Source organism: Watersipora subatra, chromosome 4, assembly GCF_963576615.1.
Source record: "Watersipora subatra chromosome 4, tzWatSuba1.1, whole genome shotgun sequence".
Lineage (NCBI taxonomy): Eukaryota > Metazoa > Bryozoa > Gymnolaemata > Cheilostomatida > Watersiporidae > Watersipora > Watersipora subatra.
The window spans coordinates 20,229,036-20,373,214 of NC_088711.1; the positions used below are offsets into that span (position 1 = coordinate 20,229,036).

Genomic DNA, 144,179 nt, shown 5'->3' on the forward strand with positions numbered 1-144,179 from the left:
GTATGTATCGTTTATCTTATTGTCTGACCGGCTTTCTTACTCTACGATGTTAACATTCTCAGCTTCAACTTATTCATCTAATTAATTGTTTATTAGCTTTTATGCAATCGACAGAATCTCAAACCTAAGTGCACAAGGTATTTTAGCATAAGTGTTAACTGCATAAACTAAATCAAATTTGTTGTTTGCCTAATGCACACTTATATTTCCTTACTCGCACGGAAGATTTGACTCTAGTCTTCAATGTACGATGTTTCGCTTAGTTCCGGTCAGATACAAGAGTTTACTTAATTTCTGGTTATTCATATAAAATGTTTAAAAAACATATAGGTTTCTGCAAAGTAAAAAGTTACACAATAAGTTACGATGTTAGATACTAAATGAACATAGGATGATTTATTAATCTCCATTATTCGTAGCAAAGGATCTAGCGAAAGTCAAATGTCAGTATGAATTTGGGTTTCAGTGAATCACAGAAGCCAGACGTAATTTTGGACCCAAGCAAAAATTAATGCTTTACTATTTATTTTGTTGTAAGTAACAAAATAAATTGAAAATAAAAATAAAAGTTAACAAAATTATGCTAGCATTTGTAATTTCTAGGTCGTTTACTCTCTGTATTGAAATAGTCATTATTATTATTAATATTATATATTTATCATGGCACAATCAACAAATATTTAGCAACAATTAAACTAGTTAATTTTACACAACTATAGAGTAAGTGAAGACGATATGGATTAAATATCACGAAATTTGAGATGATGTCTTTTTGCAACATTTACAGTTATTGCTGACACCGGCTCAGCGTAGATTTTGAAGAAGTATGTTAGGAATTGTCACCACTTGTTTGGTATCCCACTCCCAAGGGCAGCTATTCCATTGAACGTGGGCTCTATTGATTTGTACAGGTCATATTGACATATATTTTTAAAATTTTAGCAAACATCCTATTTCTATAAGAGACTATGCCGTATTACGCAACCCTTAGGATGGGAATTTTAACCATAGTATTTGTTTAGCCCCATTGACATGTTTTGTAGCATCTAGTGGCAAGTTTGAATAACACTAGTTTACCATGAGCCATTCTATTAATATTTTACGTTAAAAGTGCAAAATTGAAGACAAATATTTAACTCTTCAAAATACTATAATTGACTTTAAAATCCTTCCACATTGTGCAGTAATTTTGGACCATTATCACTTGAGTATTGCTTTGAATCTGCAAAGTGTTTACCATGTTGAGCTATTAGGGTGGTATATTCAGAGAGACTTGGCAAATTTCTGATTGCAGTAAAAATATGTTTAAGGTTATTTCCAACTAATCTACATATTAATCCTATACTGAACGCATGCATACTAAAGGCTGTGGACCAAATGTCTTGTTTGTAGAGGGTAGTTGAACTATTTGGGTTTCTAAGTAGTTGGTCGATAATGATCACAGTCTAAACTGCTGACATTGGAGAAGAATAGTGTGAAAAACTCATCGCTTTTACATTGTAAAAGACAAAATCGTTTCCTAGACAAGACTTCAGGATTGCTAAAAACTTTACATTTTGCTCAGAGCAAACAAGCTATTATTGATAATGTCCCTAACAATTTAAAAAACTTCAATTGCTACTGTGATGAATAATTGATTGTATCTGATGTCATTAAGGCAATTAACGCTCGTCGCTCCATTGTGAAAGGCGAGATACGTAACTATAGGCACTAAGGCGGAAAATAAATCCTTGACGAGTGTGTTCATAGTGCATCCATTAATTCACTTATACACTTAATCTCTTTCATAGGTCGATTACGATAGGTCGATTAAATGAGAAGAATCGTTATGACTCGGGGAGCCTTGTCATCAACGCTGCAAGCGCTAGCAAGTGTTGAGAAGAAACTAGCAGACGTGTATCCACTTTCGGAGTCACAGATGACGCTGTCATGGTCGAATCGAGTCAAGAGAATATTTCGGATGAGTCTGATTGGTGCAGCTGTCGGAGGAATAGAGCTGTGCTATTCCGCAGAGACAGCATTCGTCAGCCCGCTGCTGTTGCAGCTCGGTGTGCCAGTTTACTTAATGTCTCTCTGTTGGATGGCCAGCCCCCTGCTTGGCTTCTTCCTAGTCCCGATTTTGGGCAGCGCGAGTGACACATGCACTTCCTCACTTGGTCGTAGGCGACCATTCATTATTTTGTATTCTACGGGAATAGTCGTAGGGTTAGTGCTTGTTCCCTGGGGAAAAAATATAGGAAACCTATTGGGAGACGAAGAAGATATCAGCTTTGGAAATCTGACGAATTTTACTTTCGCAAATGATTCATACTTCATCATGGATTCTAACAACCACAACCACCCAGCAGGTACTTCTTTTCATTGGCACTCAAAATATTATTTCAATGTTTGATAAAATATTTGTGTGCTAGCTATAATTTATTTGATAAGATATACCATAATAATATAGGCATATTAAACTTTACATGAACATGTTAAATTTGTTATATACTCATAGCAAATTTGATTTGTGCTGATTCTTTCGCAATGTTGTATAGTATGAAGTACATGTATACGTATATAATAATGACTAGCTGGGCTATGCGGCGTTGCCTGGGTAATAAAAAACTCTGGACAGAAAATTGATTTGTATTTAACATATAACAACATTCCCCATTCCAAATTTTAAACTACATATCATGAGAGAAGTGTTTTATGTAGTTGAAATGAATTAAGAAAAAAATACAAACAACCGTAAAGTTTTTAAACTTTGTCAAACTATCACTTTCAAGCTATTAGCCTGGCACATTGCCAATGGAAAATTCCAATAAGCTGCTAGGCTTCTAATGACAGTACTCCATGATGTTGCGCCAGCATCGTTGTCCAGCTACAGTTATTCTAATAATAGCTATAGCCGGAATGCAGACAGACATACGGTCATACTTTGAGAAATATAAATATAGATAAAATTAAACATAAATACTCTAAATTTTTATATGCTCATGGCAAATTCGATTTGCACTAACTATTTTGAACAATAATATAATATAAAAGTATGCATATGATAATATAAACGAAAATATGCATGACATCTTAAATTTTTGTATGCTTAAAGCAAACTTCACCCGCTATAAATCCTTTTCAATGACTTTGTTTATAAAACTTTAACTAATAGGTCAAAAAATCAATAGGTCAGCAGTCTACATGCTAATTTTCCAATAAATCTGCGCTGCCATTTCAAAGCCACACTACACAAAGATCATTTATGCACAGATATAAAGTTTGTGTATGTTGATTAATATATATATATAATACATATATAATTTTAATATGTGTAATATAATAATAAAATAAATATATTGACTAATGATTTTTAGCCTTTTGAGTTCAAAAAATAAGTTTGAAAACAATACTGTAGACGGGATACCTTAAAATGAGCAAGAATTTTTGATGTGATAATTTGATGTGATGTGATTGGATAATAAACTGTAAAATTGTAACATATTTTATTATACTAAACAGAGTTAATAACTGTGTGCAAGATTGCTTAAACGCAATCTTATACAAAAGTATGTGAGTCAGTACGGTTTATAAAACACACTGAAAAATGAAAATAAAATAGGCTGTTTTTTATTACCGCTACAACACCGGCGACACGCACAGCTAATAAGAGTATATACAAGACCACCACTGCGTACCTATTCACTCTGATGTCTTTGTAAACTTGCGCATTACTTAGCATTGTTGCAAGATGCCGTATGTATTTATGTATTATAGGAACCTTTTTTACTATTCTTGGAGTTGTCTTACTAGACTTTTGTTGTGATGGCTGTCAGACACCATGTAGAACACTTATGATTGACCAGACAAGTGTGGGCGATCAGTCACAGGGTCTAGCTACTTTCACCATCATAGCTGGCATTGGCGGAGCTGTTGGGTACACTGTTGGAGGTAATCTTCTAAGTTGGTAACCCGGTGTGCCCAGAGGGCGATTTTTAATTAAGGCTAAATGGTAACTTTTCAGTTCTGAGACCAAATGTATATTGTGACTTAGTGTGAACCTATGTATTTTAGAATATTGTACGACAAGCAATGCATAGTCTAAAAACAGTAAACACAAGCTTTTATTCTCTGGTATAACGCCTTTAATTTTATTCAGAATATCAGTGTATTTGATGCAGAAATTAAATGCTTGCCTGATTCTTTTTAATCAGCCTTGTGTAATATGAAGCATGAACGTACATAATTATTTTATAGCTGGATTCATTGTTCAAGGTCAATTTTAAGCAACTTCTGAGGTCAATGAGTTACTTTTAATTTTTGTTATCAAGGCCAGATTTTCAACACTTACATACTAATAATTTCTTTAAATTGATTAAAAGTTTTTTTTTTAAATAATTGAGAAAAAAAATTTTTTGACTCTCACAATTGAACAACTAGCGTAGAATAAAACAGTTTTTGAATGCTAATTGCTTAGTGCTTGTGTAGAGTATTTAAAAGTGTAGTTCGGATCTCACCTACTAACTCCTTCTAGTCAAGTGCTTGCTGATGAACTAAGGCTAAAAATAGAACTGTTTCAGCTGCATTCAATCTGTTTTATTTTCATAGAAACACATTGCAAGTTTGTTTACATTCAGGCATTAAATGGAGCAAACACTTGTTAGAGTTTCCTCTAGACCCTCGATTTTCAACCCATGTGCACGTTGTGTTTGGAGTCGTCTTACTTATCTTTGTAATCGGAAGTCTTCTGACGATACTCAGTGTGAGAGAACAATCTATTGGCACTCAATATCAGTCACATAAATACAAGTAAGCATTGCTATTTCTTATGCTCGTTTCATTTTTGTTCTTTTGCAAATGCAACCAAACAAACTGTAAAATTAATTAAGGAAATTACGTGAGTTGTCCTCTCCCGTCTCTACTTGATTCAGTATTTGTTTGATGATATATAGACACATCTGTTATTTTGTGGCAGCTTTATTGGCACAACAATATTTGCAGGCAATAATATTTATTTCGTTTTATTTTGATAAATTTATGAACTCCCAAAGCTGTTCTAAAAAGCTCTTATACTGTTGATATAACAGTTTTTAGATATCTACTTGTGATCTCTTATTATTCTCTTGTGTAGGAGAATGTATATGCTTGATGAGATGTGTGCTATGGAGGGTCTCTCTCCTTTGACCAGCTCAAAGTCAGCAGATGCTCTTCTTAAGTCATCTTTCGGCCTCTCAGCTGATGAAGCCAACAAGTGGGTAAAACTAAGTACATTTATTACCTTTTGACTATTTTATAGACATAAAAATGAAGTCTTATTATTATTTTTCAAACAAAAATTTTAAAATCTTATTTACTTTTTGAATACTCTCATTTTTGTTTTAAAGTGTAACAACAAACATCATTCTGTTGATAATTACTTATGCCAATAAAATTTATACAATGTTGAAGTTTTCATCCACATGAGTAATAACTAGCAAACAAAATAATTAATTCCTCCCAGATATAAAGTGATTGTTTAAAATATACTTTTGTTACACAAAAAACGCATCTATTATACTTTACAGAGCAACCAACCTGAGTCAGAGCAAATCAGAGAATGCCATTGACAAAGGCCAGCCATTGCTGGTTGCAGATGAGGAATTCAACACTGCTACCATGACAAACAGCTCGTGTCATAGTCGGAGTGTGTATACTACAGCATGCAGTGATCGACTGCTAAATACTACTAAGCATGTTGTAACATACTGATGAGTAATTATTATAAGTAATAAGTATGTACATAAGTATGTGAGTAGGCTGAGTAGTGTAGTGGTCAGAGTGCCCATATGCAAATTGAAGGATGGGAGTCCAACTCCTGTGCGAGACAATATTTTTCTTAACGTTTCAGTGTGACTTCGGATGGACAGACACGGTTCTTATTATAGTAAAGATTTATAGGCCTATATATAAATTTGTACATTTAAATGCATCTCGTTAATAACCTTAAAAAGATAGACAGATGGAAAAATAGATAAATATGAAATGTATTTCATTGGTCAATGCCATTCAAATCAAATTCCACTATGAGAAAAAATAAAAACCAGTGAAATAAAATTACAATCATTAAAAAATAAATTTTTTTTGCATAAAACTGCTTTAACCTTTTAAAAATTTTATCTGAATTGCGTTACTTGTTAGGAACACAGGTGTTGTAGGCCTTCTGATATTCTACTACTCTTTAGATGAGCTGATGAAAGGTGACGTTAACATAAAATAATACACACTGTTTCTCTCAACTAAATATAGTCTCATTTTGGTTTTCAAATGTATCAGAACAAATTAGTTTAAACAAATATTTTTTAACTTTTTGTCTTGAACACCGAAAAAAAATTTGAAGCTCAAAAGCTCAAACATCTTACGATAGATCTAAAAAAAAACTTGACGATACAACTTAATTGTCAGCTGACCCTCCCTCTTTATATATATATATACATTTATATATATATATACAGTCAAACATGGATAACTCGTCCACGGATAGCTCGAACACATGGTTAATTCGAACATTTCCTTTGGTCCGTTCCCACGTAATGATAAATTGCTATAGATAACTCGAACTCAACACTGTTAATTCGAACTGTTTTTTTGCCCAACAGCTACCGAAACGGTTGTTTTCGCTTTAGAAAATCACTTTATTCAAAGCCATAGAGGTAAACTTCATCTTTTCGTAATTCATAAGCGTCGTTATTACCACCATCGGCAAAATATTTTTGTCAACGACTTTTCTAAAAGTTTGGTGAAATTTGATTTATACTGCGATACGATGATAGCACGGGCTAGCCGGGTCACGCGCGCAAGAATTATCGCCACGCACATACAAAACAAAAATCGCATGTTGTTTTGTATGTGCGTGGTGAAAATCCTTGAGTGCGTGACTCGGTTAACCCATGATGAATAGTTTTCCAACGTTGATTCCGTGTTGAATCGACGTCGGAATGTTGAATGTTTAAAACGTCTTAAAAAATGTTGTAATTAAACGTATACGCTGTCTGAACTACAAAAAACTATTCATCGTTTGACATAAACACAGAATACGTGTGTACATTCAATAAGTATCTATTAAAAAAGCGTGAGTGATATAGAATGTACCGTAAAACCTCGTAAAACTTCTAATTGAACTGCCTCGGAGTGTTGCTCTTAACGAATCCCAGGTAAAGTAAGGTAATCTGCATAAACCTCAAGAAAAAACGGCAAAATTGATCGTGGGTAAAACCCCAAAAGAAAAAAATGTCTTTTTTTTTAGCATTTCAACAACGATCAAGTTTTGCCAATGTCAATCTGAAAAACGTCCTGGCAATAACATCACCTCAAACAACAAACCAATCTCAAGTGATAGAAAAATCTCTATACTTTTTCATGAAAACGTTTTAAACTTTACATTAGAAGCATTTAATTTGAAACAAGCCATTTGTGCTTTTGATTTATATTATAGTTTGTATATGTACATGTATCTACTAATAAATAAGTAAATATATGGACTTGTGACAGTGCTCTGATAACTTGAATGCTCTGATAATTCGAACACTTTTGCTCGGTCCCTTGAAGTTCGAGTTATCCATGTTTGACTGTATATTCAACTTGTGCGTGTATATTTTAGTTTATGAAATACTGACTGTGTTTTGTACAGTGTAACAATGTAACATTTTACTTTTAATTAGAATAAAATGCTAGCTACTTTGACACTTTTTCATTTTACACTTTTAAATTTTTATTTTGGGGTGTAAGGTTAGTCTTCTTGATTAGTAGAGTATAAGTACACCTCAGTGTACTTTATATATTGCCTTTTTATTAATGTACAGCTCATAACATAAATACATTACTGTAAAAATGTGGTTAAAAGGTGTGTTCAAACCTTGAACCAGATTAAAATTATGAACATTATTTGTAATGAAAAAAGTGGTTTAAAATCTAAACACTTCGCTTTTTAAACAACTTTTTAAGCAAATTAATATTAAAAACTAAAGCCAAACTAAGGTCAGAGGTCAGACAGGGCTGCATAACAAAGGTTAAAATAACTGCAATAGAGACAATTTTATTATTGTCTCAAGGGAGACGATTTCTAATGTAACTATCATTCTCTAAACCATTTATTTCTAATTCCTCGTCATTTGATTAAGCACTTTTTCACATCTATCAGTTTTAAAAAAGGGGTTAAAAAAAGGGCGTATAAAGCAGCTGAAGTGAAGGTTTTATCACAATAACTTCATGTAACTGTAACATGTGGCTAATGGTCTGCAAGTACATGTATGTTGAGAAATCCTTCAAGGGAACACAACTGCTAAACTAGCTAGACAAAGGTACTACTATTCTCACATAATGAACAGCGTTATTTTTGATGGAGACAGTATATGTCAATTATAGTATGATTAAAATAACAAAAAGTCACTTTAGTTATTGCTACTGAAAACTTTAGTATTTTAAAAATAGTTTCATGTTAAACAAGCAGTTTTTAATAATTGCAAAGCTTTTGATTTTTTCTGCTGTTGTTCTAAATATGATCAGTCAGCCTAAAAGATAATGTTTCCTCATCGGCCCAACAATGAAGCAAGGCTGAGATCAACCTGAGTGAATTGCTAAACATACAACAATCAATATATATATATTTCTCAAAGTTTGTCATCCTTCGGTATGTCCAACTATAGCTATTAAAATTTTATAATGAAAAATACGTATCACAGAAGATTTGATCTTAGACCTTTTCATTTACCAGGGCAATCCCTTACCAATTGAACCAAACGAGCTTGATGGATTCATTAGACAATAAACATGTATGTCGTTATGTGGGTGTGAATACGCTACCCTCTCTATTAATGCACAACATTACAGAGAGCGGTAGTGTGATTAGAGCAAGTAGTTAGCTCATATTAGTAAGCTTACTAAAATTAGCCATTGGCAATGTGCCAGGCTAATGGCAAGTGGCAAGCAAATACGTTACCTCTCATTGTTTATAAGCTGATTTTTAATACCTGTGCAACCCCGGAAATTCCGCTAGTATGTCAATATTCCTACACCCCTTGGTTTTGTTGGTAGGCATTCTGTATGTGTTCGTAAATTGAATAACGCAAAGGCAACAGTCGATGTACGAATGTTGTTGTAGGCAGTCAATCACGTGCTAGTGACTGGAGTAGTGGTATGGAAGAAGACCTGCAGGTTGGCCAAGTTGGAATGAGAGTCTTCCTAAAGTCTATAGTTTTTATGCCAAAGCACATGTGGATTTTATGTCTATGCAATTTTTTCTGTTGGATGTCGTTGGTTACCTATTCTCTCTACTTCACGGACTATGTCGGCCAATCTATCTATAAAGGTGAGCAGAAAACAATAAGGATTAGAGCATGCTTATTATAATAATAGTACCATGTTATAGTTTTAAATCTTTTTATCAAATAATGTTTCAAAACATATTTAAACAATTTATCTAATAAAAATTATTACTCAAGAAACAAAATTAAAACTGATTTAGACTATACACAAGACACTCCCATATTATTTAGAAATTATTATTTCACTGAGAAGCCAACTTCTCAATAAATCTGATCTCTAGTTAATTCATTACCATGGAACCACCTAAAAGTTCCCTCCTGTTATTAAAGGCTAATTTTTAGAAGCGTTCAATAAATTTGTAGTCTATTTAATTTGAAATCAAGTTTTGAAAAATATATGTTTAACGTTATTCAAATATATCATATCATGATTTTTATAATTTATACTTAAATTCTCGAGTTAGCTAAAGTCATATTAATAAAAATAAACACATTTTTTGGAGTGAATGCTTTTACTTTTACATCTATATTAGTATATATTTATTTATAGCCAGTTAAGTTTTATGGCTTCTTTATTACCTAAGCTATGAAAGATTTTCATATCTTGCTTTGTAGGCAAACCCGAAAGCTTACTGGGTACGAATGAGAGAGCGGCATACGATGAGGGAGTGAGGATGGGCTCTTTAGCCATGGTTTTATATTCTCTGTCCTGCGCTCTTTACTCCTTTGCTATTGTCAAACTTATTGACAGATTTGGTGAGATATTTTAATCAACTTGTAGAGTTTTGAGAAAACTCTAAAAACACCGGATTGTGAGAGTTAGATTAAGATGCGCTGATGTAGTGAGCCGTTTAGAAGTTTATTGACAAGTTGATTCTCGTTATACCTCACCACACCGTGAAATCTAAAAGGTTATAAATTCATGAGTGTGTGTTCACATTACTAGTTACAGATAGTGATTAAAACATAGCAAATCTTAACAAAAACAATAATAGTGAGTCAAATATTGCAATTTTATAATAATTCAGTATTACTTTGATAAACTGACCTTGCCTCCGTTCCCACAATCCTGATTAAGAGTATGTTAAGGCTTGTATAGCTTTACTCAGGTTAGACTATAATTTTGCATCTTGTAGATTGTGCTGCTGTACAGCAACCGCCTAGGTAAAAATTCTGTGGGTGATTATCATTAGCGTTAACTGGCATGGCGGCGATAGAAAATGCTATTATTGCTGACTTTGGTTAAAACATGTTGACACATCCTAGTGTGGATGACTTTTGTGGCTCAGACAGAATGAGTATGAAGAAGTTAATTGCTTACAGATGTTTTCATAATCTATTCGGGATGAGTGATGTGCCATTGGTGATGTGTATGAATGAAATCTAATTATATTGTCAAAGGTAACCGGTTCTTGATTTCATTTTATCTTATAAACTATTAATTAGGAATACAGTTTAATTATGACCAAGAGACAGCCTGGCCATGTCAGGGATTGCTTTACTTTTAATCAGATAGTCAGCGGGTGGGTGTTCAAGAGTTTATTAATAGTTAAATAATATTAAAGAATAATGGTAAAACTATATAGTAATAAATATAACAATTTATTAACAATTGTATTAGAAGTTAAAATTATTATTATTATTATAACTATTAATAATAATAGCATCAGGATTTGGCAAGAGAATTGAGGTCTGGAAGAAATTTGTGACAATTCTCCCTATCATTGTTGGGGCATTGGGTGCCCCACCCCTATCGTGGTTGGGACATTGAGTGCCCCAACTCTATCATGGTTGGGACATTGGGTGCCCCACCCCTATCGTGGTTGGGAGATTGGGTGCAGTCAACATTAAACTAAACTGATTAAACTCAATGTTCGCAAGAAGGAAATTCCAAAAGCCCAAAAGTGCAATTGGCTGCACTGCTGGAATCAGCTAAAATACTTACAAGGGTTTTGGATCTCCCAAGTTAGTTATTTTGATCCAAGCTCTAAAAATACCAACAACATCATGTTGGGATAGCTACCAATAATAATAACACTAATAGTAATAATATAATAGCAAAGAATGACAGCAAAATAATAATAGTAAGAGATAATACTAATGATATTTACGTATGTTAAAAAAATATCTGTCTATTCCAGCTGAATTGCTCTAGATCAATGGCAAAAATACCACCAACACCAAATTGTGATTTAAACCGCAATAATAACAATATTAATAATAATATTAATAATAATAATAACTGTCAGTGTGTGAATTTTCCGAATCGCATAAACAGAGTATAAAAGAAGACAAGACAAAGTAATGACAGTAATGCATTGGACTGAGAAATTTCAACATTGAGTCAGGGAGACTGACAGTAGCATGCAAGTCAGACCTGATGTTAGTTGATGAAGAAAAGAGAAAGAGTGTCAGACTCAGCTATACCAAGTGGTGCAAGTGTACAGAACTAGGGAAGAAGAGAAGATGAATAAGCACCAGGAACTGGGATTTGAATTTAGTGACTGGAGGTTGTCAGACAAAAAGTCATGCCAACCCTTATTGGTGCCCTCAAAATTGTTAGAGACAGAATGATTTCATATTTAACAGTAGTGTCAGCAAATATGTTCTTTAAAACTATTCAAAAATCGGCGATTTCGGAAACCGTATAAACTTTGATGAGGGCTCATGAGAGGAACAGAAGTAAAGACTATTTGACCTTTAGCTTGAGTTTGGTTCTCACTTGTTACATCTATATGGATTGAGATCATAAACTCTCTCACAATAATAATCTTTGCTATAATAAGAGTCGGATCCATCCGTTTATCCCAAGCCATTTTTAGAAATTGGGGAAAAGTTTGCATCGTACGGGACTCGAACTTACGACATTTTTCTTAGTAGACCAACACTCTAATACTCGCAGAATAATTATACTTAGAATTACTACACCTGGGGATCTCTCGCTCCACACTGGACTGTCAGGGTACTGCTGATAATAGTGCTTCAAAGGAGTTGAATTTGTTCATCTTATCTAAATCCTCAATGCCCAGTACATGCCATATAATTTGCAAGGTGTGACAACTCTACGCGTGTCAGTGAGGGGCCACACTGCAGCCAAATATCAGCAAATCCAGTCATTCAAAAACTAACATAATAATAATAGTCACTCTATTTGTGAAGCCTCTTTATTTTGGGTAGACTAGTGAATCAAGTCAAAGTGTATGGTTTTTTATGGATCAAAATAGGAAGAAAAATAGCCACTGCCCCTTTGTTTATATGTAATTTGTACTCGCTTAAAGGGAGTTATGTGCTCGTCAACTCTCAACCAATTGTTCATGCATTTGCTGTTCAAAAATATATATTTCATACTTATAACAATTTAATTACACAATCTCTCTTTTTTTCTAGGAACAAAGATGGTGTATGTCCTTGGACAGCTGGTCTACTCTGTAGGGATGGCTATTCTGGCTGTAACAGGCCACATTGTTGCAGCATTCATTAGCTCTCTGTCTGCTGGATTCATGTACGCCACATTATTCACACTTCCATATCTGCTCATAGCACGCTATCACTCCAACACTGAGGTGCGTTTCAGATTCAGTATTTTAAAATTACAGTATAATTTTTTCACAATTTTTCAGTTTTTTGAGTCTCACAATTTGGTCTGAAACTAAGGTGGATCTCTTCTTGTAAGCTTTTAAGCATTATTGGAAAATTTTTGATGTTAGCAGTGGTCTCTTCTGGTCCTGTGCGCTGACACAGTTTAATCATGGTACATCAACTAGTGTTTTTACTATCTGTATGGAATGGTGGGGTCTTAAAACTACCAATGACCAGAAGCTTCTTTTTTAAAGTTAACGTATCCAACCTTACAGAGCAATAACTAGTCCAAGGGCTTTCAGAAGCTTCTGAAATGACTTGACAACAAGCTGCTAAGTAAGAAATAAGAAATGTCACGACTTCTTGGAGATGTGCGATTAACCATTCCCAACTGCAGCTTCAAGTTCAAATTGTTTAAAAATGTGTTTTATGTAATTTTAATGAACTTAAACATCAGCAGACCCTGCGCGGGAGATGAATCGTGTGTGGGTGCTTCACCCTGTTGGGCTAAGACTGCATTGGGGATTGATTGGACATTTATTAAGCTGGATAATAATTATGCTGATCTTGTTCAAAAGCAATATGAGAGCAAAAATTATTTTATGAAATGACACGCTCTTGCTAAAAGCGTCGTCTTAAACAACTAATAAAAAAATAGACTGGTGGTTTTTGATATTACAAGCGAACATGTTGAAGATAAGAGAGTTGCAAAAGCAAAGTTAACTGATCAATTGGTTGCTGAATACTCGCATTGCAATTATCTCAACAGAGGCAAAACTAGTTGAATGCCAGGTGTTGCCTGGGTAATAAAAAATACTTTGCACAGAAAATTCATTTTGATTTAACATATAACAACAGTTACCATTCTAACATTCAAGCTTCATATCATGAGAAAAGTGTTGGGCGTTGTGTGCAGACTCGAAGGCCATCTCTCTTATTCTTTTAGTTCTTGCAGCTGCATGCAGGGAGCAATGCCAAGCTAAGAGGTTTGGGTACAGATATCGCTATAGTTAGCAGCATGGTGTTTGCTGGGCAATTCACTCTTTCTCTTTTCATCGGAGCTCTGCTTCACGCTGCTAGTACCACTACGGTGATACCCGTGACAGCCTCGGTATTCAGCCTATGTGGTGCCATAACAGCTTTGAAGGTAGAATATTTAAGTGAATAACTGCTGCAAGGCGAGGCCAACATATGGTATGACCACAAGGTTGAACTGCTCTGACTGTTGCTCAAGATTCATGCCTATAGAGGCAGCTTACCGATATATTGTATGTACTCGCATAATAGACATACTGTATTAGTTAAAACAGACGGTCTGCTGTGAAATATTACTTGTGTCAACTCTCTAAAGCTACACATGTATTCGCATATGCAAGATTTCTGTTGTTAGTCTGTCTTGGATTAATGAATAGTAAAATGTTCCTACAAAATGCTTTGAAATTACCAAATAAGGAGATGTTATGCCAGAGATGTAATTTCATAAGGCAACAACTAGGTATGGGCATGCAAGTATTCCTCTCTGCGTAATGGTCCAATTCTATTTTCGTAATAAGAATATTCATGTTTGCTGCTACAAGTAGAAAGAAAATTTTGCAGAAAATCAGCGGTCAACTTTAGGCAAAATTGTTTTTGATGTCAGAATAGATGACCTTTGGGAAGGTTGTTTTGTCATGTTGAGTGCTTTAGATCAGATCTTCTTATGCTTGACTATTTCAGCAAATAAAAATACTTCATAAAATGTCATAAAATTAATGTTCATTATCATAACTTTTAGTCTCTAAAAGATATACAATATGTGTCGTCAGCACTTGAAGTGAGTTAAATGTGCTTCCAGGAATTTGAAGTAAAACATGTACATGCTGTCAGTGTTTGAAAGGGCACATATACATCCTGTCAATGTTTGAAAGGGCACATATACATCCTGTCAATGTTTGAAAGGGCACATATTCATGCTGTCAATGTTTGAAAGGACACATATACATGCTGTCAATGTTTAAAAGGGCACATATACATCCTGTCAATGTTTGAAAGGGTACATATACATGTTGTGAGTGTTTGAAAGAACACATGTACACGTCAGTGTTTTAAGGGGTGCATAAACATGCTGTCAGTGTTCGAAAGGGAACACATGCATGCTGTCAATGTTTAAAGAGGTAGTATATACTGTATGTGTATAAGCTGTTAGAATTTTAACAATTGCATGTGTATACTATCAAAACATGAAGATGTACATGTTCATGTTGTCAGAGTTTAAAAAGGCAAATATGCATGTTGTCAGTATCTGAAGGAACATGTGTACACGCATAATACTGTGTATTGTTTGACAGTGACGATATGATGAACTGGCTGCAGGGGAAGTGATGAAATTAGCTTGTACTTGTTGCTTTCATGAGAAATAGAGGTATACATGTGTTTTTCATAGTATAACTACACACTTTTAAGTTCCCAATATACATACAGATATAAATATAGTATTTAATAAAAAAAAAGATGCCGTGGTGCTGGAGTACTTTCACCATAAAGTATAAGCTCTCTCCCAACTTTTTATGATATGTGTTAGATAGCTGTTGTTGAGTACTTATTTTACTTTGTTGTGGTTGTCACAAAACTATATAGTTATATTTAGTTAAACTTTTCTTTCAAAAAAGTGCAGTGTGTTGTCAAACACAATGTAGGAACAACAGAGCATAACAAACAATATTGAGCAAGTTCTGTTGATGCGCAAGTGCATGAGGTGAGCAAACAGCATGACTAATATTTTATAAATTTGTAGCCTTAGATCCATGAGTTGAACCTCAGAAAAGTTGAAACTGGTTTAAAAAGATGTGGCTTTCTGTAGAGAACATTCTAGAAAAAACTACTACATAAATACAATAAAAGAGTGAAGTATGCAATTGCACCCACTATAAACTGATATGGCAGTGACAGTATTCAGACAGGATGACCGGCTGTTGTTTTCAATCTAATAGACTGAGAACCAGCGCCAGTTCCTGGCCCGCTGTGTGGAGGCGATATAACGTGCCCACCAGGAGCGGAATGCCCAGCTCTAGCTCCAAGGTGAACAATCGGTGTAGTTACAGTCGAAATTTTCCATTGCTCTTTCTCAGCTTCTACCGGTGCAGCTTGCTGTGAGAATACGAACAAACATAGTTTAGTTTTTCTGTATTTGTTACAAAAATTTTTCAAAGCTATAAACTTATTTGAAAACTAATTAAGAAGTTGAATAAATTAAAAAAACAAAAAATTTTAAGAAGGGTTTATCAATTATTTATCCATTCCTTTGCATGTTATTCCATAAAGTAATGTGTACTGTTTTTGGTAAAAGTACTTATGAAATGTTGAATTAATGTCTTTTGCTTCAGTTAATACTCAACTGCATATACTATATAATATATTGTTAGTTTCCAATCATGCGTATGATAACCTGCCAGCCATCATATAATATATGGTGGCAGAGACACCTTATCATTTTGGACTTCATATTGTCCACAGGAAAAATGTGGCTCGAAGCCCTTCTCATTCCGCCCTACCTTAAAATGGAATTCAAATTTGTCAGTGTGTTTTTTAAACTTTCTTTGAATTCAGATAATTAGCATTAGTCTAAGATAGCTTGTAAACCTTCCATTGCTGCTATCTTGCAACATCCTGAGCTACTTTTAAAAGTTGTTGCCTTATGAAATTAACTAGAAATAACAACTCCAAAAAACAAATCTTATTTACAAACTTATCAATTTATGGTCAAACTTAGTTTAAAAGTTATCTTTAGCAGCTCAAAAATTAAAGCAAGCCTGAAATTACATTTCAACAAACATATTCATATTTTCAAAGCAGAGCCAATTAAATGGGCAAAAGATTTCACCTGGAAGCCCTCATAAACAGTTAATCTGCGTGTGACAACAGATGCTACATATAATACTGCATATTATTATACGTATGTTAACGTATAGAAATTGTATCTACAAGTATTTTGTTTAGTTATTTCATTTGATTACATTTACTTAATTTTTTAATGATGAAATATATTTTAAAATACTTCATAAAGTTAATACCAAACTTACGTGTAGATGTTAGTATAAACTTATTTATTAAAACAAGAAACATTTATTCAAACTTTTCAAGAATATTAAAATTCACATTTTACAAAATGAAAATGTTTTGAACCTGAACAATAGTATTGTTTTTTTAATAAACTCACTAAGATTACTTATAAAATATTATAAATAAAAATGAAGGAATAAATAAAGATTTAATGGAGAATAAATTTTTAAACTTTCAAATTATGCTGATCTTATTCAAAAGCAATATGGGAACAAAAATTATTTTATGGAATGGCATAAAATAATTTTCTTGCTGAAATAAAAAAACAATTCAATACTTGCAATTGCTTTCAATTAACTCAAACCTATGCACAAAGAGTACTTCTTACCTTTTTTATACTCCTGGTTGGAGAAACATTAAAAGGTTTGTAAGCAGCGGTAGAAGTGGTATTCCAGTCATTATAGACAGCCTTGGCAGCCTCAGAGTCCAGCTCGGGCTGATGACCAGGAAAGGCGCTAGGATGCCGTCCTATTTAATTCATAACATCGCTATAAAATCTTAACAACAATTTTAGCACGATGCATAGAAAATTAATATTATTCTTATTAATGAAACTCTTGCCTGAAATTGAAGTCTGACAATTATTATTATTATATTAGTATTACTAATAATCTAGTTATTATTATTTTTAAAATTGATAAAATATGCTGTAATTTTTTTGAAGTCATCTGTTGTAACTATTTTTGGGGGTAAAATCCAAGCTGAGAAATTATAAAAAGTTTTCAATTATTATTCTTATTATTATAACTATTGTTGTTAGTTACCATTATCATGCCCATTATTATTACTGTTATTGTTTTGATCATTCTTGTTGTTAGCATTAGGTGTAATAAAAGCATTATTGTTTTTAGGCTGTAGAATGCCATTGATTGGCTTAAATAAAAAGGAATATAATAAACTGTGTTTATGTGGCATGTTGATGATAGTTATTCGTCATACGGAAGTAACATTAGAAATATTGTCAATGTATAGATTTGCAGATACTCTGAAAAAAAGGTGTAACTGTAATATTATCAACACAACGTTATAGAGGTGACTCGAAACATTATATATGTTTATCAAAATTTCAAAAAGTGTATGTATCCTTCCTACCTTTTCTATCTCTTCTATAGGCCTAACAAAGATAATTTCTACACAAGTATTCGATATAAGCAATACTTACGCTTTAGTCGTTGAGCATCAGGGTGTATCTGAGGTTGTCCCTTGTTGTAGTCTACACCATATGTTGTTGTAAAATAATGGTTATACTATAATAAAACAGAATCACAAAGTTTACATGGCCTACATGGTTTGAAACAAATATAACAAATGGAAAATATTAACTCTAACTCACAGGCTGAGATTTCCAGCCAGTGTCCCGAACTAACGGCTCTGAAAGGTTAGGAATAGGATGAACACAGCAACGAGGGCAATGCTCCATGAATGCTCATAAAATTTATAGACCTCGTATAACAACTAAATTGAATGACCAAGCTTGTGACATCACTGGTTTTGTGTATTTTAAGGTGGTTTCGTATTATCTATTTTTGTGCTTTGTCATGCTATAGCCATCAGTAATAACATAAGTTTATTTGTATTATGATACATGACAATGCATTTTACTAAGCTGTAGTTTAGTATGTCACAGCACTTTTCGCATATTAAATTCAAATGTGAGATGCATTTGCGACAAGCACACAATGGAAAATTCTGATTATAGTTGATTATTTTAATAAGAGATGACTGATCATCTTGTCTCCCAGCATCTATTATACATCATCAATTGTAATAACAATTAGTTAATCAAACATAGAAATAATTTCACAAAACATTCAAGTTGTTGTATGTGTTCTGTAAACGTTCCAAGAATCAACTAGTTGACTACTGTAACAGTTGACATCAGTTGTGTTTATATTTACCTACAAAGAAACTTTTACAATGTTTATATCTATTAATTAAATAAAAATTTAAAAAACTGCTGCTATTACTTAAATTTTAAAATAAAATGGTAATAATTAGCCAAACTTATAAAGTGACAAGCTCAAAGTGTGCAAAAGTTGGTCACATGAACAATTTTACACAGTAATATCAAGAATGGTTGGTGTAAATTCACCTGGGATGGCAGCGGCTTTGATTGCAACCTGTTTTTCAAATCAAAGTTTTCTTCATTATAGTTTCCCACGAGCGTATCCAAACCGTAACCACTTTCTTTTGTAGTGCACCGCCATCCAAACTGGTCAAACTTTGAGTCTTCATGACCATGAGTCCATGTCTCAGCAAGGCCTGAAGCTCTCATCATTTGACAGAACTGCAAATCTGAAGAGGCCATTTTTTCTTAACTTTATATATAACTAGATAAAAATAATACTGTTCTCAAACTACCGGTGATGTTACTACTATGATGTCAACTATTATCCAGACAGGGCGAAGGTTTCAATCCAACGGAGTTCGAGCACCTGCGCGGCCTTTGATGTCATAGAAACGACCTTGACTTTACTACTTGAAAATATTTAAAAACAATAATTAAACTACAATATATTTAAATTTTTGTTAAATATAATTTAAAAGTTTATCATTATTTAATAATGTTTTGTGGTTAACACAAGTATAGTCTAAGATGTTAACATTTTTTTAAAGGCGCACGAGTAGAGCGAGCTAGTTTCTACAAGCGTTCGTATTGGTTAATTGTTTAGTAGTACGACGTCAGATACGTTATAATAAAGTAATCGTATCTTTGCACACTCAAGTTTGATAACTAAAAGTTCTAATACGAGGCTAAATTGCGTAACCTGGGAGCAACAGTTCCATTGGTAGATCATGGGAGTAAATATAGTGTCGAATTTCCCATGATTCACCGCTGTAGTAGAATCGTAGTAAAATTCGTGACACACGCGAAGGAAATTGTTATCACCATTGGGCAAGTTCAAACAGACTAGTTTTTGCAAAACTGGGACGACTTAGTTTTTATTTACATCTTATCGATGTATGTGTTTTAATTACACAGTGTCTATTGATGCATTTAAGAGTTACAGGTACGGATAAAAGCGTATGCAATTTAGTAAAAGTACCCGATTTCGACGTAAATTATTTCCAATTCGTTGTTTTGTGGTTCTTCTCTGCCTTTTTCTGATTGATAGTATGTTGTGTTGTTCCGATATTTAGGGATACTTGTATATCTCATTCAGTCTTATTTCATTGTATCCCAACGATATTTAAGTTCGTAACTAAAATAATTAGTATCATCACCATCGCTGTTAATATTAGTTAAAGTGCTCATGAAGAGTTCTACTTGTTTTTGTCATTAGCAACTAAAGAATGGCAAATCTGAACACAATTTTTGGTGTTTATTGTTTACTAGTCATATGAGTGAGCTTTTAGTGAAAATGTGCAATTTCGAATAACTGCAGTTTTAGCAAAAAGTTGGCTTCGTTTTGTAAACAAAACTATTACTAAACATAACTATTAGAACTTTGGTTGGTGTTGGTGTGTGTCTCGGTCATATCTAACTTTCTGGTATAGCTCTACTGCCATCGTTTAAAGTAGATATGAGGAAAATCTACAAGGTTGAAATTTTTGTGTGCATTGTATAGCTAACAATTTTTGGAATTTGCATGATTAATATCGAATAATTTCAGCTAACAACTCGCAGTACTATGAAAACTGGAGACACCAACATTGCCAAACCGCCCAAAAAGCGTAAAGTCTGTGACATGGCAGTGGATAATGAACTATCTGTTGTCTCGCCGTCTCAACAGAGGACAGCAATGAAAGCCTCCACAGTTAATCTGTATGACTGGCGTGAATCTGCCATCTTGGTAAAAGAAGGATCTATGCATTACTTTCCAGGAGTAATAAAGAGAGTCCCTAGTCCATCTGCGATCGAGGTTTTACTTGACCGGAATAATGAAACATTGATGTTTGAAGATGTTTTAGCAAAGAGTAATCACATATTAAGTAACCACAGTGCTCCAGCTATTATGATTAAAGAAGGGCTCTCAGTTTGTGTGAAGACGAAGCCTTCAGATAACTGCTTTCGTGTGGCAGTAGTAAAAAGCGTCAAGCAAGGACCACCCATGCAGTGTTTAGTACAAGTAAATGAGACTTCACAGGAACTATGGGTCTCACGGGCAGCGATCCGACTTATGCAACCGCCCTGGTATGACGATCTTGAAGACACTGGAAGTCAAGAGGTAAGTGCGTGGAGTTCTCTTGCCTTGCTTTCTGATTCTTGTGTCACAAATATTATACTTACTTGACCCTACTTATTCACCATATTGATGATTATTATGTCTTGGCTGAAGTCTTAAATGTAGTGTTTTTCAAATGTTTAAATCTTAGCCGTTGTTGCATGGCAACCCGTGACTTTAGGCAGCTGTCAGGGTCAACGTTGGTCTGCCATTGTGGTTTTTGTGACTGTAGCACTTTCTCTTACTCAATATCTATTGCTAATTGTTCATTGACATTAGTCCATATGTTTTGTTGTTAATCTTTTTTCTTATTTGTTGTTGTTTCATCATCATATCTTGGTTTATTTTGTGTATAAGAATGTTGCTGTACAAGGCAGTAATGGTGTAGCATTCTGCAGACAATAAATAGCTTGAAAAAATAAATAACTCCCTTCCCTACAAGTATGATATAAGGCCTATGCAAGAATTCCCTAAACCTTCATTTGGTCATTGCTAAGCCTTGTCAGTCTACATGGTAAACTCTTCTTTGTCGACTAGTCTTGCAATAGTTTTAGTGATCCTTTGCTTTACGAAAGAACTAGCACTCAAGATAAGTTCGTTTTACACACTCCAAGCACTTGGTAGACTCATAAAGGAGGTGTGACATTATAGAATTTTATAAACTTTATACGTCGACACCTTTATTATATTTTAATTTGTGTTTGAGATTTGCTTCACTTATTTTACCCATTATTCGATGGTTTGTTCAGATACTGCTGACTGACTACCTATTGCCATTGTTGTCTACGTAGTATTATGATAGGCATTTGAAATCATGAACACTGAGGAATATTCTGTAATAGTATTTCTGTAGCAGTCAAAAGTGGGGAGATTGTGCGTGTGCTATTTTTAGTGATTTTTTATATAGTTTTGATGCAAGCATAACCAACAATTGTGTTCTTAAAACGTTGTTGTCTTCGACCCGATTAGAGTGTTGTTATTATATTGTTTGAATTCTTAAACATAAGTTCTTTAGCAATTTATTATCATAGCATTCGGTGTGATAGCTTTATTCGTGTAGTACTTTACGTACTCTCTGTTCCAAAGAACCTTTGGTGCTATCAATGTATTTCCTATAGCATCAGGTTCTGTTATGTAGCATAGTAACTGCCTAGCTTTGTCTACAACGAAACTGTAATGACAATTATTTGTTTTTTGTTGACCATCGCGACTGATTAAAAGCAAGAATGAAAAATTATAATCGATTTTTCTATAAAAGTAAATTTGTTTCCAACGTAAGAGGTTTTGAAAAATGCATCAAGCCATCAACTGCCATACCTTTACTGATCAACTAGTTGTATGGTGGCTCCTAAAAACTTAAATATAAGCTACCTTAGAGAAATTGGCTATAGCTTTTATCACTTGCTGTTGTGGTGAGTAACAAAGGTGGCTGTTTTGTTTGATTTTAATTATCTATGCAGTGTGTAGAAAGGTAATGCCAAAGTTCAGCTGTTTTCTAAAATCAAGTCCTATCTGCTCAATTGTTTGCCAGTTGGTGGTACGGTGCAGATAAATTACTGAAGGACCGAAACCTTTTGTAGTGTTTCTCCATTCAGCAGGTATAATGCAGATATGTATACGCAGCCTTTTGTAAGTACATGCTTTTATAGCCCAAGGAAATGGGTTTTATGAAATATTTGCCCTTCTTATAGGTTTCAGCATTTATGTCAACCACTTCTGCTCTTACCAATGAAATAGATGAGGAGATTGGGCAAACCTTAGACTCTACTGAAGATAGTATAAAACGTCCTCCCAAGAAACGCCATTCAAGAAGCTTAAGTGCTCAATCTATAGACAGCGGCCGGGCTTCCACACCCATGTCTCCATTTGGTACCAAATACAAAAAGGGGGAGATCGTTTACCAACCAGGCGGGATTCGTAAAAAGTTCAATGGAAAACAGTGGCGGAAGCTGTGTACTAAGGGTGACTGTAACAAGGAGTCTCAAAGGCAGGGTTTCTGTTCGAGACACTTGTCATTACAGAATACACGTAGTGGTGACGGTTCAGAAGTAACGCCTGAAACAAGTCCCCAGACCGATCATTGCAGCAGTTCGAGTCGACTCACTGAGCAAGATGAAAAAGAAGCCGTTTCTGTGCTCATGTCTCTTAGCAATGCGGGTGTCGTAGGCAGCCCCGAAGCTGTTGATAATTTAGGCGACGCCCCTTCTAATACTTCAATTACAAATGCTCAAAGCCCCATTTCTGTGTCTAAACCCAATGTATTTATTCCTATTTCGCCCCAGCGAAGAGTCACTGCAAGTCATTCGCCTACTCCTTTGGTTGCTGATCGCTCAGTTAGTGGCAGATGTGAGGCGTCGGACGCTGTACAGACTGTACCCGTCTCTCAACACCTTCCTTCTCTTGCCAACACCGTTTGGCCTGAGGTTCGAAAAAGTTCTTCTTCGCCAATGCCTAGTAAGGAAAATGGCTGCCCTTCTGGCCATATAGACTCCCACTCCGTAGCGGTCCCTTGCAGTACTATAAAGGATCCTAATACTGTAGGGAAAGCTGAGAACACGCGTGTTATGCAACCGTCTGCGCATTGTCCTCCTAGTCTGCCGGTGGACCATGCACAAACCACATACAATCAACATAAAACTCCTCCAGAGTTAGCCTATCCACCTCCTCTAGTCAATACGGACTATGGCAAGGGTTCAGTTGGTTGTTTTACCAGTTCGAATCCTGCCGATCTCAGGAGTCAGCAGATATTGATGGCTCAAATTGCAGCGCAGCAGGAGCTCGTTGATCAACAGACAAGAGCTATGCTCGGATACAGCTGTCAGATTGCAGGTAGGACTTGTCATACAAGCTTTAGTTTCAAAAGGTGCGGGTTTAGTACGTTCTTGGAACTGAGGGTGCATTGAGTTGTTCTACTCGTAGGGCTATGCGCATGCTATTCGAATTCCAGTCGTGTGCCACTCATAATTGTAAACAAATTACATTAGTTTCATTTGTGTAGATAATAAAACACGGTAACCATGCTGACAAGCTTGGTTGAAAATGTGTAAGTGGATACATCACTAAAAACTAGCCTGACATCTTGATAACTTGTTAATTTTTATCGACTGTGATAACTGACTACTTTCAGTAAGTATTTTGTGAATTCTAGAAATTTGTTGATTAAACCCTTCCATGGGTGATCATTTGTTCGATCAAGTAATTACCGTGTCAAACGTCATTGAAAATGTTGTGTAGGAGATAACTCCCTGTCTTATGGATATGTGTTGGCCTTGGTGGTTGTTCATCGCATCCTTCGACTCCCATCCCTCATAATATTCTCTATGTATACCCTAAAGATGTGTACCCTTGGAATCTGAAAACACCTCATGTCCCTTCTTCCCTGTCTTATCAGGGGTTAGTTAGAGTTACACATCTTAGTTAGAGCTGCATTGGTACCAGATTTTGCTGTGTCAGCTTACACCGACTGATGATTCACATTAATGTGTTCAACTCATGCTTCTTATGGCATCGGCGTTAAGTTCTAGTGTTTGTTTTGAGTGTTTTGGCATCACACACGCGTCATTATATGTAATTATTTTATTTATGAGCCCATATTTTGTATTTTCCTAAGTTACCAGAAGAGATCAATCTCCTCGAAAAATGATACTTTTGGCAACTAGCAAAAATACACAAATATTGCAACAAGATGGTAAAATATTGCTACAATTGCAGGCATTTGAAAAAATCTAGCAATTTTGAGTAAAGCATTATGAAGAAAACATTGTCATGTTCATGTTTTCTCCATAGCCACTATTGCGTCAACAGTAATACTTAAAACCTTGACCTTTATAGCCCTTTATTATATCCCTATGTATCTTAGCAATACGTGGTGTGGTAGATATTTTTGAAGTTATTGATATCTCTACCAATATTTCATTTACAAAATGCTCAATGCCATGCCTTTCTGTTCAAGCTGAACGTATTTACTTCTATTTGGTCTATAATACCTGATATGAATCCTCTTATCAGGGTTAATCTACTTGACACTAGCCATGGTAGGACTGCACGCCTTGACACACTCATTCATCAGTTTATCATGTTATCATCATCATCATCAAAATTCTACACAAACCCAAATCTGACTTTTAGCAATAGCAGATATTTGGATATAACCCTTTGTCTACACTGCACTTGTACTTTTGCATTGCCACTGTACTCTGTTCTTCCGTCTATCATGTGCAGTGACTTTAAAAATATCTTATTGATTATTTCTTCATTAGTTTGTTATGATATTTATTTTATGTAATGCATTGATCTTATTGCTATGTGGGAATATATGCGGAATGTGTTAAGGAGCTATTGTAGGTTTTCGGCATGAAAATGGTTTATGGCACATTTAATTAAACATGCTATATTGTTGACATGTGAAGCTGGTCCTCGAATGAAAGGCAACGCATTTCATTTTACTTCAGCCGAATGTCATTCTCACCTCTGAGTGTGATGACAACTTTGAATTGTTTCAGCTGATGAAAGGGTACCTGTATTCCCATGGCACACTCTAGTCCCATTTTTGGGTCGGCAGGCTATAGCACCCGCTCTAGGCAACCACCTCATCAACCCTCTAAATCGCTTAGATCAGAAGCACAGTACTGGTATTTCTACCTCCAGTTATCCTGTCTACCACAATCTGGAACCCGTGAGAACACACCCCTCATCGTCACAGCATCCTCAATATCCTATATCAAATAGCCTGTACAGGGTGGCTCATCAACAGAGTGTACCTACATGCACCCAGCAGCTTCACCATTCCAGCACCTCGCAACCAGCTCAGCATAAGGCACCGCTAGTCAGCACCACCTCCGTACACACAACACCAACCGTTTCAACAGCATCTGAAGGCTCAATCCCAGCTCTGTCACGTCTTAATATGACCGCTAAGGCAGCATCAGTATCAGCACCACCAGGTATGATTCCGGTGTGACACTGGCTGCCACGCTTTTGGTTTGCCGCCATTTTTGTTATGTTTGGGTGGGGTGGTGTATGGATTTTGTTGGTGAACTAGGTACGAGTTGATTTGAGTTTGTAATTCTGGTTGTGCTCGAAGGTAATATTTGGTTTGCTTACTTTCTGTCTGGTCTGTTCAAATTTTAAGGCTGACAACTGAAAAGGCACCAATACGCATGATTGTGAGAAAGATCAGGGTTGGTTTAATATATATCGCTTAATATATATCATCGATATATTTCGCCGATCAAATATAAAAAATATCAATAAATATCATGATATATATCAGCGATATCATATTTAAAAATAAATATCGATATCTTTGCCAACCCTGAGAAAGACATTGTTGGCCAAAATAAAGGCATGTTTGAAGCTAGACTAGCGCCTTGTAATAGTCAATTCAATATCCTTGATGAAGTTTTGTCCTGCAAAGTTTATTTTAATATCCCTTTAGTCCAGCTATGGCTAAATGGCAGATCTAGATCGAGATACAGAACTTTGTAGTTTTTTGTGTGGATTTTTCAAGTTGGCTGTCAAAAATTTTTTTGAAGTATTTTTTAAACATTTGGTTTAAAAAAGATTTTTGTAAACCTTTCTTAGAGTTTGGTAAATTCATTGTTTTCAGCAATGAATTTTGTGAAAAGCATTCATAGAACTCAACTTCTCATCAAATACTCTACAACAAATACTCATCTTCATGAACTTGTAAGAGTTGATGTAAGTAGTAGGAAAAAGCGTTTTGATAGTATTGTGAAGTCAAAGCCCACTCATCATTTTTCTCTCTGATATCAGACATATTTATTACAGCACATTCATTCACTGATTTTTAATCAAATTATATATATAAACAAAGTTTTTAAAAATTGTATTTGACGCTTCGTTGTTTTAAGATGTACACAAATAATTGCATGTTTATATATGGTAGAAAATAATGCACATTTTCAGCTTGTTGTGGATCTTTAAGTTGTCTGATTTGGCTGCAACTAATCATGGCCAAAATCATTTGGCCATCACTGCTTTAGTCTATTTGTTTTGATGCTTTACAGATGATCTCACCATGCGGAGTCTAGGTGCCAGTCTATCCAGTTGCTAGCTTTATTATATCTATGCCAGGAGGCGTAGTAGATGTATGACCTTGAGATATTCACCTTGATTGTTTTTATCGTCATATAGTCTTAGAATATATGCATACGTTCTATTTGTAGTGTCAGAGGCAGAGGAGATTATTGATGTCGATTTCAACTCGGAGGATGACGTGTTTCAAGAGCAAACTGCTGAGCTTCCTCTTGCTCCCATTAGCAAGCCTCGTGCGCAGTCGTTGTCAGCACTGCCGAAGAAAAAGCAAGACGAGGTCAAGGCTGGTAGGAAGACCAATCAGGTAGTCTATCAGCTTGATGGTTTGGTTAAAAGTTAGACCAATGAAATACTTGCAAAACTATTTTGGAGGCAATTCATTGGAGGCCAACTCGCTGTTAAACGTATATTATTTCATTTGTCTGTAGTGCGACCCTTTATTTTATGAATCTGCTGGTAGCAGCAGTTGTTTTTTGGCAGTAACTATTACAGGAATGCATGCTTACTGTGCTGATTGAGCGTATGTAGACGGACAGTGGAGGACGATTCCATACATAATCTTTGTTTGCTTCTGGCAGGCCAAGGATAGGAGTGGCATCAGGAGGCCCATGAATGTCTTTATGATATTTTCTAAACGTCATAGAACTCTTGTTCATAAATTACACCCTAATCAGGATAATCGGACTGTGTCCAAGATACTCGGTGAATGGTGGTATGCCCTTGACCCGAAAGATAAAGCACAGTATGAGCAGCTGGCCGCTCAGGTTGGTGTTGCAGGTGCTTGGCTTTTGTGAATGAAGCCAATTTTCTTTCGCGCATGACAGCTTACGACTACTACAGGCAGGTACTTGATGATTTACGCGCATTGCAAATGGATTTACAGGAGGATAGTCATTACAGGCTATTAGTAAGTTTTTAGGTTTGATGAAATTAGACTGATTTGTGTAGGCGGATTTGACTTGATAACCGTTAGGGATAAGGATGGCAGCAAGAGGGTGGGGTCGAGATGCTTACACACTAGCATGTTAAACCATAACTGCCACGAACAGATTTTGTCGTTTTTTGCTAGGTAAATCAGACAAGCCGATTCCGATTTTGTGCTCAAAATAAAGATGGTTTCACTAACTTTCAAAGTCATGAAGGCCTGTTTACAACGTTTCAATATTGGTCTCGCAAACGACACAATCGGCACAACAAGCCCCGCCCATAAATATGTGATGTAGCCTAACTATTTAGGGACGGAAGTTGGGGATGTTTAGTCCGATTTAGAATTATAGAGATGGGTGTCTTAAAACCCATTATCTAAATTCAGCTTTCAAAATAATCTGTCTTTTATGAAAGGTAAATAGCTTTTTCACATTGCTCGCAGCTTGTTACAGGATGTTTCATAGGCTGAACGCTGAGAAAAATGAGCTCAAAAATGCGTGATAACAACGCTAGCTTGTGATAAATTCTTTTATTGTGTCGACTGTGTCATTTACGAGACCGATATTGAAACTCTGTTAAAAAGCCTTCGTGACTTTTAAAGTTAGTGGACCAATCTTTATTTTAAGTACAAAATCGGAATCGGCGTGTCTGATTTACAGAAAACGATGAAAGCTTTTTGTGGCAGTTATGGCTTAAAGATGTAGTTGCGTCAAAATTTAAGTTGATCTTAAAAGAAAGCATTTTTTTTCTCTATTAGTTGATATGTTGTTTGTTGTGTTACGCGATCGCATTGCCAAGATATTTGAAGATTAAAACCGAAAAAATCTGATCGCCGTAAAAACGCTCAGGCCACAAAAACGTGCCCAGCCTCGCCAAAAATGATGTCACGCGTTTGGCAACCTGTCTCTATCCCTCGTATTCACATCGGCTATTTGCGATAAAAGTCTAGTCTTACGCGGCTCTATTGGCATATATCTTATTTTGTATTTGCTCATGTTAGCTAGAATAAAATTTTAAATCCTGCTACAGATGCATTATTATGAATGTTTCAAAGGCCTCAAATAACGAAAATTGAAAATTTGTTCTACTCACTTTCTCCAAATGTTGTTTAAACATTTGGGTAACGACTACCAATTCTACCGGTCTACGGTAATTCTGTCAAGTCACTTTATGTAGGACGCGGTCTTTGTATCAGCAGTTTTGCAGCTACCCTATACAGCCTCCCATAAGCCCCGCCCACATTATGTCGCCTATTACATATTGCCTACGTACTAGTTTCTTGCTAGTAGCAATGATATACATTGCTGTATATCATTGCTAGTAGTATTCTTACCGAATACTAAATTAATGAAATAAGCAAGCCACCTCTTTGAAAAGAATATAGACAGGGATAGAGTTTTAAGGATGAGAAGTCTGCTGCAAACTGGATTTGAACTCACATTCTTCAGTTCTGCGGACACCCATATACCATATCCGATTCACTACAATATTCTGCAAATCATGTTTTGCATTATCTTTAACAATATTATTTTATTATATAATTTTTACAAGCAAAAATATTTTCATCTCGGCATAAAGCTTTTATTAAAGATATTCATCAAGTCGTGGCCACTCACATAGTATTAGCTGATACAATAAGACAAATTCATCTACTGCAACAAACTCAACAAAACATCATCCAGCACGAATTCAATTCTCGCTTTCTCCTTTATGGCAGTTTCCACACTGACAAAGCTTCTTCGGCTGGTGGGACGACATAAACATTCTGTAATCAGTAAAACAAGTAAATGTAAACAAAGTAGATGCAATAAATATGTCATTCATAGATATGTCATTCTAAAGCGTATCTATTGACAGCTTCCAAATTGGGAGTTGAATAGATTGCGAGTGTAATTTTAAAAACGAATAAACATTTAATAAAGGCGCAAGTACGCCAAGCCAACGATTCGAAGCTTTGGTTCTGGAAATTAAAGATTTGCAATGATCAATCGATTTTACCCACTTCCTACGAGTGAAAATAATTTGTAATCATGACTCTAATTTACCAAAGAAAATTCGAAAAAAATATTATAGCTAGGTAAAACGGCAGATAAGCTATGAAACGATGATTGGAGATAGCAAAGAATTATCATTTTATTAATTAGTACATGTATTTATGACTATAAAAAATATTACATTTACTAAAGTATAGAAGACTCTAAGTTAATTTACCTCCATTCTGTCTTCTTCTGCAGCAAAACGCTGCTGACGCCTGTCAGCTTTGGCCATAGGCTGTCTACTCTAATATTTTACTTAAAGTTGCTCAGAAAACTCTGAGTAGCGGTCGCTCGAACTTGAAGCCATTTTAAAACTATGTATAACTTAGTAATTGTTGAAACGCGTTGAATCAGAAACAACGATGAGAATCTTCGAGACCACAGACAACGCGTTTTACGAGTGATAACCTTTATTACGGCCTATATAAAAATTTCGCACGCATGATTGGCTAACGAATCGACCTCATTTTTATCGCTCGTGGTTTCGTTTCAGATAACAAGCTTGTTACGTCACGAAATTGGCACCCGCTGGAACGTGAGCTTTTTAACAGAGGGCCTCATTCAAACGCATATATCTCTGGACAGGGTTGGTCTACAAAGACAAAAATGGCATCAAATTGTAGCTGATGTTTTAGCCTTTTATGGGTCCTAATTTCATTTTTGACGCAACTACATCTTTAAAGGAGCCATGTTTGGTAATAATAACCTGGCAATAATCCTAAGGGTAGTTTTATGTTGAAACCACTCAATTTAGAGGCAAAATAGGTTTTCGAGTTGAAACAGAATGGTGACCTCTTCTCGCTACTCGAGGGAGAGATGTTTATTTTGTTAGTGATAATAGTGTTTTAGAAGGGCTAGTGGGAAGCTGACAAATTATAAGCTTTGGTCAGTCATTTTCCCAAATATATTTTCTTGTGAACACACTTTGCAAATGCAATTTTCTTATTACATACTTGATGCCTTGCATTATATCGGCTAGGAGCAGGTGAGACGCTAAAAGCTGGTTCACACTATATCGCCACATGTCGGCATTTTCCTTTGGGCGTTCATCATCGACTATATGAACCGGGGGCTGATAGCATCGACGAAGCAACGCGGATACGTCGGGAAAGTTTACAGCTGTCCATCTTTCCCGATATTTTGCCAAACGTTGACGACTGCCTGTACAATGTGAACTATTTCGGCGATAGTAATTCATGGTCGCGGATAGCGTAATTTATTTATTTTCGTTTATGATCGTTGCTGCAGGCCTAGTATTTGATTCGAGCACGCGAAAACGAAGAGGTTTTCTTTGCTAAAAGTTGAAAATAAAAATTAGAACCTACCTTTAAAAAGTGCTTATGTTAATAGACTGAGGGCCGCTTCCACTTACAGTCTACTGTTCATTTGGGTTTCTAGTCTAAAGCATTTTATGTTGCGATTGGCTTTGTCGGAAGAGTTAGTTGCAATAGTTGTCATATGATTTCAGTCGTGCTCATGAACAGCTCATAAATGCGGCGCCAACATCGTTTCCTGGTTGTCATTTCCTAGTCGTCATTTCTTGGTCATTTTTAAAGGCTCCTATTTTTCTGTTATAATCTTCTCTTGTAGATTAAAGAGGCGCACTATAGGGCTCACCCTGACTGGAAGTGGTGCAGCAAAGATCGGAGGAAGACAACCAAGAACTTGGATGAAGCTAATCTCTCTGAAGAGGACAAGTTATTCAATGGTAACTGCATGTCAATTAACTGCTTGACAACGATTTTGTTTCTTGTAGTGTCAATTAGCCTCTAATCTTTGTCTGTAGATTATATTTGAGGAAGGTTGGACAATCAAAGTCTGTTAGTAGTTTGGTTTTCCATAAGCTTGTTTGCATAAGATGATTTTGCACAGGGTTTCAGTAGATTCAATAGAAAATATTGATATTTTAATATCATTTGTGATTGTTTTTGATGTTTAAGGTGGTCTGACTGCCAGGATGTTTCAAGATTAAAAAGTCGACAAAACTTACTTGCGGTTGCAACTGGAAGTGCGAGTATGACGTCTTTAGTTGCAAAGAGGCCGGCAGAATATAGGCGCGTTTGAATAAATAACAGAATTTGAATGCAATAGCCGATATAAACTATAGCAACTAATGACGTCATTAGACACATGTTTTGTTTGAGAGCATTTTAACTTTGTCAGTTTTAATCTCGGAACATCCTGGTAGTCAGATCACCTGAAACATTAAAACAATTGCAAATGGTAACAAAATGCTGATACCTTCTGATAACGTCTGCTAGAGATTTGCCTAAGCTCATCTTTAAGATGTGCTTAGTAAGTCTAGCAACAAACGAAAGTCACCACTGGTCCCTTTTTGCTGCCTGTAGAGTGTAGGAGCGCTGACTGTAGAGTGTAGGAGCGCTGCCTGTAGAGTGTAGGAGGAGTGCTTACTGTAGAGTGTAGGAAGAGTGCTCACTGTAAAGTGTAGAAGGAGCGCTGACTGTAGAGTGTAGTAGGAGCGCTCCCTGTAGAGTGTAGGAGCGCTGCCTGTAGAGTGTAGGAGCGCTGACTGTAGAGTGTAGTAGGAGCGCTCCCTGTAGAGTGTAGGAGCGCTGCCTGTAGAGTGTAGGAGGAGCGCTGACTGTAGAGTGTAGGAGCACTGACTGTAGAGTGTAGTAGGAGCGCTCCCTGTAGAGTGTAGGAGCGCTGCCTGTAGAGTGTAGGAGGAGTGCTGACTGTAGAGTGTAGGAAGAGTGCTCACTGTAAAGTGTAGAAGGAGCGCTGACTGTAGAGTATAGGAGGAGCGCTGACTATAGAATGTAGGAGCGCTGCCTGTAGAGTGTAGGAGGAGTGCTGACTGTAGAGTGTAGGAGGAGTGCTGACTGTAGAGTGTAGCAGCGCTGCCTGTAGAGTGTAGGAGCGGCGCTGCCTGTAGAGTGTAGGAGGGCTGCTTGTAGAGTGTAAGAGGAGCGCTGACTGTAGGCTGTAGGAGGAGCGCTGACTGTAGAGTGTAGTAGGGGCGCTGCCTGTAGAGTGTAGGAGGGCGCCAATGGCAGAGCTGTTGACTACTTCTACATGTACATATCTATGTACCAATTTTAGTATTTCCAGTTTGGATAGTTGCTCGTCAACCCGAGCGCGTGTGTGGGTTGGACATACAGACGCACCCAACTTACAAACAAGAAACTTTTCGAACGACCATTTGTCAAGCGAATTTTTTTTAAAAGTTGTCTCCGTTCATTATGTTGTACGGAACGTATGTTCAAGGATTATATAAGTATGGCTAAGGCTTGTATGTGTATAAGTAATACTTCTTCAGAGAAGTTTCTCCATCTTTCCCTCTTTTTTTCTAATGATCATTGATTGCGTCGGCACTGCACCTTTTACATGCTCGATGATACTGTCTGTCCGTTTTGTAAATAATTCAGACGGTCGAACGATTCAGGTTGTATGCGCGTGCAACACTCACCATCTTTTCACCGGCGTCAAGCTTCTTTACTATCACCACTTTTGTTTTAAAGGAAATGGTTTGCCTTTTTTTGACACTTCCCCTATCACTAGAAGCTTTTCACTTTTTAGTATTTTACCATGCATTTTCACTAGTACTGCAATTGTACTGCATTTGTACCATAATGAATAATGGATGCAAATACATTAACCGAATGCAATACAAAATCTAACCTACGGCATCTCTGTACGAACATCACATCTACCGTTTTTCTATGAACAATTTTTCACACACGGGCAACACCGTTCATATCTACCGTTGTTCGCAAATAGTTTAGCGTCTATACTATTGGGGAGATGTTATGGACATGAGTCATCGTAAGCAAACACTAGCTGATGCAGTGCTTGTTTAATTCATGTCGAAATGTAATTAGCATAACTACCCCTCGACTGCCTGCTACATTCTCAATGAATTATGCAGACCCCAGTATTTTACTTTCTCTCGATTTTCTAGAAGCCTTTCCTATAGGCAGGCCCTGTTTCTCTTACACTTGTAAACTCGTGGCCGTTGTCCCCTGAACATTCATCACATGGCTAAATGACTGTTCGAATCATTCTTGTCCCGCTTGGGGCATTATTAGCGTTGATGAGCTCATGCACAATCTTAATAACTTTTTGTCATGCAATTGCTTTTGATTGGTTCAAAGTTTGTGCTGATGCCTTTGATAAGCCAGTAGATAAAGGCTTTGTATTTGACTGCCTGTAAATACTGGCTTCTCTAGTTAGGGCCTCAGGAATGTAAGTGGAATGCTTCTTTGTTTCATTCATTGCTATAAGATGATGGTCTCAGCCGGGATCAGCACTAAAACTATTATGCTGGTTTTTGTTTTGAACGTTTTTGTTACATTGCTCACTTTTGATTGGCTGATTAACCCTTTCGCGGGCAAAGCGACCTTTTTGTTGCTTCGCGATACTCCTTCAAATGGGCAGAGCGACGTTTTTGTCGCCATAGTAACATATTTCTTTTATTGCGACTTTTGGTTAGCTCAATGCTGTTTTTTGTTTACTTTTTTGATCGATAGCAAGCTACGATATATTGGCTTCAGGTAGCCTCTAAAAAAAAATTTCTATTTGCACAAAACGATCGTTTTTAGCAGTGAAAAATGAATAAAAAATGCGAAAAAAATTAGAAAACCGTTCTAAATAATTTTTATTTATTTTTTTCTTTTTGGTTCTGTTTTAGCTATTATTTACTTAAAGCTTCGAGAGTTTTAATTTAGTCTATCGTCATGACGACATCTAAGAGAACTCTCCGAGATTATTCTAATACAGCAAGCACTAGCACCGGAGTTACTAAGAGAGTCACAGCTGACCGACTCTTTAGATTTAGTAGCCAGAGATGAAAATGAATCAGGTTCAAATTGTGATTGGAATGATTTTACATCTGGACGTAATATTGATGAAAAAGCTGGTAGCAGTAATGATGATGAAGTGGGTGGGGTGATGCCAGTGCCTGGAAGAATATTACCAATATAAAGAGAGATAAATCTCCTACAATTCATCAGTTTGTAGTAGTGACAGGTCCAGTATTTACTCCAGTAGATGCTGTGTGATTGGTACAAAAAAACAAGAATAAGCGCAAGGTGCAAAGACTGTGATGTAGGCCTTTGTAAAGGAGAATGCTTTTGGATATATTATACAGAAATTGTGCTTATTAAAGTGTACACTTGTATCGTAAAAAGATATACAATATATATATTTATCTTGTTAGATCTACGTATATAAATACCTTTATGTTATACATTTTTATTCAGTCATAATATATAGATATATATATATATACATCTGGACATATACATGTATACATATGCATGTTTATACATAGATATATGCACACAATAACATGTATACAAAAGTGTGTATAAACCTTTTAAAAGAAATTGATTTTCCGGAAAATTAATTCACCCAGGGGGGTCTGATATAGTCCTGAAAATTCGCCCACGAAAGGGTTAAGGTATCTCGTAACACATTTTTTTCTGTTTTAAAACTTACGCAAAACATTAAGTATGTCATTACGACAATTCTCCTTTAGAGACTAATGATAGAAAAAGGTCTCTGAAAGTAGCCCTAAATGCGTAGCTTTGCAGGACAATATAATGCTAGCGCAAGTATTACTAAAATAGTCCGTATAAACAATCAGAAAGAAATGCTCATACGCATGATCCTTCTGTGTAGCTTCTTATTCATCATGCGACGCCTCAATATGAAACATGGACCCTTGTAGCCATGGTTTAATGTCTGTTGGATCAGTATAGTCGTGGTTTATGGCTGTTGAACCAGTGTAGTCATGGTTTATGGGCTGTTGAACTAGTGTAGTCATGGTTTATTGTCTGTTGAACCAGTGTAGTCATTGTTTAAGGTCTGTTGTACCAGTGTAGTCATGGTTTAAGGGCTGTTGAACCAGTGCAATCATGGTTTAAGGTCTGTTGAACCAGTGTATTCATGGTTTAAGGGCTGTTGAACTAATGTAATCATGGTTCAAGATCTGTTGGATCAGTGTAGTCATGGTTTAAGGTCTGTTGGATCAGTGTAGTCATGGTTCAAGGTCTGTGGAACCAGTGTAATTATAGTTTAAGGTCTGTTGGATCAGTGTAGTCATGGTTTAAGGTCTCTTGAACCAGAGTAATCATGATTTAAGGTCTGTTGGATCAGTGTATTCATGGTTTAATAGCTGTTGAACTAGTGTAGTCGTGGTTTATGGTCTGTTGAACCATTATAATCATGGTTTAAGGTCTGTTGAACCAGTGTATTCATGGTTCAGGATCTGTTGAACCAGTGTATACATGGTTTAAGGGCTGTTGAACCCGTGTAGTCATGGTTTAAGGATGTTGAACCGGTGTATTCATGGTTGAAGGTCTGTTGAACCAGTGTATTTATGGTTTAAGGGCTGTTGAACTAGTGTAGTCGTGGTTTATGGTCTGTTGAACCATTATAATCATGGTTTAATGTCAGTTGAACCAGTGTATTCATGGTTCAGGGCCTGTTGAACCAGTGTATTCATGATTTAAGGCCTGTTGAACCAGTGTATTCATGGTTTAAGGGCTGTTGAACCAGTGTATTCATGGTTTATGGTCGGTTGAACCAGTGTAGCCGTGGTTTAAGGTCTGTTGAACCAGTGTATTTATGGTTTAAGGTCTGTTGAACCAGTGTAGTCGTGGTTTATGGTCTGTTAAACCAGTGTAGTCATGGTTTAAGGTCTGTTGGATCAGTATAGTCATGGTTTAAGTTCTGTTGAACCAGTGGAGTCATGGTTTAAGGTCTGTTGAACCAGTGTATTCATGGTTTATGGTCTGTTGAACCAGTATAATCATGGTTTAAGGCCTGTTGAACCAGTGTAGTCATGGTTTAAAGTCTGTTGGACCAGTGTATTCATGGTTTAAGGTCTGTTGGACCAGTATAGTCATGGTTCAGGGTCTGTTAGATCTGTATAGTCATGGTTTAAGGGCTGTTGTACCAGTATAGTGAAATAGTAAAAAATCTAGTTGGACTTCATTCTTCGATGCATTTCAAGGTGTGAAATATGCCTAACTCGCGCTAATACAAAACACTTTGTTGAAGTTGACGACTTGAATGTTTTGTTGGTCTGAACTGTCATTAAGCAACTTTGCTTGCATGACGTTACTGACCTCCTGCAAATGAATTATGCACGGCGTCCCGCGCAAGGATAGTATGCCGCTCTAGAAGGCATTACATACGAGTTTAAAGCATGGCGGACATAATTAGTTCATCAACTAATAGTAAACATGGATTCCCAATAAGAAGTTTCTGCATGTACTATACTAAACTGAATGTAGCAACTGGATATAAATAAAGCACATATGGCAAAATACTGTTAGGCAAAACATTATTGCCTGCATATAAACAATAATTAAGGAGGGTCACATGCCGACCCAACCTAAACTTCCAATGTCAGTAGCTTTGGTTAAGATGCAGCTGAATGACTTCAATCATGGCCAGTATGTCTTGGTCAGGCGCAAATGGAACTCACAATTTGTTGGAAAATGTATTATTAACAAATGCAGTCCTTTTTCATGTTTTTGCATACAGTTAATTCAATGCGATTCAAAAAGATTCAAATATAATAGAATATAGCGGGAATAACACTAATTTCCTTAGCTCAGTTCAAATTGGATGGCTGCTTTTGCAAACTTTGTTTTTGCGCTTGCGATATCCACAATTCAGAAGGTTATGCTTTATTGCCATGCTCAGTCCTCTAACCTAGTGTTCGCAGTTTGCAATATTGCAAATCTCTCTTCACAGCTGCTTTCAATGATTTTGTGTTTAAGCCCCCAGATATTGAAGTTTTTCTGGTGATAGCAATCACTCCCGCTGAATCTCATTTTGTATAGTTTAAATTAAAGGCTTGTAGCCTGCATTTTTTTCCAGCTGTTGCTCAGGCAAGGGCATTAATTTGAGGGTCCTATTGTCAGACATGGCTGTTGCCGCAGGTTTTTGCTGCCATGGTTAGGTCTGGCACGGGTAATATACCGCACACTATGGTACAACTCACACCACTAGCTGTAGGTAGACTGTAATAGCAGCAGATGTAGGATATATTTGAAGATAAGATAAACGATATGTTGTTACCAGTTTGGGTATGACCACATATTCCATGCGTCATCATTCTCTTTTTTCTTCTCGAATGACAAAAAACCATAGCAAGCTCATAGAAACTGCTTGTCATGACGTGCGCTGCAGTACCAATGGAAACTGCTTGGAAATTTTGATGATCCCAAATAATTGTGCATCATTTTTGTCATGCTTTATCAAATAGCTTGTTTGTTACAGAGCTGCCTATGTACGACCCAAACCAGGGAAGGCTTAGTCATACTTCCAAGGCTGAAACCTTTGCTAGCAATGGTAAGCTCAATTCACTTATGTTTCTTTTTGCACCTTTCATCCGCTATATAGCAATGCTAGCTGAGGTCTATAAGTATTTGTTTGTGGTTATAGAGGTTACAGTAGAGCGCTGGCTTGCAATCAATAGGTGTAGCTTACAATATAGCCAAAGTTCATTGGTGTCAGAAAAATCATTAACTGTTTCCGCAGTCTTTTAGACATTGATCACATAGTCGTGATGAAATAATGCCTTTATCATTCCCAACTTGAGTAATACTCAGAAATAAAGGAGAAGGTTTCTACAATTAGTTAAAATGTGACTTATGAAGCCGTATAGTATTGTTTCTGACCATGTTTTGTTAGCAGACTCTGCGATAGACACCATGGTATTCACTTTTAGCTCTTCAAAAGCTCGTGTCAAATCCATGAAATCTTGTTAAAATGCCAATACAATGTAATTGTATATATTAAAATATATTTTACTGATAACGTTGAATTCTTTGAAAAATCTCAAGTCTAGTGTATAGATTTCATCGTCAGTGTGAGGCATTTGCGTGAAATGTGAGCTCGATAATAATGATTTTTGAGTGCTTCGTATCGAAGAATCGGAATTCTTTTGTCTAAAACAGTTTGTTCCTGAACACTTTCATTTTTGTTTCATTTTAACTTGCAGCAATTAGGACTGGGCTACGCCATAACTGTTGACCAACGAATATAAACTAATACCTAGGTATAGTCAGGGGGTTAGCATATGAATGATGAGAAGACAGCAGTTTGTATCGTTTGTTGATTTTGGCTGTTTGGTATTTTCATTCCAACTGTTTCTATCCTCTCATTCCTCTTTCTCTCTCTCTGTCATACTTCCCTTCCCTCTTGCTTATGCTGGACACTTTCAAGATGTAACTTTTGTTGTCTTCCAAGTGTTATGAAAGTTGATACACGATCATCTTATTTGTCGGTCAATGGGGTCAATGGAAATCAATTCAGAATAGTCTATAGTAAAACTGAATTGGTGCTTGGAGTATCTGTTCATTTACAAAACATAATTATGAATGAACCATAATGTGACATAGCCATTTTGTAATAGTGAAGGTGTGTTAATACTAGATTTTAAAATGCCAATAATAAACATCACCTGTGCACGGCTGCACCTACCGTAGCTGTCAGAAACCTATCTGTGTTCAATTGAAGCATTTATTGCTGACAGGGGGATAGCATGGGGTGATACACTATTGTTTCACGGTCTGTTGAGGTAGGGGGAAGCTCAGCCAGATTGGCTGATGATGGTAAGAATAGTAGTATGGGAAAGCAAGGGATCCCAGCTACTGTTCTTTAGTTTCTAAGGCAGAATTGATGATAAACAGTTGCCATTTTCGTTTGTAATTACAATCAAAAAAACTAATTTTATTGTAATCACAAGAATGTGAAAATGTTGATATTAACTGAATGTGGGAGGAAACAAGGCTAAGGCACACTGACTTGCGACATCTAGCGTTTCTATGGAGAATAACTATGTCATTCACATGACACACCTAAAATTTATTATTGGCTAACACCAAAATAGTTGCATTGTCTGGAATCACGCACGCGAATTCGCCTTGCAACGATGGTCATAATAACTATTTGTATTTTAGTTTCATTTCGTGGCGTCAGATTATCTTAACAACATAATAATAACACTTTTATGTATAACTGGTACATCAGCATCACTTCCTTATTACTATTGGCTAGTCCATAATGAATTCACTTGGTCGATGATGATAGACAAATTTTCTACTACCAGCCAGTAAATCTCATGTCAAATTCGATTGTGTAGAAGTATTTGGTTATGAAAGTGTCATGTCTTGAGATCTAGCGTAATAATAGTAATAATCAAGGCAAGGCTGGAATAACTGAAAACAAGAGTGATTGGTTAATGGTCAATCAGCTGTGGCAAATGGCTTCACCCCAGCATCGATGGATTGCTGGGACTGTCATAAGGGCAGTAGGAGCCACTTGCGGTTGACTTTACACTTGTCACTGCGATTTGAAACAGTAATACAGACTGGGCCATGTCCGAACATTGAAAATGCCCAAACATTGGAAATTAAGTACTGTAGCCTACACTAAACAGGATATGTTGTCTTGCACACGTACTCCTAAGCCTCTTAGGCTACAATATGGTATACGTGAGAGTAAAATATGGTTAAACCTGTAATAGGGTACAGTAGAATATTGATAACAGTAATAATAACAAATGGAAATTACAGTACAACGTTCCATCAGGAAAATCATACGCACGCTTCGCTTGCGTCGTCTGTCATTAGAGCCACCTATCAGTCGAAGTAGTCCTTCATCGGACAGACATGGACGCATTGGACAATCGTCTAGACCTCGAATATTATCTAGACAATTGAAAGTCTGGAGAAATGAAATCAGACGAAGGGAGGGTCGACTGTACCTCCTTTAGTGTTGGAGGGTCGACTGTACCTCCACTAATGTTGGAGGGTCGACTGTACCTTTTTTAGTGTTCACCTCTCATGTTTGCCTTTTGTAGCCATATCTTTTGCAAACAGCCATGGCATAAAAAAGTTGTTTATGCCTGGGTGAATGACCGATTCTCAACTCTGTGTGACACTAGACCAGTTCTCCACATCACGATGCATACGCCTGCCTCCTCCTCCCTAATGTCACTCTTGTTCTCGCTGCGGTCTTTAGCCTGTGATAGTCACATATAATAGTAGTGGGACAAGAAGGCCTTAAAGCCTTCAAGCGTCAATTAAACGCTGATAGTAAAAACAAAAGGCATGATTCACGTTGAAAGGGGCTGATTATAGATACGCGGGTCACGCTGTCGTCATGTTTATTCTCCAACAATACCCGTGCTTAAATGGTCTAGTCAGGCCACCGCTGTCTTACCCCTCATTGCTTTATCTGTGCATCTCTCCAAGCTAAATGGCTGCCTTTTCTTTTACTTTTACATTGCCTTCTCGAGGCTGCGGCCTGGTGAAAGACGAGTAGGGTCACCCATTGCTAAGTTCAGATAAATAGATGCATCATTGCATTGACACCTGTGCCAACGAGGAGCTTGCGGTTGGCTGCCCTGGATCTGCTGGAACAGTTCCTAAAGGTTTCGCTTCATACATTATTATAATCTTTATAAGTCGCAGTAGCATTGCCTGCCTCTAGGAGTCCCTTCATGGCCTGACTATCCAGGGTAGCAAACGGCCTAATGCAGTGCCATAACTTACCCTATTGATAAAACGGCTTTCTTTGTCTCTACTATGCCTAGTTGATCTGCATTAGCTGGATGCCATCTCTGATATTTAGAACGCGTGGAAGACAATGCTCGCAGTGTTTGCGTGGGTGTCGCTATTCCCTGATGGTGTATCGACCTATGATCCTCATATGCTGCCTCTTTAACCTCTGCTGTCGCTTGTACTGAGGCTTGTTTTATTGTACTATTGCGGGCACATTTGCTGCAAACCAGTTGGCATTGGACTTCCGTGTACTCTAGTTTAATGCAGAGTATTGTCTTATAGAACTGATCCACCCGTATGGTCTGACACCTACCTACCTGATGTGATGAGATCTTCTACCTGTCTAGCTTGTTTTTCCCACAACAGTTTATCATGACAAGCATTGCGTGACGCGGTGCGGCTTGGCAGTCAGAAACCTTGTCTAGTCGAGAATGTTTTCGAACAGAATTTGCATAGAGTTGGATATTACGTGATATCAATTCGCCGAAACGCAATCTGATTTATATTGTTGTTAGTCGCATTGTTAACTTAGAATCTGGTTGATTATTCAAAGTATCAAAAATGTCTGGATGTAAGGTGCAGTTTATTTTGACCGGTTACTCTGATTTTGTATGTCTGACAAATTATATCTAAATGTAAAGGCAATTAACATCCTAGATTTCTGTCATGAAAGGTTATTCTGAAATGCTTGAAAGGCATGTGGTTTGATTCTACATTACTATAAACTTTTATTTGATGACCACAGCGTGACACAAGAGAGCCTATTTCTCGCCCTTTCACTTAAAAACTTGGTGTGATTTGCTATTACGACTGTTAGCTCCTACTCCTTGCTCCGCCTACTCTTTGCTCCGCCTACTCTTATCTCAGATCAGGGTTATCTCATACAGTCACTGTTTCCATGGTGCGGATTATACAAAGTTGGAATAATTCTCATGAGTTACCCATACTTGGTGTATAGTATTATAAGTGAACTGTACAAGTGGTGTATATTACGAGTGAACCGTATAAATGGTGTATATTATGAGCGAACTGTACAAGTGGTGTATATTATGAGTGAACCGTACAATTGGTGTATATTATGAGCGAACCGTACAAGTGGTGTATATTATGAGTGAACCGTATAAATGGTGTATATTATGAGCGAACTGTACAAGTGGTGTATATTATGAGTGAACCGTATAAATGGTGTATATTATGAGCGAACTGTACAAGTGGTGTATATTATGAGTGAACCGTATAAATGGTGTATATTATGAGCGAACCGTACAAGTGGTGTGTACTATGAGTGAACCGTACAAGTGGTGTATATTATGAGTGAACCGTACAAGTGGTGTATATTATGAGTGAACTGTATAAATGGTGTATAGTATGAGTGAACTGTATAAATGGTGTATAGTATTATAAGTAAACCGTATAATTGGTGTATATTATGAGTGAACCGTACAAGTGGTGTATATTATGAGTTACCCATACTTGGGGTATAGTATTATAAGTGAACTGTACAAGTGGCGTATATTATGAGTGAACCGTATAAATGGTGTATATTATGAGTGAACCGTACAAGTGGTGTGTACTATAAATGAACGGTGTAAGTGGTTTAATAGTTGAAAGCGATAAGAAATTTTACACCAGATGTTATGGTGGTACATTTGCGTTTCATCAAATCATAGGAATGTCTATAGTGTGGACAATGTTTAAAATAGAATAGATTGTACGGCATTTTTTGTGTATCTTCCGCAAGTGTCGTTTCCATCTTCTGCAAGTGTCGTTTCCATCTTTCACAAGCATTTAACATTCCATAAAAATTTGCGAGTAATAAAACTCACTTGACTCGCAGATTTTTGCCATTTTCATCTCGTGGATGACACAAAGTTGCGAATTAATTGCGTCACGGAAACATACTGATCATACTGCACAACTTAGCTGTTCCCAGTATTCCCACGCTTGCTGTTAGCATGTGAAACTGTTAGTTCCACGTGCTCACTAACCCTACCATCTCAAGCAGAATGGTACAGTATTTATATCACTGATGGTTCTGGTGGAATAGGATTAGAACTCCTGTAGTTTACTGTATTTTTCTGTGTATTAAACTAGGTTGCTGTTACAATAGGTATAACCGAGCAGGTTTCTATTTATCACGAGAATATCTGTTAAAAATAATGCAAGTTCCACGCTAGGTAGTAGGCTAATGTATTGCTTAGTGCATACTTGTTTGGGGGTGTATGTCGTAGCTGGTAGGCTAATGCTTATCGCAGAAGGCATCATACGATATGCTGATTTCTTATAGCTGATCAGAATGTTGGGAGTATTTCACAGTCTTCTACTGGTGATGAGGGAGCCGTGAAACACACCCCTCTCAGAGGGAGTAATCAGCAGGTAATAGTCAGTTTGGTTATACATGAACTTGTTCTCAATAGAATTGAACAAGAATTACCGTACTTTTCGGACTATAAACCGCACCCTTATATAAGCCGCATCTGCTTTATTTTCCAAAAACCGACAATAAAACAATAAATAGGCCGCACCTTTGTATAGGCCGCAGAACTCAGGACGGTGCTTTTTTAACACGGCAGTGACTTTGCTGTTTAAAATGGAACAGTGCCTAACGGCACTGTTTCGTATTTACCGACGCTTTTTAACCTAGTGCCTAACGGAACTTATAGCTGATCAGAATGTTGGGAGTATTTCACAGTCTTCTACTGGTGATGAGGGAGCCGTGAAACACACCCCTCTCAGAGGGAGTAATCAGCAGGTAATAGTCAGTTTGGTTATACATGAACTTGTTCTCAATAGAATTGAACAAGAATTAGGTATCCGATGCTTGATTGCCTTAATGGAAGTCCTGACCAAGAATTTGCTCATTAATAACTTTTTATCTGTTGATTTATGTCGAAATCAGTTATAGATGTACCTGAGATAAAACGAACGGTCGGCGGTTTTGCAAGCTCTAAAGGTGTAACATTTTCATTAGTTTTTCTGTATATTAGCGGGCCAATGAAACAAGTCCCTTTTTTAGATTCAGATTACTTTTAGATTCTTTTGTACTTTAGCTACTGTATAACCTCTATTTGAACGTGTACTTTAGCTACTGTAAAACCTCTATTTGAACGCCACCTTTAGTTGAGCGCCACTATGGGAAAAGGGTTGAAAAATAGAGCGCCCGCCTTTGATTGAATGCCACTTCTATTTGACCGTCTCTATTCGATATTCTTGATATTTCCGAACCCATAATAGCAAGTTATCAGTAGAAAAGTGTCCACAAAACCGTATTAAAAATGATTCGATTCCATCAATAACAAACAATTTGTTTGTTGTTTCTTTTCTCATTGAAGTCCGTTTTCTAACTCCGTCTTTACGGCTATTTCTTAAAAACTTAGAATGCAACACCATAGAAATAATTAGCACCTGCGGCAGGTTAATAGTAGTTCCTAGTTTAATGCGGTCTTGATATTTTGATGTATGTGAAAAACGTTTTTGCATTTACGATGGAGTTTGTGCTACCTCGTATGTTGAGGCTAAAATGTTGAGGCTACTTTGATTACACGCTGTTTCTATTTATTTGCATGAGGAGTATATACACGTATTCTAAAGTGCATCGCGTAAAAGTTTTGTCATGCTAAAAAATTGTTTGGGCGCTAATATTGACTAGCTCAGCTGTGCAGAAGAGGAGTTGAAGTCTCCAGTTTGATCTCGGAAGTTTTGACTCGGGCTAAGTTTTGAGAGAGCCAATTTTTATCAGCTATGTTATATATATCAGCCCTAATACAAATCAAAATTTACCTGCAGAGCAGATGTGGATCCACCCACTTTAGCCTTGTTTTATCTACTGCATCGAGTAAACTTGACTCGAGATCTTTTTAACAAAAGTCACCTGCGTAGTTTGTTTTAGCCAATACTTCTTCACTTACACGCTGTCAAGCTGCCTTCAGAAGACAAAGATGCTGTTTGAATTAAGACATCTTGCGTCAGCGTGCTATGAAATGGTTATTTGTTGCCTCTTATTAGCCTACCAAATATGGCTCTTTGCTGTCTTTGTATGCAAGCTTTTGCTCAGCTCTGGAAAAAAGCATTTTTCAATACTTTCTACTGATTCCATAGCAGCTTATAGCAGGTCATGTTCAACATAATCATGGCTGACTAGTTGTCTATTCTCTAGGATTCCTCAACAAACAAGACAAGATGCTCAGCTTTGATGTTTTCGTAGGCTCTAAATCAACCATAGCATTGCGGTCGGTTGTAGTCATGCATTTCTCTAGTCTATTGGGCATGTCTCAACACGTTTCCATGTTTTCATCAGGAAGTATCAGGGGATGTTAATGGATTCCACCCAAAAGATGGAATATTCCACCCACGACTCGGGCATGAAGGTAAATGAAGTATTTTATCTTCTCATTAGTTATTTAGCTATTATTCCCCCCTGATGGCTTCTGTTTACGGTTTACAAAATACTCTGTCTCACAGATATGATTAGCGTGGTTTTAGTCTGCCCTCATCTCTCATTTCGTACGATGAGCTGAGCCATGATATCATCGAAAATGAATTTACTCCGCTTGGCATGATCTCCATTTATTGCAACCCGACACCGTCTGCTCTCACTCGTTCCTTTATTCCCATTAATTAATCTGTTCTAACCTGTCGTCTTACGCATTAGTCAACCACTGAACTGGGCGGGCTCTTTTTGATGTAGAATTTTATAATTTTTTGTCGTTTTCAACCGGTCTCTCATCATTTTCAGAATTATTCATAATCACAGTGGTTTGCTAAAGGCTGGTCACACAGGCTGATGCTTTAGCGCGATGTTCGACAAGGGTTTCAAAGTTGGCCACGCTGCCGCAGAGCTAAAACACTAGAGATGTGAGCAATCCCAGTTGAAGCTTGTAAAGGGCAGCCGCGCCGGTCAGAGCATAACTCAAACAATTACCTGAACTTTTAAAGGGATTGTTGTTTTGACCATTTCCTTACATTCTGTGTCACAGGGTGTCCTGATAATTGTTACACGCTTAATTATGATTGAATCAATCATTCATGGACAAATCAAATAAATATTGCATTAGCCAGTAATACATGTATGTTTAATTTCCTTAATTCTAATCTTCAGTTGTGTCTGACCTAACCAAATTGAGCAATACTAGAGAATGAATTTTTTTAGTATTCTCTAGAATCCCGACTTGAATTTCTGGTGTCGGAAGCTTTGAATTAGTTGCTCTGTCCGCCCCCTTTAGTAGCTCCCCAGGCCAAATATGCATACTGAAGTTATCTTCACAATGCATTTGCAAATTGGTTATGCGTAATAAAGCCTGCAATGGTGGTATGCTGGACAGTAGAGTTGTGAACTCTAGTCGGTTTGTGGTGAGGTTTTTTTCTCCAGTTTTAATTAGTTATGGAATTATTTATCCTGAGGGTAGGATATCATTATGGATAGCTTCTCAAAATTGCATCAATTGCTATCAGAATTAGTCAACAAACGAACTAATGACAACATGGATTCACATGCTCTGCACATGGATGCTTACATCAGTGCGGACCACCAGCCTGCATAGTCTCTTGTCCAGTTTATATAACTCTCACCTGCTTGTACCGGTCTTGAGGTTTGTGTTCTCTGGCTGAGTCTAAAAAATAGATTTGGTTGTAATGTTGCATCGTTAGTGAAGAACTCATGGCATTTTACCATTTTATAATAGCCAACAACCAACTTCATATCAACTTCATGTCTCACTCTGATCTTGCAGAAATAGCGGTTAGCCTTGGTTCTGCTGTGTCTGGCACAACGGCTGTCAGCTGCTCGATACTCAAAGCTTCAGTTAGGGCTAAGACAGGTTGGTTCGCCTACCTTACTCCTCAGATTAGTCATTTTTACTTCTTCACACGGTCAAACCTGATTGGTAAATACTCCCTCTTATTAGATCTATGTAGCCGACCGGCTTCCTTATAATTTTATAGATTCTTCCTTATGACGATTTGTTCAGTTGGCATGGCAGGTAGACAAACAAAGTTAGTTCATTCTGAGATGTCTATGCATGTCAAAGTTGTTTGCAACATGTTGGAGCAAATATTATTGTAAGAATGCATGTATATCGTATTTCGTTCCGCTGCTTAAAAACTTGATAAATACTTAAGGTAATTATACATAGTCGAAAAAATGCATTATATAACACTATGTAAAAACTACATGCAAACCAATAAATTGTATGTAAGAAAATGAACCAACTAATAATGTAATCTCCCATATATAAATCTCAAAGTCCGCTGTTTGGCCTGTCTAGCTACAGCTATTAAAATTTAGGAATGGAAGATCTATTTCGTGCTGTATTTGATCCCGGAACTTCCCGTTCACCGGCGGTAACCTAACCAATTAAGCTACGTGAGATGCAATGGTTTCATTAGGCGATATGAGTCGTTATCCTATCCGGTTAAAATATACATAGCACTCTGCGTTACGCAACATCACTAAAGCTTGCCCTCATGGCTCTTATTAATAAGTTTAGCCATGCCGATAGTAGCTTACCCAAATTAGCCATTGGATATGTGCCAGGCAAATGGCCAGTGGCCGGCAACTACATGACCTGCCTCTGTTTATAAGCTGTTTTTCAATACCCATGCAATGCCGGGATATTGGCTAATCTTTAATAGAAATAGGTTTTTATTGTAATCGGTTTTATTCCAAAGACATGCGTGCAGGTGTAGCCTTTGTGATACAGGGGATGGATGAGGCATTAATAAAAGTGCTGACACAAATACATTTTACATTTTATCTGTAACTAATGGAAAGCCCGACGTTGCACAAGTATTAAAAACCAGCTTATGATGTAGCTGCCTGCCTCTTGCCATTAGCCTGGCACATTGCCAATGGCTAATTCAAGTAAGCTAGTTATCTACTGCTCTTGGCTCATAGAATGACGTTGCGCCACCACAGAGAGCGGTAGCGTATTTTTACTCACATAGCGACATATATCGCCCAAATAGTCTGCCAGTCTCGCATAGCTAAATTGCTAAGGCATTTGCCTGGCGAACAGGAGGTTCTGTGATACGGATTTTTCATTCCAATATTTTAATAGCTATAGCTGGACAAACTGAACTACAGACTTGGAGAATTATATATATATATATATATAATTTATAATAACGGCCAGCTTCTACACTAGCTTTCTTTATATCACTTTCGGTTTCTTCCTCATCATAATTGCCAGACAGCTTCGGAGATTTCTTACATACTTTAACCGAATGTGTTTGCTCATTCTTTTTGTAATTTCTTGTTTCAACTCCGAGGAAAACACTGGCTTCTTTCTTCTACACTGCGACTGTTACTCAAGGATGGTTCACATTATATCGTCATATCTCGGCGTTGATGCCACAATACTTCAGTGATCGTCGATGACAACAATGTTTACACTATCCCAAACCCATCCACGTTTACATCAGCAAATACTCCATGACATAGTGTTTTCATTTTTTTCTATGATATATTGTTCTCAATTTTTCGCGAAGAAACCTCTTTGTTTTCTCATGCTTGGATCAAATACTAGTCCCGCAGCGACTCTCATAAATGGAAATGAATAAATCACGCTATCAGCGACCTTGAATCACTATCGTTGCAGTGGCTTACGTTGTACATGTGGTCGTCGACGCTCGGCGAAATATCGGAAAAGTTTGATAGCTGCAAACTTTCCCGACATATCTGCGTGCCTCGTCGATGACATCGGTTTACGGTTCACATAATTGATGATGAATGCCGAAAGAAAAATGCTGTCATAAAGCGATATAGTGTGAACTAGTCTTAAGTGTTATTCTTCTTGGTATCCATGATTTCAAACTAAATAGAAAGCGATGAACTACTGGTTAATACTCTTCGAACGCGTAGAACCAAACTATCTGAAAGGGAACTTCGTACATACCTACTGATTTACAAATCCATAATATTTACGTTTTGAGCAATTTGGGAGGTTGTACAATGTGCGTTAGAAATTATTTTAGATACTATATTTAAATGTTTGGATATTAAATATTTGCTCAAATTTTATGCTCGTATTTTGGAAATTCATATATAAAAATGATCGTAGGTAGATATTTGACTGTAGTAGTACAGTTTATCGTATAAGTATAACCTACCGATAGTATTTAAGTATTTTTTTGTCAGTTTTGTAAGCGAGAAAATTATGTTATAAATTTGAGAATAAATATTGTTTTTTGTTTCTACCCTCACATCCTTCCCCCCCGTCTGATGCTACAATCTACATAGAACCCTGGCTATCTATATAGAACCTTGGCTATCTACCTAGAACCTTGGCTATCTATATAGAACCTTGGCTATCTATATAGAACCTTGGCTATCTATATAGAACCTTGGCTATCTGTATAGAACCTTGGCTATCTATATAGAGCCTTGGCTATCTATATAGAGCCTTGGCTATCTATATAGAGCCTTGGCTATCTATATAGAGCCTTGGCTATCTATATAGAACCTTGAATCAGTTCTCTGCACGCCGTTTCTGAACTGAACGCTATTTCTGAACTGCACGCTGTTATCACGCAGCATACCTGCACTGTTGACAGTATTAATATAACTATGTTTGTTTTTGTGGCAACAAGTGAGAATTGGGTGTCAACAATAACACTCTCAAATGTGAGCCGCACTATTGATATCTCTCTACACGCTCTGACCTATTAACACGATGAACACGCATGTTAATTATGGCCTAACATGCTGGCCGGGTTGAAGAGTGGTATAGTCTAATTAGCTTAGCAGAGTTGTCTCCTCTTGTAAAATGATTTTCTGCAGAAGCTGGTTAGCTGACGCATTCACCTTATTCATTCATGTCACATGCTGTAGTCGGGTTGTGGACTTTCAAGCGTGTTATTGTCACTTAATTATCACATTTGTTTAGAAGCTGAACTCCTTTCAATGAACTGTTAGCCGCAGCCCCTCCCTTCTTCTTGTCAACTATTGTCCCTCAACTGTGTGTTATTTATATAAACCATTTACAATTAGTACACTTGTTTTCTTGAAGGTTTGTCTGTAATTTTTTATGACAATGACTAACTGTTTTTTTCTGATGGTAAAGGAAGCAACCGTGAGCAGAGCAACTCGGTGTCACAAAGTGTGACTACTCCATGGGCTATAGTCTCCCAGGGTGGTGTCAAGTTAGTCTCATCAACAGAAGCAAATGGTAGTGCTTGCAGCACGTTGATCAGCAGTCTTCCATTTGCAACAGCCGACAAGCTGCCCACCTCTGGAGCAGCCGAAGCAGAGCATGGGGTAGGTAGAGCCATCTCACATGAGCAATTTGACAAACCTTTATATGTATATGACTCATATTGACTCAGCGGGCTACTAGCTATGAGTCATGAGTATTAATGATGTGTACAGAGCTGTTCTCTAGCTTGTAACACTGCTTGTAATTAGTAATCATGGAGTATTACGGCAGTACAGACCGGCAGTACAGACTGGAGACAAAACTAAATGCTTTATAAATGGTTGTCTAGGGTCTGTTGGTATGGGACTATTTGAAGCTTGCTGGACCTCAAATATGGTTGCAGAATCTCTTGTGCTTGACATTTATACCAATCAATTTTTATTATGAAGATCGCCGTAAAATTTCTATGTATTTTGATATACATTATATATGTATATGCATGTATATACAGTGGGTCCCCTAATTACGACAATCCCTGTTTTATGTTTTTTTTCGCCTCACAATGTGGAACACAAAGTTTTTCTGGCCCCTCGTTATGGCATTTTCCAAATTTGGCGGTCGGTGTGCTGCATTTTGTCGGAGTCACAAAGATGCCGATTTGCCAATCGTATTTGCCGAAATCTCTCCGACAACCTCTGAAAAAGATACACCGCTCTCTCTCTCTGTTCAGCATTTTTGTGTTCCGTACAGGCTCGATCTTGCGGGAGTGAAAAGATATCAAATTTATTGTGCATTTCAGTGTTTAACATAATATTTACTATAAACATTAATTTATTCTATATAACTGTATAACTTTTAGTTTGTTAGCCATTGGTCTTAAGATTGATAATGATGTTAAAGGGAGAAGTAAGAAAATGAAATAGTGTTTGCTTTGGATGATTACTATCGGTTCCTATACCCCTCCATACAACACTTGCCTTACGATGCCAATATTAGAACGAATTAATGCCGTATGTCGGGGGTCCAACTGTATATAGTATAAATGTATAATATTAAGAGTTAAATATATAATATTATAAATTTCCATGTATTTTATTTAATATATATATACATTATTTTGACCAGTTTATTTCTGAATACGGTTTTTATTTTTGAGGTACTGTATTGCTTTAGTGACTCAATTTCATTGTGACACGTAATCAATAACAATCATTGACAGCTATGACAAGTGACAGTCATGACAAGTGACAGTCATGACAAGTGACAGCCATGACAAGTGACAGCCATAAGTGTCAATTAGCTGTCATTCACTACTATAGCTTAACACAGCTGCTATGATTCTAAAATCATGCAATTATCTTTTCTGTTTGATTTTGGTCTTCAGTGTTGGAGTCATTCATACGATTTAGACATGTCATCTGTGATTTGAAATGTCAGCAATGAATCTTGTACCATTGGGTATTGGTTTTCAGAATAGTTTGTGAGATTGTACTTGGAGGATTGGATGCTAGTGGAGGGCGGTACAGGTTGCAATATATTGTTTCTCTTAGCTCGCATACTTATATGTAGGCATGCTGAGATGTTCACGTTTCTATGTTTTTCGAGTGCCCATCTCTGTGGGCATGCGAAAGGTAGGAAGCCGCCCATGGCAGTTCATCTCAGCCTCTACCCATGAGTAAAAGTTGAATGTCTTTGTGAATATTGCGCAAAAAACATCAGTCGCTCGTTATACCTGTTTACGTGTGTCAACTTTTTATCATCTATTTATAGCTTTGCCATTAAGAGCATTAAAAGGTTGGATACACCGCAGGAATATGTTAGCAAAAAATAACTGCCTTCCAGCTTTCCGGTTCACTAGGCTTACTCAGCCAGTTGCTTGCAGATAGCAAATTTTTATTTTTGTGCAAATTACTTTGTACTATGGCCTGCACTGGGGTGCATTCTATTCGCGATGACCTGAGTCGTGTGCAAGGTAACGGTAGCCGAGCTACAACTATTTGTAAATAACAAATCGTGTTTGCTACATTTGCCAACTTTCTAAACATATGCTTTATCGACGTTGTGTATATTTTGCAGCTACCCCCCAAGCACTTGTCACAGCAAGTCATAGCACCCAAACCAGCTGTCTCCTCACACGGTATGCGTTGTAATCAATGTTTGCTGGCCATCTCTGCTGTATCCTCGTATTGTGTGTCTGACATCATTATCCCCTTTCTTACCGGTACTAGCACTTTTGCTCTAAAATGCAGAATTAAAATTTTCGAGGTATTTAATAAATGTTGAAATAATAATAGTGGTTATTTTTTGCTAATGGTTCATTGTTGTTGGTATTACCTCTTATGAACATGCGAAGACTTTCGATGCCTGACGCAACTTCAAAGATGAACTTGCACAGAATTTTAAGTAAATTTTATCAGAAAGTATCGGTATTTTTCTATCATTTGCGATTGTTTCTGATGTCTGAGGTGATCTGATTGCCCGAATGTTTGAAGATTAAAATTGATGAAACTTAATCGTGATTAAAATAATTAGATCAACCCAAAATGCGATTATGACTTATATAATGGAACTTGAACGCAACTTGAAGGCAACTTGAACGCAATACCTGATATCAACTATTGCAATGATAATAACTAATGATGTCATTTCTCACGTATTTTTCTTTTAAGCGTTCTAATCGTGATCAAGTTTTATCCGTTTTAATCTTAAAACATCCTGGCAGTCAGATCACTTCAAACATCAAAAAAATCAAATGATAGAAAAATACCGATACTTCGCGATGAAATCTACTAAAATCTTGTGTAAGTTCATCTTCAATCAAAATTAATATTCGTCTACATATTTCTATTGGTGGCTGCTGTAGCATTTAGATAAACCCACTTAAATCAGTAAAGCATTGCCAAGCTTGCTCTATGATGGGTAATTATCTAGAAGTTTAAACCTCTCACCGTCGTTTAAATTCATCTATCACCTGAAAAATCGTTTTTGATAAGTTTCACTACACTCAGTTGTCATTATGCTTGCTATGGCAGCATTCTTCATGAAACCATCGACAGGCATTAGGAAATGTGTGTCATAAAGTTAGAGATGTACAATTTTAATCCTATTAAATAATATTTTTAGGCTAGATAATTCTTTTAACAGTTCTCAATAACGAGGACAAATGAAGTCTAGATATTTATATCGATCGTTCAGTTTTGGCTTAAGTTTTTTTAATCAGTCAAGAAGCAGTTAACATGTAATCTGTTTGTATAAAGTGAACGTTTGAAAATTTTGTTTTGAAGTTGAGTTTTTTGGCACTTTATCAGCTAAGAAATTGGCAAGGTAGTGTTCATTAGAAGCCATGTAAATATTGCCAAACCTTTTTTTCTGCGTTATCAACTTTGACCATAACGACTACAATCAAAATGTATTTACATTGAACTAGTCGATAAATAGTTTATAATGACCTTTAATTACAATTTAAAGAATTATGAAAGATAAGAAGCGCCTTTGTACCGGAGTTGTCTTACTTGTAAAAGTTGACAAATGCTTTTCAGTCAGATTTCTAGAATGCTATTTGATTTCCCTTTATGGTGGATTGCAGTTCTGTATGATTTACAAATATGTTATGAAACTGCAAGAACTTGCTTTAAATTATTTTAAGCTCAAATAGTTTGAAGTAGTCAACTGGTTGATATTCAGTAAAAATGAAGTGGTGCTGCCTACAGCTGTGACTATTTGGCAGCGAGAAGATTAAATATTGTATAATAGGAGGACTTTTGACCAACAATTATTATACTAATCATTGTTTTTATTCTTTGATGTTTGGGAATTGGGAATGTGTGCATCTGTAAATCTATGGCCCTTCAAAGTGAGCTTTTCCTTGAACATTTATTATAAAAATGAGATGATATTTAGAGGCCTCTGATAAATAGAAACAAGCACTCTTGGAAGATTTTAATCAGTGGTCTCTAGGTTTGCGTTGGCAGCTGCCGGTTGGAGTTTCTACTGTGATTTAATTACATGCAATTCGATTGTATTTTTGACTTGCTGTTAAACATTAAAAAAAAACTTTATTAAAAATAAAACTATCAAATATAAATATTGGCATAGGGAGGAGTTATGCCTTAGTAAATCGACTGCGTGAAACCCTAGAATTGGTTAACAACCATATAGACTGCGCGTGAAAGTTTATTAGATGACGAACAGATTTTAATTTCGGCGCGACTATCAACTAAAATTTATAAAATTTGGTTACATCCGATCTTTTCTGCCCGCACGGAAACCTTCAAGTTATGGAAAGAAAAAGTTATGTTATGGAAAGAATAGCCACATTTCTAAAAAATAACTTCAAAGCATGCAACCGCGGTAATGATGACAAACCAAATACTTTACCTAACGACGTGTTCTTTAAGTTGGCATGCTATTCCACAAAACATCCATGTCAACAAATCAGTAGCAATGCTAATCGTTCAAAAAATGTGTTAGCAAACAAAATCATTAGCAGTGAGAAAAAACTGCAGCTGAATGAATTAGATGAAATATTAAGGAGTACTTGTTTTATTTTTTAGTGAAATTGAAGATTTTGTTTAAGCAATTTCATGTACTATTATAAATTAACCGATGCTTGTTATATGCACTATCAAGTATAATACGTACTGATAATGGACAATGAGTTTCTCTGTACGGAAATATGTATAAAAAATATACAAATAATACAAAAAGAAATAAATAAAAAAATAAAAATATATGCAAAAAGATATAAAAGCTCTTTCATTTCTCACTTCAAGCAATTTTGTTTTTACTTTTTGAGCTCATTGCGCAAATATCTCAATCCATCATTTTTTTGACGTCATCAAGTCGTTTGCACCTGTTCTCGTTCATGAAAAAGCCGCCATATTTGTATAAAACGATCGTTTCTCTTTTATTTAATAGTACTTTTTGGTGTTGTTTTGATACTATAATAAAAAAAATTGCAAACAAAAGCATCGTTTTCAAAAATTTATTGCAAAAGCTTCGTGCTTTTAACGATAAAATTGTCTATAAAGATGGCCGACAACGATAGAATGACGTCACGAAAAAACGAAGGATAGTTGAAGAATGGTAAATGTACCCAGATGTGCACTAGCATAGAATATCGCTTAACTTTCCACACTACTCTGCTAATAAAGACGGATAAAGAATGCTGCCTGTTAGCATGCTCAAGCTATAATAATTACAATTATAATTCTTTTTATACACTTGCTAAGGTGTAGCATTCAAATTAACAAAAATTACACCTATTCTGAATGTCAAGGATGATAGCATTATAGAGAAAGATAAATTGCTTTACAGCAACCAACGGCTATTCTAAGTGGATGATCGCTGTGAATGTTTACATGGTTGAACTTGTGAACGTTCTACGATACATCAGTGACCCATGGATGCTGTGTTCTTTTCCAGATTTAGGTGCTAAGAAGATCACAGGTTTTGTCAGCGATAAACTCAAACAAAATTCGCACAAGGTGAAGGCTACAACTGCTAACATACCAATGAATGGCTTATCCCTCACCAGCAAACTTCAACAAGGTAGGCCTGGTGTAAGCTGAATACGGGCTTGGCTTATTATTATTCAAGGTGGCTTTAACAAAGTGCCTGTTGTCTGTAACACGGACATCATTCGAGACGGACATCATTCGAGACGTTGGCAGTTGGCTGTCATCATCGTTTAGGCTTTGTCTTAAACTTAGAGATCTGTTCATGCTTGGTTGATGACATCTTAGCTTGTTTTGGTTTTTATTTTAATTCTTTGGCTACCAAATTTGTTTCTTTACTGGGACATATTCAGTAAAACCTAATATTTGACTAGGGCGCATATAAATCGTCATAACTTTTGAACCACACTTATAAAAATGTTTTAATACCAAATTAATTTAATCAGCATGAAAATTTACATCAGCTGATACCATGGAATTTGCCAAAATGTTTTGCAGAATTCGCTAGGACACTTTCGGCAAATTTCGTTACTTTTCGCTACTACCATGAGTGTGTTTGAGCCAGATTAAATATCAATATTATTACAGCTTACGACATTATTATTAGGCTACTGCTAAAAATACAAATTGTTCCATTGAAATCACCCACAAAGTCCATAGATCTACTATTGGCGAAACCTTCGTAGCTGTAATGCCTTTGGCATGACTGAACGTTGCTAAGAAGAAATTGCTATAAAAAAAATTATTTTTTTGCAAAGCGAAACTATGCTATAAACATTTTTGTTGGCTCAATCAGGGAATCTGAAGGTTACTTGGTAGTTCCACAATCTCAGTTTTCATCTGCCGATTTATTTTATCCTAATACGGAAACGAATGCATCACAGATAAGTCATTGACATGCTTTAACTCATCTGCTGAGTGTGTCAAAGAATATGGCGATCAATATAATATCACTATACTCTGTCTTCTGGGTCTCACCGCTTCAGTGATCTCTCAACCACCAGAGAAATAAACATGTCTAGGTAGAACTATTGAAACAATTTGAAATTTGATTATTTGTTTTTTCTTTAATAGACTGAGCTCTATTAATACTGAGATTGTTATGCTATTAGTAATTGGCTATATTTCAAGTGTATTGTGGCTAAGATTTGTGTATGATGAGTCATTGCATGGGTCAGTGAGCTATTGCCTCATCAAAACTTAATGCTTGTTTTCTTTCTTCTTCCCATTGAGTGTTCGAGTTTATCTAGACCACATTCTCATATGCAGAGCAACTGATTGTGTTTGTGTTTGTTAGGGGATGTCGATGCAACCCGACCAAGTGGTGATGGAATTAAGGTGAGCTCCTTAGCATTATTGTTTTATCTTTACGTCACGGCCATGTCAAAACTAACAGCGAGTCGTTTATGGCTGTTATGTTGGAGTTATACTCTCTTTTGCTAAATTCACTGTTCTGAGTGTAGACAACTCTCATATTGCATCGATGAGCATGTATGTACATGTAATTTCATAATCAACTCGTACTACTAAATAGTTTTTCCAGGTAAACTCGAGTGCGCAAGATCCTAAAAATCACTATATATATTTCCAAACAAAAACAAATCACTTATTCCTGTGAATACTCGCTTACTCAGTATTAGTTCTAATATACATGATGCCTAAAGTTAAAAAAATATAGCGGTACAAGAATATCTGATGCTCAAGATCTATAAGAATCTGCAGAATTATTTGTGGTCAGAGGTCAGGCTTGTCAATCCATGCTACGGCTCTGAGCAGCTATTGTATGTAGGGTAGCCCTCTGAAAAATATACGATAATTGCCCAGTTATCATTACACAAATTTTATGTTATAGAATTAACCCGTTTTACTTGTTACAAACATGAACTTGTCAAAGTTTAGTGTTTTTACATGCTTGTCTTGTCAAAAACTGTGTAATTCATTTTTTTTACCAAAGCCAAAACTCATCATGTCAATGACTGCTTTGGTGCAAGTGTGAATCATCGTGCATTCAAGTGCTGCATCGGAAAATGGTGATTAACTTGAGCTTGTTCAGGTTTTTGCATATGCGATTAAACATCAATTAGATTAAGTTAAATTAATCTGTTACAACATTTTATTTGTATGTCAAAATTTCTCTGTTAAATATTATGTGGGCATGGTAGAATCATATTATGTGAAGCAAATATGAATATCAATGTATAATGTACTTGTATGCACTGATTAACAGAGCTGAGGTGTTTTTTAGACATTACGTCGTATTTTGAGATAGATGTTTGCTAAAGTTTCGTTTTGTGTGTCAAAAAATTGTGTGTAGAAATAATCATAACTTGAAGTTTGACTGTAATCTAGTTGGTTGAAAACAGAATCGACTATTATCACATAAGATATACATGGACTCCTAGAGTGGTATGATTGCTCTATGATTGCACTGTGCTTTTACTCGTGTACTGACTGCACACGCAAATGTTTATGCATTGAAGAGACCATTTGTTTTCCTTGTAGTTTGTGTCGCTAGCAATTCTTACTGTATTTATTTGAGCAGTGACAAGCTTTTGGTTTTTCATAATGTTATTGGCATAGGGACATACCACCATTACATGCCATTAGGAGCTGGTCTCCATACCTCAGATATAATATTTGTGCTTGACAAATGTGGATTTGCTGTTGTTCAGTTCCACACGAGATCTCTAAATAAAGACGGACCACCTGTGATAGAGATTACTCAGGCTCCTGGAGGAGACACTTCTGACCTGCTCAGTCCAAACAGCAAGGTATGTATGTACATGTATGTCAAGGTATGTATGTCAGTAGTAGGTAGACAGTAACCTGTGATACATTGCACACTGGTTAAGGTGAGATTACAAGTATAGTTTTATCTTGGTTGTACTAGAAATCTTATAGCTAATCTGAACAAGGATATTCAACTGCTCTATCTTTCGTTCTGTAAGGACTTTGAAACAAACACCTGAAACACCTGTAATGCTAAAAGTGTGTTATTGTCCAGTCTTTGTGATTTTGATGCCGGTAGGGGTGCTATTAATAATGTTATTGTTGATATTATTGTTTTATAGTTAGGTCATGCAAGATCCACCATCATCATCTTGATGTCATTGTTTATCAAAATCCGCTAGACCGGTGTGACACCAGATTGTTATACCATAATAGAGCATTTGCTGTTACATTTGTAGTATATATTTTTGTATTATGTATTACTACTTTTTAGAAAGAGAAGAAAATTCCCCCTCCATTTCCACTACCAGCGCATGTTACCGATGAAAAGATCTCTCCACATAATACTAAAAGTCCCTTGCGTAGCGGTTCTTTCTTCAAGAAAAACTTTGACTCTGAACGTGACAAGTGAGTGTATGAAAACATCTCTGTTATCCGACTCCTTGCATGACCTCATAAGGATATATATGTCTTTTCAATTCGACTCCTTGCATGACCTTATAACGATATATATGCCTCTGTTATCCAACTCCTTGCATGTTCATATAAGGATATATGTCTCTGTTATCCAACTCCTTGTTTGACCTTATAAAGATAAGTTTCTGTTATTCCACTCCTTATTTGACTATATAAGGATAACTCTACATTATTTCGCTCCTTGTTTGACCTTATAAGGATAAACGTCTTTGTTATCCCACTCCTTGTTTGACCTTACAAGCATAAGTCTCTGTTATCTGACTCTTTGAATGACCTTATAAGGCTATGTCTCTGTTATTCCACTCCTTACATGACCTTATAAGGATACATACCGTAAAACTTCTATTTGAACGTCATGGCGCTGTATTTTTCAACCCCTCATTTATAATGGTGAAGAGGTGAATGGTGAATTTATTAGAGGTGAAGAAGTTTAAGAGAGTGGTGCTTTATTTTTCGACTAGCTCGTCAGAATTTTGGGAAGATAAATTTGAACCGTTTGTCACGTTTGTCAATGCTAATGTCACCTATATTTTGCTTTCTATATACCTGTCATATATAGGTATAGGTATATAAGTATAGATGCGCGTAGGACTAAAGGATGTTTGCTGCCCAACCCGTTCTACAGTAGGTATAATTTTGATAGTTTGCCACGCGCACCATCTGATGTACGGGTAGAGAATCCAACAACTTCCTTAGTTTAGATCGATCATACAACAATATACTCCCAATTTGAAACACCAAAGGTTCCAAATTTTCTAGATAGGATTCGAATGACTCCACAATTTCCGATGACTTTTCACTAACCATTCAAATTGCAAGACAGCATGAACAAACTTGTGTCACAGTTGATTCTAAAAACACTCTTGATGTCAAAAGAATTAGGCCAAAGTTACGTTGCACAACTAGATCGCAAGTCCCAATGCTGTTGTCTCAATATAAGGAAGGACTCAATAATCTCTGTGTTTGCTACTACCAGATGTGCTCGTATGACGTTTGAAATTGTTCTCTCTTCTGATTTCACACAGTTTGGTTATAAGGCTGAGCATTTTTGCTGAATGTATAAGTTAACTGGAATGTAATTCCAATTTGAATTATGCTTTGACAAAAGTGGAATGTTTACAACATACATGAGCTCAGTAATAAATATTTTTTATGTTCTATGTGTTGACTGTAGTATGCTGGGTGAGTGGTTGGTTGGTGAACTCATTTTGCTTGTTGAGTGAAAGTAATTTTTAGTCATCTTTCGGGCTGGAGTTTTATTATTGGCTATCTATTTCCTACTGTTTTGTAAGTCTAGCCAGTTTCAATTGTTTTTGGCAAACCAAACACATGCCTGTTATTCTATGGATTTAAAATTATAAATGTATTTTGTATTTATCAACTTACAAAATTTTATAAAATGTCAAGGTTCTACATGTATAACCTATAGTACCTAAACAGACTTGGAATTGGTATGAGTTGTCTCCTCTTCATCTTTGTATAGCTAGCTCTCTGAAGAAATTGTGGGGGTGAGTTTCCAGCTATTTATCGAATGTGTTCTGCTGTATGCCCGGTCGTTATGTTTTAAAGGGTTTTGGAAGATGTAGACTTTGAGTCAAAGTTTGACCGACTGCCTGAGTTTCAACCTGGTAAGGATACGAGGACTCCTGTTCCACAGAGCCCCCATCTCCTCCTGACTGCCATGAGGAAGAAAAAGGCTGAGTATTCAGAGAGTCCTGCCAGCACTCCTCGTTGGGTGTCTGGTGGCTCAAGGTCAGTTTATTTTCAGCAGTAGTAGTTGCCATTTCTTATCCGCTAGCTTCAACCTCATGGCTGTAGTTCTTTCTGGCGTAATTGCTCGGTAATACGCCATACGCATCTGCATATTTACGGTGGTTAATTTTATTCATTTACAAATGCAAGTCACTAACAATAGGATACATCTAACTTTGGTGAAAACTTATTATCAGTGGCTATTGTATTGTGTTTACTATATTTTGTTTTCATTGTTTTGTAACCTACTCATATAACTTTAAAATATTGTATTCTTTTTAAGATACTTAACGCAGTACTCGGCATAAGTTTTACCCTTCGACCTGGGTGTGTGCGATGTAGCAAACATCTTAATTAGCTTGAGGACTGAGTAAAACTATGTACATACATGCAGCCTTAAAATAATAAAGAACTCACGCAAAATTCACTCGTCAAACTCTAAATTCAATATTTATTTAGAATGCTTAATAACGACTTGACATCGTTCACTGCTAAATTAGGCAAAAAGCGTTAGAGTTATTAAACGATATGAAATCAAACTATACAAGGTTGTTTTTAATACAAAGTATTCCGACAGTTCGAATAAAAATCAAATAATCTAGCATACCATAAAACCTTTAATTGAACGCCATGGTGCTTTATTTTTCAACCCTTCTTCTATAGTGGCGGTCAATTGGAGGCGGCGTTCAAATAGAGGCTGACGCTGTATTTTTCAAATGGCTCGTCAGAATTTTCGAAAGACAAATTTAGCCCTATTACGGGCGGAGTGGATATCGCCTATATTTTGCCCTCTTTTTCTGGTGGACTGTTATTAAACATTTTGAATGCAAAGAATCTGCTAACTTACCTCTAACCTGCCAAAGATCTCTTAATAAATCTGTATCAAAAAACTAATAAATATCTTTACCAGTTGATATTGATTGCTCGCAACTGACCTGCCATGATATTATAGCCTGTGTCCTTTGCAATTTGTTGGAATTTTCAAATTTTATTTCATTCTAAATTTGAAGAAGTATTTTTATTTTATATCTATATTTAACATTAGTGAATATAAACTCATTGCACTCTCTGATATGTTTGCTACAGTTTGCAGCCAAGACTAGCTTTTTATGTGCTATAGAAGTGGAGTTATGCACATCGATCCATTTTAAGCTGTGTTAAGATAGCCGCGAGGATGCTATTAAATAGCATGCTATAAATCTGCATATTTATAAGTTATACAACAATCATTTATTAAATGATACAAATACATATTCATGAACAAGGGAAATAAATGAACCATACTTATATTACAAGCAGAAACAAAAATTAACGTTTTTAAAACAAACATATTTTCATCGTTTGCCTGGATAGCTGCGTTGTAATTGTTGCTTTTGATGGAACGAACATCTGCTAGTTGTCCAATAGCTTCCACAATATCTTCTGGCCCCAACTCTCCTTCTGCACTGCTAAACTAGCCGATATTAGCGCCCAAACAATTTTTTGGCAGAGCAAAACATTCACGTGCTGCATTTAGCGCGAATGCAACACGTAAAAGTTTGCTTGCTAAAAGTTTGCTTGCTAAAAGTTTGCTTGCGTAACCTCTGGTCCAAAACTTGCGAACCGGTTTTTATATGCATGTCCTTCGAAGTATTAGGACCGCATTAAACAATAAACTACTATTAGCCGGAAACAGACAGTAGTTATTTCTATTGCGTTGCTTTGAAAGTTCATCTACTATCGTAAATTTGAGCCGCTTTTTTCTATAAATGTAGGCTACTTCGAAGTACATTGTAGAAAGTCCGCATTTAGCAGAGAGCTACTACTAGCCTGAGATCGTTATTGCTACGGTGTTGCTTTCAAAGTTTTAACAAAAAAAGGAAAGCTCTGGAATAGTACAACGAGAGAATTAACTGATATTGATATAAACGATTCATTATTGATACAATTTTGTGGACACTTTTTTACTCATCAGTTGATATTATGGGCTCAAAAAATAAAATAATGTCAAAGTGGTGGTCAAATAGAGGTGGCGTTCAATTGGAGAGTGGCGGTCTATTTTTCAACCCTTCTCTAAGAGTGGCGGTGTATTGGAGGGGGGGGGGGTTCAAGTAGAGGTGGCGTTCAATTAGAGGTGGCGTTCAATTAGAGGTTTTATGGTAAATCAATCGTCTCATGTAACTAGAAAAAACTAGTTGTGACCGTTTTTGAATAGAAATATTACGGTCAGACTTGGTACAAATCATCAAGTTGCTAATAGATTTTAGGGTATTTATGTGTTTAGAATTCAGTCTAACGCACACCGACCCGCAACATACAGTGCTTGAATAGTTATTTCACTCATTCAAGTATAGCAGTTTTACTAATTTTATGGATCGCCCAAGATATGGTGTCTGGGTTACCAATAGGTATTCCATCCATGTAATAACAGTATATCTCTGTTGGCTTTTTCCTCTTGTTTTTTTTAAAACTTCCAATTTATTGACCAGTAGAATTGATTGATGTGTTAGTAAAATACTTGTAACAGTTTCGCAACTTGTTGGGAGTTATCTACACATTGGATTGCAAATCAGAGACAACTTTCATTGGTTAGATGAATGCTCATACGAGTTTATAGCGAAGTCTTGTTTGTTGTTTGCAGCGCTGCTACACCATCATCGGCAGCAACTCCGTCGTTTGGCAGCAAGTTTTTTGGACAAGACTTCAGTTTGGAGAGTCTCTCTGACATGTCACCTTCGACGCCGTCTCACTATAAATGTGAGTTTATTGTTGCAAATTTATCTTCTATAAACACATGGGTTCACTCCTAACATGTGTCCACCTCTAGCGTGTGTCCACTCCTAGTCCACTTTTAGTATGTATCCACTCCTAACACGTGTCCACTCCTAACATGTATCCATCTCTAGCGTGTGTCCACTCCTAGTCCACTTTTAGTCTGTGACCACTCCTAACATGTGTCTACCTCTAGCGTGTGTCCACTCCTAGTCCACTTTTAGTATGTGTTCACTCCTAACATGTGTCCACCTCTAGCGTGTGTCCATTCCTAGTCCACTTTTAGTATGTGTCCACTCCTAACATGTGTCCACTCCTAACATGTGTCCACCTCTAGCGTGTGTCCACTCCTAGTCTACTTTTAGTCTGTGTCCACTCCTAACATGTGTCCACCTCTAGCGTGTGTCCACTCCTAGTCCACTTTTAGTATGTGTTCACTCCTAACATGTGTCCACCTCTAGCGTGTGTCCATTCCTAGTCCACTTTTAGTATGTGTCCACTCCTAACATGCGTCCACTCCTAACATGTGTCCACCTCTAGCATGCGTCCACTCCTAGTCCACTTTAGTATGTGTCCACTCTTAACATGTGTCCACTCCTAACATGTGTCCACCTCTAGCGTGTGTCCACTCCTAGTTCACTTTAGTATGTGTCCACTCCTAACATGTGTCCACTCCTAATACGTGTCCACCTCTAGCGTGTGTCCACTCCTAGTCCACTTTTAGTAAGTGTCCACTCCTAACATGTATTCACCTCTAGCCTGTGATTACCCCTAACATGTATTCACCTCTAGCATGTGTCAACCCCTAACATGTATTTACCTCTAGCATGTGTCAACTCCTAACATGTATCCACCTCTAGCATGTGTCTACCCCTAACATGTATAATTCACTTCTAGCATGTGTTCACCCCTAACATGTGTTCACCCCTAGCATGTGTGGCCAATACTCAAACCCTCGCCATATGACATTAATTCGTTTCGGTGTTGGCATCATAAGGCGAAAAGGTCGTATACAGGGCTATAGCAACCCATAGTGCAAACACCTCCGGGTGAAAACACATCAATTTCTTTCCTTACTGTACATATTAAATATTGATAACAAAATAGTCTATTAACTTTAATAACTATAGTTATCTACAATAACTCTATTGTAGGCTACTTAGTGGTAATGATTTGCAATAAAATTTAGGGAGTTCTTACCTTTGAGACTGACAGATAAACTTAATTTTGAATCCAACTTAAATGAATTTAGCATACTAAACACATACTTAAAGCTAAGTTTTAGGATGTATTTTATTTGACTAAACTTTAACTTTGCCATCGTCTTAATCTTTCATACCTGTTTCCGGTCTCGTTTTTATTATACCTTATAATAAATAATGCTGAACTGAGAGAGAGGGTGATCTCTTCAGGTGTTGTGGGAGAGATTTAGGCAAATAGCATGTTGGTATCTTCGTTATTCCAATGTATTCAGCACACCATCTGCTAAATTTGAATTTCCAAAAATATTTTTTTATGTCATATGGCCGAAAAATGTCGTAGGGAGGGAGAAAAAAACATCTTGTTCCACATCGCAAGGCGAACAACCTGTGAAACAGGGACATCGTAATCCGAGGGTGCACTTTATTACTAATACTTGCATCTATTACTCGTAACTAGCATTAGGATTTGTACCCTCTTATGAAATTTGTGTCCACTTGCTCACTGATGACAGAATGGTCTCTGAAATCTGGCTGCCATAGCATTAATAGGTAATAAAGCTGTTGATGGTCTCAACTGCTGGACAATTTCAAGATTTAAAACTCGCGTTACAGTTAAGATTAGGTGCATCCTTGTATTGTCCTTCAGTATACCTCCTCATCCGCTATTTTGCAGCACAGTTTATCAAAACGCAAGGTTAAAGTCATATAATACTCTCAGTTTTATGTTGTTGAACTTGAATTCATCTCAAATGTATTTTTACTTCACAAACACTTAATAAAGTCACATTACATATCTCTAGCTATTGCTTTAATGTTTTTATTATCATTTTTGGAAAGCTCGCAAAATGCTACAGTCCAGAAAGAGTTTTCTCTGATCCATGCATTTCTAATAAAAAATATCCATGTACATTCTTAGTATAATATCTGTATTCTTGTATTCAGATCTACCAATTCTATGGAATAAATTTTCCAGAGGGTCGTATTCTATGAATATCTATAAGTATGTTACAATGGATGAGTTTACAAGTCATATCATATTCTACGCTATAGTAGGCCTAAAGACGCTGATGGCCCAATTATGCATTTATATCTATAAATTCATCTTATCTATCGATTATTCTCAAAAGCCCTTTAAATAGTTTAAATATTGTTAATATCTTAAATATCAAGATTTGATATGGTATACTTTTATTTCTAATGTCACTCCAGGGTCATTTGATTATTATTACATCCTGTTCGAGATTTTTGCTGTTTCAATTTTGACAACTTATCAAAAAGCAGTTCTTGTTTATTCTTGACATACATGTATGTATTGTTTGTTATCAAGCTCTGCACAGCTAATGCACTGTATTAGCACTATTTAACTAGAGCTTTATTGTGGGCAGACAACTCATGTATGTCCATTATTTTGTAAGAAAACAGCTTATCAGCTTACTTGGTTTTGCAGTAGCCGAGAAAATGATTCACTTGACAGATGGCTTGACTCCTTGATTAACCATTTCCACTCTCTAGCTTGTAGCTTCCTTTCTGCTCAAATTGTCCTGCTAAGTATTAAAGATAATGGGTTTAATAGGGATAAGAAGTTAGTAATTATGCTGCAAAGTTAGTCATCTTTCCCAGGCAGCCACAGATTCACTTTCTAGTATGTAAATTTTCTCCTGAGCATTTGGCTATAGCCTTTTTAAATCTTTGTTTATTTTATGTGTTCTTCACCACACAAGCTTCTTATGGGGGTTATTATTGTTGTTGTTACACGGAGCATTTCAGGGCAATCTGCTACATTAGCAAAATCTTATATAGGGTGCCCGCGTTAACAACTGGAGTTGTCCATACAATTAGTAATAATGCTATTCACATAATAAATGCGGTCTGTTGAGGGTTGGTACACGTTAGAGTGATTTCTATACACAATTAAAATGTCCTTGTGATTTCCATTATTTGCGACAAATACTGCGCAACCGCGAACATGTTCAAGTCGATTAAAATGTTACATTTCATGCCAAGGCTGCCAGTGAAGAGTTGTTCGCCAAGAGTTGTTGAAAAGTTGAGCTGCTGCTCAAGTATTAGAAATAGGGATATCTTTTTTCTAATTATTTGAGCAGCTTTTCACCAAGTTGTTCAATTTTTATTCCAACCTCTGGAATTCTCTGCGCTACACACAGTTTTGTATACTCGAGAATCAAATTGTTTAGCATTTCTAGCATTTCATGCTTAGTTCGGCAGTTAGACGTATGTTGAGTATTGATTAGTTGTTCTAAGGAGGGAATTAGGAATTCATCATAGTCAGACTAGCTGTGCTATCCGGCGTTGCCCGGGTATTAAAACTCAGCTTATAAACAACGAGAGGTAATGAGAGTTGCCTGCCACTTGCTATTAGCCTGGCACATTGCCTATGGAAAATTTGAGTAAGCTTACTAATAAGAGCTACCAGCTTCTCAACGACGTTAAGCAATCACCCTGTGTCGTGACCTAAAGTGGTAGAGTATTTGCTCCAATATAGTGACATACCTTAGGACACTTATATTTCGCTAGTATTTAGTTTTGTGAGTAGCATACAGTGTAAGATTTCGCTGCGACTTAATTTCGCAGCTCTGATCAGTGCGAAAATATAGTGATGTGAAAATAAATGCAGTGGAACAAACATAATTAGATTCCTCAGGTCCAGCTCACTGGTAAGAAATATTTTTTCAATTTAGGTCTAGTTTGTATTTGTGAACCACACGTGGAATTGTGTGGGTGATATCGATGATGCGATTTGATCGCTTGCTGCCATTTGTTTCTTAGACTATCAATGAACAAAGCTATTTAATTTCGTGTTTTCGTTCATTATGATAGTTTAGTTTCGCTCATGAAATTTTCGCGAGAGGATGACTCTGCGAAAACTCGAAAGTTAGATGAGGCGAATACATAAGTGTCCTAGGGTATATCCCCTAGCGAAATCTATCAAGCTGGTGTAGCTAACTTAGTAGGTCATCGAACTGGTGAACCAGAGGTTCTGAGATCAAATCATCTGCGATACGGATTCAATATTTCAATAGCTCTAGCTGGACAAATACACGGGCAGACCAACATCAAGAAATATATATATTGATGGCTGAATATTTGATGAACCATTTAATTATTTCCACTGCTGCATGTAATTTCTGTACTCGTCCTTCAAACTGATTAAAGTGTTTAGCCTTTTTTCAAAGTCTGAAAGTAAAGTTTATCATGAGTACTGCATGAGTATTTTATAAAGAATACAATGTTTTGAAGTCATATGAATAGCTTTTCGCAGAGTTGCCTGATTTTTTTATTACAAACTGTGTTCATAAAGTATTGTAAACAACAATAATAGCAGTCGATAATAAGTTTTCACCAAAGTTAGGTGTGTGACAGTGTTAACAACTTATATTTGTAGCTGAGTAAAATTACCCATTGGAAAGAAGAGATATTCAGCTGCGCGTTAATAACAAAAGTGCTTTACAAACTAGAGATTTGCTGGTGTTCCACTTCTTTTCTCACACGGAGCGGTCCTGAAAAACATCACACGGTGTTGCTCGTGTGACATTGTAACTTCATTTTGTCATAAATAATATAATCTTTCTATGGTATCATTCAAGTATGTAGTTCATTGTATTGGTTGATATGGCATCACGGGTTGGGGTGGAGTGCTAGGTCAGCGCAGGGCAGTAAAAGTTGGATCTAAAAAAAGCTCTTGCAAGGTAGATCATGCACATTCTGTTATTCATATTGAATGAAGAACGTGAGTGAGATGACATTTTAGCATCAATCCAACCTTTCGGCCTATTACATGCCTTCCTGGGAACTCTTTATTAAATTTTCCTCTAGGCATGGCCATGCATACTTGCGCTATTAGATGTGTGCTGCACGCCTGCCTCAGCTCTGGACGCACTCGTTGTTGAGCCCTTTGCTCAATTAGAATTCCAGGATATGCGCTTGCGGCCCAGCATTATTCTTTGTAATTACATAATTATTTTATTACTAGTAGTCTTTGGATAATTTGGAAAGTTTGGCAGCCCTTTTAACTCTTAGCCAAGTACTTTCGAGTATGTTTCCACCTTTGAACAATAACCGTGGAATGTAGGCAAGCTTCTTTGGTGTTTGAATAATGGGTTCCATCAAATGCTAGCCAAAAAGCATGGCTGCTATCGAGTAGTGCAGATGAGAGCAAAAAATCAATCGGTTAAATGTACATACGGCTCTCTAAAAGTAGGTCATGTCGAAGGAACATAATTATAGAGACTCGCAAAATTACCAGCATGATTTTTTGTCAAATCACACGTAGACTACAGTCAGTCTGATGAAGAGCGCTTCATCTCTCTATTGAACCATATACTCATTCAAGTATTTCATTCATGGAGTAAATCCCAGCCTATTTTGTTGACACCTTGCTCTCCCATGCGCATGTTTCCTCTAGAAATAGCTAACAAGTCAAAGCTTGACAATTTTATTGTTGCAACATCCCAAGGATCCCCACATATACGCTGATTATCATTATGTACAGATGTACATCTGTACATCTGTCATCAAAATGTCTGTACATCTGTACATCAAAATGTCTGAACCGTGTCTTCATTCTGCTCTCCCTTCACGCAAAACACTTGATACCCGTGCAACTTGTTAAAACATCTAGCATATAAAATAACTCATTTACTGCTTGCGTATGCAAAGTGAAACTGCTTTCTGTGTTGGCTACGAATAAGTCAACATAGTTTTTCTCTGTCAGCTCTCAAAACTGGCTGGCCTGTTGCCGGATTTTAGGTCAGTCTTTTTTGAAGCCATTCAAACTGAAAATAACAAGATGTGCATTATTAGTTTTAATCATTCAGGTACAGCAGACCAGCTGCTAGTCTTGACATATTGTAGAGTTGCTATTATTGATACTGGAAACACGAATTCAATATTCTAATGATCGCCGGAACATCAACTGTCAAGTGCTGCTTGTAGTAACATGATTTTTCATGAACATTTGTGTGATTCCAAGGAGCTAAAATGATAAATCCTTACCAACTCTATTTTACCGTTCTAACGAATTATTTTAGTAAGCCTGTCTGGAGACTTATCCTCAGATGGGGTGGCGTGTGACTCACCTCGCACTCCGAAGACTCCCGGATCTCCTGGTGCTAACTGTTCCTCTCTTCGTCGCATCCTCGATCAGAGGCGCCAACTTGTCTTGCAGCTGTTTGAGGAGAATGGCAACTTCTTTCCCTCGAGTGAGTCTCGAAATTGTTTCTTTCTCAAATGGCTGGTTATATTTATGCCAGAACATCTCTAAAAATGCTTGAACAAACATTACATAGTAACTTGGAGTATTCGTATTTTATTATAGCCATGTTGAAGGAGCTAGGCTTTTAACCCCGTAGTGCCCAGGCTGTGAATTAAATGTTTTATTTGAATAACTTTACTATTTTTTGACTCAATTATCATGCCTAATTCCATCTCAAAAGTTATTTTTTTCAATTTCAAGTTTTTGCTATGGTCTGAGATTTCGTGACATATGCGTCACATTAGGCATTAAACGATATCGCATCAATCCGTGACGTACATACTGTACTTTATTGATTAATTGCTTACAAATTATATTCAGTAAGAACAGTAAAAAATTAAAATGTTATCATATTTTGGAAGCAGTCTGATCAAATTACATTTCAGTTATGAAAGTTCATGAAACAATTCCTATCATCCACAAAACATAGGCGAACACCACATTTGCTGCACATTGTGGTGGTTGCATTGACTTCGCAAAGTCGACACCTTCCACGCTTTTCAGCTTTGGTTGGCCAGTGACTGACTTTATCTTTGCGAATATCAATGCATGGCAGGTTGGTAATTTGTCGTTTTGATAATGGCAGTGGAGACGAGGCAGGAAGACTTCTTTTTTTGCTTGCGTTGACAAGAACTAATGCTGAGGCTACATAGCTCTGAAACTTACGCTGTGGCAACAACTCATTTTTTGGTAGGTTCAACAGTTTGTGGTCTCTTCTGTGCATGAGCCATGCATTTACAAGACCAACAGAAAGCATGTGCCAAAACAAATAGATGTACCACCTTCTTGATTTTATGCGAAACCTATATTTTGCCAAGAATGAATCTAGCAAGTCTACGCCACCCATGTGTTGGTTATAGTCTCTGATCACAGCTGGCATGGGTACATCCAACTCTTTCTTCTGCTTCTTGTCCCATCTCTTAGTTGTTTGTATTGGATCTAAGCAAGTAGTAGTGGACAATATTGTCACAGCTCGGTTGTCATACCATCTAACTGCAGCAATGTTACTCTCTTCATCTACTCGGTAATCATACGAACCACGACCTTTCTTTCTTAGATCTGATTCATCGGCCATGCTGATTCCTGGAAGCCTGTTTTGTCTGACAGTACCAGTGTAGTATATTCCATCATCTGCAAGTTTTCTTAGTAAAGGTATACTTGTAAACAGATTGTCAGCATACACCTTATAATTTTCATGTTTTGGTAAAGTTGATGTGAGCTTAGCAACGACATCACCTCCCTGACCTAATTCTGTCCGAGTTCCATCGCCACCTTGATAGACATCAAAATCACTCAGCAGTCCGCTACTGTTAGCCCTTGCCCATATTTTGAACCCCCATGGGTGAGGCTTGCTTTTTATATACTGTCGTATAGGACTTCTAATTCCTCTATACTGACACATCATTTCATCAACTGATGAATGTTCTTCTGGGACAATTTCTAGACACTGCTTCCTCATAGCGTTTAGCCAAGGTCGAATTTTCCACAATTTGTCTTCTCGCCTTGCTTGGTCATCTATTGATGCATTATTGATAAAGTGAATCATTGTACAGAGTAGTTCAAACCTATTCCTTGACATGACACCACTGACTGGCTCATATGAACTTTCAGATTCCCAGTATTGCCGCACGCTAGCCATTCTCACTAGTCCCATTCGAAAAAACATTCCCACCATCTGTTCGAGTTCTTTCACTGTAGTATTGGCACACTTTCCGGTTTTTTGAACACTATACAAGTTAGTATTTTCTGCGAGGCTACTTATCATGTCAGGTGTTACAAACTTCTGAAAGTACTCATAAGGTGTGAGTAGATGTTGATTTTCATCAGGCTGCAGCGGTGAACCTTTGAAGTCTGCTGAAGGCGGACAAAATTTCTGCTTCTTCCAGCGATAAGTTGGCTTACTATTTCTGGATGTAGAAGCAGACTGTGGAACCAAATGTATAAGGGGTTCATCGTCGCTGCTGCTGTCACTCTCACTATGGTATTGAACGCCGTTCTACAATTTCAATATATATGCTATGTATATAGTTGTTACACCAAATATTGAAAAACTTGCAGTCTACCAAGTGCCTGATGCAAAAACAAACTCAAAAATACGTATTTTATAGTAAAACTTGTTGGCTTTTATTCACCTGTGAATTTGGAGTCCAGTCTTCATCTGAATCGCTTTCATTATCAAATGTTTCTAAATCGCTGTCATCCGCATCAATCATATCAAGTATGTTTTCCACTCTAACATGTTTCTTATGAGAAGCCATTATTGTCAAGTTGTTGCTATTTTACAGTAGTAGATCTACAAGAATAAACATAGACATGTGAAATTACCTATTTCTAATACATATATGTATGAATGCATGTCTTGGCTCAACATTCTCAGCAGCAAAATTTCTCTGTTATTGAGAAACATGATTTTTTGATAACTATAGTGCCATTAGGGCACACTGTTTGCTGACCAGCCAGGTATAAAGGTATAATAATTAAATCTAAGTGATTAAAAAGAGATATGGAAGCCTAATACAGGCAAAAAATACAAACATTCCAGTAACTGATTGAGCCAAACAGATTTCAGTGTGTTGAATAGTAAATGACACTAAATGCCCAATGTGACACATGCGTCACATAAAAATATTTCTCTCTAATTTTGTTCAAACTGTGAAAAAACAAAAAAATAATGGCTACATCTGAAGAACAGACATACTTGAACACAATTATGAAAAGTAATATGTTGCAAACTTACCAGTTATAATGTTTTTTCCTTGATGTTTCAGCAGTATGGAATTGAACTTCACAAAATGGAGAACAAGAAATCCAAAATGGCTACCAAGTCACATGGCTTCAAGTAGCCAATCAAAACTAGTTTGCATGTATTGATAGCATAACAGAGGGATTATAGTGACAAAAAGCTTTGCCTCCAAGTGCTTATCTATGGGTCGAGAGCTTCCAGAATGTTCTGTGACATATATGTCACTATGGGCACTACGGGGTTAAATGGATTACGACTGCAATGTTACAGGAACACAGGCTTTTACATAGATTTACTATAGTCATGTTACAGGAACACAGGCTTTTACATAGATTTACTATTGCCATGTTACAGGAACACAGGCTTTTACATAGATTTACTATTGCCATGTTGTAGGAACTCAGGCTTTCACATAGGTTTAGTATAACCATGTTTTTGGAACTCAGGCTTTCACATAGATTTAATATAACCATGTGCTGCGGCAGTGGTCTATTCCAAAAACTGTAATTTCTCTGCATCTGTAGAAACTTCAGACTTATTAATGCTTTGTCTGTTTGACAGCGCAAGCTACCCAGGCCTTTCATGACAAGCATATGTCTATATTCCCCACAAAGTCCTGCCTCCAGCTGAAAATACGAGAAGTGAGGCAGAAGCTTTGCGCAAGCTCAGCGTCAGCCATAGATAGCCACATGGATAAAGTACCTTAGCGACGCCTGCCAACCTCTCAGACATGTAATCGGACTGTCTGCATATGTTTATATAGACCTTTCTATGCTTCAAGTGTAGGAGTATTTTTGCCATGTGTTGATGTATGTACAGGTCCAGATTAGTAGTAGGTAGGTTGGGAAGCATATATGAAAAGTTGTTATTCCAATTTATGAGTGTCTCTGCAAATCTTATTTTCTATATTGTTCTTATCTTTTTTATGACCCGCGAGCACATGTTGCTTTAGCCAATGATCCTTCAAGAAGCTCTGGTGTGAGCCACGTTTATATTATTCCCCACATCAATCAAAACGCTCACTATAAGCCGAAATTTCTTGCTCCGCCATACTCCATTCTAGCTGCATTTTCACCATACATCTTCCCATCTGGATATTGTTAGTACGCTTTTTTTACTACCTGAGGGAGCCTCCCGTGCTAAGGTTCATTTAATGCTACGCAGCATTTGGAGTTGCAGTACTGATATAGACTATGAAATTATTATAGTTTTGTTATGAGAAAATTAATATTCCGCGCTGACTTCATGCTCGTCTTTAATGTTAAGTTTTATGATTCTGACAAGCTGTATATTGACCTTAATCTCTTCTAGCTTTGCCTATTTGATATTTCATAGTATCAACCAATCATAGTTCAACAGTCGTCATAAAGAACTGGAGAGATTAACATGGTTTTTTGCCAATCACATGAATATAATTTGGTACATTTAGTATATTGAATCATGTTGTTTTTATCCATATTTTAAAAGAATCAATGTGCTATTCAGATTGTTGTTATACATGTACTATTGTCAGTAAGCATGGTCTAGAGATTATTATGCATTGCTATTAACAGTTGCACCTCGCACATCTGCCACATGAATGAATGGGGACAAAAGCTGTGTCTTTCTATAACTATTTCTAAATGACGATTTCTTCAAAATGATCACTTCTAATCACTTGGCATTAATAATACAGACTTTGTAGGCCCCTACACATGAAAACACCATTTATTTTACAAACAAAACTCAAAGACGCAATTATGGAAATTTAAAATGAAATGTCAAGATTTATAAAACAGGTCATATAAAAAAAGACTAGGTATAACGAGAGGTATTAGTACCATACAGTTTATAACATACAGTCTGTTATCATACACATGGAGGTATATAGTATCATACAGTTTATAACACAGTTTGTTACCATACACATGGATGTATATAGTATCATACTGTTTATAACATACAGTTTGTTACCATACACATGGAGGTATATAGTATATACAGTTTATAACATACAGTTTGTTACCATACACATGGATGTATATAGTATCATACAGTTTATAACATGCAGTTTGTTACCATACACATGGAGGTATATAGTATCATACAGTTTATAACATACAGTTTGTTATCATACACATGGAGGTATATAGTATATACAGTTTATAACATAGAGTTTGTTACCATACACATGGATGTATATAGTATCATACAGTTTATAACATAGAGTTTGTTATCATACACATGGAGGTATATAGTATCATACAGTTTATAACATACAGTTTGTTACCATACACATGGAGATATATAGTATCATACAGTTTCTAACATACAGTTTGTTACCATACACATGGAGATATATAGTATCATACAGTTTATAACATACAGTTTGTTACCATACACATGGAGGTATATACTATCATGCAGTTTATAACAAAATTTAGATAATAAAAAACTCATACTGTGAGTGAAGTACGGTAGCAAGAAATTGAAGTATTAATTTTTCCTGTCTCATGGGTATACGCAGTATGACTTCATGTACCTGTATATGTGTGTGTGGAAAGTCTGCGTACTGACAACATCATTATTACAGCGGTGTCACTGAAGCAGTGTAAGTGTAGAATTTAATAACGGAACTTTGTTTAAGGGATACGTGTGATTTAGACCCTTTAATGCTTGTTATCTGGATAAACGAAACTTTGTTTTAGGGATACGTGTGATTTAGACCCTTATTATGCGTGTCATCAGGATAAATGAAATTTTGTTTAAGGGTTACGTGTGATTTAGACCCTTACCATGCATGTTATCTGGATAAACGGAAATTTGTTTAAGAGATACGTGTCATTTAGACCCTTGCCATGCGTGTTATCTAGATAAACGAAACTTTTTCTAAGGGATACGTGTGATTTAGATCCTTACATTGCGTGTTATCTGGATAAACGAAACTTTGTTTCAGGGATCCAAGTGATTTAGACTCTTACCAAGCGTTTTATCTGGATAAACAAAACTGTGTCTAAGAGATACGTGTGATTTAGACCCTTACCATGCGTGTTATCTGGATATAAAAAAGAAGTCCGTGCTACGCTAAACTTCAGATCGAAATCAACAGGAGAAGAACATTTTCAACAAGGGTTGAGTGACTATAACAACGTAGGCCTACTTCAATGTGCTATGTGTCATACATAACGACTCTACCAGTAGATAGTTTCTTATTATTTATCTGTTCTTTTATTACAATGGGAAACAAACATGGGCTCGTCACCAGAAACATTTAATGCAGAGGTTTGCAGCTTTACCCTAGACACCATACAGGCATGCTCCGGGTTAATTGCATCTCCTCTGCTGCACCAATCTATAATTGGCCCTAATTCGCTAGGCCAAAAATTATTTGGCGCTCTTCTGTCTGAGTGTGCAATTTGTAGTCGGTGTTTCTTATTGGACAGAGGCCTTTTTAGTAAAATTGGCTGCTCATTAGCTTGATTTTAGCTACATATTGAAAAGATAACACTTAAAAGGTTCGCCTGACATTCCTGCATCTAGAATGAAGACCACACAGCCATTTCTACACTGTTCCTCATTACAACTGGTAACGCCTGTTATAATCAGTAGCACTTCCTCTCCTATCTCTTCTAACTGTCTCTGTCCTTGCCCATGATGTAATTTGTACATCGGCCAAATTAAGGCGTTAGAAAGGTGGGAAAATTTTTACGCTCTGCACTTCCTTTGCATACTTACGGTACAAATATGACTGTAATTTTAGCATCTCTTAGGCTGGTTCACACCATATCGCTGTAGGTCAGCGTTTTCCTTTCGGCATTCGTCGTCGATTATCTGAACCGTTAACCGATGGCATCGGCGAAGCAACGCGGACACATCGAAAAAGTTTGCAGCTGTCAAACTTTCCTAATATTTCACTGAGCATCTACGACCGCCTTTTAAATGTGAACCATTTCGGCGATAGTAATTTGCAATCGGCGACAGTGAGATTTATTTCCATTTATGATAGTTGCTGCGGGACTAGTATTTGACTTCAGCACGTGCAAGCAAAAAGATTTCTTGTCAAAAATTTAAAAAAAAGAATGAAAACACTACGTCACTGATGCAAACGCGGATGGTTTGTGACTGTGTGAACACTGTTATTATCGACGACCACTGAAGTATTGTGGCATCAACACCGAGGTACGGTGATATAGTGTGAACTAGCCTTTAGCAAGTCAGTTGAAGAGATAAGTATGCTTGCATTCCCACCTTTTCATGGACCGAGCTCAGGTGTTTTCCTTTGTGACTATGATGAGCTCACTACCATTCCCGACAAGTAATAAATACATATTTCATTGAGGCCTCTTATTTCATCATACAAAATGACTGACAAATATTGTTAACTGCAGATACAACACTGATGGGTGCTTGCAATTTGTAACACATATTGGCCACAAATACCCACAAAATGTGCTTTATTCTGAAACAAACTTACTACTGTAAGGTGTAATGTACTGCATTCAGTGTAAAAGGCTCAAAACTAAAAACGAGTTGTTTTAGTTCCAATTTATACTATTTGAACATGTTTTCTTAATTTAAAAAAAACAGTGGGCAGTCATACACATCAATCTTCGTCCCATTTTACAGAATTTGCAAGAAAATTATTTTAGTTTAATTATATTCTTCGGACCATAACATATAATATGAGTAATGTTCCATCTATGTGGCTCACACAGAGTTCAGGTTATGAGTATATGCATAGGGCTGCAAAACATTGAAAGAATTGATTTGACAAAAGTCCTTTCAAATACTTGAAGGAAATCAACAACATTAGTTTTGAATATTGTTTATGCACGCTTGCAATCTCAATCACAACACGGCTGATGCGAAGTGTTCTAGCCAAGAAAATGAAAAGGTTTTACACTATCTTCAAAGAAATCTACATCATCACCTGCTTGTCACGAAATCTGTATGGTATTGTACTATATAATGTGCTAGAATGTATTATTGCATAATATATCATACTACATTATGCTAATATAAGGATATATAGCAATATTTTAATATTATGCAATACGATATAACATAATGTACTACAATAATAGTAATGATAATAATGTTAATTAGTATTAATAATAATAATGATATAAATAATATATTATAATATAAAGAGTTAAAATGTAATACAGTCTATTATAATGCAAGTTAAGTAATATAATTTAAATAATACAATTTAATATAATGTGGTAATAGAATATAAGGTACTGTACGATGGTAGAACTTAACAAAATGTAATACTGTGTATTCTAATACGATTTGTTGAATTATAATATATTACTATAAAATTATGTGTAAGTTTAAGTAGAATTAAGTAGCGATGAGCTGCTTATGACAAACACAATAAACTAAATAAAGAATAGGTACTTACCTTCTTGATAGGTTTAGAATTACCTGTAAACAGTGCAATTGGGTATGATTCGCAAAAAAAGGCCACTGGTAGTGACAGAAAAAGCATTTGACCTTCAACTTCTCTCTATCAATTCAACTACAAGTAGTGTATTAGTTTGCACACTGACAGTCAATAGCCTAAATGGAGGTTAGTGAGAAAGGTGAAAAATTATTAAAATTATAACATAATACAAATTTGGTAGTTGGTCGTGAGACTAAGTAGGCCATAAATCTATATTTATCTTTCTCAACCCTAATGGCTTTATAAATAAACGAGCAATGCACAATAGCGCAGAAAAAGCATAATAACTATACCAAACCGGGTTTTTAAATTTTTAGACTGGTTAGTATGTCCTATGACTGTATCAACCTTGTCTGTCTTGCAAATGAAGCTCTGATAATGCTAGTTGTTACAAAACAAGAACCCCCAGACTATTTCAGAAAACAGCGGCATCCTTACTCGCAAATGAATCAGTGTTATTTAAATTGTGCAAAATGAAAGAATTCTAGAAAAATTGGAATTCAGCCTTTTTATGATTTCTGGTTGCATACACTTCAAATGGCTGGCTATCTGTGAACACAGTTTTAAAAGCATTAATGTTAGCAGAATATTAGTATAAACGAATTTCTACCCAGCAGGACCTCGAGCTAATCATAGTCAAGGCTGGCAGCGATGACTACTCTAGACAATGCTATGATCACGTTCATGATTCTAATCAATTCCTGTGATACCTCTAACCTCTGAACCAAACTACTTGTCTCAGTAAGGGCTTCTCGCGCGCCTCTTCATTTAGATTGAGCTCCTATCGCTCTAATCCTATTGTTTTGATTATGGTAATTGGTCGGAATGCCTGTTGTATAACAATGCTATTAAGCGCTCTCACGCCAGCCTAATTGTAGGATCATCTCCCATGCTGGGTCTTAGCTAATGTCCTCTAATCATTTCTTATACTTTAATTCTTGACCCTAATTATTGCCTATTGTTATATGCTGCTGACGCTGCCAGCTCATCCTAACCTCATCCAACCAGTTGTGACTGTCTAGTTGGCAGACAATGGCCTTTAGCAGCAAATATTAAATCATGATCTTTCACACAATGTTATAGTCCACTGTTTATCTCCTCTGCTGACAGGAGATTGTCAACGCTGACTGGTAGGGCCGTAAATATTTTTCAAATTTTTTTTTAGATGTTCCAGCTTTTCCAAAGGGGAAACTAAGAACCAATCGTGTAAATGATTATTCAATCAGCCAAAACCTTTTTTTAGTAAAATATAGTAGGTGTGGAAAGATTCCGAAACAGAGTTTTCACAAAGAGTTCTATACCATTCTACATTTAAAAATGCTGAAACTCGTGTGAGAAGGCTTCGGCTTCATCACACTCATAAGGTCACAAAGCACTCTGCAACTGCCGACCGAGTTTCTCACAGCGATAGCCAATTATATTTCGGCCCGAAGAGGCATTGAACAGGTGGAGGCGGAAGTTGATTGTTCGTTTCAACTGTTCACACCTTTATCACCCACTCTTCATCTTTTCTCACCTTCAATCGATGATCAATGAATAAATTAGATTACAGCCCTTCTTGTTGGATCTTCCCGGTCTGCAAGGACCCAATTATACATTTTATTAAATTGCTTATGGCCCTGCTTTGAAGAGGTGTCGTAAGGTTGTAGGCTCAGACGACAGCAGACGTAACGCTGACCCACACATCTGACGCAGCCTTAATTGATGGCTGAGCTGAGTTGATGTAAAAAACATGTCTTCATTTAAATTGAAGCATTTGAAGAGGAGATGGGATGACGAGCAATGTCTGGTAACTTCCGGAAAGAATTGCATGCATGTGTAGTTCTTTTTCAATATGGCAGTAGAAATGCTCAACAATAGAATGTAGATATGGCTGAACACATGTGTCACAGGCGAAGCACATCCGCTCAAAATAAGGACACGCTGTCTCAAAGTTGACTTGATTTTGTAAAAGTTAAAAGCAACAGTGACAGTAATTGGATGAGTAAATATGACTTACAAGAGAATTATGTTAAAGGAAAATGATATATGCTGTTAAATGCTGCTACTAAAGGTATGTCACTACAAGAAGGTTATTGCACATTAGAGATCAGCCTGGCAGCTTTTACCGTGTGCTTATTTTGACCAGGAAATGCATTTGGGTTATTCATATTACCCGAAGGCTTGTGTCCAAAGCTAACTGTTCTTTTCAAGATAATCCAATGAAAATATGAAACTTGAAACTGTTTTTTTACCCAATGGCCTTGACCTAGTTTAAATATTGATGGATCCCATTTCAAATCTGTCGGTATGCAGAGCATTCATACACATTTAAGAACAATTTTACATTAAGAACAATTTTTACATAAGCAAATAGTATTAAAATAATGCATTCTGAAGATCAGGTGTGGTATTCGAAAGGTTGGTTTTATATCAATTCGTGTTCATACTGGGCCTCTGGGTTTTTGCTTCATATTTTGAAAAGAAAATTTGTAAAGAGAATGCCATAGAGAACAGAGCAAGGCGCTCAAAGCGTAGAAAAATTGGGCAAATCCTTGACCTAGAGCATGACCTCTCTGCACTGCTACAAAATTTTATCTCAGTATAAGTTTTTTCTGGAAGTCATGATAATTGTGAGCTACATGCCAAATAATCTCGTGAGAGAAGTAATAGTGGGATCTTGACAAGGTGAGACCTTGACCTCATATACAATTACAATCATAAAATGAGACCAATGTGTAAATTGAAATGTTTTAAAAAGCTTACCCATACAAATAAAAACTTTTGTAGAAAATTTGATTAGGTAAAAACCTGCTTGAATTACCTGTCCCATAATACACCAGCTCACTATTCAAACAGTTTAGTACATGTATATGCAAAGTCATTGTAGGACAAACCTACACCAGCAGTTAAGTCTTTTCAAAAAGTCCGCAGATATGTAACGGTGCTTGTGTTTCGAACTAATCACCTGTAATGAGTTGCTCCAAGCTTCCAGCCCTAGTAACCGTTTGCTATCATAGCCATATACTAGGGTATCGATATCTAGCATTTAGAGAAAATTTTGGCAATCCCTGCTGATTTGAAATTTATTGCAGTTTGAGCAAAGGCTTTCGACTCCTGATTTAGTTGTTCCTTGAAGTGCGTTTGCACTAAGCATTAAGTGCACTAAGTTTGCACTAAGCATTTCTTGCCATCTGTTTAGCACTGGATTCTAAAAACAAATTTTTACAGCTACATTTTTCCGAAAAACTGTTGTAGAAATTAGCCATCATTTGCGCTAGCCATTTGTAAGGTGAGGTTTGTTTACTCTTGGCAAAGTTGTTATGAAATGACAAATATATGTACACCAAGCTAAACAATATATAAATAGAATTATCAAATAGCAATACTCAGTGAGAAATACATTCCGTGGTTGGTCAGTGAGACGCATGACTTGCTGTTTATATATGCGATTTTCCTTATAGGCCATTTGAATATGCTTCTTTGCCCTGGCTATGTATTTTAGAAAAGGTGTTATGTAGAATTGTATCTTGCTAGTATTATATCATGTTGTTAAGCCATATTTGTTATGTTGTAATCTATGTATGAATCTGAAGCTCGATTGTGAACTATCGATAGATCAAAAGCTCTCCAAAATATTGTTTTGTTTATACTAAACAATTTATTATCATATAGTGTGTATGTCTGTATGTAAAAGTTCTTCTTTCAAAACTGATACCTTACGCGTAAGTTCACAAGTTGACATGTTGTGCAGGTAGTTGTCTTTCCTGCCACTGATTTTCCTCCATAAAAGGCTGTTAGCGATACGGATTGTCTTCACTTGCCATCTGGTGAAGTAGTTTTCATCAATTAGCGTTTGGTGGTTTCTAAAAGTTTGAGTATGTAATATTGCCTTGACTTTAAAGAAAATAAAAAATCAACGACTTTTTGCCATTTATTAAATGTAAAACTTTTTACATGTGATTTAAGGAGAATATCTGTGACCTCAATAATCAGTTTATAAAATAGTAACACTGTATCTGCAATAGCAGTGGAGTTCTCTTCCTATCTAACGGTAGAGATTACAGGAACTTTTATCTTATTAGAATGATGTCAAGTCCCTGTTTCCATATCAACACATTTACAGCTCACATTGTGTGACAAACATGCATGTCAGTCCATTTTAATCTGAAGTTCAAGTGTTTTAAAGAGATATAATATTTTTAAAAACTGTAGTTATTATTATTGTTTTAATGATATTTTCAAGGCTTAGCTGTTGCTTTGTCTGCATTGGAATTTACCAGCTGTAAAGTTATTATATAGTTTGTTAGGTTTAAGTACTTTAGGCTTTTGGTACAAGAAAAAAGAACCAAACAAAAGTTTTTTCAAAAACTGAAAAGTTTCTGAAATGTTTTAAATGTTTAAATAACAACTTGTTATTATACCATTAGTTGTCAGGCTTTGTTGAGATCTGCTGACTTGGCTGATCTAACCGTTAGTCAGCAGGTCACAATGGCTAAAGCTCTAACTCTTTCCTCAGAGCTAGCAGAGTTTCTCTCATCTGATAAAGAATAAAAACTCTACAGTTTTTGATGCCAGTAACAGTTCTAGATTACAGTTCTAGTTACAAGCTTCAGTGCATCACATGCATGTTTCAAATTGTGTCCAACAAGTTAAGACGCGACAAAACGCAGCTAGTTTTTATAGCCTCTATTTTTGTAGCCGAAAATCTGTCCTCGAAACGATTTTTCTGACGCGTAATTCGTGGCGCGTGCCAGCGGTTTCTCGTGACTTGCATTGACGTAAAACTTTCCCACGATCACCTTACCCTATTTCAATACGATTGACCTTTTTAATTTGAAATCATTGAACATATTGTATTTGAATACACAAATTTGATTTCACAGTTTCGATTCGATTAGAGAGCATTTGCTTTTAAAATATGGAATTGAATTAACCAAATATAAAAATGCCTCCTATTGTCTTGACTGCCCTGAGGTATGTCACTCGAGGGCCACTCGGAGGGCATTCTTCTGTTATCAATTTGCCTGTTATGTAATTATATTATCTATACTCCTAAAGCACTGCTGCTCATCAAAAAGGGGTGTAACCAAAACAACTACCCCTGAATCCATTTTTAATAACAATCTAAGATGCTTTGTTCTGAGAGTACTGAGAATGTATGAAAAAGACTTGAAATGGAATCACTAAATGGAGGAATAACTTTAATCTTCCAACAAAAGGTGTAGGCATTAGTTAATGAAATTCTCCCCTTTCCTCTTGGTAGATTAATATCCACCCCTGAACAGAGTTCAAAGTTGAAGCTGCTCTATATAAAGCAGAGTCCTCGTCTCTAAACCTCATGCACCAGCTGACAGCTCAAGAAGCTTCCCTGGACATCATCTCTCTCACATACAGCAGTAAACACGGTCATAGATTCATAGACATAGACATGAGGAGACATTTAGCTTTGGCGCTCTTAGCGCTTCACCTTGCGGTTTCATACGGAGCTCCACAGAACAATGTTGAAACAGACAGACAGGAATCAAGCGCTGCAGTAAGTATTTGTTTTTATATTTTAGTTTCGCAATAGAAGCAGACCATTGCATTTATTGCAACTTTAATGTGGAACTGTTCTAATTTCTGTTTGCATGTAGCGATTTGGAAGCACTGTGGATAATTTAATAGACAGACAGGTTTAAAATCATTTGGATTATGTTATAAAACTTTCCACGTTGAACTAATGGTTATAAAGTTTGTACTCAAAGGCTACCAAATGTGTAGCTTTATGGTTAGAATGTAAGAGATCGCGAATCCAAAATTTTGTTCAAAGGTAGCAAGCTCAAACTTAAATCTTTCTTGTTTAGAGTGTGGTTGGTGACAGGAGAAAAGGAGATGCTAGCATGCTGGCCAACTATCAGAACGGTAAGCATGATTAATTTAAGTCAAGGCATATTGTTATTGTTTGCATCGCTGTCAGTATCAACAAGCTGCCGCCGATAACCGGAGCAACTCATCTTATTGTGAAAATTTATGCTGCTGCAATAAAATAAATCAAAAAAATTTTAATACTTCTTGTTAAATCTCACTGAAATATTTTTAGTTTTCCTAAAACTGGTTCCATTACCTTTTTGCATTTTTCTTAAATTGTCTTCTCAAAAATGTAAATTTTCAAGTATGCCTTACATTATTAGGCAAAAAGTGATGAAACATTATTGTAGGTTCCTTCAGGTCTTTGCTTTTTGATTAGTTATCAGCGATGTGTTAGTTCTCTGTACGAGTGTCGGCTGCTGCTGTACGAGTGTCGGCTGCTGCTGTACGAGTGTCGGCTGCTGCTGTACGAGTGTCGGCTGCTGCTGTACGAGTGTCGGCTGCTGCTGTACGAGTGTCGGCTGCTGCTGTACGAGTGTCGGCTGCTGCTGTACGAGTGTCGGCTGCTGCTGTACGAGTGTCGGCTGCTGCTGTACGAGTGTCGGCTGCTGCTGTACGAGTGTCGGCTGCTGCTGTACGAGTGTCGGCTGCTGCTGTACGAGTGTCGGCTGCTGCTGTACGAGTGTCGGCTGCTGCTTTTTCGTTTCCGCAAGTTAAACAGTAATAGCTCACAATCTTAGCAAACTCTCTGCAGTCACTTCTCCTTAACCATAAACGCTCCACTGTAGCGCATGTAAATTATCGTTAAAAGGATAGAAAAATGGTCTAATCTATTAGGACTCCCACTGTTTTTAGCCACAAGCTAATCGCTTCTACCTTGTAATCCAACATCCTTATCAACAGTTAATTATAGCGATCTCTACGATAATTAGATGGAATCTTCTCTCAACGCTCTGACATGAGAGTGATCCGATGGCCTTCAGTTGTAATATAGACCAGATGTTCGATACTGTTCAATAGCAGGGCATTGTTTTACAATTATTTTGCATCTTTGAAGCTACGCATATTTGGGAGTGTTAGGTAAAATTGAATACAGTGTTACATTGTGTCTGTTAGGGAGAGCTAACACGTAACACATGTTTACAGCGATAACAAGGCATTGTGCTCATACGAATTCAATTAGAAGTTCCTCACATTCATATAATGCAGGATAACAATTGAAAATTAACTTGGATCCTACAGCCCTAGATAGATGATAGGAATAAATTGATTAGATATCAGACAACAATGATTATGTTATTGAACAGCTTTTTGTGAAGTTGTCCTCTTATGCATTATTGCATTACGCGCATTATGCACATTATGACAGGAAAAGTGCATAGATAATTTGTGTGCTTTATTTTTGATAGACCAACTAGTCAGAACATGTGATGGAACAAGTTGCCGACTGGTTACCGCTGGAGAGGCTAAGGCTTACGACACTAGCTCGATCTCAGCAGTTTTTGCTCTCACCGGAGATGAGGCAATGACCAAAGCTCTCACCCCTACAGTCGGTCTTGCCCAAGAATCCGTGAAGGCCCTCGATGATCAACGCGAGGTAACTATCATATTTTTGTCAGCTGCTTTACGAGCAAAACTCTTTCATCGCAATTCAGCGCTTGAACATCTGAGCATTTGGGAGTTACCTTTCCTTACTGATTTATTGAATTCTAACAGAGACTTGAAGTTCTGCAACAGCAAATGGCTGATTTGACCAGCTACTTCAGCAATGGAGCTCTAGCTGCTGAACAAATGAAAGGACAATATGCTGCCTCTCTTAGCAAGGGTGTTATGCTGCCTGCATCACCACCGGTTAGAACATATGCTGCTGCCATGCCTCCAAGCAAAGCAGCCTATGCCTCTGCACCATCCAAGGGAGTCAGTAAGTAAATTTTGCTAAAAGCACCTTTTGAAAACTAAACTACATATTATATCTTGAAACCTTATTATTGAACAATAAGTTAATGTAAAAAATCAAAAGTTGTTGAAGCCTTTGGTTTGTACATAATTCTGTTTACCATTTTAGTGTCAGCTGCCAACGCCATGCAACTAGAGGCAGCCATGTGCCCCACAGTCATGTACGAGCTTGGAAAATCACAGCGACTCTACGCTGAGACAAATTCTCAGCTCCAGAATGCTAACTCTATGAACTCTATGCTGATGGCCGAGAAGAGACAACTCGAAAACAACAACGCTGTGAGTATTAACTTTTTGTTTTGAATATATTAGTAAAGCAGAATATACTATTAATATTTTGATTCTGGCATTATATACAACATAGACATCTAAACACTTCGCGGTGTGTTGCAGATGCTTGAGATGGAAAAGAACCGAGCGGAGGAACAATCAGCCTTCAACGCTAAGTATGCTGCTGAGCAAAAGTCTCGAGCAGATCTTCTTGAGATGAACTTGGCTAGGGTTACCGCTGAGAGGGATGCTTTGGCAGCAGCCAAGGTAGGTCGAAATAAAACTGTAGTTTTCATCCTTTTAGCCTGCCTAAACTTAAAGATCTGCTGTCTGATGAAAGAGAAATAATTAATATACACAAATTAAACCATGTTGATTTAGAGTAACAACTTCTGAAATGTGGTCTTCAAGTTCTGTTAAAATTACAGAAAGCAAAGCTATTGGTTATGAATATATGACCTTGACATGTTATGTGTAACAGGCCCAGCTTGAGAACCAGCTTGCTCAGACTGAGGAGGCTTTGATGGATGAGAAGCAGATGACTGCTGCTCTTACCGCTGACTTGAATGCCTGCAGAGACGACAATGAGCAACTGGAGGCTGAAAAGGCTGCCCTTACCAACGTAAGTCAGCAATTACCAACAGCGCAAATGACCAAGAACTTGTAAATTGTGTTGCGGATTTAATAACAATTATATTTATCAATTGTACTTTACAATTTATTGGTTGTAGAGCAATGAGAAAATTTTTTTATATTGCAGGAACTTAAGGACACTAAGGAGATCTTGAGACTGACCCAGAGAAGCCTCGAGTTGGAACAGAATGCCCACGCCAGAACTCGCAGAGAGCTGGAGGATACCAAGGACACCCTGGCTGCAACTGAGGCAGCAAGGCAGCAGCTGGAACAGGCAAAGGCTGAGCTTGAGGATGAGCTAGCTGAAACCAAGGACCAACTGGCCAACACCGAGGCAGAGAGAGATCAGGTAAGATAGAAAGACTCGCTCTCTGTATTAACTACCTCTAACCTTATCAGTTACACATCTGGGAAGAAAAAAGTTATTTTCAAAATTATCTTTGTAGCTCCAAACAACTCTGGATGCAACCAGCGCTCAACTTGCTACCTGCAATGAGGAGAAAATGCAATGCAACCTTGACCTTACCCAAGAGAAGACCCTTACCGCTCAACTCAACCAGCAGTTGGCTAATGCCGTCGAACTCCTAGCCGCAGAAACCAAGGCCCGTGAAGAATTGACTGAACTCCTTATGTCTGTCAAGGACACCGCCGAGAAAGTGAGGCTTTACACTTTTGGCTCAAAACATTGGCATCAATTCAACTTAAATATTTCTGTCACCATTTATGACGGATTTTATCAAAATTTTACCGCTGCTCATCAAATGTTTTAGCTTCAAGAAGAAGTACAGAAACTTCAGTTGGAGAACCTTCAGCTCAGACAGCAGCTGATGAAACTGCAAGCTGAGCAAGGTAAACTTTGCTTTTTACTATTTTATATTCATCTTTTATTTTTACCATCAGAAGTTACAGCAATGTTAGTATTACCATTGCACTACCGGGAGTCTTAGATCATCTATTGTATTACATCTGCTACAGAGGCTGCCTTAGCAATGGCTGCTGGATGCCCCCCTACTTATGAGAAGTTTGGGCTCAGCTGTTACAAGTATGTGAGAGAGAAGACCCAGTGGAAGATGGCTCAGGAACAGTGTATGAAGGATGGTGGCAACTTGGTGTCAATTGAATCTAGACAGGAGCAGGCTTTCCTGATTGACTACCTTAAGCGACACGGTAAGCCATTTCTATTTCATTCTCCACTCTTTAGTTACGACAGGACTCCTCTAAAGCTAGTCTACTCTGTATTCAGAGTTTAGATGCATGCTAGAACATTCCAAAACCTTATCCAGAAAATTTCAAATCTTATTGATGCTCTATCTATGTTAATAGCTACCCATTGCTGTGCATGCAAGAATGCCAATCCATGTCCCATAACACTGATGTTTGTGAATAACTACCATTTCCTGAGTGATTTGAGTTGGAGCTATCTGCTCTTTATCTTAAAGTGGGGATAACTTCATAGGTTGAACCTGCCTCTCACTGCTTATTTCTGGATTCTTGCCCATGTATAGGTGCTGAAAGTGACACATATGCCTTGACTGGTGGTAATAAGCAATTGAACCGCTGGCAATGGTTGGGAAGTAATGAGATGTTCATAGGACAAACCGGACCAGAATACTGGTATAATCAAGTGACAAAGTCAAAGGCCGGCTACGATTGTCAAGCCATGTACTTGCGAGACTCGGCTCAATATGGAAAATGGGTTGCCTTGCCATGCTACAGTGCTACTCCTTTCACTTGCGAATACACTATCGCGCCTCCTGGCACTGCTTTGCCCAGTAATGCCGCAGAAATGGCAGCAATAAATCAAATGGTTAGCGAAGCACCAGCCTATCTTTCCGGCGCCTCAGTTATGTCTAAAGGTGCCTATAACTTTGCTGCTCCATCAATGAACGGAGTAGTATCTTTAGCAATGGCAAGCAAGGGGGGTTATTAGCCTGTGAACCAAGGACGTTGTCTCGAATGCGTGGATGCTCGTACTAAACATTTGATTAGTACTGTCTTATTATACCTCCCAACAAAATGTACAGCACTTGATTGGTTTTGGACTATATTTAATTAAACAGAGTTTATGAGGCAAATGAAAACCAAGTTTTTCAAACTGTCCTATCAACACTGCTACTAGAAATTATCATCTCACTAAATTTTTGTTCTAGATTTCTATGCACTTTCTTTCTTCCTATACAGCTAGAATAGATCCTCTGTTATATAATAACCGAATCTATGTCTTGTTTTAACCGAGTGCCTGAACCCTCGAGTTTTCAGTTATGTGAGCCCTTTGCTACCCAACTTTTCCACCCAGCTTCATACCGTCTGCTGCTACTTTACAGAGTCTGAATGTAACAATCTCAAAACCAGAATAACAAAATTAGAGACGGCAATTTGGGAAGCAAAGGGTAGTTAACTCACTGATTTTTCCTGCTTGCATGCTGATACGTTTGTTGAAAGCTTGGATAAAAATGTTGCATAAACTGAGTTTTCTTTCGATAATAAAGTTCTGTTTAAGACTAAACTTTCCACCCTCATGTTTAGCCTCAGGTTCACTCTGCAATCTTTGCTTCCCAATTGTTTCCTTTCTTGTGCTCTGGTAAATATTTGGCAAACAGAGCTGACTTCTTCTTCACAACATCATGATCAATTGTACATATGAATAGAATGCATTTGAATTTAACATAGTTCTATACATAGTTTTACCTTTCGCGACTTGTAAAATGTTATCACTAATTAAGAATTTTCAATTCTTTTCTTTGGAGTTTTATTAACTGCTACAACAGAGATAACTTTAGCAAATAATATAGCAGCCTCTTTTCCTGTAAAAGCATGCAAATGAACTTATGCATAGGTTTCTGTAGATGAATATGTCTAGAAAAACATGAAGCAGATAGTGAAGTGTTCAGTGAAATTGTTACTACTTGTCATTTTTACTATTTGCCTAAAGAGTATATTTGCCATTTGGAAATGATGAGAAGTTTCACCACTCGAATTAATAAAAGAGCATTCTGGGACATTTACTGTAAACTAAACAGGAGTCAACAGATGCAGATAAATAGATAAACAAACCAGCAGTTGCTAAGGAGATTCTGTGTGAATGTAGATCAAATCAACAAATTAAAGATCCGCCCTTGATTTGTTTCATCATAAAATCTGCTTTTCCGTTGAAATGAAGTTTACATAAAATTTATAAACTTGTTTAAAAATTTAGAACATTGATGTCTATTACAGTCTTTTATATAATTGATTCTGCAAAATTTAAAACAAGTGAAAAAAAATTGTTCAAGTTGAAAAACACCGAAAAGTTTTTCAAAATAGTTTGTTACCATTTATGAAGTCATGTTCTTACATAGCAAAGCTATATATCATAGAGTGAATGAAAATATCATAAAATGAATAAGTATACTACTTTTTTGTAAAGATTTTGAAAAAAGGGTTTTTTACTCGAAGCTACGGTACCTTTTACATTATTCCTTCGAGCTCTTAAATTCTTTTGAGCTCTTAAATTCCTTTGGGCTCTTAAGTTCCTTTGAGCCCTTAAGTTCCTAAAAAGGTTAACTTTAACTGATGAGGGAGTGCGCTGATTGTTAGACATTAATGATATTTTAATTCAGTTTTACGAATATATTTAGATAATTTCTTACCAAAATTTTATTGTAATTCATTACAGATTCACCAAACCTTACCATCATTCATGGTTGCTTTTTATCACTTCAACTGATAGCGTGTTGAAATCTTTTAACGTCGGTGACAATTTAAATAATAGTTCTTCATCGAATTTAACATGAAAAGAATAATTTATTCAAAATCATCAGTTTATATTACATCCCAACATTTGGAAATGTGTCAAAAAAGCTCATTACATTCAGGCATTGGCTTTATAACCAACCAATTGAAAAATTATCAGACGTGTGACACGGCGTTTGATGTAAATTAGTTTTACGTAAGAACTATATGTTTGTAAAATATTGTGTTGAACAGCATCTCAAGTTGTTCATTTGACATCAGCCTATCTTAGAGTGTATCTGAAAGAGTCCATCATTCGGATTATAGTGGATTGTCAGATCATCCGATTGTTCAACTTCTAGAACGATTTTTTAAAAAGGTATTCTGGTTTCATGTTTGTTACTGGATATTATTTAGGCGTGCTCTTATGGCATATTAAAATCTAATCAAAAATCTTACAGTTTTGTTTAGGCTTCTATACAGATTGGTTACATACGTCTGCACGCGTGTCAAGATTAACTAGCATATAATGACTCATTGGCATCAGACGTTTACCATCTCTAATCGGCTAATCTCTGGCTTTGACACGTAACCATGGCAACAAACCGGCTGAGAGTCGTGATAAAACTATCAAATTCTTTTTAACTAGATGATAGTGTATAGTCATTATATACGACTAGTGAGAAGCCAAGACTTGCAACCCTCTAAAACTTCCATAAAAAAATGTTTCAGAGCATTTTTTAGATTTCATATAATTTAAATCATGAACATTTGTACCATTTTGTAAGCAACCGAAAAGTTGGAGCAACAGCAGTCCTTGCAAAATCTATTAAGAAGAATCAAATAACTGATACAAAAACTTCACATCTTCTATTATACTAGACAAACCTCGAGATCATTCATAAATTGTTTCAAAAAAGTCTCAAATTTGTTACGCTCTCCTATAATATGTCACAACTTCCTAGTGTGTCTCATGATGTCAATTTGTTAAAATAATGACATGTCCCTGTTTCCATATCACTACATATTACAGCTTATTTTCTGTGACAAAAATGCATGCCCGGCCATTTTAATCTGAAGTTCAAGTATTTTAAAGAAATATAATCTTTTTAAAAACTGTAATTATTGTTCTTATTGTTATTGGTGTTATTATTTTAATATCAAGGTTCAGTTGTTACTATGTCTACATGAGAATTTACCAACTGTAAAGTTGTTACCGTATATAGTTTATTAAGCTTGACTGCTTTGAACTTTGGGTACTAAAAAAAGGAATCTAGACAGAAAATTTTGTCAAATACCCAAGAGTTTAATGTTTTACATGATTAAATAAAAACTTGTTATTATACTATTAGTTGTCAAGCTTTGTTGAGACCTCCTGAGCTGTCTGATTCTACTCTCAGTTAGTGAGTCTACCATGTCTGAAAGTGTTTCTTCAAGTATTCAAGACGGTGTTACTATTTGCTCTTGCAGAGGCAAGATTTGATGACAAGTACCTTCACGTGGGAGGATATGACTACAAGGCTAACAGCGTGTTTGAGTGGATAAGCAATCAGATGCCAGTTGATCTTGGAGATACGTTCTGGCTCTCAAACAACCCTCGAGGAATGGGTCGTCGATGTCTCGCTTTCCAGACATGGGAGATGGAATTCTTTGGACAGTGGGCTGATGAATATTGCTGGGCGCCTCTGCCATTTATATGCGAAGTTGTAACGAATCCATTCTAAATAAAAAATAAGTCAGCGAACGTGCTGATGCTGACGACCAACTCAATCCTAATAGACGCTAACTTCACTCACCTTACTAACTCTTTGACTCACTTTTGCAATCAATTTTTAAGTTGTCTGCTCTCTTCTTCTCAAGCTCTCTGTTTCTTTGCAATGAATATTGGTGCTATTTTCACTTTTTCTTGATCTCTTTCCTCGCCTTGTTAGATTTAGCAATATCATAATATTCTTTTAGATAATAGAAATTATAGTAACTGCAGTATTACAAATAATATCTATTTAAACCCCTTAAATTTTTATATTTTTCTCAGATAATGTAGTTTTAGTGACAAATTATTTTATTACCTTGTCGTTAAAGAACCCACCTAAATTCCCTCACCTACCCGTTAGTTGACTTTGTATAAAAACCTGTAGCGTAGTTTCAGATCCTAGTTTCTAGAAACTCCATTAGATGGTCCGTTAGATCCTTAAACGTATCTCAAATATAATACTATATCCACCTTGTGCCCTTCTCTTGTTTTATGACATCACCATACTGCCCTGCCTCCATTTTACATGCAAAAGGCAAAAAGGTTCTCTTCTTCTCAGATTCTATGTTTTCCCTCTGTACTCTACAATATTCAACAGGTTTGTGTGTTTCAACACAAATAGTTTTATTTGGGAGTAAAAAGTACCCATGTATAATGAAGAGTAGGCGGGGCATCCGAAAAAGTTAATAAAATAATTGTAGCAGTTTACATTAGCCTTAGATCTAACTATCAGTGCTTATATTTCTATAAAGGTTTTATAGCTCCTTATAATGTTGTAATGATACAACCAATCATCACTTTGTTTACATAGCCTGAGAACTAGATTTAGAGAATGTTTCACAACTTAGCCAAATAGAAACTAATGTTAACTTGCCAGGTTCTCAATTTTTTTTACTTTAGCCAAGATTTTTTTCCCAACAATAACATAGGAAGAGGCCTATCAGGGTTGCTATCAATCTCCTACAGTTGTACAGCATCACAGCTGCCTACAGTTGCGTTTCTATGCTTCCAAGCTGACTACAACCTAGGTAACATAGGAAGTTTCATAAAATACCTTTTCTTTTTTAACCAGTGGTGCAAGATTAAAAAGTCTATAAAAATATTTGTTCTTGAAGTCTTCAAGAAAGGTAATAAAGCTAAACATGGTGCTTGTATCAAAACAAAAAAGGCTAAAATCCCATTTTGATGAGATTCACAAGTTTTCACAGTTTTCTGCTTTGCAATAATCCTAGAGCCCTAAAAAGCTAGCATAACAGAGACTCATTGTACATGCACAAGCACCTTGGCATTTTAGTGTGCCATGAGATATCATCATCTGTAGAAACTACCTATATGTACAATTATTCCAGTCCTGCCAGCAGGCAATCAATCGGTGAAGTTGTTAGAGTACTAGTCTACGATGCTGACAATCATGAGTTCAAATCTTGCACAGTGCAATTTTTTTTCAACTTCCAACTGTGACTTCGGACAGATAAAGATAAAAATTTATTTAGCTCTTTGTGATTGAAGGTAAATTTATGGCTAGCAGGCATTTAAAGTGAATCTCTTAGGTTGGATTAGATGGAGTTTTTCTGCTAAGGGTGCCCGCTTGTCCTTTCGCACCTCTATTACTGTTATTTGCCATTTGTCCCTGTTAGGTAATGAAGATTCTGAGCATTGAAAGACCTCATTAAACTACTGCATAGAGTGTTAGGTGGAGACTAGTTGAGGCTGAAAGGCGTAGTCTGCCCTAGTTTCACCATTTCTGTTTTTTCAAAAAAGCTTGCCAACATTAGCCAAACACTATTTTTCTTCTTTGGTATGTCAAAATATGTTTAGGTACCAAAGAATATCAACCTGTATTAGATATTCAAGCAATTGTATTTTATACAAAAAATATAAAATAATACGATTGTACAATACCCTATAGTATGAGCCATAAGCTGTGTATGCAAAAAAATGAGCAGAATCATATATTTTATATACTCCAAAACTTTTAGCTAGACAAAACTACAGAGTGCACTGTGTTGAATACAACAAAACAAACAGTACAGCATCAGCTGCCAAAAAAAGCGACAAAAATATGGACCATTTTTCCATCAGGCTCTGTGACCAAAAACAACACCCTCCACCAAAAGGATATCCTTTATACTGCTCAGCTCGCCTGGGTTCTCATCTTCTAATGTGAAATATATATCCTCATCGGATGACTCCATCCTCACTTCATGGTCACATTTAACAGAGTTCTGGCTCTTGTATTTATCAATAAATTCCTTTAACACATTCGCTTTTGCAAAGGTCATGCTGTCAGATGAACTTTTGAACTGAAACATGGTTTCTGTCGGCGTAGATGAGATTGTATGTTGTTTCACCAGATGGGGAGTAACTAATGTTAACTTTTCCCGGCTGCCGATCACTGGTTGGGAGTTGCTTCTGTTGTACATTATAGTCCTTGCTCCTGCTACAACAGTTTCACAGTCTAATGATTGAGCTCTCAGCATTCTTGGTGGCGTGCCTCCTCGACGTACGTATGGGTAAATTTCGTCGACATCCTCAAATAGACTGTTATCATCACCCGAACAGCGATCAGCTGGTGGACATGTTCGATGTTTGATGCTGACCACCATCTGCATCCTTGTGAGATACTGCAGCAACCTGCTAGTACATGCATCTGCTACCTGATTGAATATGTAATGCTTGCGTAGTTCAGTTGTGTTTGCGGGCTGAAAAACATTCAACCCGGTTTTAACAGGAACTGGTACAATAACTTGCTTGGCTGATAGCGGAGACAGGATAGCGGTTCTCTCCCTTCGAAGTTCTAGTAGTCGGAACACCCCAGGCATATCAACATCGCAAGCCTGACGAGGAATCTTGCCTGAAGCCACACGAACGGTACAAGGCAGACGGAAGGAACGGAGCAACGATTGAATAGTATGTACACCAGATACGCTATTCCTCTCAGCAAACTGGCTAAAAATGCCTTCTGTTTTATAGTTTAAATAAAGATATGAATCATTCTTGTCTTGACAATGTAAATAAGACTCGGTTACATGTTTCGATGTCACGCGGGCCGTTCCTTTTACAACAAGAACCGTTCCCTTCTCAAGAGTTTGAACGGATGCGCTATCCGTGATGTTGGATAAACATTGAACTCTAGATCGACTTAGAAATTGTCCCACCGCTTTTTCTGCAATCTCAGCAATAGAGGTTAAAGGTCGTGTTGCTTCACCACTTTCTGATAATACTTCCAGAAGTCCATCATAGCCAAACGGAATTGAGAACCTCGACTTCTGAGATGGTTTTTCTTGCAAATCGATGCATCGACATATGACCCTCTTGTGGTCTATGAAGGAGTGTAAGAGCAACTCTTGGCCATTACATAACTCCGTGGGAAGCGTACGCTTTCTGCTCTCCTTACTCTCTGCCAGTTGTACTATGCAAGGTGTCTTACTCGAAGCATCAAATTCCTTCAGTGGAATTGCCTGTCAATATCAACCAAAGATAAATTGTAGTTTAGATAATCTTCGATAAAGCCAGCTGCGTATAAATAATTATTGATGTTCTTACTCGATGAATAAAAGGCAGAGAGCGGAACGAACTTCAGGTGGTTCGTTCTTCCAACTGGCTAGCAACAACTAAATTGAGCTGTCAGACATCAGATCATGTGATCAATTTTGAAGCACCGCTAGTAAACCCATTCCTAGACTAATAATCCACGATTGCAAAATGAATTGTTAATGAGAAATGCATGTAAATACATAACAAATGAAAACTGCATGAGTTAAAACAATCAAGGTACCATTGCAAGCCATCTACATTCATAAGTGCGGTCTGACTTTCAAGTGTCTCGCGGTTGGGATGCTTTTGTTCAAGTTAATCTCTCTCCTTAAGTGAATTATTAACGGAAAAACTCTTCAACTGTAGGTCTGTGATTCATAGCTATTGATATCTAGGAAGTTAAACTAGTTTGGTTAACCTGTTACTTTTAGGTATACTATTCCTTTAGATATTACTACGTAATTGACCATTCCTTAGAATCACAGAAAGGTTAGTTTTGCATCTTTATGCTGAACTCATAAAATAAGGTTTCGAAGATACAAAACTAGCGATGTGTGTGGGCAGTCTCTCAAAGATCAAGTATAATGCTTGCTTGGCTTATTCTAAGCAGAAGCTGTGAGTGTTTTTTAAGAATGGCTGCTGAACTAACAATGGCTCTGTAATCTTAGATGGACATGTCTGGGTCCAGTGGTAAGGGAACTTCAACGACTGGAGACCTGACCAGTTGTAGAGAGCAATTTAAGTTTGGATGTCATTCCTGTCACTACTAGTGAACTTTTGTGGGAATTGAACCTCGACATGTTGTTTACAGGCCAGCTGGTTTAGGCGTTCTAGGCCACAGCAACGCTGGTAATGCTCTTTACTGAAAGATCGTCTCTAAGAAGTTGCCATTACCGGTTGTTTGTGTTTGTTACATTCACCTCACAAGTTTATTTCACCTTAGACTGGCTGATGCTGAACTAAATACACAGAGTCCTAACGCTACCTGAAGGCATCCTTGCATGGTCGGCTAATCCAAGACATCCATCGCTACACAAGGCTGCACACACTTGCTAGCAGTAAAGTTGGACTCATATTTTTAACTATTTTCCTTTTAGCTTGAGCGACAAGGTTTCAAGGTTTATTTTCTTGGAAAAGAGTATCAGCCAAAAAGCCTTCACAACTGCAGATGCCAGAACATGAGAGTCATAACAACTTCTTACAGGTGATCTTACATCATTGAAGTGATGCAAATAGAAATTATATCAATATCAAGCTAAGACATCAAGCATGAAATTGATGTAATTTTTGTCTTTTTAGACCTAACCAGTTGAGAGATATAATAGTTTGAATGAGTTCCTTTCTCACAACACTTAGCTTCAAACGAAAGTTATGTTTATAGTGGCACTTTGGCAAAGGGACTGACAGAATAGAGATGCGTAATGCTGCAACTTGAACGCAATAGCTGACAGCAATAATGAGAGAGAGAGAGAGGAGAGTGAGAGAGAGAGAGAGAGAGAGAGAGGAGAGTGAGAGAGAGAGAGAGAGAGAGAGAGAGAGAGAGAGAGAGAGAGAGAGAGAGAGAGAGAGAGAGAGAGAGAGAGAGAGAGAGAGAGAGAGACAAGCAGCCACGCAACTAGTGACATCTCATTTTGGCATGTATTTTTCTTCTTACAGTTTTAACCGCTATCAAGTTTTGTCGATTTTAAACTTGTAACATCCTGGCAGCCAGATCGGCTCAAACATCAAAAGCAATCGCAAATGAGAGAAAAATACTGATAATTACTGATCAAATCTACTGAAGTTTCAAGTAAGTTAATCTTTAAGGTAAAACTGGTTGGTAATTTATATAGCGTACACTTGTACACCAAACATGTCTTTCATAGACAATTGCCAACTGTATAGGAGATTATACACAAATATTGCCCACTCTAACATTTCACTAGTTGTGCTTACAATACCACACAAAAAGCAGTTTGCATTAAACTCATTATGGTATCTGAAAATGTAACATTTTTTTGCATACTTTGTTACTTACAAAGCGCACAGAGACACAATGTTATATTGTTTAGACATTTACCTTTCGAGTATCCCAAATGACTTCCTCGACGAGACGGTTTGTCATGCTTTACTCTGTGTGCACTTTATGTAGACTTGAGAAATACCACCTCCTCCCTCTTCTCTCTCACACAAGTAAATAAAACCATTGATGTGTACAAGGCCTGCCTTCATATACATGTACTCCTATTTTACTCACTGAACGGTGTAACCATCAGAACAATCTCACAAGTTCAGTGAACCGCCTCTTTTAGATAGACCTAGCTCTCTACAGGTGATAGATCAGGTCACACGTGAGTGCCCACTTCTGTTGGAACCACCGCAAACCCACTTTAGGGTTTCATGGCAAGGATGGTCATAGTTGGTCGATGGAGACTCTCATCAGAGATAGAAGCCATAGTTTGTTCATTGTTAAGTTAAACTTAATGCATATTTATGTAAAAAGTTCCACTGTTTGTTATGTCATGAATATTTAGGTTAGAAGTCATACATAGCCACCAAGAAGTACATGATATGTCCTCCAAGCCGCAGAGATAAAAAAGCTGATGCCAACAAACAGGGAAATGAGGATATTTTTGGAATGTTGAGGTTGAGAATCATGGGTATGAGATGTTGTTATGCAGACAATGAACATATTTGATCCTGGTTCTCAATATGCAAATATCTATGGCTTAATTTCACCAAAATCCAGCAGTATGTTGTAATAAATTTTGCATAATACAGTAAAATTGGCTTCTAAAATATGGTTTTTTTACTGTTGTCGTCTTGCATTTTCTGTTGGGGATTCGGAGTGTTAAGAACAAAAACCACTACTTTACTGAAGGTGCTACTTGAGTAGGTCAATTACTAGTAACATAAATCGCTACCGGATCCAAAGGACTGTGCCAGAAAAAATACCTCAGATTAAAACTTAGTTTTTGTTTTTGTATAGATAAATGATTTTGTTTTTCAAAGTTTGGTCATACTAGACATGAGGCCACATAATTGTGATCATATGCTGTAGTTTTTTCAGGAGCAATAAAATTATCAAAGTAATTATAGAGGGATTCCAATAGTCAGCTATAACATATTAACAAGTTTTTGAGAAAATCAACAATTTGTTTTGTTTGGAAATTCTTTGGCACTATATTGGCTACTAGCCGAATATTGGCATTGCATGGGTATTAAAAACAACTTACAAACAGGGGCAGGTAATTTAGTTGCCATTGGCTAATTTGAGTAAGCTAGTATCCAAATTGCTAAACTTACTAACAAGAGCTGTGAGAGCAAGCTTTACTGACATTGCATGTAACGCAGAGTCGCTATGCGTATTTTAACCCAGATAATAACTCATATTGCCCAATGAACTCATTGCATCCCGTGTAGCTTGATGGGTTAGCGTTTCACCTTGTGAACGGGAGGTTTCGAAATGAAATCTTTGCTAGATTTTTATCGCTATAGCTGGACAGACACCAAACGCCAACAGACGACAACAAACTGAGATTTATAGGTATAGATGTAAGGGCCTAAACACAATTTCCATGATCAACTCAGGCAGGAAATAACAAAAAAGGAAATTTTCTTCCTTACATTATTATGAGTCTGTTCAACACTAGATAACTCATAACATTTTAAGATATTGAGAAGTTGTTACATGCATCTGATCGCTTCTGCAGAGTAAGCAAAAGTGAATTTTAAATATTTCACGGCCCATTTGTTCGTCATCTAAAAATGTATTATCTACGCCTGAACACAATACTCAAGCTTGATTTCACACATAAACATAGTATGTTACTCAGTGCTTGATGGTCTCCTCCATAGAGTGATAATTTGTAAAAAGTGTAATATCATGACGACCACGACATCACTAAGATTAATGCATCAAACAGGTAGAGTTCCACTATCTGATCTGCCACATGCTGTGCCTTGTCTCTGACTAAATATTTATCATAGTTGAGAGACCAAACTATGTTAGGTTCTCATATAATATTAATTTATGAGCAATGATCGTCTCCCTAGTTTGTTCTAGCTGATTGAATGTCAATGAATATGAGATTAATACGGATGCATTGCTCATCTCAGTGACGTTTACGAAGCTGTCATCTGGAAGAGATGTCTCAGACTTATGGCGAATAGATGATCTTCTCAGGCCAAGACTCCGTCTTACATATAATTTAAGGAACTGGTCAATGTACTTGATAATGGGTGTCTATGGAGGCCAGTGCTTCATATGGATGAGGGCATCAGGTCTCTCTCTTCCCATCGGTATTTTGAAACGTAAACCCGTGTAGGTAAAGCTTTAGATCTCCTTTTTGGCTGCAGTTTTGCTTAAACTCCTTAAATCCAACCTTTTGGCAGCTGGATACGCGTTTAATTCAGACGATAGATTTTAAATAGGAAGAGAGAGAAAGATTACCATGTCTGTGATGTCTGAACATGTGTTCTTCAACAGCGACGCATTCTCAGCTACTTTACCAGATCCTAAACTAAAGAACTGGCCTGAGACTAGGGGACTGTTCTTGAATTGAGAGTCTGGTCTCGGGCTAGAAGACTGAGCTCGGGCTAGGAAACCGGTCTTCTGTTAGAGATGCTGGATCAAAAAAAATTGATAACACTGAGCTTGCAATATATTAGATACAAAGGAGTAAATCATTAGAGCTGGTTTAGCGGAGTTCTTTCACAACTATAGAATTTACATCAAAACATACATGTACGTTACATATATACTGTGACTGCATCCCCCTGCACTGCATTAGTAATAGCTTACTACTGTTGCGTTTTCACGGGTCAGTTTTAGCATGTGGCTTTTGTTGACAAGTTGGTGTGTGATGCACCTATTTCCATCAGTGATATGTAATATGTATCTTTTGTGTTAAACAGTAGTATAACTTATAGATTAGTGAACGGTTAGATTGAACTGATGTCGGAGATACCCGTTTCCTCTTAAAACCCCGCAGTAATCCATGTAACATAGATGTAACAAAGGTTTTATAGAGTTGCCCTACCATAAATATGCATTTAGGTGGAAAAATTCTACATGAATCAGAAAGAGTAATCATATAACTACACAAGCATCCAAAATTTGATTGTTTTGCAACAAGTCATGTGACCATGTTAAGCGCACCAGAACTAACAAGCTGGAAACATAATAGGCAGTTTGATAATAATATAAAATGCAAATTTTGTTTTCATGCCACAAAATATAGGCGCTAATTGATGCAAATTGAAGTGAAACATTAGCATTAACCAATAGCAGGCGAAAATTCAAGAGAAACAGAGACATTGCTGTAAATAAAAAAAATTAATTGCTTTAAAATATCTTTTTTATTAGTCAGGTTATTGGCAAAAATCATTTGAACTCCAGGCAAGTGGTTCCCTGATGATTTTTTTCAGGTGCCTGCTGTTGCGCATGCAAAATTTGTTATATGTCGGTTGACAACGAAAGATCTATCACTAAATTGTTTAACATAAACCCATCAAAGGCCTTCAACACTCCCTTTATAAAAAAGAAAACTAAGCTGTCTGAAAGCTTACACTAAAACCTGATGCCTTGTGTGGCCAATTAATTACTCAATCGAATTCAAATGTACATAAGCAAGAGCGGATGACTACAGAGGAAATGATGAATAGGTGTGATATGAAGGGAAGAGGTGAGTAAGAACTCTGTATACTGATGAAGGAAGAGCGCTGCCCAGTTCATACGGTGCTTCTTCGAATGAAGAAAAAGGCGGATCTAGTTGACAAACCACTTCGAGCCACCAAGATTGTAGGAAACCTTTATTTTTCCCAAACTTTCTCCAAATTTCTTTGTTTTAGAGAATTTTATTAATAGCTTAGTGAGAAGGTAAACTATGGGCTTGTCTTGGGTTGGTGATTGATTGATGCATAAGATTATTATAATAATACTGGGTGTCTAACATAGCCCTACCGAGTTATATACCGCCCATTCTTTTCTAGTTACACACGCATTTTCTGCTTATATTCCACTTGTATTAATGAGGTCTTGTACCTGACCTTTCCAGCTTTTCTTTTGGTGGTTGCAATGGACTTGTTGAAAATATTGAAGAAATTTTATGTTGAAAAGCTCTTGTGAAAATAGTGGCCTTGAAAAGTCACTGAGATGATATAGGTTATGAAATTTAGACTCGGCAATTTTGCTTCAGGGGGAAGAATAAGAAGAGAAAGGAAAAATGGGTTATGCGAGGAGAAGTGCAAACTAGGAGAGGCTGGAGTGTTGCTTTGTCAATCTTGGCTGCTGGTGTAGATAGTGTCTGTTATTTGGTAAGAGCAAGGAACCGCAAAAAATCATCAAACCACTGTTGGTTAATTACTGATGAGAAGATAGTAACTGCTCAGTGCTTCCTCTGCCTCCACCTCCCCCTCTAATTGCTGGTGGTATTTGTGGCTAATAAATCTCTGGCAAGAGAGATGTCTCTGTAGCTTATGTAGTAAAGTTAAATAATTATTTTATTTAAATTCTTACGACTGTGTTTCATGTCTTAAGCTTGATCAGTATCAGCTTGAAGCATCTGCATTACCATTCTAACTCTGTGAACGAACGTGTTTCCTGACCGATGCACTTTGCAGTAAAATTAGCAAATTCTGATTTTCTCAAACCTATGTGGCACTTGTTGCTGCCTATCCAAGACACTTGCTACTATCTGTCAAAGACACTTGCTACTATCTGTCAAAGACACTTGCTACTATCTGTCAAAGACACTTGCTACTATCTGTCAAAGACACTTGCTACTGCCTGTCAAAGACCCTTGCTACCACCTGCCAAAGATAGTGTTGATAGAACTAGTTATGCCTCAGCAGCAGATACAGTTTATGAAACTCCAACAATTGTTACAGATGTCACATTAATGTTAGTGTATATCATGACTCAGTGTAACTTATAATGCGGACATTTGTTCCCTTGTGTAAATACGCCTGCCAAACAGAGAATATTCATGTTTACGAATTTATGAACATAGTAAAAGTATATAGAGCTGTGCTTCACATGAGAAAGTATTATAATAATCATGGGTAGGTCTACCATTTTCCTTCTGTCTTTGATGTGCATTTCTCACCATTAAAATAATCCTTGAATGATATTGTGTTTGTAACTGCCATAAAGTGGTATCTCTCATCAGTTAGCAACGTCAGCAAGATTTTGAATTGTGTTAATATTTATGGCAAAGATTAAAGTTGAACGAATCTGTTATGCTATTTGATGTGCATGAACCATAACTTGAAATATTCTCTGGTACAGACCATAACGATGTGAACCTGAATAGCTTTATAAATTTAGACCATTACTTAAGTATTTAGTAAGTTCTATAACTAAGTACTATGGTAAGTTTTGTATTGTCCATGAAGCAAAATTATAGTCATAAATACAAAGTTCGAATGAAGTTTATCGATTTATAACTAAACCAGAGCGTTGTAGCTACGGCATGACTCGCAGGTGCTCTACCTGATAGGAGTCATAAGGTTAAGATAGGGTTAAGATTTTATCAAGTCTTTTGGTTTAAGTTGCTATAGAATTTGAAACAGAAGGAATAGTATTGTTGCTAGAAAAATACCAGCAACTTCTTTATTCAAAAAATTGTCATCTTTAGTTAGGTGCTCTGTTCTGTTACAGCTTGATAGTAACAGCAAATACCTTTCAGTGTTGTTTCACAAACTGCTTTGACATATCCAAACCTTTATTAGAAATATTAAAAATGATGTAAAATGCAAATACACTGTATATAACACTGACTTTAGTACCATATACAAATTTTTCAATCTGGCTGTTGGTTTTACTACTATTAAAGGTGTCAACTCAGTATCAAATGATACATTTAGGTATTATTATTATTTCAGCGTCTCAAAGGGACACCTTGTTAAGAAGAACACCTTCATGTTCACCATTTGAAGCAGCCAGCAAATTTACTTAATCTATCAAAAATTCTGTGGTAAACAGGAAAAGTGCATAGATAATTTGTGTGCTTTATTTTTGATAGACCAATTAGTCAGAACATGTGATGGAACAAGTTGCTGACTGGTTATCGCTGGAGAGGCTAAGGCTTACGACACTAGTTCAATCTCAACAGTTTTTGTTCTCACCGGAGACGAGGCAATGACCAAAGCTCTCACCCCTACGGTTGGTCTTGCTCAAGAAATTTTGCTTAGGGAAGATAATTAAGAGCAAATACTCTGATGTGAATGAAGTCACTGAAACTTTTCCATTTGGTAGATCATTCTTCAAAGGGTTGATAATTACCTCAGAATGTTTGTTAGCATTCCAAACTAGTACCAGATGACTCCAGAAACAACCAACTATTTCACACCCCATGCACTTTAGTTTCATTACTCGTAAATATCATAATTTTGTTGACAATTTTGATAAATAGCAGAGTGTTATCAGAAATTTGTTTCAAAGCCAGTCCAGAGACCTGCTCCACCTGCCAAAATAGAGCTTATTAGCTTATAGCTTCACTAATCTGCACCTTATGATGCTCCATCACCGCTATAAATATAAGCATTATGTCTTTCAGTTCATGATCTAAAGATTCTATAAGAACACTTGACCTTGCAGTCAATGTAATCTACCGTAACGAACTAAAATTAACTGAGTTTGAAAGGTTAATAAAAGCAAAATTGTAAATCAATTTTGGCTTTTAGTTTAAGCTTACACTTTGCAAGCCATCCAATCAATGCTCAAACTTTTTTAGACAACAAAATAGCTTTTTATACCGTTTGTTAACTCATAGCTAAGAGAACGTCAATCAAACTTACTGTCATAACTACATAGCAATAAAACAAGATTGAGAAACTGTTAGATCTTTACCGACAGCAATGTCAGCGATGGTCTCTTTTAAAGGTACAAAAGCCAGTCTGTGATAGGTTTGCTCTTAAAATAGGGGTGGTGTTAGAAAAATCGGAAAATCAATCATAACATTTAACAGTTTGTGGTACATCTTTGATTGATAAAGACACAAGGCACACCTTGCTGGTGTATTTACTAGCAACACCCAGTGCAGTTATTTGTAGAATAATAAACACGTCAAACATCAATGCCACTCTCTTGTTTGCAGCTCAAAGGTTTTTTGCCAGGTGGTGCATGTCTTGTTTAAACTTCCCATTTTCCTTTTATTGAATACCGTTCAATATAATTAGTTTATAACATAGACTCTTTACTTTGGGCGTATGACAATTAATGACATGTGAAACGAGACTCCGAGCAGAGAATACGAGGTTTTGATAGTACCAGAGAGCATTTAAATTCAGCTTTTAACGTTCATTGCCACCTGAGGAGAACAAAAAAGAATATAAAAATTTCATGAGGAGGATCAATCTAAAACCGAAAACATATACCGTTTGAAGAGGAAAGTTGTAGAAAACTTTCTGAAACATTTAACGTTTATGGAGTTATAGTAACCAGCAGCAGACCTTACGCGCATGGGTGAGTATACTGAATTGCAATCAACTTCTTAAAGTTTCGAAAGAATGTTGAAACCTTCTTTTCTATATCCAGCAACTTAACTTTATGGGCCTTGGGCTTAACGGAACATGAAAGCAAGTCTGCAATAAAAGAACTCATCAATTAGCAAATGACGAAATATACGCAATACAAGAACTTTTCATTTTAAAGCATTTTAATTAACATCTATCCTCCGTTAGGAAGCAAACACGGCAACGCCTGTGTTTGTGAAGCAACATCTTCATTTCCTGATCATAAAATGCATGTAGAAAAAGCTAGACATAAAACTTTGATTGTCTATTGCAATAGCAAATCAAGCATCACGAAAATCAAACTACAGAGAAAGGCGCAACAACTAGAATGCTAGTACCTTCTTTGGAACATTTAAATTCAAGTGAGAAGAGTCTCTCTCTCTTTCTCTTTCTTTCTCTCTCTAACTCTTTCTCACACTCTCTCTCTCACACTCTCTCTCACACTCTCTCTCTCACACTCTCTCTCACACTCTCTCTCTCTCTTTCTCTCTCTCTCTCTTTCTCTCTCTCTCTTTCTCTCTCTAACTCACTCACTCACTCACTCACTCACTCACTCACTCACTCTCTCTCTCTCTCTCTCTTTTCTCTCTCTCTCTCTCTCTCTCTCTCTTCTCTCTCTCTCTCTCTCTCTCTCCTCTCTCTCTCTCTCTCTCTCTCTCTCTTCTCTCTCTCTATCTCCTCTCTCTCTCTTCTCTCTTCTCCTCTCCTCTCTCTCTACTCCTCTTCTCTTTCTCTACTCCTCTCCTCTCTCTCTACTTCTCTCCTCTCCTCTCTCTCTCTCTCCCTCTCTCTCTCTCTCCTCTCTCTCCTCTCTCTCCTCTCTCTCCTCTCTCTCCTCTCTCTCCTCTCTCTCCTCTCTCTCCTCTCTCTCCTCTCTCTCCTCTCTCTCCTCTCTCTCCTCTCTCTCCTCTCTCTCCTCTCTCTCCTCTCTCTCCTCTCTCTCTCCTCTCTCTCCTCTCTTTCCTCTCTCTCCTCTCTCTCCTCTCTCTCCTCTCTTCTCTCTCTCTCTCCTCTCTCTCCTCTCTCTCCTCTCTCTCCTCTCTCTCTCTCTCTCCCCTTCTCTCTTTCCTAGCAGTCAGTTGAGACTACTAAGACTGTCTATGGTTGTGGCTCATGTATGCTAGCAAATCACTAAGTTTGTATTGACCTGCCTCCATTTTAAATTCCTTTTAGCTACATGTTTATAGCGGAGTCCAAACCTTGCTTGATTTCGCTTACCGTCACATAGTTGAGAGTGTAATAGTTGATGTGTGAGCCAGTCTTTTTCTACTCTGTGTTTAAAAATGCTTATGGCGTAGCTCCCTGTAGTCGGTTGATGATTACAGGCAGGTTTATTAAATATCTGTGATGAGTCAGCTAAAGCAATGGTGATCAATCCTCATGGTACATGATTACGCTCATGGCTAAATTTAATTCTCTGGTTCCTTCAGGTGTTTAAGAATCTGCTTAATTTCTTGATGACGCTAAGATTGTTAAAGAAAGCTTAACTTGAACAACACGTATTTGAATACAAAGCGTTTGTCTAACAAGTGCGACTGCTTAGAGTTTGGAAATACATCGACTGGTACGAACCAGGATTAACGACCACAATGCTATAATTTGTGTTATGTAATCAGATAAGACATTAGTACTTTTTACTTTTATTATTTTAAGTGATCCAATTACACACTTTGGTCAAAGGTAGAAATAACTATGGGTGATGGTTTGGTCTAGTAAATTAACAAATAAAGTATTTTCTAGCAGCAAAGTTGAGTAGACACAAAACATAGCATGCTGATGACTGACTCATGTTGTGTCTATGTCTACATAGGTAACTTTACCATCATTTCAAGTTGTAATCTGTTCATTTAGAGCTGAATTCATTCGAAAGCAAAACTGTGTTCAGCAAATTTATCAATAACACTACTATTTTGTGATTAAAACTTACCTTTTGGAACTTCCTACTTTCATTATTTGTTCTGATCAGTTTATAAATTGAGACAATATCTATTTATATATACGATATCAAGCTTATCTTTGCAATAATTATTAAAATTTCTACGGCTTGGTAACGCTTATTTCACTGACCTTGTGGGCATCAGTGCATCAGTTACTAAACTAGAAATTGAGGGATAGTTCTTTTAGAGTGTTGTTTCTCTCTGAAATACATAAACCATTAAGGTTGGCCATCAACTTATTCTGTCTAGAATATGAAACATATCACTATGATATTGCAGGCTGTCACGCAAATAATGCATCGAAACTGACTATTCATGTAACAAACGGACAGACAAACAGACCGAGCACAGACAGACGGACAGACAGACGCACAGACAGATGGACAGATAGACATATGTAGCCAAAATCAAGCTCTAAACATGTATGTTCTAAAACGATATAAAGCAGATGATTATTTCAAACAGAAGTTACACAATGCTACATTTTTACTAAACAACAACAAGGCAACGATGGTTTATGATAATTCTTAATGCTTGATGCCCTTCTTTATGCCAGAAAAATATTTTTTTCTCGGAAATAAGAATATTTGAGGTCTAAACTTTCCTTCGTTCAAACCAATGGTGAGTTATTTACCTAGCACTCTATAGCATTTCCAAATTATATATGTCCTTTTTGTTTGCATTACTCAGTCAAAAATGCCATAGAGCTAAGTATGTACATGTATATCGAGGTGAATCTTTACCTAAATCAGCAAAATATTGATATGCAGTTTAGATTCTCCGCTGCTGAACATGTATGACAACACAAGAAAAAAACAAAAAGTCTTCTATAAGCTACTTATTAGAGATTATATAAGAATCAGGGTGGCATGATGAAAGGCTTATTGTTTATAGCACAACCACAGCCTGCCGACCAGCAACCGTACTACGCATTCAGTGTTCAAGTAAAACTGGTAGTGTGTCACTGTTTGATGACAACTCACGACACACCTAGAAACTTGTGGTACCGTGTGGTAGCAACCCATGACACACCTTGAGACTTGAGGTGCTAGAATTGGCATGGAAGAAACATATTTTTGCTATATTTAATATCATATAATATCTGCTTATATAATATCTGTTCAGCAGTGCTTTTTTACACAAATTAAATTGAAGATGTCTTACACTGTAGTTGGTAAAGATAGACCGCATTTATTACAATAAAACAAACTTATCCAGATCTCTGCAAGGCAAATACAATACTTATCTTTAAGGATATGTTAAAATCTCACAAATGACTCAAAAAATTTTTTTTCCTTGAAACTGTTAATAATCTGTGGAACCTGCAACTGCCGTCAGACAGAAACGTACAATGATTGGTGTACAGTAAAGAATGTTAGTGTGGTTTCAATTTACTAATGTCTGTACAGAATGTTAGTGTGGTTTCACTTTACTAATGTCTGTACAGAATGTTAGTGTGGTTTCACTTTACTAATGTCTGTGCAGAATGTTAGTGTGGTTTCACTTTACTTATGTCTTTACAGAATGCATGCAAAAGTGCTGTTCAGCTTCCGAAAAATAAAAACAAGATATTAACTTACTCGGTGTTTACAGTTAGTAAGTTGTTGTGCTTTAATCAACTCAGTCTAAACTATGGTATGTATATTCCTAATTTGCTCAATATCTTAAAAGTATTTAAGGAATTCGTTGACAAAAAATTAGACTATTAGTTTCATCGTTTACAGCGGAAAGCTATCAATATTGAATTGAAATCAATTCAACATAGTTTAGCACTAATGACACAAATCAATTGTGAGTTTTTTTCTGGCATCTTCCCAAGTTATAGAGAAGAGATTGTGTTGGTGAAGTTCTTGGTTGATAATATAATGATAATAATTACACACATCAAGCTAATAAAATACAGCTATGCTATTTCTCTGTTGCAGTGAAAGGAGAGGAGGTGTGAGAATTCACAAGGTAGCTTGATTCATATCAAATTTAAAAAATACTACACAGATATATCTATGTAGAAGGCATCTATCTAGATCTAATGCCAAACTTCAATCTGTAAACTTATTTTGATAGCATGAGCTTGGTATGTGTCACACCAAAACAATTTGTCATTCTTAATATAATTAAAAAAAAACATTTTTAATAAAATGTCATTACAATTGCCCATCCGCCCATAAGTAATACAAATTACATTATGTGAGAAAGGTGGTGAATTCTATCTATTATAAACAACAGTAGCAGTTTCAGGCATATCAGCCATAATGGTTTGCAGCACTTTAGGTTTTATAACCAGCAATCATCAAACTGCCACAATTTGCCTCGATGCGAAGTTTGATTCTTATTGGCTGCTGCCAGCAAACATCATAAGATGACTCTGTTTAATGCACCTTTTGATTAAGAAATACCAAGTGAGATACAGTTGAAATAATGACAACCAACACATCAGCAGTATTAAAATGTTTCAACACTTTTATCAGATTGAGTTGTCCTCTCAACGCAATAAAAAGGACAATAACTCCAGCTGTGAATTTTTTATTCTAGTTATTTGGTCATATATTATCAAACCAATTTGTTTTTGCCATAGAACATGTCTCGCAAGGACTCATCTTCATGAACTTTAAGAATTGCTGTAAGTAGCAGGGAACCGCAATTTGATAGTATTGTGAAGTCAAAGCCCCCTCATCATTTCTCTCACTGATATCACACATATTTATTACTGGAGATTCCTTCACTGATTTTTAGTCTAATTATGTATATAAACAAAGCTTTTTAAAAACTGTATTTGACTCCTTGTTTTAAGATGTGCACAAATAATTGCATGTTTATGTATAGTAAAAAAGGGAAATGCACATTTTCAGCTCATTGTAGATCTTTAATGTGTTAGATTGGACTGTAGTGGATTGCGACCAAAATCATTTGGTCATCCCTGCCGCAAACTTTTTCCTAATGACTAATGTGATTTGAGCTGAACTGTGTTTTAATAAACTATGTTTACAGTTTGGACTATGATAAAGAAGGCTAAATTGCAAAGGGTCTGTATCACTGTCTTCAGCTTACAACAGCTTTCTTAGAGCGATACGATACTCTTGCTTCTTATGATTAGCAGATTTGACAATTGAATGCACTAGTCACTAGTGTCTCATAAAGTCTTGTCAACTTGAGCTCTTCTAGCATAGTAGTTCTGGTATTGTTTGTAAAGGCAACTAGAGACAGCCAACTGACTGTAGTTGAGTGTTTAAAATACTGGCAGCTTTGATAGCGTCAATAGGATATTATTATGCAGCTGTATGGTTAGTAGTTCATGACTATCACTGGTAGTTGGATTGTGAATTGCTATGTAACAAGTGTATTGAATTCCTCTCTGCAAACTGTATCTATGTACGGGACTTTAGGCTGGTCACCTCATTCACAAGCCTGAAACATTCTAGCCATTCTATAGGACGAATTATTGAAACGCTGAAAGCTAGAATAAGTTTTAGACAAAAAGCCACAATAAGGCAAAGAGTAAAGAAAACCATTTATTTAAGAAGAGTGGGTTGAGAGAATGGCAGGGATTAGTAGTCATTGGCTGGCTTGTTATTTAGTTGTTAAGCCTGTCTATCTAGGGTTGATAGGTATGCATGACAACACAACATCTAAGAATTGGCAGTTCAAATCTTTACCTCTGGTTCACCAGCTACATTATTTTCATATCTCATTGTTACAAGTTTATGTTAGCTGAGGGTGGCCAGGTCACTGCCCCACAATGCTATTTGGCATTTGTGCTATTCGTTTTGTATTTAAAACATATTGTTTTTACAAGCAAATTTGCAATTTATTTTAAGAACTTTTATGCTCAGTCCTTTTGTTTTGAAGTTTGAAATTATACTTTTTGAAAAAACTATTTCAATTGAATGTCTTTATCCGCTGACTTTAGTAATCAAAAGCTGCCACACATCCAGTCACATTTCTAATAGGGTTGTTATGTAACCACACATAGTTCAAATAGAGCTTGCCATCTTTATTTCCTTGCTCTACAAAATTTGACTACGTTGGATGAAGGCAGGAACGGGTGTCAGAACACGTAAGAAGTGCTGTGTTTTATATAACAACTGGAAAGCATTATACAAGAAACTACAAAAAAAGTTATGGTAGAAAGCTGTAGCAGATATCTTGAGTGGGATGCAAACAGAAAGCTTTATTGGTAGCTCATGGTGACTCATTATTCAACCTGCTAAAGTTTGACCAAAAACTATTTAAAATCTTTGAAAAGTTTTTCTAATAATATTTGCCGGAGTTATCTTCTCACTCTATAAAATAATTCTTTTAATCAACCTCATTGCCTAGCTACAAGGCATTGTGCTGCGCATTGACTGCACATTGCAGCTAACTCCTTAAAAAATTGACTGGTCCATTTCTTTTGTGTTTGAAACTCAAAATCTCTCTTTCAAACTATAAAGTTTGAAAAACTTCACTTTTTGTGAAGTGTTTAATAAAATGTGATGAACCGTTGAATACATTATCAAATATATTGTGAAGCAAACTATAAATTGTTTACTTTAAGATGTTTGTTCTTACACAGACGGTACCAGGTTAATACTCAATGGTGTATAAGAAAACTTTAGCGCATATCGAGCCCAACGACCTTCAGGCAGTTTTAAAATGGTGCATCATCTATTCAAGTTATTGATCTTTAGCATTACTTTGTCTGCTGCACTTTCTCTAAAAACTAGTGTCAGTTTTTGATATGATACTAGGTTGGTGTTTGCAATTGATTGCATTTATGCATACTTTGAGGGCTGTTGAGGGTCCAGAGCTTCGGGGCGCTGCCCGGAACCATGTTGGGGGCTTACACCGCCCACAAACTCCTAGGTGTTCATAGCTAGTTGCCTAGCATTTGCCGCCCCAACTTGCAACTGGGGAATACAGGCATGAATAAAACACTGGTTCACGAGGCAAATAATCAGCTGCAGAAAAGAAGTTTTGAAAAGTTCTTTTAGCAGCTCCTGGATGTTATAGTCCAGTCCAGATAGTGTTATTTTGCTAGACTTTCACAAAAATAGCTTTAAATTTTATTCAGACACTTTAAAAGTTAAAGTTTAAAAACTAGTTTATTAACAAAGATAAATAATGAGAGTTGCCTGCCACTTGTTATTAGCCTGGCAGATTGCCAATGGAAAATTTTAGTTAGCTTTGTGAAAGCTAATGACAATAACTTACTTACGCCACTTACTGTGGCCTATTGGGTAGGGCATCGGACTGGCCAAAAGTAGTGTTTGAGATCAAATCTTCCTCTGTACAGATTCTTTATTCCAAGATTTTAATAGTTATATCTGGAATGCACACAGACATACGACATGCAACATACTTTGAGAAATATATATATGTAGAAGATAGAAGATAAGGCAACAGCTGCTGCTCGCTCTTTTTACTATTTCTAGGCTCTGGCACAGCTGATGAGGTTTTTGTGATACTATTGAGCCCTCACATGTTTATATTTATGTTTATATGTTTATAGCATTCGTTTTACATGACACACAGTCAGGTATGTGATAGGAATGTATAAGAGAATGAGAAGCTTATTAAAGGTGTCTGCAAAATTCTACTAACTTATGCTGACACTAAAACAGATTACCAAACTCAGCTGCTTTCATTTCACTTTCGCGTTGCACGGATGTTTGATGCTGTAGGAACTGCCAAAGAGGGTCCTAAAAGCTTGAGTAATCAAAACTTATGATCCACCTAGATATTTTAAAGCCTCACTCTGCTATTACACACCATTTACAACATAAAAACATACCCAGGTGGGTGTGTATAAATTATATTAATGTTTAACTGGAGTTGTCTTCTTATTGCTCAGGCAGTGAGAAATGTTTTATTTTGACATTAAAGGGAGTTGTCTGCTCTGATTATTGTGTACACGATACAGCATAGATTAAAGAGAGATTTTTTTCAATCTGCAATGATTTTTATAAGGTGCACCCATTACCCAGTTATTATTGTTAACAATTTAAATTATTCGATCTTTCAAATAATATCTTATCTAACAATCTTTGTATAATATTGCAGTGATTCGAAAACAAACAAGTAAATGTGGAAGTCTCTGCACATCATGCTTTTAGTCAATGTTTTAATCTGAAAACAGACTGAAAATATGATTGATGTGTATAAAACACAAGGGGTACTTTTCACTTTATGGTTTCATCAGTCTAACATAATATTAATTATAAAAAACTATAAAAACATATCATGTATATTTATGTATATTAAATGAAAAAGCAGTGCTTTAATTTCAGGTGCTGAAAAAGGAGAACTGTTGCACAAAAAGGTGAGTCCAACAAAGGCTAAGGAATGCTGGTGGTAACAACAGTAACAATGCGTATGTAGTACAAAACGGCTTCTGAAAGTTATTCAGTGAATGTATTGGGAAGAAGTCTCGACTGAGTCAGTGATGTCATCAGTCTCCTTCCTATTTACATTTATTAAATTTAAAGTGGTTCATCATCCATCAGTTTACCTGCAAGATGAAAACAAGAATGCATCAACATAAGCGATGCGAGAGAACCTGCTAACCAAGAATTATCAATCAAATATTTCTGATGGATGTGGAAAGATTGATTCCTTACAGGAGCTGAACTTGCCAAGCTAACATTGCTGAGTGGGTCAAAGGACAGCTACTCGGTACAAACAGGTGTTGCATATCGTAACTGCAGCGTGAAGACTGCTGTACACGCACATACAGTTGTTATCGAGCATTGACATGAGCTGCTCTTCGTATACATCGTGGGATTAATAATAACAAATTGGTAGCGCAATCACAATAGCAGGAAAATGATAGCGAGATACACACCAGCCCCAAATAACAAAGAGGACGAGAGTAGCAACTGTACACAGCTCTCTCAAGCGGTCGCTAGTTGTCACCGTTACTAGCTAACCTGATAGACAGGTACTCATTGATAAGCCTCCGTGTACAGTGTGCATCGTGTGCAAAAGGTGAGAACAAATAAACAAATAAAGCCGAGTTACAACTACTGCATACTTACACAAAAAGTTTCAGTGAAATGAAAAACCTGTGTAAATGATTACTAGTTGTATAACACTGATATTCATTTGGCAGAATGCGCAGTTACATGCAACAATTACAAGCGATGATAATGATAGAATGATTTGCTATGTTCAAATCGCTGGTAAAAGAACTATGGTAGTTTCTACACACAATGATGAGATGCAATTGTTAAATTTGATGAACTGTGTAAAAAAGACTGGCTTTCACTTGAATGTATCAGATTTTTAATAATTAATTGTCGCAAAATAATAAAAAATGAAGAAACAGAAGAATTGTTCTGTTTCGTAATGAAGACAACTTAGAATCAATCAAACTATCAGAGCTTATTTTATAACTGATAACTACTTGGGTTGTTTGCTTTTGTACCTACCATCATTCCTGTGACCACCATACATAACTTCTCCATGTTCCGGTACCATTCCCCCTTCGACCCCTGTACTCGCAGAGTAAATACTTCCGTTATACACTTCCTTCCCTTTTTTGCTTTTTTTCCTTTGTCTCACTGCTGTGCACTGTAACAGATAGTTTGTGCATTGATCAATTTTAGGTTTCTTCTCTAATTTCAATTGAAATACATATACAACTTGAATGTGCAATAATAATAATAACCTTTTAATATCAGCATCTACTTTATGATGAAACTATTCTAACGCTGTTATTACAGCTATTAAGTCCGTAAAATCAACCAGAAAAAGTAAGACACATTTGGTCTAGGTATAAGACAAAATTGTTGAGCCCAGCAATCAGGGTAAATTTCCAGGTACGCACTCAACTGTGAGCCAATGTCCCACAAGGCAGATCTGAAACCCTTAAGTCTGGTTCACACTATTTCGCTGTATGTGAGAGTTGTCATCTCAACAATTATTCATCAACTATGGACACCTTAAACCTATGGCATTTGGGAAAGTTTGCAACTGTCAAACTTTCCTGATAGTTTGTCAGGCATCCAGGACAGCCTGTGCGATGTGTACCATTTCAGCAAAATTAATGCTAAGCATTAATCTATGTTTTCTTTTATAAATAACAGTTGCTGCTGAACTAGTATTCCATCGTTTCAACGATTCATGTAATGAGAACTCTATGCTGAGTACTATTCATTGAAGTAACGGCGCGGATAGAATTGTATTAGTAAAAAAAAAATTATCACTAATGATTACCGATTTGGTGTGGAATTACCATCGGCACAAGACGATACATCGTGAAGCAGCATTTAGTCACATACCACAATGCAGCTGATTATCAAGGCGAGCAGTACTGCTACTGAACATCCTATGATGAGATAAATGGCCCAACTTGGCAACTCGCCAGTAGCGTACGCTACTGTGACATCACTTGAGGGATCAGGATATCGCTGGTACTCCTGAGCCTCCTGCAAATTATGTATATGTAAGTATATATATAATATATAAGCGGAAATTGCAGATATATTTCATTTTCAAATTACCAACAAAAATTACTCATAGAAAAACTGTTAAAGTTGATTGAGAGGGTCTTTTTTAAATCATTAAAATCAAAAGAAAAGTCAGCCAATTAAAATAATTGACTCGTCCTGCCTGAATCTTTCTGGTAAGAAAGGAGCATGCAATTACTATATTTATGTATATACTTTTCTGGGGCAATCCTTAATAGTTTTTAAAGAAAAAATGTAAAAATGTTATACATGTTGTGACAAGAAATAAAGAATTAAAAAGACAAGATTGCAATATGGTGTCCTAAATGCAAAAGTGAAAATGTATACAAAAAACTTGAAACTACCAAGCTTATGTACGTATGTACGTACATATGTACGTATGTAGGTATGTACGTACATACGTATGTATGTATACCTCTAATCTCTTTTGATAAAAGATTACTTAGCACTGCAATTGTTGAGTGCATCTTTTGGTATGGTAAGTATAAAATTAATAATGACTAAATTTAATATTTTTTCGGAAAGAGCTAACAGGACAAAGTAACTACTGACACCACCCATAATCCCCCAAAATTTAATTTTATTTGAAAATACCTGCAGTGTATGTTAAACTAGCAGTGGTGTGTAGAGGCCTTGCTAAAACCATCTAGATTACTTCAGCAAGTTTAGCTGCTGTATATATATTTCATAGTTTCCCTTAACTAGTTTTACACACCTTTACCCATGATCATTGTGCACAAAGTATTATTACTCATCCAAATTTAAACAAAAATATTTCTTCAGCCCAATACTTAACGGAACTAAAATTGAATTTTAAATTTGAGAAAACAAATCGCTAAATACATCTAGTTGAAGTTAACAAGTTACTACTTGATGAATTAACAAGTTGATTTGTCAAGTGAACACGTTACTAATTAAATTGTCGTAAATTAAATTTATGTTTTTGTACAGTCAGGCTGAACTGAGCGGAAAGCATTTCTACATGACCAGAGGCAGTTTTTGAAAGCATATGCTCAAACTTATATCTTGTGCTCTCAATATAAAAGAGTTTAGAAGGATACAAGAATTTTGTAGCTTCAACAAGAAACAATGTTGTTCATCTAAGGGTTTGAGTTAAAGGACAATTTGTATTCGCCTCTCTTGACTTGTCATGCCCTCTTTGACATATTCAAGATATGCTAGCAGTGTATTTTAATAGCTGACATGGGCATATCTAGGCATTGGCTGCTTTCATAATCTTATAACTTTATTAGAAATTAGAAAACCCTGAACATCCTGTGCATAGCCTACTTGAACCTGTTTGATTGAAATCCGGAAGAAATAGATGAGCTACAAGCTCTGTTAACATTCAGAGTGACATGACATAGCCCATTATATCTCTCATGGCTCCTTCAAACTATGTCTTTAATAATATACAAATAAGGGAACTTGGTTGTCTATAGCAGAGCATCATGATATGGCGAATTAGTTGTTTGGTAGAGATTGGGTACACGATTAAGGTGGACGATTCGAAAATTGCGACCATTGAAAGAGATATTGCCAATCATATAAACAATACAGTCATGTACTAGCTATTTATCTCACGCCTTACGATTTACAGAGTGAGTGACACTAGAACTAAAATGCACAGGATTTCGAGTCACAAAGTAAATGTTTCTAAGTATCACGAGCACAAAATAGTTTTTTAACTTGAAATGTGCAAAAAATATTGACTAAAATTTGCAAGTTGTTTTACACATAATAATATTGTGAGTCACCTATTAGCAATATCAAATCCTTTGGTGATTTTTGGGAATCATGAAGCTTTTGATGTCAGATAAAAACATAGTCTTCAAAACACCACTTTATTAGTATTTGTAAAATCACTAGTTTGCCTGTATATTATACTGCTAGCAGAATGCCCGGCGTTGCATGGGTATTAAAAGCAGCTTATAAACAGTGGCAGGTAATGTAGTTGCCAATGGCTAATTTTAGTAAGCTAGTATCCGTATTGCTAAACTTACTAATAAGAACTGTGAGAGCAAGCTTTAGTGACGTTGCGCATAACGTAAACCCACTATGTGTATTTTAACCCAGGTAATGACTCATATTGCTAAGTGAATCTATTGCAGACCTTGTTGCTCAGTGGGTGAGCAGGATGCCTTATGAACGGGAAGTTTTCAGACCAAATCTTTTGTGATACAGATTTTTCATTGCTAGATTTGAATAGCTATAGTTAGTCAGACAACGAACGATGACAACTTTGAAAATCATAGATGAAGAGGAAATGATGATGGGTCATCGTAAATTGATGAAAATCGAGCAAAGATTTCTCTCTTGATATTGTAATGCAGCTCATATCTTTCATAGAGTAATGCAACTCATTTCAACTACCCTCTTTTAGTTTTTCCCAACATTTGATTTGAAAGTCTGTGTTACTTATACCATACTGTTGGCTACCATATAGGAGATCAACATCGACACAACACTGTAACTGAACACATCATAGAGTAGAAAACTCAAACTTGAGATGAGCTGATTGTATAGGGTGGTTATGAGCTGATTGTATAAGGTAGTTATGAGCTGATTGTATAAGGTAGTTATGAGCTGATTGTATAGGGTAGTTATGAGCTGATTGTATAAGGTAGTTATGAGCTGATTGTATAGGGTAGTTATGAGCTGATTGTATAAGGTAGTTATGAGCTGATTGTATAAGGTAGTTATGAGCTGATTGTATAGGGTAGTTATGAGCTGATTGTATAAGGTAGTTATGAGCTGATTGTATAGAGTAGTTATGAGCTGATTGTATAAGATAGTTATAGATGGAGACTCACAGCATAAAATGATGACTCATCGGCATCTGACCAGAGGGTGACAATTTCCCCAGCCGCAGCGATTGAAGCATTACGTTTTGACTCGTCACTTTCTCTCCATCTTCTAAGGAGGGCGTATCTGAGCCAGAGAGTAACTACAACCATTCGGTACTATAATGTCCACTATTTTCACGTTGCTAGACAAACTCATCCTGCTACGTTAGTTCTATGATGTACCGCGAAGCACCTTACCTCATTACTGGCATCAACCGGATTGCTAACAAAAAGCAACTTTCACAAGTGCAGTATAGAGAGGCCAGTAATTTTGACCTTGACAGCCAGTGGCACACAAGGACCATTGGCAGGTGTCTATTTACACTAACCTGCTCTTTGCTGCATTGAAGCGTTGAGCTCAGTTTCGAGTCTCTTGAAGTCTGACTCCCCTAGAACCTGCCCTGAGTTGAGTTGTCCCCACACCACTAGTTCACTGGGATTTATGATCTGTACACCCAAGTCCCTCACAATGCTCGGAGCCAGAGCTGTAGAAAAGTCCTGACCTCTACTAGCAATCCGCTCTACTGCTTCAGAATTGTCATCTCTACCTAAACTGTTAATAAAAACTGCATAAATCACTGCCTTATAACAACTTGAATACAAATTATGCTATTTCACTAGTTTGTACACTTAGAACAGAATAAAGAGCCTGTATACTATACTGTTACATATAATTGATAATAAGCAATTATCAATTCAGGCGCTGTTTGACCTTATTTTAAAGACTTGCCCACGCTTAGATAGCATATTGACTTTCAGAGCGGCAGGCTTCAAACTATCAAACACCCATGCATACCTCTTGCATTTGAAATAGAGCTTATAATCACAAAAACGTGGAAATAACTGAAATATGAAGTGTTAACCGTACGCATGGTCATATTTCTCCCCATAACTACCTGTAAAAGAAATCTGATACGTCCATCCAAGCACTCTTGAATGCCTCCACTCTTGAGCTTTGTATGGCATTAAAATCTTCCACCAACATATTTTTCTAAAAATAAAACATTCTTTAAATACTAACCATTGTGAAATGAAACAAATTATGCATATGATATGATGTACATGCAGTACACTAGTATTCATATAGAATACGCAAAACTACTAGGAGGATAGACTAAACAACTAGAGGCTAGAGAAGGTCATGACTTACTGCGCTGGCCTTTCGTGAGCTGTCAAGTTGAGGATCAACGTAGATTTCTGAGGCCTGCATGGCCAATGCGGCTATCTTTGACTCATCAGAGCAGGTGTCATCTTCGCCGAGCACTTCTGGTGCCTCAACATCTCCTCTATTCACCTGATCATGCATGACAAAAATATAGTTTTAACATATGCATTCAGATAGCTTTGACTTGCAATGGTAATAAGTGTATTTCCATAACGCAATGTATAATAAATGTATATGGATGTGACACACACATTGTCATAGATGTAACCGTGTTATATTTGAGATCTCACCCCAGGTATCATGCTTGTGTAGATTTGTGATGCATACGCGTATGATCCTGGTTTCTCTTTGTCTCTGAAGGTCATGTACAAGTCATTTGCTGCTGTGAATTTTCCCATCTGTTCAAGGCAAGAATCATTAGTGTTATATATATGCATAGAGGTACAGTAGTTTAGGTTTATGATAGATTTCTGGATAAAGTTACAGTTTCACTAACTACAGTAAATACTCCTATAATGTTAACCTCTTACAAGACATATTCCACTTAAAGTTAAGAATTTATGTTATGTTTTTGCTTTTTATTACATAACAAATTCCGTATAGGATAAACTGTCAAGTCAGTACAAGTTCTCAAATGCGATTTTAATGGAAAAGAGCCGCATAGTTCGCTTTAAAAATACTGTTTTTTTCTTGCTGCATTTGGGTATAGGGTACTATTATATATCTTTACTATATATAATAGTACCCTGGTAGTCTAGTGTGTAGTGAGAGATCATCAGGAGTGTCGATAAAGCACAGAGTATAAGTAGGTGCACAACTATTCAGAAATATTTTAAGGAGGTCGATTGGTACCGATGTTGGAGTGTTGGTCTACAAAGCTGAATGTCACAAATCAGGGTCTCGTTAAAATCAATCTTTTACCATCTAACCTCTTACCTTGGCTTTGGAAAAACGAACAGACAGACACAGCTTTTACGATAGTAAATAAATATATTTGTGTCATTTAGAAAATTTTTACTTGTAGCATAGGCCTTGCTGATTTAAAAATAAAAAAAATTGATTTAAATTGACATTGAAGGTGTGCACTCCCCTTAACGTAAAATTACTGTACTCATGAACTCTAAACCAAGTGAAGCTGATCAGAAAAAAGAAAGACTTACTGGTACAAATCAATAATACTACAGTTACTGTGTAGTCATTAAATTAAAAAGCTCGGTCTAATTTTTTCTATTTTCAAGGGTCAAAGGGGTGAGTTTGAGAAAGTCTTGGAACAGATTAGGCAATTTACATGTACTTGCCATGTACTTACAATTTACATGTTATACGGTTCGTATAACGTAACATCCATAAAATGCCTATGCTCTCGGAACATATTATTGATGCAGTAGAAGCATATACTATATATTTATACAGTCACATTTTACAACAGTAAACGATACTAAATAGCTAGCAGAGTGTATTTCGTAGTGGTGTAAATTAAATGATACAAAGCATGCTAAGCCTACTATGCTGAAAGGATTTAATAAGCAAGTTTTGGGCTCACATTCCTACATTGTTACAAATGCCTTCAACATTAGTATAATTCTCTTACTATGTCTACATGATTGAAATATGTGTAATAAAAAGACCTGTTCGCTGTGCTTGTCAGTGTGAACACCAGACTAATGTCAATGAAATTTGTAGATATGTGACAAGAGAGATAATCCACACAAACTACAGTGATACCTGGAGTAGAGCAAAATGCTTGAGCTGCATGATAAACTGTTGATCATCAGAGTCTTCATTGCTGCCGATATAATCCATCTGAGAAGAGTCACTACTAATAGAGTCAGCATGTACAATAACTTCCTCCCAGTTTCCTTGCAGATACAGTCTAAATATCTCAAACACTCTGAAAAAAAAAACAAACTTAGTGATGACTTCATATGAATACTTTTCTATGGTACAGTCATACCTCGACATACGAATACTTTTCTATGGTACAGTCATACCTTGACATACGAATACTTTTATATAGTACAGTCATACCTCGACATACGAATACTTTTCCATGGTACAGTCATACCTCGACATACGAATACTTTTCTATGGTACAGTCATACCTCGACATACAAATACTTTTCTATGGTACAGTCATACCTTGACATACAAATACTTTTCTATGGTACAGTCATACCTCGACATACGAATACTTTTCTATGGTACAGTCATACCTCGACATACGAATACTTTTCTATGGTACAGTCATACCTCGACATACAAATACTTTTCTATGGTACAGTCATACCTCGACATACAAATACTTTTCCATGGTAGTCATACCTCGACATACAAATGTCTAACTTCTGAGAGAATTTTGAGATACGAGACAACTTTGAGATATAAACATGCAGATGGTTCTCAATGCAGTCACTCGGTGGCCGAGTATGTGAGAGGTCACTTGAGTGCGTAGAGCGGGGTTAAGACGAGAGTGAGTTAAAGAGCAAGACAAAAAGAGCCAAACAAGAAAAAAAAATGACAAAACCGAAAATGAAAACAAACTTAGACTCACGTTTGTGTAACGACAGATTAAGACATATTTTAAAGCTAAATTCATTTAAATTAAAATTAAAGTTCATGTTATGTTACTTAGGGTTACAAAAATGTAGCATACTGAATGTATTGTCGTCAATTCTCTCTCACAACGGCGTTGGTGGCTGCAGTCTCGCTTATATATTACATTTATTACTTATTGACAATAATTTAATTTCAAATTGAAATGTTTTTTTAACTTATGCCATACAATATGCCATGTCTTGAAGGTAAGAACTCCATACAGCACTGTGCATAATAATGTTACATTTTATTACAAATCATAACAACTAGATTCGTTACTTCGTGAGCGTAGGTGGTGAATTACAATAACCAAAATAATTGTGAGAATAATTTTTCCATTATAATATCCTGTTTTTAGATGATAGGAATATACTTAGTTATTTTATATAAAAAGAATTGATTTGGAAAAAAAATTGACACACGCACGCAGTTCCGGAATGCATTAAGCTGGTATGTTGAGATATGACTGTAGCCGCACAAAAAATATAACCTTGATATTCAAATAACTAGCGAGGAATGGCAAGCTGTGCAGCTGCAGAAATACGACTGAAAGCAAAAAAATTTTTGTCTTGCTAAAAACTAAAAAATAGTTGAGTGATAGAAACTTTTAGTTCTCATATCTGCTTAATATTAAATGGCCAAACATAAAGATTATGATTGGGCGTTGAATAGCTTGGTTTTTGCCGATTATTAATGTAAACACTGTTTTTATGACAAGTCTCATTAAAATGTTTGTTTTCTAAAATGAGATGAGATTGTACAAAGCACAAATATTCACACCACACCCTGGTACACAAATACCGGTGTTCAAACCATGCAAGTTAACCAGATGAACCCTCTCATTTTCAGACTCAATAAACTGTTCGATCAGTAATGCTGCTGTGATGCGAGTGAAATCGTGTTTACCTTGGCATGATTGATCCGGGTGAGATTAGTCGCAGTTCTGCAATATCATCTGCTGACCCGAGAACATCTTGACTGATTTTATAAATGTAATCGGCAGCAATGGTTGGATCAGAGATTTCCTGAAATGCCCAAGATAATACTAGTAGGTTAGTAGCACTACATCTTACAGGGCTGTCAATATCATGGAAGTGAAACTAAAGACAATTCGACCAACATACAAAAAGCACTGATATTGTTTGTAAGGGTTGAAAGGAGCTGTATGAAAAATGATCTGACACAAAATTGTAGTATATTTTATCGCAAAGTTTTGGTATTTTTTATCATTTGTGATTGTTTTGGATGTTTGAAGTGATCTGACTGCCAGGATGTTTCAAGATTAAAATTGACCAAACTTGATCTTGGTTAAAATGATGAGATCAAGCGAAAATGCGATTATGACGTCCATAATTACAAAGAGACAGGCAAAGTAGAACTTCAACACAATAGCCAATACCAACTATAGCAACTAGGGGCGTCATTTTGCACGTATTTTTTTTCTAAGCATTTGAACCAAGATCAAGTTTTATCGATTGTAATCTTGAAACATCCTGGCAGTCAGATCACCTCAAACATAAAAAAAATCGCAAATGATAAGAAATACCAATACCTTCTGATAAAATCAACTAAGATTTTGTGTAAGTCCATCTTTAACTACATGAGAGTGCTAGAGAAACATTATTGCATGACTAATATAATTTTATTTTTGAACATTTTTAAATGCATCCAATTTTTAAGCTTTGGTTATAATTTTTACGGGACACAATGTTTAACCATGTTTAACATACATGAAAAGGAGACACAAAGTCTCAGTGAGAAATAGAAAACACAGTATGCACTCTGAACCTGAATCTGGTTTGTAACGTATTATAACAGTCACTAACACAACACAAAACTGTCCATATTAAAAATGAAGAGCATAGCGCAAAAACTCAAGTTATTTTGCGCAAAAACTATTGCATCGATCAGGTGTAAAGAATTCTGCAGCATATACAATGACTGGCACAACTTTAACCAATCAAATCTCATCCTATAACTCAGAGCCCAATACAGCAGACAAACAAGAACTAACCATTCTTATCAAGTTCTAACTAGCCTATTATTAAAATGTTTTGATAACCAACCTCTCCATTGAGCCTCGCCTTCAGATAGGAAACTAGGCTATCATCCATAGTCTCTAGAATGTCCTGCAATAAGACAGAATATTGTGTTACTATAGAAAAGGTTTCATCATATCATCTGAAGTTATATACAATCTAGAATGTACTTTGATATTCTACATAGTAGCAGCTTTAGGACTGAGCAGAACTTAGTGGAGTGCTCAATGTTCGGGGATAGAGCAGCAGCCTTGTTATCACTTAACGTGCCCGCTGCTACTGGTAGAGTTGATAAATTATGAAAAATCAAGCTATACAGCTGTAATCCCTTAAAGCTTGTTATAATGGTACGCACAGCGATTGATATAACTTCAGCTATGACCACGATAAACATTCAATGATGAACAAAAAACTTGGCGTTTAACTTTAGTGACGTTCTGTGGAATTTGAAAAAATTCATTTTTATAATTTGATTTTTATTTTGGAAATAGAGTGTGTACACCGTGCTTTTACTCTCAGTTGTGATTAACAATCTTCCTTTACACTTGAAGTTTCTATAAAAGTACTATACTTAAATACGGTGAAAATATGTTTTTATGATCACTGCGTATTACTTGAGTTCCAAAGAGTGTAAATGATACAGAGTACATATTCACGAGGAACACAAATTCAGCCAATAAAATCATACATCCAATTGAGAGCGTTTGTAATTATGGAGTACAAATGAAGTTAAATACACTTTATATTATCGACAATACATTTTATGTACTATTAGAAAAAAGATAAACAAGGAAATATATTAACTATTTATCTATGAACACTTTATTTAGTGATAGTAACAAGAAAAAGTTGCTGTACATGATGGACTGACTTGAGCAAAATGAAGCGATTCCAATATAAGATATTATGTTCCTAAACAATGTGCGTCTCAATAAGCTGTTTAGAGGTAACAACCATGTACAGATGCATAAAGCTCTTTTATATATCTATATATTTATAGAACTCTGACCTTATAATTTTGCTTAAAATTAGTTGCACTGAGGAACTAATATAGGCAGTAACTGGAGTGCTTCAAAAAGGAATGCTTTGAGTGGGTCTTGAACTCATGACAGTGAGCTTGGTAGATTGACTTCTACCAACTGAGCTAATTGACTACCTTCCAAAATGGTAGAATAATCTTTACTATAATAAGAGTGAAGTTCAGTGATGTTAAAGATATCTCGTGAGGGAAGAGATATAAGACCAGACTCACTACGGCGTATTTAATATGCAAATGTAGGTCAACTTCAAGCAACTCCAGAATTAATTAGCAAGCATTTTAAACAACCCTGATTACTTACTGATGTAAAGCACAAACCATAAAACTCCATATTTTAAAATTTCACCATAGGGTTGACAGTTTTATCTCTTGAAAGCATGTGCCTTTTAATGGAGCTCAGATTGTGAATAGCAACGGTCAAACTCACATTGAAGTCACTCGTAGCATCAACCCGGCTGCCATTTATCGTGTTCTTGATTGCGTTGAACAGGTTCGCTTCGAACTCAGTCTTCTTCATTGATCCAGCTTCACTTAGTAATTCCAGCGCCTCCATATTTGCAGAGGAGCAGCCAACATTGCTGTAAACAGTTCAGTGATATAATAAAAACCTGGAGAAGCATAGCAAAAGGCTTGCAGGAAGAAAAAAACAAGAGTGACAGAGAACAGCTGTTATGCATCTAATCTAGGTGACAGTTTAAAAGTGAGAGTTAAACTGTCACTAAGAAACTATAAGCTGAAAGTCAGTTTACAAAACTGACCTTCAGTTTACAAAACTAGGCCGTAACTAGTAAAAACTGTACCAGCTTTTACAAAATAGCAGTTTTTAAGACAAAACTACTAGTTTGCTAGTACAGTTTTTTGTACTAGAAACTGTAAAATAAGGATCAGCTTGACAATTTTGAAAAAAATAAACTTTTTAAAGATTGTTGCTGCACAAACAATGGCTCTGTGATCTTAGATGGACGTGTCTGAGTCTTGTGGTAAAGGAACCTCAATGAGATGCAGAGATGCAATTTAAGGTTGGAGGTCATACCTGTCACCACCATGCAGTGATTGCCTTTGGGAGTTGAACCGAACCTGTTGTTGGCAGGTCAGGCATTCTAAACCCTTAGACCACAGCTGCTCTCAACATATCACAATATCTAAAAGTACTTTATTACAACTCAGAGCACCTACTTCTACATCTATTCCTTACTGTAGACTATGATAGCTTAATATCCAAATTCAAACTTGGATAAACAAGGTTGATAATGTGGTGCCGATTTTCTAGAGCTTTCAAAGCTAACCCATAGAAACTTAGGCTACTCACGAGATTAGCTGCGCCCTGAGGATCATGGGCAAAGTCATGAGTGGATCTAGCTCGCTTGCTTTCTCAAACTTATCCTCGGCAAAAGCCATCAGTCCATTGCTCATAGCCTTGGCACCAAGAAGCAGCTGAGAGTAGGCATTAGTTGATTCTGAAAGAAATAAAATAAATTTGTTGTTAGAGTAAAATGATGTTTTAGTGGAGGGTCTGGTGCTTTTTGGGGCTGATGCTTTGACGCTCATGTTTTAGTTATATTTTTACGGTGCTAAGGCTTTTGGCCTCATACAGTTTAGCACTGAAATAAAAGAGTGATTTTGTAGCAGAACAAAGAATAGATATCATACTTATTATTATTGCAATGTAGGAATTTAAGTAAACTAGGAAATTATTCAAAGCTTTATTTTGACAATGAAGCAAACTACAATGCAATATTTAAAATTCGTTTGTCAGTTCTCACAAACTCTAAAATACAAACTCGTTCAAAAACTACAGAGCTGCAAACTACAATACTATGTTTAAAACCAGCAAACCTAAACTAAACTTTTAAAAATGATTTCAGTAATAATTATAATCGGCCAGTAATGATAAGCAGTACCAAATCGTGAGATGTTAAATAATTTGGATCCCAGTAAAATTTAGTTGATACCAAAAAATCAGCGCCGATGAACCAGTGACACATCTAAGTTAATTGTATGGACAGAGATACTTCAAACTATGGGCTTACAAATAATGTTTAGTTGAAGCCTGAGATCCTACAAACCTTATTGTCCTTCAATTTGAATATTGAAATTATTTCATATCGAGGTCAAAACTGCTTGATGCTATTTTTTTCAATTTCTGTGTTCTTAGAAAGCTACAGTCTGGATGACTTGAAAATTGGAAAGTTTTCACTTAATCCATAAGATTTTAGCATCACTAGGGACTTTTCAAAGAAGTTTACCTTGCTAGTTCCATCAGAACCACATTTGATGAATGTATGTGCCATTAATGCTTGGCTCAGTGTATAGAACAGTTTGATGTTTATAGCATTGTAGAAACTGGTGATTATATGGTCTCAACAAATAGCAAGCTATCTTACTATCTAATAACCGATGGAACTCTCGATCGAACTAGACAGCTCTCGATGCCATTGTTAAAATTATAAAATTCGTCAATGCTATACAGACAATAAAATCTTGTGAGATGTAACTTTGCTAAGGCGGGTGTTAAATGGGTACACCAAATTTTATACAATCAACACATTAACAGGTGCTGATAGCTTGATGATCAGTGCCTGATGAGGCACAAGCACACAATTTCTAGAAAATAGAAATTTCCATTTAAATACAGTAAAATAGTCAGTACGATTGAGATGCCAATTTTTCCAATAACAAAATGCCATTTCATCTGACAAGATGAAATTTTTTCAACAAGAATGTTCATGTCTCAAAGCACCTCAGTCTTGCGTGAAATAACTGGAATAAATTAACTGCATTTTGGGACAAGGGATGACAACCCTAAAGATCTAAAGCATCGAAGCATATTCTAAAAAGCTTTGTAAGTCTAAAATTGAAAGGCCAAGAAAAGCAATTGTTTTCAAATTTATGAAAAACTTTTAAAACCGTTTGGCTGATAAAGCCTCTATGACAAAGGACTATAAAACATTGTTTAGCAATTGCATGCCAGCACTAGGAATCTAAAAATAAACAATAGAACAGCGAACGGGTATGACATACGTTCTGGACACTCGGGTACATCATAGTGAACTTCATCTTCCACACTCAATCTCTTAGCAGGGTCAACCTCATCATAAGTTTCACTGTGCAATAAGCAGCGCTTGAAGCCAAATGTGAATGACTTGCACTCGAATGCTCTCTCAAAGAGGCACCTATCAATAGAATGTTGTTTGAGAGTTTTAATATAATTCCATCAGGATAAAGTAGGTAACAACAAGCAACCATAAGCTAAAGGCTACACAAACAGATGCATGCTTCTAGTACTTGAAGGGTTGAAGCTCAGCCTGAGATCCAAAGATTCCTAAACTTACATATACATGGAACTAAAAAAACATGCAATTTACGAGACTGGTTGATCCAAGGCATAGAGCCTGATTTGAATATTAAATTGAGACGATTAATGCTATTCAGCTTTAGGCATCATTCTCATAAAACATTATTATTATTGTTATTATTATTATTATTGCTATGGTTACTGATATCAGCTGCATTACTAGTGCTATTATCATAATTATATCATTATTAATATATTCATTATTAGTATTTATTATTACCTTTTAATTTTTTTAATTTTGTATATTCACCTCAAAATTTCTACCTTTCATTAATGCAATGTTGAACTCACCCAGGGTTACAAGTAAAACTGCCATTCACTGTAGCAAAGAGCGCTGGTATCAAGTGAATGACAGTATTGACAATCAGTTCACTGTAAAACTATTCCATGTGAACTGATTAGAATAACTAACATGTTTGATATTTCGACACTTTAATATTTCTAATATGATTTTGACTTTGATATTGTAAATCATTAGACGCTGACACAAGCTAAGCCGATAACCAAACAGTCTAACCACAACAGCAAGTACTTGCTTGCAAATCAACAGTTCCTCACTCTATATCACCAACAGAGCTGACTTTCAGATCATTATCATGCTAGTCAACTACTTCCTTCATTTAAAGATAAACTTGAGCAATTCTTTTGTAGATTTTATCCTGAAGTATCGGTATTTTTCTGTAATTTGCAATTGTTTTCGATGTTTGAGGTTATTTGATTGCCAGGATGCTTCTAAACTAAAATCGATTAACCGTGATTGCTTATAAAAACATACAAAAGAAAAATATGTGTGAAATGATGTCACTAGTTGTTATCGTTGATATAGCTGATATCTGCTATTGCATTGCTAGTTGAAGCGTTGCAAGCCTCTATTCTGTCGATCGCTTTGCAATCGTGGATGTTATGTTATAATCACACTTTCGATTGATCTGAGCATTTTATTCGCGATCAAATTTTATCGATTTCCCTCTAAAAACAACCTGGCAATCAGATCACCTCAAACATCAAAAACAATTGCAAATGATAGCAAAATATCAATACTTCAGGATAAAATCTACGAAAATTTGGTGTGTGTTCATCTTTAATGAGTTGTTTTACCTTTAGTTTTAGCAGTCCACCAACAAAAGCCTCGTATTAGATGTTGCGAAAGATTCTCAACTACATTCTTGTAAACTTTTTATGTAACTTTAGTAAATGTACCTGAGCTGACAAGAAAATGCATTTGTTGATTGATAGCTGACAGTCTTATTAGAATACATGGAAGTCTTTTCTTTTTTAAGCCAATCATCTGTTGAAGACATCCAGCGATAAGCTGTGCAAGGCTCCACTGCAATGATAAAATGATGCTACAAGCTTACACATAGTGCTTTACTTCCACTAGCAATGTTAGCAATAGCCTGGTTGATGATCAAATATTAAACCTTAGGTTCTTAGTCTACACTTAAAATATCATTACTGTAGAAGAAAAAATGACTATGCATAGTAGAATTTTCCCAAAGCATTTGAGTAATCGAACCATGCTTCTGCATGCAGGTGCTTGGTACAGTCTGGTAGTGATATCAGTTCAACTGACAAAGTTAAACTTAGTTTAAATAGAATAAAAATGCTCTTGTTTTTTTTTAAATATAAAACTTTCCAAAGGATTTTTGAAAAGTCTGGCCAGGTTCACCAGGTAAATGAATCAATAAAAATAATCGTAAAGTGTAGATAACTCCAACATTGAATTAGCTAGCCTGAAATAACAAGACATTCAGGTTTAAACTGGACACATAAAGAAGTATTGGCTACATTTATTCTCTTGTTAAGTTACAAAGTGGTTGAGGAAGCCCACTTGAACTGAAAGAAGTGTTTGGCATGTAATTACCATAGTTACCAGTATATGGCTTATGGACAAGAGTTGATAACTCAGTACTAAAACTAACTCGGTGTGACTTGGGGCATCCAATTCCAGGTCTTGTCAAGTTGTTCAGCAGCATTCATATCTTCACTGTCATATGTTAGAGTAGAAGGAATTTCACTCGGTATAGGCTCCAACTCTTCTATAGTCACTGGTACATCAAACCTCTCTATGGCAGCCTTGGCTATCTTTAGCCTTCATACACAAATAACCCAGCTACATGTTTAACCTAACAAAGGTTAGAGCAAGTTTATTTACTTTATTTTAAAAAATTTGTTTTTTTCTTTTTATCTTCACACTTTGGGGCCTTATACTACAGTGTAGGAATTTCTGACGCTATACTTTTTGGCGTGAGACTTTTTAGCACTGCTATTTTTATTTAAAAGAAATTATTTATGCTTATACACAGTTAATAAAACTCTGATAGTAATAAAAAAATACAAAAGAAAGCATTATTTCATTCATGAAACTGCACAGACAATACCTTTTTCTTCCAAATACATAAAAAAAATGCTCGTAAGCCACATCTTTTGTTTCTTGTTCGAATCACTAAAATCTGATTGAAGGGTCTCGTGAACCCCAACTGTCAAACATGTAAATGTAGCTGCTATGTAGCAAAGTTTCTCTTCCACTTTTACTTAAAATTTGTTGAGCCACAAGTCATAGCAAAAAAAGGATAAATTCTGAATTTGTAACATGCATCAAAACGTTTGAGCAAAAGTCCCATTTCCTCCATACCAATGCTAATGCTGTATGTTTCTACTTGATACAGCTGCTGCTGCCCGGTTTTCCTGGATACTCCAGTAAATGATGAAACTAATTAAAAGATTTTGACAAACAAAAATATTACAAACATTACTTAATTAGCCTGAGGGTCCAACTACAAACTCCTATTAATACTGCATACTAAAAGCTTAGTGTAAAACAGCTTTTAAAACAACTTAAGACAACAATTTAGAACAAAAGAAAACATGATGATGCAAAAAATCAACAAAAGTTGGCAAGCATCTGTACCAAACTAGACATAACTGTAAATTATAATACATACAGATTATTACTAGTGTTACTATTACTAAAGTAGCAGCTGTAATTCTGTCATCTTACCACTATCTCATCACCTTGAACACGTTCTGCTTTGATTTGGTTTGATTCTTACCACTGTCAATTTGATGGTGGATTTCCCTACACTAAACCCAGTTAGCTAGATATATATTATTACTAGGTATATCTATTGTAGATGAATTAGACAGTACAATGTAGATGTATATATGTCATCTTACCATTCTATTTCAGCATCTTGAACACGTTCTGCTGCCTCTTCCAGTGTTTTCTCAGCGGCCTCAATATCTCCAAGAGAGAGTTGGATAGTAGCTACTAGGTTCAGTTTACTCGGAGTATTCGGAGGCCAAGAATCTTTAATCATATCTGCTATACCCTCGAGGCCTTTCGGGATGCTTAGGGATGGACCCGTCACACCAAGAGGTGCAGGAGAATTCTGGTAACAACATAGCGACACATAATATAGGCCTATCACAACTGCAGGAAGTTCATGACAGAATTGTTTCTACAATCAGCTGAAAATGAGCTGAACGTACTTAATGGTTTACAGTAGAATGAGGAAATGAGTGATGGAAATAGTTCTACGATTAAACTTTTACACCAAATTTACTATCAACAAATAAGAATGCATTTATATATAGCGATATGCTACATTTATTTAAAACTTATGTGAAAAAATTTGAACCAACTGACAGCCAATAAGATGATTATTTTAGTGGTACAAAACAACATATCATCGATCATTCCTAAAAATGAAAAGATTCAAAAAGAAAAAGAATTGCTAATTCTGTTAACTTTTGCTTAAGCCAATAGGAAATTGGTTTTGTTGATTGATTCTGTTTGGTAGCAACATCCAAACGTATCACAAAAGTTTCTAGGTGCCTTAGGTAGAGAGAAGCATTTTATTTTATAAAATCTTTACTATAATAGCAACATTTGACAAATCTCTGAAAACATTTTGTGTAATTCTACATGTAGTAGCAATAAATTACCATTAAAATTTAAACCAAACGACTAGTCATGGTTCTCCAGATACATAAACCATATATCTGCATTAGCGAGACACCTCTAAACCATATACACTGTGTAGATAGACTGGAGTCTATGGAGGTTTTAGGAGGAAAAATGGAAACTGAAAGTTTGATGATTGGTGCATTTGTGAAAACAGGGCTCATGAGAAGTCAGTTAGATAAGGTAAGTACAGCTGATTGTAACATGTGTATTTCGTAATGACCACAAGATTGACCTTCTGAACTTAAATGTTCCACAACTTCCAAAAAAACAATCTTTTTGAAACTTAGACTCACTTATAAATAAAAAGCTAAAAACATTTTTGTGACAACATGGTAAATGTCAATCAATATGTGTGTCAGTAATAAGTGAGACTATTAGATCAGCTACACTGACGATATGATTGGTAAGATATACAAAGTACTTAAGAAGAAAGTTCAGAACAAAACCATTTCAGATAATTCTAGTAGAGAGTAAAATATATACCACAGCAAGTTTGAAAGCAGCATATCCAATCATCTCCCAAACATCCTGTACGACGTATGTGGCATCAACCCGAGTTAGAAGAGTTAGGGCCTGCGCCAAGAAACCTGAGTTTCCCAGAACTTCCTCCTGTCCTCCACTCTGCATCCTAAAGGCATAAACAGTCTCCTGCTAGTAAACATAGCCACTAGAATAGATGTAACCAACAACTGTAAGTCATAAATTAACATAGACAGTGAGAGTATTACACATGGAGATGGAATCTACATAATTGGTTATATGGTTGTCTGTAAGTTTTCTCAATTCACAACACATGATTAGCCTTCGCACCCAGTGGTCGCACTTTATATGGAAAACTCATAGCTCAGAAAAAATTCATAGCTTGGAAAACGGCATGCTTGAAGGGAGTTAGCTATTGAATTATAAAGGATTCCAATATGTCGGAAATGTTTTAGTCAAAGATACTAGGTACTAGAGGTGGAACGAGACACGAGACGTCTCGAGTATCGACCTGTCTCGTCTCGTATCGGTCTCGTCTCGACTTAACTATAGCCAAACTCGAGACAGGAAATAGAACTAAAGCGCCTGCGTACGGTTGTTAAAACATGGCTTTTTGCGGTAGCAACAACTCCATATATTGTTATGGATTGCGGGCAACTGCCTTTACAGTTACACCCGGTCCGTTACTACCTGTTGCTATTGATTATGTTGTCCACAGTCTAATCATGTAGTCCGGACAACGGCCCTGTTATATTTTAGTTCGGTTCTGCGTCCTTAAAACAGATACCGGGTCGTATCTAATTACTCTTCGGATAATCCAATTTGTTAAATTAAGGGTAAAATGTCTGTATTTTATCGTATCGTGTCTAAATACCAACCGCCCTTCATAAAATTCGGGCCTCTTTTACGTATATACTACCAATCGCGGGTAAAACTTGTCCGGACACGGAGAAACGAACGAAAGGCGGTGTCGACCATAGTCCGTGTTCGGTTAACAATGACGTTTTGTTAGCTCAATATAATAATATACATGTGCATGTATACAGTAATTAATATAATTTCATGAGTACAATTTAAATATAATTCACATACTACAGTTTATTCACAAACAAAACTTAACATTAATGAAACGATAAGAATGAAAGTGTTATCGTGTGTTCTTTTAGTTGCGGTATTTCTTTGTAGAGCGACGGCTATCGGTTTCATTACACATTACATTAAAAAGTAAGAATTATTCAATAGATGGTAAAAATATACATGTACAAAGCAATATGTTTATAATAATTATGATCAATCAAGCTCAAAATTCTTAGAATATATAACTTCGGTATTTTAGAGCTGTTTGTGTCACTTTTGTTTACAAAAACTACATGCGTATCACTATTAAAATGTTGTATTTAGATCGTTTACACTAGGTGAAAATTCAATTTAAAAATAGTTTTATTAATTTTATATATACCAAGTAGCTAGTACTTGTGTAGTGAAATCATCACCAAATGCTCATTATTTTACTGTCTCGAGTCTCGAATTTTTACAAGACGGTGTCTCGAGTCTCGTCTCGAACTTGAAAAACCTGTCTCGTTCCGCCTCTACTAGATACAAGGTGATTATACTGATACAAGGTACAACTTGATTATTTCTTATCTGAAAACAAGTCAACAAAAGAACTATTATATAGATTAACAATCAAATCTTATGTAAAAAGTACTTTGACAATAAAATAACTTACATGTATGTTTCCATGATTACAATCAGTTGGTAGTATAAGTGAATTATTTTTTGGGGCTACCAAATGACTTGGAAAGTGCTTTTGTCTGTTAATGAATTGTAATATTTAAACTGTTTTTATGGTATGAATGAAGTTTTTTTGCAATATTGGTGCTATTTTACTGCAAAGACTTTTATGCTTGCACTTCAACCTCAAAGAAGCATATATTCCTCTAGATATGATATTATCGGTGATGATGGTAACACATGCATCAGTTTTTAAAATAAGGCAGCTGAGGATTGCCTCTGCACACGACCACTCACTATTATGCACTTTCTATATTTCTCTGCTAATGATTGTTGTTTAGGCCAGAACAAGCAGTGAATTTGCTGCTACCAAAAACTCGCTTACTAAGAAAAAGGAATCACAAGCCTATGAACATAAATTTTTCACAGAAAGGAGGTCATAACAACTAGAGAGGGCCTTAAAATGAAAATAGTACCTAAGGCTTGTGGATAAAAAACAACACACCTTATAGAGTTGCTAAAACCAATCAGATTAAATAGCAAGTTGCGGTATCAGATTGGAACAAAATCAGATTTGAGCAGAAAAGCCAATTAAGGTCTGTTGAAAATGTCAAACACCCTCATAAAAGAAGAAATAAGTACTTACAGGTAATATTCAGCGTGTAGAAGGTTGAGGTTGTAGTTGACAGTTGCGGTGTAGTTAGGGTCAAAGCTTGGGGAGTCATCACGCAGCATTTCCCATTTATCAACCAGCTGCCACAGCAAATAACACTTACATGTAAGTAACAGTAAGGAGGTTTTAGCAATAAAATAAACTATATTTAAACATTTGAGTATCTCAATCATGCCTGGTAATAAAATAAACTATATTTAAACATTTGAGTATCTCAATCATGCCTGTATAGCGTTTTATTGGCATTTCAATCATTAACAAAGTTATGTTTTTAGTTACATGCCAAAAAAATCAAAATACAAAAATCAGGAATTATCGAGTTGAACAACATCGTTTTAAAAGTTGGTAATCTCATAGTATTGAAGAGTTGGGATAACAGAAAGTTTATAAACTGAAACATATGATGATGGATGTAATATTTTAGTGTGACAAAATAGAAAAGGATGTGTTTCATATGTGTGGAAGAATAAATACTATTCTGCTATACATTATGCTACGCACGCACACACATACACGCAAGTACGCACACACGCGTGCACACGCGCGCACGCGCACACACACACGCACACACAATATTAGTTATCCTCATACTGTATTCTTGAAGTGAGTAGTAAGTCTTTAACATGCCTTAATTGAACTGGACTGCTGCTGTTTAGCTTAGCTCAGCAAGCAGATATAGAGTATTGACTCATCTCACTATTGATTCAACGAAAACTTATTCTTGTTACAGAATTCCTTAGTTTTATAATATATAATCGATAAAATGCTTGCAAAACTAGAAACATTCGACGCTTCCGGTTTTGGCCTTGCATTAACCGTGCAATTTAATTTTGTGGTTTGAATTGAAGGTTTGAAATTCATTTGCTTTACAAATAGCTAGTCAACGGTCAAAGGACATTTATACACAGGGTCATGTGACCATCTAAAAGTTTTAAAACTTGGTTGTTTCACAAAATGCAGGCTATCAGTCACAGGGTCTTTTTACTTTAAGGGTCATATGCTCGTCTACTTTACAACACCAGAAGCCAACTCAGGAGCACAGGCTACAAGGCACAAAGTACCACTTACTTACACCTGCAAGCTTATTAATTCAAAACGCTGCAGTATAAAATCTACTCACTGTTTGGTAATTCACATAAGATCCATTGCGTATCTGTTGAGTAACCAAGTACTGCCTGTTCATGTACTGAGAAAGTTTGTTTGTAGTAAATAAGCCTTCACTAGCGTCAATGGCTGTGACATCATCTATCGACTTTGTCTCCATTGTTCTTAACTGAAAAAGACCAGTAGCCAAAATCATATTGATTAAGTTATAGCCTTAGGATTATGAAAACTCTTAACAACGTTCAGGTCTGCATACAGACATGTAGGCAAAGTGGGAACAACAGCTACAACTGATATAACGACATGTTCACACAAAATATCAGACTTAGCAAGCAAATTAATAAACTACACAATATAACAGTAGGAATAGGAGCACTACAGAATTTTACAAACTAGGCACAATATATTTCATTGTTCATTTTCAGAGGCATCTAAAGAGTGGAAGAGAACAGATAAATTTATCAAATAGGGATGTGTTTGGAAAAGCATTGCCAATGATAAAGGTCGACCTCACGTAGGTCATTATGAGTTTATAAAACTGATTTAACAAAAGGTCCTGGATTTCGCTGCGTAATACTTGTTTTTCAAAAAGAAATCAAGACAATTCACAACTACATCTTACTGCGAATTACCAATTTTACATACCCTATTGGAGAAATGAATAAGATAAAATCACTATACTGACCATAGCTTCACTCTCAGTGAAAGCTAACTACATGCTCATCAGAGAAATGAATAAAATAGAATCACTATACTAACCATAGCTGGGCTCTCAGTGAGAGCTAACTACATGCTCATCAAATAAATGAATAGAATAGAATCACTATACTAACCATAGCTGGGCTCTCAGTGAAAGCTAACTACATGCTCATCAGAGAAATGAATAAAATAGAATCACTATACTGACCATAGCTGAGCTCTCAGTGAAAGCAAACTGAAAGTATCTGTTAGAGCGTTGTCTATAGAGAAGTGCCCTAAATGCACCTCGGGTATCGACATCATACATTGCATCCTCCGCCTCCCTCTCTACTGCCATTTCAATAATCTGGGCACCTTGTAAGTAATTCACCTGTAAGGCAATAAGAAAGAAAGTTATTACAAGAAACGTGTTGGCTACAGATATGCAATTATTGCGCACAACATTCTAAACCTGTCTTTGAAAAATGTGGTTTAATAGAAACATAATTATGTCTGCTGAAGTTCTAGCCTCTGTTCAGGAGCAAGGTTTTTAAAAGACATATACATCTCAATTGGTTAAAGGTTGACTGGCAACAAAATTCACATTACAGTTATTTGGTATCAAAAGATTCACCATGTCTTAGCCTGTTGTGTTGTAGATGCCAAATACGTGGAAATGTGATTACAAGCTCTTAAAAGCTCAAAAACGAAAAGCCGCCATAGATTGGAATCTCTTCATTTATCTGACGTAGTCATTACAGTTTGGTTATCGTCGTGTCACGTGATGTTTTCACATGAATTGAAAGGCCAATAAAAAGCTCAATATAAAACTTATCGTAGCACTAGTTTATGACAAACACTTCGGGTTTTACCGAAGACCCCGTATCAAATATAGATGCTCGCTACTTTACAGTTTTGTTTCGGCTTGGACTCATCGTCAAGTCGTAATCTGATCATGTGACCCAATACTTGGCAAATAATTTTTGCAGCACTTTTCGATTATCACAGGTAACCAACAGGCTCGTCATGATTATCAGACAATAATATGTACTCCTTCGAGCTAAGGTTAAAAAGTTTAACGATTTTTTATGGTAAGTTTTAAGATATCAGTGCTAAAAGTGACAGCATTACAATGACGATAAAATAGACGCGTAAGAACAATAGACATGGTTTTATTGAATGGGTAAAGTATATTTGTGAAAATATTTCAACGAATGAGATTGCATGAAAGTGTAAACAGAAACCATCCTGTAACAACTACGTCCCATTTGAGCCGTTTTGGAAAGCGAATCCAAACAATGGCGGTCTTGTGTGGCTGCGATTAACTGTTCATTTTTGAGCTTTCAAGAGCTTGTAATCACATTTCCACATATTTGGCACTTACAACACAACAGAGTAAGACATGATGAATCTTATGCTACCAAATAACTGTAATGTGAATTTTGTTGCAAGTCAACCTTTAAGATAATAATCACCAGTTTTTCAACAAAACAAACAGACATAAATGATAGAGGTTGAGACAGTGAAATGCATGTGATAGCAATCTATAGTCATACATAGAGGTTGCTCGAGTGACTCAGTGAGTAGACTGTAAACTTGATCTGGAGATACTTCTCGATGGTGATGACTTGGAGTGACAGCTGGTAGGGCAGGTTAATAAGGGTCTTGTTTGTTAATGCTAGTACATCATCTGGCCTACACAAATAACGAATGAACACATCACATCGTATGTAAAATGAATAATAGTGTTGTTTTTTAGTGTTTCCATATGGTTGTCAAAAACATTTGTAAAGATTACAAAGGTTAGGAATAGAATTGCTCTTGAGTGAATTAGATAAAGCAACTATTTAAGACTCAACACACTTAAAAACTAAATAGATACTATTCTTAAACAGATTGCTTTGAAGTGCTCCAAGCACCAGATCACCAGTGAGCCACAATATTAGTAAAATCTTACATTGAGCACCTCAAGTAAATTACAGGAGTTGTCTATACAAATAGTATGAAAACTACTCGTAATCTGCATGTTGTTTGTTGCTGGTTGGTGCTGATAAAAACTGAGCTAGTGTTGAAATTTTTAGCCTGTGACACACAACACAACCGTAAACCATGAAAATTTCATTAATACTTTTAAAGTTTTATGCCGAGTTTCACAGTGAAATTTACATTAGGGGTCACTTAATTATTTAAAAAGAAATATAAATTTCTTAGCTCCACTAGTAGCTCTGAGCTGTGTTATTATTTAATTCTTTATCCTCACTATTGGTACTACTCCTCTGTGCAACACACAAACTCACACACTGGATTCTCAAATCGGTTAAAAAATTTAATATTTTGCACCAAGTTTGTCAGCGAAAATAAGTATCTTGTGCAGATTGAGTTGATAAAGTTAGTTGTTTGAGGATTACAGTTAAGTTATAGTCTTCTAGCTTTTTGTAACATTTTGTGCAAGGTAAAATTTGTCAAGTGTTGCTTAAGTATTTTTAATAGAAATGCAGATTTTGGTGGCACTTGATCTGTTAAGTTTTTACGTTACGCTGTAACTGAATAAAATTTTCTATTTGAACGAGATTTTCAACTAGAAGGTTATGGCAACAATGCTTTATAAACTAAATAACAGCAAGGTACCACTTCTTTCTTGCATAGAATGACCCACTGGTGCATTCGCTTGAAGGCAATCATTATGACTGCTTGCTTGTGGAGTGCTCAAAATTATTTTGCTTTACATGGCAAGCTTAACGACATGCTCCAATCTAGTCTTCCCTAACAATTTATATAACAATGGTAAAACATCCACATTAACAAACAAATATTGATAAGGTTATGTAAATCATCTTAAAATTATACAGCAGTAATTATACAAATTATTGCATCTTTTGCAGTATGATACATTTCTTCTTGTTTGTAGTTTATCAGGCTGACTATTGTCTAGTTAGAGCAAAAGATCAAAGGCGACAATGACATCAAGAGTTGTCTGTTAGCAGGTACAACAAAAGAAATTGTTAGTTAGATCAATACCTTAGATGTCACAATTTAGGAGTTGATGATATTTACTAATTGTTGTTGTTTTATGTGTAATCCTTATTGCTAATAGGTTTCTACAATCTTGCAAAAAATACTTTTTAAATGTAAACCTCACAGGATGAAAAGAGATAAATTAGTAATTTCAAGTACATATCAAATAGCTGTCTCTGACATCATGGCTGACAATTACAAGCACCTTCTAAAAGAGCAATAGTTTCAGCAGAATATTTTGTTAAGAATGTTTCTGAGCGTAGTAAAAAGAAATCATAAACACAAAACTAAATATGAACACATAAGATTTGAACAAAATTTTAGACTATCATTACATTTTTTGCAGCATTTTATTTTTAACAAAAGTTTCTTGTCAAAAACCCAGTGGCACGTCAATCACTAGCATTCTAAAACTTCAAATTATCTTTTATTCATTAGATAGCAGTAACAATGCTACAGTGTGCAAGCATTGATCATTTTGTATAAATTAGAACAACTAACCTGTTGAGATGGAAGTAGATAAAGGTGCCTGTAGAGTGAGCATAAGGATTGTTAGGATCAGCCTTCAGCAAACTCTCTACGTAAGTTGATATCACCTCCATGTCCTCCGTATTGAATCTAGCTAGGTTAAGTCCGTACTCCGACAGATATTGATACAAGGCCTGTAGAGACATTGTAGTTGACAAGAACTGAAACTAACTAAAAACTGATTTATCTTCACTCACCATGACTAGGTTACCGAACCAACTACTAGTCTATGTATACATATAAATCTCAGCGTTTGTGTGTTTTTTGTAATTCTGTGAATTGGTGTGTCCAGCTATAGAGCTATTAAAATGTAGAAATGAAACATTCACTTCATGCAGGATTTCATCTCAGTACCTTCCGCTCGCCGAGCAAATATCTTATCAACTAAGCTACGCGAGATGCATTGAACTCTGAGGCGGTATGAGCCACTCTGTTGGTTAAAATAGGCATAGCATTCTGCTTAATGCAATGCAACTAAAGCTTGCTCTCACGGCTCACATTAGTAAGTTTAGCAATACGGATAGTAGCGTACTCAAATTAGTTTTTTGGCAATGTACCAGGCTAATGGCAAGTGGCAGGCCACTACATTACCTGCCACTGTTTATAAGCTGTGTTTTGATACCCGTGCAATGCTGGGCATTTGGCTAGTAAAGTACATATAGAGCAAAATCCTTTTCAGGCCTGTATTCAAGGACCATCACATATTTCCTTAATAGCGACAGCACGCTCATTTTAAATTACATGACAGTTCTGCTACTACATATTCAACTGCATTGTAAATAAAATAAGAAAGATCCATGTTTACCCAAATACAAAGGGTAGCCTCAGATCTATTGAAAACCCACTTTTCTAACAATAAAATTTTTTTTATACAAGTAAATTTCAGATTTTGTGTGGTATCACTGTTCTGAAAGTCAGAATATTAAAGACTCCATACAGCAATTAGCAGTAAGGCTAATGCTCTAATCATTTGACCACGTGCACGCAGCCTGTCACAAGTGCAATTTGTATTATTCGTTTTGAAGTTATCTCCTTTCTTCACAATTACCTCGGGGCCTCTGAGGACTCCCTCCTACATTATCTAGTTATCAAAATGAGAGAAAATAACTCTTTTATTGTTGCAACCACATTGTTGGAGGACTAATTTTATAGCTAAGTTATCAAGTGAAGTTCGAGTATCATCACATCTGTGCCCATTATTATGGTCAGCGATATCTTTCCAAGTTACATAACAGCTCTACAATTGATCAATTCAGTGATTGCTTCATGGGCTGGTGCCCCATGCTAAAAATCTGCACTGCTTCTAGCATGTTGGTTTGTTTAGAATGTCATACAAAACAATTCGCTCGTAATTATGGTAATAACAAAAATACAATAGTTTTTAAAAGTGTAACATTCATTTGCCAGCACACAGCCAGTGCAAGTAGACGTCAAAAATGGAGATTTTGCATAAAACACTGATAAGAAAACATTTAGTGTCACTCAAGGCGACATTTTTAGCCTTAGTTTAAAGATCTCTATGACAAAACATCCACCTTTAAATAAGGATGGAAATGAAAAAAAGGAATGAAATATTCCACATTTTCAGAATCCTAAGGAGACTAATAAAAATTAATATAGGAAGCTTGTTCCTGGGAACCACTCATCTTACTAACACATAAATTCATCCCCAGATAGTAATAATAACACATATCCTGCATAGGGCTTGAAAAGAGAAGTAGTTCACAGCTTTTGACTAATACAAAAGACCCAAAACTCTTAACACTAATTAATTAATAGCCTGGTAAACACCTGCACAGCATCACAGGAGAATGAGTAAACATCTTTACAAATCACTGCTGTTGGCATAGTTTCACGAAATAATAACAATTTCAAAATGAACCTGCAAAATGTTTCAGTAGATTTATCAGAAAGTATCGCTATTGTTCTATCGTTTGCGATTGTTTATGATGTTTGAAGTGATTGGACTGCTAGTATGTTTGAAGACTAAAATCAACAAAACTTGATTGCAGTTAAAACGCTCAGATCAAGCAGCGGAAGTGCAATTATGACATCTACAGTTGCGGAGAGGCTGAAAGAACAGAGATATGTAAAGCTGCAACTTGATAGCAATAGCCAATATCAATTATGGCAACGATAGCAAATAATGATGTCATTTCACACGGTTTTTTTCTGGGCGTTTTAACCGACATCAAGTTTTATCAATTTTAATCTTAAAACATCCTGGCAGTCAGATCACCTCCAACATAAAAAACAGTCACAAATAATAGAAAAATACTGATACTTTCTGATTAGATCTACAAAAATTCTGTAAGTTCATCTCGAAGGAGTACAAGCCATTGCCGCTCTAGAGTAATATAAAGCACTCACGGCTATGTTGGAAGGGTCCACTTTGATGACTTCTTGTAGCATTCTCTTGAAGTCATCCATACGTCCCACTTTCTTATATGCAATGGCTGCAATGACAGCTGCCAGCGAGTCCTTTTTGGAGCTATCGATAAAGAGTTGCTGCAAAAAAACATAATCGACTGCAATGACTTTT

The 144,179-nt window shown here is 36.4% G+C and overlaps 6 protein-coding genes across 7 annotated transcripts in view; 3 read left to right on the forward strand and 3 right to left on the reverse strand.

Moving 5' to 3' along the window:
- The first annotated feature begins 1,828 nt into the window (after positions 1-1,828).
- On the forward strand, positions 1,829-14,025 carry LOC137394020 (solute carrier family 45 member 4-like). The gene is made up of 9 exons (XM_068080735.1): positions 1,829-2,348; positions 3,757-3,930; positions 4,617-4,788; positions 5,111-5,230; positions 5,544-5,662; positions 9,116-9,322; positions 9,894-10,034; positions 12,666-12,841; positions 13,804-14,025. The coding sequence occupies exons 1-9, from the start codon at positions 1,829-1,831 to the stop codon at positions 14,023-14,025; spliced, it is 1,851 nt and encodes a 616-aa protein (XP_067936836.1).
- Positions 14,026-15,590: 1,565 nt separating this feature from the next.
- LOC137394681 (cilia- and flagella-associated protein 68-like) lies at positions 15,591-19,300 on the reverse strand. Its single transcript, XM_068081440.1, has 4 exons — positions 19,048-19,300; positions 18,118-18,202; positions 17,284-17,423; positions 15,591-15,983 (listed from the first exon to the last, which is right to left on the reverse strand). The coding sequence occupies exons 1-4, from the start codon at positions 19,261-19,263 to the stop codon at positions 15,789-15,791; spliced, it is 636 nt and encodes a 211-aa protein (XP_067937541.1). The 5' UTR covers positions 19,264-19,300; the 3' UTR covers positions 15,591-15,788.
- Positions 19,301-19,825: 525 nt separating this feature from the next.
- LOC137394021 (protein capicua homolog) lies at positions 19,826-74,848 on the forward strand. The gene is made up of 22 exons (XM_068080736.1): positions 19,826-19,966; positions 20,570-21,124; positions 22,813-23,950; positions 25,624-26,064; positions 27,310-27,482; positions 27,763-27,942; positions 31,732-31,849; positions 38,398-38,469; positions 43,975-44,063; positions 44,332-44,439; positions 45,985-46,054; positions 47,417-47,503; positions 50,747-50,940; positions 52,895-52,955; positions 56,243-56,368; positions 57,572-57,612; positions 58,947-59,045; positions 59,498-59,631; positions 61,270-61,452; positions 64,073-64,188; positions 70,451-70,621; positions 73,979-74,848. The coding sequence occupies exons 2-22, from the start codon at positions 20,588-20,590 to the stop codon at positions 74,122-74,124; spliced, it is 4,284 nt and encodes a 1,427-aa protein (XP_067936837.1). The 5' UTR covers positions 19,826-19,966; positions 20,570-20,587; the 3' UTR covers positions 74,125-74,848.
- A 9,329-nt stretch (positions 74,849-84,177) lies between these two features.
- LOC137393451 (C-type lectin domain family 4 member F-like) lies at positions 84,178-93,472 on the forward strand. Of its 2 annotated transcripts, none has more exons than XM_068080008.1 (12): positions 84,178-84,360; positions 84,671-84,728; positions 86,084-86,271; positions 86,391-86,595; positions 86,740-86,909; positions 87,024-87,167; positions 87,382-87,522; positions 87,661-87,882; positions 87,980-88,189; positions 88,304-88,382; positions 88,509-88,700; positions 92,715-93,472. In XM_068080008.1, the coding sequence occupies exons 1-12, from the start codon at positions 84,256-84,258 to the stop codon at positions 92,966-92,968; spliced, it is 1,968 nt and encodes a 655-aa protein (XP_067936109.1). In that variant the 5' UTR covers positions 84,178-84,255; the 3' UTR covers positions 92,969-93,472. The 2 variants fall into 2 exon arrangements, with proteins under 2 accessions (XP_067936109.1, XP_067936108.1); XM_068080007.1 differs by lacking the exon at positions 92,715-93,472 and adding an exon at positions 89,039-90,030.
- A 1,372-nt stretch (positions 93,473-94,844) lies between these two features.
- On the reverse strand, positions 94,845-98,719 carry LOC137393794 (uncharacterized). The gene is made up of 2 exons (XM_068080484.1): positions 98,594-98,719; positions 94,845-96,458 (listed from the first exon to the last, which is right to left on the reverse strand). Exons 1-2 carry the CDS (start codon positions 98,636-98,638, stop codon positions 95,076-95,078), a joined length of 1,428 nt encoding a protein of 475 aa, XP_067936585.1. The 5' UTR covers positions 98,639-98,719; the 3' UTR covers positions 94,845-95,075.
- A 15,204-nt stretch (positions 98,720-113,923) lies between these two features.
- The window catches only part of LOC137394022 (uncharacterized), a 39,416-nt gene continuing 9,160 nt past the window's right edge, over positions 113,924-144,179 (reverse strand). Inside the window, exons 7-30 of the mRNA XM_068080737.1 lie at positions 144,008-144,145; positions 141,611-141,771; positions 139,651-139,789; positions 138,324-138,485; positions 137,433-137,585; positions 136,286-136,392; positions 133,909-134,053; positions 132,633-132,847; positions 131,378-131,547; positions 130,656-130,782; positions 129,122-129,273; positions 127,410-127,557; positions 126,528-126,678; positions 125,089-125,151; positions 123,929-124,047; positions 122,153-122,318; positions 120,718-120,825; positions 120,413-120,556; positions 120,159-120,253; positions 119,592-119,815; positions 119,230-119,363; positions 116,228-116,374; positions 115,376-115,517; positions 113,924-114,456 (exon numbers count right to left, since the gene is read on the reverse strand). Of these exons, the coding sequence (XP_067936838.1) occupies positions 114,428-114,456; positions 115,376-115,517; positions 116,228-116,374; positions 119,230-119,363; positions 119,592-119,815; positions 120,159-120,253; positions 120,413-120,556; positions 120,718-120,825; positions 122,153-122,318; positions 123,929-124,047; positions 125,089-125,151; positions 126,528-126,678; positions 127,410-127,557; positions 129,122-129,273; positions 130,656-130,782; positions 131,378-131,547; positions 132,633-132,847; positions 133,909-134,053; positions 136,286-136,392; positions 137,433-137,585; positions 138,324-138,485; positions 139,651-139,789; positions 141,611-141,771; positions 144,008-144,145 (3,339 nt within the window). The 3' untranslated portion in view covers positions 113,924-114,427. The remainder of the gene's footprint in view (positions 114,457-115,375; positions 115,518-116,227; positions 116,375-119,229; positions 119,364-119,591; positions 119,816-120,158; positions 120,254-120,412; positions 120,557-120,717; positions 120,826-122,152; positions 122,319-123,928; positions 124,048-125,088; positions 125,152-126,527; positions 126,679-127,409; positions 127,558-129,121; positions 129,274-130,655; positions 130,783-131,377; positions 131,548-132,632; positions 132,848-133,908; positions 134,054-136,285; positions 136,393-137,432; positions 137,586-138,323; positions 138,486-139,650; positions 139,790-141,610; positions 141,772-144,007; positions 144,146-144,179) is intronic.

Coding starts and splice junctions, on each gene's coding strand:
- LOC137394020 (XM_068080735.1), top strand. CDS start 1,829: ATGACTCGGGGAGCCTTGTCATCAACGCTGCAAGCGCTAGCAAGTGTT. Junction 4,789..5,110: donor TATCAGTCACATAAATACAA/GTAAGCATTGCT, acceptor TCTCTTGTGTAG/GAGAATGTATATGCTTGATG. Junction 5,663..9,115: donor CAGCTCGTGTCATAGTCGGA/GTGTGTATACTA, acceptor ATGTTGTTGTAG/GCAGTCAATCACGTGCTAGT.
- LOC137394681 (XM_068081440.1), bottom strand. CDS start 19,263: ATGGCCTCTTCAGATTTGCAGTTCTGTCAAATGATGAGAGCTTCAGGC. Junction 17,424..18,117: donor TGATGCTCAACGACTAAAGC/GTAAGTATTGCT, acceptor TGAATTAAATAG/GACGGCATCCTAGCGCCTTT. Junction 15,984..17,283: donor CAACCAGGAGTATAAAAAAG/GTAAGAAGTACT, acceptor GTATTCTCACAG/CAAGCTGCACCGGTAGAAGC.
- LOC137394021 (XM_068080736.1), top strand. CDS start 20,588: ATGAAAACTGGAGACACCAACATTGCCAAACCGCCCAAAAAGCGTAAA. Junction 26,065..27,309: donor ATCAGTATCAGCACCACCAG/GTATGATTCCGG, acceptor TTCTATTTGTAG/TGTCAGAGGCAGAGGAGATT. Junction 64,189..70,450: donor GACGCCGTCTCACTATAAAT/GTGAGTTTATTG, acceptor GAATTATTTTAG/TAAGCCTGTCTGGAGACTTA.
- LOC137393451 (XM_068080007.1), top strand. CDS start 84,256: ATGAGGAGACATTTAGCTTTGGCGCTCTTAGCGCTTCACCTTGCGGTT. Junction 86,272..86,390: donor CCCTCGATGATCAACGCGAG/GTAACTATCATA, acceptor GAATTCTAACAG/AGACTTGAAGTTCTGCAACA. Junction 87,883..87,979: donor CCGAGGCAGAGAGAGATCAG/GTAAGATAGAAA, acceptor TTATCTTTGTAG/CTCCAAACAACTCTGGATGC.
- LOC137393794 (XM_068080484.1), bottom strand. CDS start 98,638: ATGACAAACCGTCTCGTCGAGGAAGTCATTTGGGATACTCGAAAG. Junction 96,459..98,593: donor TCATTTGGGATACTCGAAAG/GTAAATGTCTAA, acceptor TGATATTGACAG/GCAATTCCACTGAAGGAATT.